The sequence below is a fragment of the Parambassis ranga genome, chromosome 16 (genome assembly GCF_900634625.1).
Source record: "Parambassis ranga chromosome 16, fParRan2.1, whole genome shotgun sequence".
Taxonomy (NCBI): domain Eukaryota; kingdom Metazoa; phylum Chordata; class Actinopteri; family Ambassidae; genus Parambassis; species Parambassis ranga.
The window spans coordinates 16,341,156-16,481,066 of NC_041036.1; the positions used below are offsets into that span (position 1 = coordinate 16,341,156).

The 139,911-nt window shown below is 42.4% G+C and overlaps 12 protein-coding genes, 2 long non-coding RNA genes and 1 pseudogene across 20 annotated transcripts; 4 read left to right on the top strand and 11 right to left on the bottom strand.

Moving 5' to 3' along the window:
- Positions 1-1,043: 1,043 nt before the first annotated feature.
- Positions 1,044-8,030, bottom strand: lin28aa (lin-28 homolog Aa). The gene is made up of 4 exons (XM_028426124.1): positions 8,021-8,030; positions 7,033-7,205; positions 3,485-3,669; positions 1,044-1,263 (listed from the first exon to the last, which is right to left on the bottom strand). The coding sequence occupies exons 1-4, from the start codon at positions 8,028-8,030 to the stop codon at positions 1,044-1,046; spliced, it is 588 nt and encodes a 195-aa protein (XP_028281925.1).
- Positions 8,031-11,164: 3,134 nt separating this feature from the next.
- Positions 11,165-21,945, top strand: LOC114448873 (glycoprotein endo-alpha-1,2-mannosidase-like protein). Its single transcript, XM_028426087.1, has 4 exons — positions 11,165-11,690; positions 13,016-13,125; positions 20,588-20,664; positions 21,083-21,945. The coding sequence occupies exons 1-4, from the start codon at positions 11,180-11,182 to the stop codon at positions 21,717-21,719; spliced, it is 1,335 nt and encodes a 444-aa protein (XP_028281888.1). The 5' UTR covers positions 11,165-11,179; the 3' UTR covers positions 21,720-21,945.
- A 1,874-nt stretch (positions 21,946-23,819) lies between these two features.
- Positions 23,820-26,906, bottom strand: yrdc (yrdC N(6)-threonylcarbamoyltransferase domain containing). Its single transcript, XM_028425848.1, has 6 exons — positions 26,657-26,906; positions 25,661-25,856; positions 25,359-25,473; positions 25,147-25,266; positions 24,915-25,045; positions 23,820-24,317 (listed from the first exon to the last, which is right to left on the bottom strand). The coding sequence occupies exons 1-6, from the start codon at positions 26,826-26,828 to the stop codon at positions 24,248-24,250; spliced, it is 804 nt and encodes a 267-aa protein (XP_028281649.1). The 5' UTR covers positions 26,829-26,906; the 3' UTR covers positions 23,820-24,247.
- Positions 26,907-30,415: 3,509 nt separating this feature from the next.
- On the bottom strand, positions 30,416-40,668 carry mtf1 (metal-regulatory transcription factor 1). 2 transcript variants are annotated; one of them, XM_028425611.1, is made up of 11 exons: positions 40,578-40,668; positions 38,798-39,320; positions 35,310-35,548; positions 34,635-34,766; positions 34,421-34,494; positions 33,688-33,821; positions 33,234-33,311; positions 32,910-33,012; positions 32,210-32,826; positions 31,850-31,919; positions 30,416-31,418 (listed from the first exon to the last, which is right to left on the bottom strand). In XM_028425611.1, the coding sequence occupies exons 2-11, from the start codon at positions 39,254-39,256 to the stop codon at positions 30,931-30,933; spliced, it is 2,394 nt and encodes a 797-aa protein (XP_028281412.1). In that variant the 5' UTR covers positions 39,257-39,320; positions 40,578-40,668; the 3' UTR covers positions 30,416-30,930. The 2 variants fall into 2 exon arrangements, with proteins under 2 accessions (XP_028281412.1, XP_028281413.1); XM_028425612.1 differs by lacking the exon at positions 40,578-40,668 and adding an exon at positions 40,082-40,384.
- Positions 40,669-40,911: 243 nt separating this feature from the next.
- Positions 40,912-55,772, bottom strand: inpp5b (inositol polyphosphate-5-phosphatase B). 2 transcript variants are annotated; one of them, XM_028425350.1, is made up of 23 exons: positions 55,502-55,772; positions 54,501-54,580; positions 54,095-54,192; positions 53,979-54,008; positions 53,775-53,885; positions 51,785-51,925; positions 49,045-49,135; positions 47,809-47,979; positions 45,834-45,935; positions 45,445-45,559; positions 44,907-45,023; positions 44,175-44,362; positions 43,878-43,989; positions 43,690-43,799; positions 43,403-43,538; positions 43,156-43,266; positions 42,878-43,043; positions 42,491-42,726; positions 42,283-42,390; positions 41,995-42,079; positions 41,618-41,745; positions 41,433-41,544; positions 40,912-41,296 (listed from the first exon to the last, which is right to left on the bottom strand). In XM_028425350.1, exons 1-23 carry the CDS (start codon positions 55,556-55,558, stop codon positions 41,187-41,189), a joined length of 2,715 nt encoding a protein of 904 aa, XP_028281151.1. In that variant the 5' UTR covers positions 55,559-55,772; the 3' UTR covers positions 40,912-41,186. The 2 variants fall into 2 exon arrangements, with proteins under 2 accessions (XP_028281151.1, XP_028281152.1); XM_028425351.1 differs by lacking the exons at positions 51,785-51,925; positions 53,775-53,885; positions 53,979-54,008; ... (1 more) ...; positions 54,501-54,580; positions 55,502-55,772 and adding an exon at positions 50,983-51,146.
- Positions 55,773-59,069: 3,297 nt separating this feature from the next.
- On the bottom strand, positions 59,070-62,007 carry LOC114448392 (cell wall protein DAN4-like). Its single transcript, XM_028425308.1, has 3 exons — positions 61,872-62,007; positions 60,645-60,714; positions 59,070-59,770 (listed from the first exon to the last, which is right to left on the bottom strand). The coding sequence occupies exons 1-3, from the start codon at positions 61,887-61,889 to the stop codon at positions 59,070-59,072; spliced, it is 789 nt and encodes a 262-aa protein (XP_028281109.1). The 5' UTR covers positions 61,890-62,007.
- A 4,577-nt stretch (positions 62,008-66,584) lies between these two features.
- On the top strand, positions 66,585-67,814 carry LOC114449020 (CAP-Gly domain-containing linker protein 4). The gene is made up of 3 exons (XM_028426331.1): positions 66,585-66,684; positions 66,838-67,077; positions 67,610-67,814. The coding sequence occupies exons 1-3, from the start codon at positions 66,623-66,625 to the stop codon at positions 67,665-67,667; spliced, it is 360 nt and encodes a 119-aa protein (XP_028282132.1). The 5' UTR covers positions 66,585-66,622; the 3' UTR covers positions 67,668-67,814.
- Positions 67,815-70,872: 3,058 nt separating this feature from the next.
- On the bottom strand, positions 70,873-73,856 carry LOC114448395 (nucleoporin GLE1-like; annotated as a pseudogene).
- A 3,507-nt stretch (positions 73,857-77,363) lies between these two features.
- On the bottom strand, positions 77,364-81,201 carry LOC114448396 (nucleoporin GLE1-like). Its single transcript, XM_028425314.1, has 14 exons — positions 80,527-81,201; positions 80,286-80,444; positions 80,061-80,200; positions 79,917-79,977; positions 79,529-79,792; positions 79,230-79,452; positions 79,007-79,119; positions 78,698-78,910; positions 78,385-78,575; positions 78,175-78,304; positions 77,986-78,090; positions 77,819-77,901; positions 77,659-77,732; positions 77,364-77,530 (listed from the first exon to the last, which is right to left on the bottom strand). Exons 1-14 carry the CDS (start codon positions 80,707-80,709, stop codon positions 77,364-77,366), a joined length of 2,106 nt encoding a protein of 701 aa, XP_028281115.1. The 5' UTR covers positions 80,710-81,201.
- Positions 81,202-84,725: 3,524 nt separating this feature from the next.
- Positions 84,726-88,505, bottom strand: LOC114448722 (nucleoporin GLE1-like). The gene is made up of 15 exons (XM_028425857.1): positions 88,322-88,505; positions 87,831-88,070; positions 87,590-87,748; positions 87,365-87,504; positions 87,221-87,281; positions 86,833-87,096; positions 86,534-86,756; positions 86,311-86,423; positions 86,002-86,214; positions 85,689-85,879; positions 85,479-85,608; positions 85,290-85,394; positions 85,123-85,205; positions 84,973-85,036; positions 84,726-84,834 (listed from the first exon to the last, which is right to left on the bottom strand). The coding sequence occupies exons 1-15, from the start codon at positions 88,418-88,420 to the stop codon at positions 84,766-84,768; spliced, it is 2,154 nt and encodes a 717-aa protein (XP_028281658.1). The 5' UTR covers positions 88,421-88,505; the 3' UTR covers positions 84,726-84,765.
- Positions 84,798-86,541, top strand: LOC114448723 (uncharacterized). The gene is made up of 3 exons (XR_003671917.1): positions 84,798-85,595; positions 85,708-85,849; positions 85,996-86,541. It is a non-coding gene; the product is annotated as an uncharacterized LOC114448723 (long non-coding RNA).
- A 3,442-nt stretch (positions 88,506-91,947) lies between the features above and the next one.
- LOC114448772 (nucleoporin GLE1-like) lies at positions 91,948-95,766 on the bottom strand. The gene is made up of 15 exons (XM_028425943.1): positions 95,668-95,766; positions 95,176-95,415; positions 94,935-95,093; positions 94,710-94,849; positions 94,566-94,626; positions 94,178-94,441; positions 93,879-94,101; positions 93,656-93,768; positions 93,347-93,559; positions 93,034-93,224; positions 92,824-92,953; positions 92,637-92,741; positions 92,470-92,552; positions 92,320-92,383; positions 91,948-92,181 (listed from the first exon to the last, which is right to left on the bottom strand). Exons 1-15 carry the CDS (start codon positions 95,764-95,766, stop codon positions 92,113-92,115), a joined length of 2,154 nt encoding a protein of 717 aa, XP_028281744.1. The 3' UTR covers positions 91,948-92,112.
- Positions 95,767-103,877: 8,111 nt separating this feature from the next.
- LOC114448505 (uncharacterized) lies at positions 103,878-105,725 on the top strand. The gene is made up of 3 exons (XR_003671908.1): positions 103,878-104,779; positions 104,892-105,033; positions 105,180-105,725. It is a non-coding gene; the product is annotated as an uncharacterized LOC114448505 (long non-coding RNA).
- On the bottom strand, positions 103,878-107,678 carry LOC114448504 (nucleoporin GLE1-like). The gene is made up of 15 exons (XM_028425488.1): positions 107,506-107,678; positions 107,036-107,254; positions 106,774-106,932; positions 106,549-106,688; positions 106,405-106,465; positions 106,017-106,280; positions 105,718-105,940; positions 105,495-105,607; positions 105,186-105,398; positions 104,873-105,063; positions 104,663-104,792; positions 104,474-104,578; positions 104,307-104,389; positions 104,157-104,220; positions 103,878-104,018 (listed from the first exon to the last, which is right to left on the bottom strand). Exons 1-15 carry the CDS (start codon positions 107,602-107,604, stop codon positions 103,950-103,952), a joined length of 2,133 nt encoding a protein of 710 aa, XP_028281289.1. The 5' UTR covers positions 107,605-107,678; the 3' UTR covers positions 103,878-103,949.
- A 1,782-nt stretch (positions 107,679-109,460) lies between these two features.
- Positions 109,461-115,540, bottom strand: zc3h12aa (zinc finger CCCH-type containing 12Aa). Of its 5 annotated transcripts, none has more exons than XM_028425483.1 (6): positions 115,245-115,540; positions 114,186-114,615; positions 113,707-113,846; positions 111,684-111,918; positions 111,436-111,542; positions 109,461-111,311 (listed from the first exon to the last, which is right to left on the bottom strand). In XM_028425483.1, exons 2-6 carry the CDS (start codon positions 114,551-114,553, stop codon positions 110,296-110,298), a joined length of 1,866 nt encoding a protein of 621 aa, XP_028281284.1. In that variant the 5' UTR covers positions 114,554-114,615; positions 115,245-115,540; the 3' UTR covers positions 109,461-110,295. The 5 variants fall into 5 exon arrangements, with proteins under 5 accessions (XP_028281284.1, XP_028281285.1, XP_028281287.1 ...); XM_028425484.1 differs by having other exon boundaries at positions 114,186-114,656; XM_028425486.1 differs by having other exon boundaries at positions 115,241-115,540.
- Positions 115,541-139,911: the final 24,371 nt, after the last annotated feature.

Sequence of the window (139,911 nt, forward strand, 5' to 3'; positions counted from 1 at the left end):
CCCTGGGTGTTTCTCAAAGTCAAAAGGACTTTCTTAGTCTTTACTTTATCTTTGTTTCGGATGCAAACAAGCATCCTTGGTAATCCTAAGAAAGAACAAGTATTGACTCACTTGACTTTGAGAAACACCCAGGGTCTTTAACCTGTAAATAACAGTAGCAAGGTGAGGAGTTAAACCACCGGGGGTCAGCAAAAACAAAGATTTCAGCGAGCGGTAAATTACTCTTTAAAGAGGTATTTTACGGATTACGGTAATCCTGTGTAAACACTGTAGTGCAAAAAGGATTTGATTTAATCCCACTTCAAATCACAACCTCCAAAACTGTATTCTGAGAATATTTGGTTTATCATCAGCAGTCAGGTTGGCTGATGTTTTAGTAGCAGACCAACGCGTGAGACCATGCACCTTTAGACAACCAGCAGAATGCTGGATGGGAAAAAAAATTAATTGAAATGACAAAAAAGTAACTCTGACCAAAAGTGTGAACCTTTGGTCTGACATTCATTTGGCCCCAGGAGAACTGGATGGTCAACTGCAATATTGGCAGGTGCCAATACATTGCATATAACTACTATACCCTTAAATCCGCCCCAGGTTTTTTTCCTTAATCCCCACGTGATATGAAAACTAACATTCATTACAGAGGTACTGACTGTTCCATCTCTGCCTTGTCTGACAGTGAAGTCTAACAGCCAGGAAGAAGGATAAATGGTAAGGCAGCAAACGTAGCCCTATACTAAATGTACGTCTAACCTGTCTGTTTTATGGCATTCTGACTAGAATCTCAAACCTTTCAAACAACAGCAGTGATTCAAATATTTAGAAAGCGTCCTGAGTGCAATAATACAGCAGTATTCCTGAGTATTACACCAAACAAAAAACAAAAACTTCAGCAACATTCTTCATGAGTATTTTTTTTTAACCTGAGGTAGTTCCAAAAGCAGCTGCAACAGCTGAAAGGGGATCGCGCGTTCCTCCTCTCCGACAAAGCAGTTTGATTGGCCTCTGTGCTTCCCCGGTGTCAGTGTTGCCCGATCACTTGTTTAATCAGAGGTGTCTGGAGGTGGTGCCGAGTGGCTGTGCTCCTCCTCGTCTCCTTTCACGGAAGATGGTTTTCCCTGAGAACCTGGTGAGGACTGTTGTGCTTTGATTGGGCAAGAGGCAACCATGTGGTCGACGCTCTGGCAGAAGTGGCACTTCTTGGGTTGTGGTGGTAACTTGCACTCTTTGGCATGGTGGTCCAGGCCTCCACAGTTATAACACCTGTAAGATAGAAATAATGCGGATGTAGTTTTAATGTTTTAATTCAAATCTTTTCTCAGTATAGGCAGCTGATTTCTGCAGAACACAAATTCAAATACATCCTGCTTACTTCTGGCAGCTAATGGTGTGTTTTAGGTGTGATAACAGTCCATAGTAATAAAGAGAAGGGGTCAGAAGGAAAATATTACACCTCTAGGCTGCTTGATTCTCCACTAGGTTCTTACTGAGCTGAAAGTACATTACTATGGAGAGGCAAGAAAATCTAGCTGGATAATAGTAATGATGTTGCACATTTCTGTTTCCATTTGCCACCAGATGGCAACATTTCACCTGCAATGACCATAAATGTTTCGGGGCATTCCAGGTCAACATGTAGGCCACTCATAACAGGACACAATCCAGTGAGGACCACACAAGGCTGGAACTAAACTTTTCATATCATCAAAAATTGCTGTTAAATGATAGAAAATATTCTTACTGGAAACTTTCTGGACTGACAAGTTTTAAGCAGTAATTATTTTGGGAGGGGCTACAGCTCGTCCTATTGTTGTATGTATGTCATGTTGTCACTGCCTGTGCCAGAAGCTTCTGAGCAGACGTCCTTTGTGTCAAAGTAAGACATCCCATTTCATCTGCATAGAACTTTAGAAATGATAACCATAAGGCATCAGTGGGAGGCATCAGGGTGCCATTGGCCACCGCCATTCAAACATCATCTATAGAATGGCCACGCGTACAGGGGCGGAAGACAGATGGGTGGTGGGCGTGGGGCTGTGCCTCTGTGGATCCCATGCCACCTTTGTAGCAGCAGATGAGATTTGAACAGGGCGGCTGCCGGGGGGGTCAGCGCGGCTTTGTGGCAGCGGCCGTTGGAGTGGTGTCAAGGTCTATACCGTCACATTGCAGAAGCTCTATCAGGAGGCAAATGGAGGGAAGGGGAAGTGGTTCCTTTGTCTCAAAGAGCTGCAGTAATGACCTTTGAACCCTGACCCCCCAACCCCACCCCATTCCAGCCCCCAGCTCTCCTCCTTTTTACTCATACACTGTTGCCATGACAACAGTGACCTTTCACCCCCTTGCCTAGGCTCTTGCATCTGTTATCAATTAAATGGACAGAAACGTTTTCCCCAACCCACCTCTATATGTGTGCACACACAAATATAGAGGTGGACTGAGGAGCAGTGGCTCACTTGGTGGTAAACACTGTACTCCTCCATACTTATGATAATTTGGTTGATCACACCATAAATCCATAAACATAATCCATTGTTGGATAATGAAATATGCTAAAGGCAAACGATATCCATGGATCCATGTGGTCTAAGGAGAGATATTGAACCACAGCAGGCCTCCTAGGACTCTTTGAGGCATTAATGATCTCTGTTCTCACACTGACTACGCTCTGGCTGTAATCACAACTGACAGGGGAGGGGGTGAAGTTGATACACCTCTAACCCTCCATTATACATTGATATTCAAAAACCGACCCCCAAATCAAGACCACCTTAACTCTCTTTTCCTCAGCAGAAGGAAAGTTTTTGCCTTTGCGTTGGATTGTAAAATCCCAGATATTCCAGTGTTAAATAAGAAGAAATGTATGAGCATATTTCCATAATACTACATTGAAATAATTTCTATCAATCCTTAGAGTATGTTGTTATTGTAGTTTTTGGAGTAACTAATCTGTTGGCAGAAGTAGTTTAGGTAGGAACAGTATGGGTTGGTGTGAATTCACCAGGGACCAGCAGATTTAAAGAGTTATTGATCCAGGTCACACGTCAAACCTGCTGATGTGACCCTTTCTATGGTGCTGGAGGTGGGGGTTGGGGTCAGGGGAGAGGAAGGAAAATAGGGGGAAAACTACCACACCAAATCTGAACCACACTGAACACAACAATGAGCGTTTGTGGATTGATAAAGTAAGATGAAATACAATCATCAATCATACAATCATTTGATAAAAATTATGCTTCCTATGAATTTCATGTATTTAAAGCAGAGGATCAAATGTTTATTGTATAAGTCACTCTTCTAAGGGTTTTTAAGATATGACTATGTTAAGTCGGGTCCTCTGAAAAGTGCATGGTGACTGAAAACACATCTCTGGAATCATTTCTTCAAAGCTGATGTTTGGATAAGTGTGGTTTTTAAATGCATGGATATAGAACAGTAATACACTTAAATGTAATTTTTAGCACTCTCCCACTTCATCCCAGCTCACCTGTCTCCCTTTGAACGCCGCTTTTGAACCTTTTTGCCTTTGGGTCTCCGCTCACTGCCAACACAGTGGATGCCCCCTGGTCCGGTAACTCGCTGTGACTCCAGGCCCTTGGATGATTTCTTAAAGGTAAACTCGACCGCCTCGCCCTCCTTCAGGCTGCGGAAGCCTTCCATGTGCAACTTGCTCTAAAAAAAGAAATGAAGGGAAATTCATCAGCATCAACATTTTAACTCTGGTTTTGATGTAGTTTAGGTGTGTTTAGCATTTGCATGAGTATTATGAAGGTATCTCCATCAGGGATATTTCTCATGATAAATGGATTATTTAAAACTTCCCATATTACACCATGGGGCAAATGACCTCCACAGAGCCTGTGCAGACTTTGACCCCTTTAAGAAGACCACCATCATTCCTCACTATGTGATACCATCAGCACCTGATAGCACTTATCAGGTATGTGGTATTTTAATGTAATTACTGTGTCTCACCTGATAAATAAACAAACACACAAAGTTTGCTCTTTCTACTCTGCCCTGGTGTTTGTATGCCCTGCCCTCAACTACAAAGCACCGCAGCCTTTACGCCACTTTGTCTTTTTGTTGTGTTTGAGTGGTAAACCTGATGAGGATAACCTTCAACCCATCCCACCCCCCCACCCCCCGGAGGAACAGCATTCCACACTGCTGCACCCACCCCCCATCCCTCTTCCCACCCACATCACAAAGCTCCACTAACACACTGACCACCACCACTAACCCTAAACTGCAGGATGCAAGGTTTGGTGCTGGGATTGGGGGGTGGGGTGAGAAGGCAGCAAGAGGCTTCTGCCTGTGAGGTTGGGGGGTCCGGGTGACATTCTTTGGATAGTTGTTTGGCAGAAAGGCTTGAAAGATAAAGAGGGAATGTATACATGTTCATGTATTATTTTGCCTTTATGAAATCAATCTCATCAAGCAGCATCATCGTGGATTCATATCAGTTTGGTGAACCAATAACGGTGCTGGAGGTTTATGCCGAACTGAGCAAGTGCTAAGCTAAATGTTCACTGCCACTGCGTTCACCTAAAGTGCCCTGTGAACAGGTTCTTCTTCTGAATACTAGTGTGTTGACAAAAAATATTTCCAATTCCCAAAGGAAAGAAGAGAGGAAGCAAAGGAAGGTGTGGTGTGGTTTTGAGGATAAACTCCTGAGACTGGCTAACACGACATGGGAAACCCCTCTCTAAAATTCCCTAGTTGGGATTGAAAGATTAAACTGTCACGCATACGGCAGACTGTTGACATAAGAACAATCCATTCATTTGGCAGGTTTGTTTTGATAGATATTAATCCCATTTTTCTTTGATTCATTTTGGAGTGAAGTCACATGACCAATGATTTGCATTTTTTGTTTGTCAAAACCAAAGACTGGGCTCCACAAAGCTCACAGTTTTTTTGTAAGCAGAGGATATGAGATATGACAAGTAAATCTCCAAGAAGAAAAAGCTTCAGAAACAACAGATCGTCCCTCATAAGTAACATTGGAGTCCTTACAAACACAGCCAGCAGCCCTAGTTTACTGCAGACAAGTAACATCTTCATCAATGAAACACAACAAAGGCCCAAAGGCCGGTTCTGCAGCTGATGCAAAGTTCTGAGCACTAAGAGGACGTGATGGGTGAGCCATGACATTCATGTGGCAACATGGACATCCGCCAAGCCCCCCGTCCCATCAGGCCTCTCTCTGTCCTGGTGACCGTTAACCCACTTCCTCTCCCATGTGTGACCTTCCCCACCCCCATAACAGACCCTACCAGCCACATGGCTACATCAGGTTACTCGCACACAAACACACACATACATACACAGGTGCCGGGTTGGGTGGGGCCCTTTTAATTTGTAGTATCTGATGTTGAGTTGTTATTAATGTGATCTACTGTAAACTATAACCACCGTGGAAGGCAAAGGAGGCAAAGAAAGACATCAGAGCAGTGAGGGACAATAGCAGGACTACTGCTGAGACAAAGAGGGGCTTGGTCATGGCCGAGGGGTGCTTCATTGGGATGCGTGGCTCTATTGTCCACCTGCACAAAGGCCAGCGATCCCTGGGAGTTAATTTTCCTTGACACGCGGCCACTAATTTTAGGATGGAGGCCTTTTTACGTTGAATAACCCCTATACATTCATCACTGGCGCACGTGCGTCTACCTTTTAAAGTGACAGAGGGAACTAAGCCATTAGTTACGCCTTCATGATGACAGGGCAGCAATCACTATAAGGTGAAAAGCAGTAAACATTACAACTCTGCCTCAGTTTGAGCTTCAATTAAGCTTCTGGAGCAGGAACATCTAACTTGTTTTCATTGCACTGTGGATGTTCATACATCCATTTCTAACCAGAGGAGCGATGAACAGTCAGTTTCTTCAGTCACCTAACTGAACTCATGTTTAGGGATTGCATTATGAGTAATCAGAACTTCCTGAGTTTCAACTGTTTCACAGCACAGCTGAATTCGTACATGCATCTACAGATGACAAGAAGACAGCAACAAGTAAGACCTGTTTGACAGAAAATGCAAAGCATGGATGATAGACCTATAGTTTTGTACAGACAAAGACTCTGTACTTTGGTGGATGAATGTCTCCACAGCTCAAGGCCTTGGCAGGGTGGCGTGTGAACAAGGAAATTTACCTAGAACAAAACCTCACACTCAGCTTAAAAGAGCTTGTGTGCCAGCACACAGACAGGAGGAGGGGCTGAGCAGACAGCAAAGAGCCTTTAATCACTTTATGACAGGAACTTTGAGGTGAATGAGCAGCTAGTGGGGATTCCTCTCATTCACATGCTAAACCTTTATCTTATCAGACAGAAATGGAGCCGATCACCCACATGAGAGGAGGAGGGAAATTCACCCCCACTTCCACACCTCCCACCCACCTTTTTAAATAATCACTGCTCTTAACAAAAAGGTGAATGAAACCTGGATTACCTTGAATCTCAAATATAGCATTATTGTGTTGCATTAAAGCAAAGAACACACTTCACCCACCAAGAAACGGATCAATAACTACACTGTGCTTCACTTTAACCCCAATAAATCTGTATAGCTGCAATATTAATGACAAGGTTTTGAGGTCACTCATCTTATTATAAACAAACACAAACATCGACAGAGTAGGATCAATAAATATGTTTCCCTCTCAGCTTTAATGCAGCAGATGTAAAGCTGTAAAAGGGAAGTATCTGCACTTCCATGTCTCCATCATTGTGCCAGTCTCTCTGTGAAAAAACCACGAGGGAGGCCCGCTGCTCCCCCTTTGAGACTGCAACACGTGTTCCTCTGCAGGAGAAAACACCCATCACACTGCGAGCACATCGCTCAGCACCGCTTTATCCTAATAAAACAACTTACGCACATTCACTCCATTGCTGTGACCATTTGCTGCGTGGACCACGCGTAAAGTTTATCATCAGAAACAGGTGGGCTGATGTCACAGCAACAGCAACTCACTCTCATGCATACAGCAGCCACAGAGCTGTGATATACACAGATATAGGAGTGGACCTTACCTGGTGGACAAACACATCAACCGGCTCCTCCAGCGGCACTCCCTCTCTGTTGGTCATGGACAGAAACCCAAAGCCCATGCGGACGTTGAACCATTTACACACGCCAACCCCGTGGAAAGACTGCGAGTCCTCCTCGGTGCTGGGTCCTTCATCCTCCTCGGTCTTACACACTCCTGCATTGACAAAAAATAGTATAGAAACCAAACGCTCTAAATGTTGAAAATGTGAAGAAAGTTACGCACGGTGTCCAAAAATATACACAGAAATAAAAATCGAAAAACTTCTCTCTCTCGCTTTGCCTGATCAATAACCAATACGAATCAATATAATGTGGTAAAAATGATCATAACTGTGCAACATGTAATCTTATTTCTCTTTGAAAATGCCAGGAGGAACAAAATAAGTGATCTTGTCCGCTTTACGTCAGAGTTTCTAAAGAGCGTTTCACGCGTTGATAGACACACGGATTGCACATCACGTTTGTGAACAATGACTTTCAAATGTTCCACTTCAATCGGAGAGACAGTCTAAGAGGAAACAGCTCAATTAACCTGCACAACGTTTGAAATAATAATAATTAAAAAAAAAGCAGCAGCTCGTTAAAATAAAAGTTACTCAACCTGGAAATTCCTGGTTAGAAACGGAACCCATGTCTTCAGTCCTGCCTTGAGTCAAAATTAGCACCCAAGCTACAGTATCCTCTTTAGCCCTCAAACTGGGTAATCCGCACAGATTGCCACTTTCATTCAAAATGCTGTGAAAAGTAGAAGCTGCGCAATGAGAGGGAAAGCGGGAGAGGGAGGTAAACAAAAGGGGGCTGGCAACCTATCCCCCCCAAACAATGGGGGGGGGGGGGGGTCACCGGGGAGGGTTTTTTTTTTTTTTTGCTAAAGACCCCCCCCCCCTCCAAAAAAAAAACAATGCAAAGAAACCCTGCCCCTTCAGAAAGCACTTTCAGAGATAACTTCCCCAAAAGATCCCCACGTACCTTCTGCCATGTTTCCAGGCCCCTTTCAGTCCCAGCGCCCGCTGCTACTTTCTCTCTGCGTGTGTGTGCGTGCCTTGAAACGCGTGTTAGCTCTCCTGATGTGGCTCAGCTCTGTTGGTCAATACAAATGACAATTTCTCATCCAACAAACCCCCACACTCTCGGTCACGTCCACGTGATTCACACTTACAGTCCCCAAGGATATAACCTGCATTATTTGATTGAAGGGCCCATTTGCAGGAACTGACCAACCAACGAAATAAAATGTCCTTATATTCTAATGAGATTATTATTGGCAGTATAGATTATTTATGTTTATTTTGCTTTTTTTAATGACTGTTTCTTTGGCTAAAATGTTTTAAATCTGATTTTATATGCAGCAGGATGGAGGAAATGGACATGTTAATGTGAGCCTGGCTTTGTGTGTAGTTTTAAAACATTAAACATAGCTGTAAATCTTCTCTAAAGTGGTTTACCTAATTAGAATTCAAGTGCATATTTTATCCAGAGCACAGTATGTTTATCTTTAACTGTAGGCTGCTGCATGTCCTCATGTTCCCCCCTCTCATTGTCTGTTCCTTTCTGTGATCAGTGATTTGGTTAGCTGCTGTTCCAACATGCCAGAGGAAGGTTTGTAATGGTAATCCACATGACATTTGAAGGGGGAAGGGTTTTCCTTTTTCCTCCACATGCAGCAGAGGATGAACAGTTCAAACCACCGAGGTGAAGAGATACAAAAACAGAGAGAGAGAGAGAGAGAGAGAGACCCAATTTAAACTAAAAAAAACCCCACAAAAACACACACACAAAAGTTCATAATAAAAGGACGCACGTATCAAGGTGCCCGCATAAAAACAAGCTGAGCTGGGAACGAAAATGAATTCGTGGATCGATGGTGATTGATGACATGTTAAAATGTTGACTCACGTCCTTGTGGAATGATGGATGCGTTAAAGACTGAGAATAGTGATGGGCTCCAAAAGTAAAACAAGAGAGAAGAGATCAGTGTTCATTATTATTATTATTATTATTATTATTATTATTATTATTATACCGGTAACTCTCAACAGAAAATTCGACTTAATTAAAATTAAGAATTTTTTTAAGTTTCATAAATTAATAAATCTAAGGAGGAATATTTATTGCTTTAACATTTTTTTACAGCATAACAATGAATATAACCTTATTCTGAAGTCTTCAGTACTCTCCGCAGCCCCACCACTGTGAAACCATGATGGATGTCTCAGGGGTAGCTGTGATGTCGAGCTTATTTTAACTTCCACAACGACCCCTTGTGGACCCGAAAACACACGCGTGTTAAAGACCCTAAATATTACGTAATTGGCAGCATTTGATATTCTACATTATACAAACGGATAAACAGCACAAGAACAACTTTATCGTAATAAGGTCCTAGAAAAAGCAGCCAGGCGGGAGAGCATGGATTCATGATGTATATTAAGAACTAAACATTAATCTAATGTCTGTATACAGCAGACCTTTAAGATGTATAAGGAAACACGGTGTTATACGCGCACATTAAATTGTAGAATTATTCGAATAATTTGTTCAGTATTTTATTTTATTAAAAAACGTGAGATGAAAGATCTGAGTTATCTTAGACGAATTTGAAGCAAGAGCTGTGTCTACATATTTGGTGCAGCTGCAGGTATAATAACTAACACACTCCTTCTGTTATTGTGGCTACATTTTAAAACTTCAAATCACGCGATAATACTCTATGAGTCTATTATATGAACCCAGCTTCTTTTACACTAATTGGAGCAAAAGTTTCTTGGTAAATGTTTTAAAAGCTTTATCCCTTTGATGGATTTTAGTTAAATATCTTGTTTCTATGAGCCTGAGTGGCAAAGAAAACAATCCAGTGAAGTGTCAGTAAGTCAGATCATTTCAATGGAGGGATCAGCGCCTCCCAAGTGCGGCCAAATAAGTTGGCCAGAGGCCAAGCCTGGGACCACCTTTGGATCTAGGCAGCTAATGGCTTTAGAAAAAAAATCTTATTTGGACGATAGGGGGCGCTTTATTGGAATACTTCCGTTATTAAACTGACTTTTTACATACAAACTGGACTGCATGCTGCTTTCCCTATACGCTTGTTCAGTCAGAAGTTTATTATATAACTATATTTTGATTAGATGCTATGAAGCTTTAAATGTGACAAAACATTCACTAACACTTGTTTACCAATCACCTTCTCTTTTTGCCATTTGTCACAGTTATAAACTACAAAGCCTAACAATAATTTATACACACCGATGCCCTGATATCCGGCCCCGGCCCGTAGCCTACCTGCAGACAGTACAGTGAAGTAGCGTGTGATCTGCAAAATGACCGCTAGATGTCAGTACAAGTCTTAAATCACTGTCCAGAGACACACACTGGAGGTCTAACTTTAACAATAACATTATTGATTTAAGGGCACCATGATTAGACGAGTCATGACTTATTGACAAGCCCTATATGTCTATCGAATTTTAACTCATCATAAAGTAATTCGTGTCTATGAGAGGGAAGCTGCTGCAGCCACACACGTGCTTGAATGTGATGAACCTAGTTCCGCCTCTCTGTCATTTAAAAAAGAGTGAAGGAGAACCCAATCAACCACTGAGGCTCTGCACCCTCACTGGACTCCATCACTCCTGCATTTAGCCACCGGTCATCTGTCGAGTGTCAGGAGGAAGGAGCAGCTTCTGGGCAGGAGAAGGCAGCCAGCTGGAGCAGGGAGGGAGCTCAGAGAGTGAGATCAGTGAGTGGATCTTCCCTGACAGCATGTAAGCGCTCTGTAAGACATTTACATTAAAAAAGCTGCGCATGGCTTCTGGCTGATCCCCCGCGCATGGAGCAGAGCAGACTTTCCTTTGCAGTGATCACAGCTCAGCTGAATGCGAAACATGAGGCTGCAGAAGAAAGTTAAAAAGCCCACAGGCAACTGCGTCAGGTAGTCTGCAGCGTCCGGACTCCAACCATGTAGGCTCGTCCCTGCAGACAGTATGTCACTCTTTGATGCCATGCTGGCCACTTTGAAGGGTTCTCCGTAGGCTGTGAGGTGAACTCCACCTCAGTGCAGAAACAGGACAGGTTTATTTGCGCTCCTGGTCCCGTCCACGCCGTTTGCAGCTCCCGCCACTCCATCCAGCCATGGCAAGGCTACGGAGGAAGGCTTGCGTCGCTCTCTTTCTTTTTACGCTCTTCATATTCGGGACTATGATGGGACTGAGGACCCTGAAGCCCAGCGATGGTTTCTCTGATATGGCCCCAGGCTTGGAGCTCCTGCCAATGATCGGAGGGAAGATGGACCGGCGCTCCGTGTCCCGCGATGTCACCGCGTCCCCGGGTCAAGCCCGGCAGCCCGGCAGCAACACCAAAGCAGTTTTTTCAAACTCCGGCCCCGAGGGGACAATATTTTACGATGTTCATATTTTTTACTACATCTGGTACGGCAACCCTCACATGGACGGCAAATACATTCACTGGGACCACATCCTGGTTCCACACTGGGACCCGAAGATCGCATCCAGCTACCCGAGAGGGAGACACATGCCACCCGAGGACATCGGTTCCAGCTTCTACCCTGAACTCAACCCGTACAGCTCGCGGGATCCAGACGTGCTGGAGTCCCACATGGAGCAGATCGGAGCCTCCGCAGCAGGTAACAGTTCACAGATGCAGCAGGCAGCCTGAATTTTCTTGGAGTGAGACATATAAAAAAAAGAGCTGAGTGTTGTTTTTCAGCAGCAGCTACTCAGGATTCTGGCTTCTGAAGCACAAAGCTGCCTCCTTTTTTCAGCACCACACTTCCACTGGACAGCTCCCTCAGACAGAAAGCTCCCAGACCTCAGCTGCTGCAGGACTTTACAGACACAGGGGGACATTACAGACACAGGGGGACATTACAGACACAGGGGGACATTACAGACACAGGGGGACATTACAGACACAGGGGGACATTAGGGGTAGACCGAGCTGTACAGAGGCTGACAGACATGTAGAGGTGTGTACACATTTAAACTTTAACTGTAGTTAAAATTGTCACTATTAAATGAGTGTCACTATTATTATAATGTGTCTGAAAGCCTTAGGATCCTTAATAAGTGAAAACATGTATGGCTTTCTTAAAAGACAGCTGAAGTCTCCTGCCTGGTGTCCAGTAACAGTCCTGTGCGTCAGCCCTCAGCAGCATACACATGATAGGCCCTGATGTTTCTGCCCTGCGGCTCTGTAGGATATTGTACACCATCCGGAATGATGAGCAGACCATCCAACCCCTCTGAAACCTCATCGCCTTAACAGATGGATCATGGGAGGGACAGCGCACAATGCTTACTTGAAACAATCCATTTAATTAGATACCCAAGCCTGCCAAACTCTAAATAGTACCACTTGACTTGATGACTGATTTCCAACCACTTCTTAGAGCCCCACCGCAGTGGCCATATTCCTAATACACCCAGACATACAGTAGTTGGGTATTGTAATCTAATAAGTTGCCACAGCTCTCCAGCAAAGTGGGCATGAGTTTAATGAATTAGATCTAAGTGCATATCCAATGTGTCACTTCCTCTCCAGTGCCAGGCAGCTCCGTGGCTCATGTGAAGTCATTTCTCAGCCAGCATCAGAGTATGAACAAGCAGTTCTCTGGGATTTATGGGCTGTCACACACTCAAACTGTGCAGAGGGATTGCCACTGAACAAAACATAATAAATAGATGACAAGTGCATATTCATCAATCTGATGCTGTTTAGGGTATAGGGAGGCGTTTCAGGTTAAAAAATGTTCTTCTTCGGACAAGCACAGAGAGATTACTGAATTTAAAACTTTAACCACAGAGGAAAACATCATTATAATGAGAAAAGGCCAACAAAGAAGAGAAGATACCAGAGTTATGCCAACATCAGAGAAGAAACGATAACCTTTTCATGAGCATTTTGTAACTCAGTTTCCTCTGAGGTATTAAACAACTTTGGTGTCTCCAGGGGTCCTGGTCCTGTCGTGGTATCCTCCTGGCCTGGCTGATGACAACGGGGAACCCGCTGAGGATTTGGTACCAGCTGTACTGGATGCTGCATATAGACACAACCTCAAGGTAAAAGGCATCAGCACATTTTGTGTGTATGCGCATGTGTGTGTGTGTAAAAGAGTGTGTGCAAGAAAGAGTCTGAACTCTAGCAGGGAAAGAGTCCAAGGCTTAAAGCAATGAATCAGATCTGCTGTGATATTCAGCTTCATTTTTACTGCATACACCATGTTTGATGTCGCTGGTGTGAGCTTTTCACCATGCTGCTGTTTTAGTATATCTACACAAGTTTATATCATAAATGACATTAGTTGTTAGAAAGGGCAAAAAACATCCACCAGATGTTTTGCTATTGATAGCATTAGCGAGGAAGGTAAGCTCAGCTAGCTGCATGGATCTGGTGTTGGTTTCTTTGTTGACTAATGAAGTCATTTGTGAACAGTAAGCAGATTAAATTACTGCCCTGAACAGGCCCAGCAGTCTGAATGAATTAGACGCTGTGATCCACACAGACAGCAATTCATTTTCATCTTATTTGATATATAGACTTGGTAATATTAGCAAAAGGTGATGTGTTGTGATGATGAAATTCACTGATGTTGCTACATAAGCCCAAGTTAGCCCATACTGCGCACTCATCCATTCTGGCTGCTTTTCTGAGGAAATTTAGCACAGAATCCTTCACACAGAAACCGGTCCACATGCTGTAAGACAACCAAGAAATGTTACCTTCACAGTCAATCGACACACAAAATACAGAGAAATGTATTCAAACTCGTAAAACCTCTGAAAGGTCTACACCCAGCAACTGTGGTCTGTACGCTCTGTAAGTAAGACTCAGAGCTCCTCTGCTTGTTCTGCTCCTCCTACAAAGCTGTCTGTGCTACTCAGGCATTTGACTCCGGATGTTTGCAGCTGCGGTGACATCTCCAGTATTAGAGCATAAAACGGGTCAAAGAGATGCTGTGGCTGGATCAGTCATTGAATGAACTCTGGGGCACACATAAGCAGGCTGGGGAAGTGTGGGGGGGGGGCGTGGGTGTGGGGGTAAAAAAAAAACACATGACCAATTGCCAATTAGACTGGAAAATGGCAGGAAATAGCTGCTTTCCATGTTGGTCCCTCTGTATTGACAGGAGGCTCATTAAAGTTTTACAGGGAAAGTTGCAATGCAGTGTAACTCATGTCAGAAGCTCTCTGAATGCAGATAGAGAGGGAGTGACAGAGACACGGTGATATAAGGTTATGACGGTACTGTGTACGGATGTTGGCTTTGGTTAATGAATTCGAAGAAAGACGTGTACAAGAATAAAAGCTAGTGTGCTGCCATTCTTTGAGACTGAATTGGAAATAACATTCAAGAGGGACACGCTTGTAAGAATACTCCTATGTCATTGTGGGTGTCATTAATAATGCACCAACAGCATTGCACATGTTTAAGTAAAGAGAAATCAGCAGATGGCATGTTGGGGCTGAAACATAATAACAGCATCTGCATTACTGTAAAAGTACTTTAGTTTGAGTTTGATTTTAAAATTTAACACCGATTAATTTGATGCTAAGAAAATACGAAGATTTACAGCTTTTTTAATCTTATATATGTTGATCTAGTAAGTTTCACTGTTTTAAAAAAAAATATATATATTTTACATTAAATATATGTCTTTGTTTTATAAAGAGGACCAAACACAATCAGGTCTTTATACTCAAACAAGTATTTATAACCTTCTCATGTTAACACCAAGGTTAATTAGGAATACAGTGCTTGGATCCTGATTTGAAGACAAATTCAAGCTTCACTGTGACACACATTGGCCTTTTCATCTCTGCAAACATCTCTGATGGGAGGCAGTAGGTCTGTCAGGCCAGCCTGTCAGATTTGATATCACATTTGTTTGTTCTGCTGTTTGGCTGGAGGCAAAAAAAAATAATGTATCTCTGCAAGGGCAAGACAAGAACGCGTGGATTAGACATGCAACGCTGAGCTGATGAGGTTTTTACACATAATGCTGTCAGGAGAGAAGCTAATAGATGGAATTTAATGCCATGCTTTATTGTCATCAGTGACCCAGCAAGCATAACATTTTCATAAAAAGCGGGTGCGGGAAAAACAGACTGTGACGGCGCTTTTCTGCAAATCCAACTGCACGTTTCAGTATCTCGCAGAAATAAGAAGGAGCTGCTTATCTCAGTGTTTAATGAAAGCACTCAGAAGGTCACAATCAGAGCGGCCTGGGGAAAGCTTCAAAATAAAACGATTCAGTGTACAGCAGCACCCTCCACCAGTTCTCCTCGCTTCCGATGAACTCCTCCCTCTGTCTGCACAGAATCACAATTATCTTTGAACTGCTTCTTCTTGCATATTTTAAGCAAAACGCTGACAAGGTAAAGAGCTTTGGCTCTGATAATTTGAAAGTCTGATGGAAAAACAATCGTAAATAATTTCTTTACTCTTTTCCATTGAAGGGCAGACTTAAAAGGAGGGAGGGAAGCCCAAGAGAGAAAGACAGATGGTTCCACACGAGCAACAGCCAAAAATGTATTACATTAAACTGAGAAGACACACACAGACCTGCAGCCTGCTCAGAGCAGCATACAGGCTGGCTGCGAGTCTGAGAAAGACTAATTTACAGTTTTGTTTTGAAACAATCAGACCCCTGGAGACTCAACTGTGTAATGTATATATAGATATAACATCTTATAATACAAATCATACAGCTATTAAAGACAAAGAAGTGAAACAGGGAAAAAAATCGAAAAACTATTTAAATGCTTATTAGGTGAAAGAGACATTGAATACCCATCTGAGTGCACTTTGGTTTCCATCTTTGTCCTTCCTTGACCTGTGCTGTCTTGTCTCAGCGCCACTACTGAATTACATGTCTGGCACTTTTCCTACTTGAAGAATATGGAATTAAGTTTTTCAGCTGAAGTCCTGTACTGTGTTGCATCCACCCTTCTGACATTTAATGATAATTTGCTCTACCTTTATAAGAGCAACAAGGTTTGTTTTCCTCCAGAGGTGTAGACATTTGAGTGTTTTCCAGACTAAGATTCTTACAGTAGCATTACATAGTTTTATTATAATAAAATAAAATGTAAAAAATGTAATGTACAAAGGTTTGGGGCACACTCTTAATCACAAGACTTGTAGGGATTTATAGATGAAAGGTTGCGGCAAAAAACTTTGATTAGCTCGTTAGATCTTCATTTACCAATCATGAATCAATCATGGAACAGGCTAATTAACAAAGGTAACTGCTGGCTCTGCTTGTCATAGGTTCTTTCTTAGTGAATGGAAACATGGAGGCTTCTAAACAACTCACCGCTGATCTACAAACTAAGATAATTCATTATTATGAATTAGGAGAAAGGTACAAGAAAATTATCTAACTTTCTATCTCCACTGTCAGAAATGTAGTGCAGAAATGGAAGAGCACAGGAGCAGTGACTGTGAAGGGAAGATGTGGTGGCCTGAAATAAATACAGGAGAGGCACAGGCGAAGGATGGTTAGAATGGTCACAGACCAGCCACACACCACCTTGTCGATTATTCCACAATCCAGCGTACTTTACACCAGGAAAAGCTTAATGGAAGGGCGATGTGCAAAAAGCCTTTCCTGAGTGTTAGCCACAAGAAGAGTCGCATGAGGTCTGGACAAGAAAGAAGCATTTTGAAACAAATACTGGGGTCAGATGAGACTATGATAGAGTTATTTGGTTACTACCAGAGGAGGTATGCATGGGGAAAACACACACTGAACTCCATGAGAAGGACTTATTGCCTACTGTGACATTTGGTGGAGGGTCCATCATGTTACGGGACTATGTGGCTCTAGCATAGGTACTGGAAACCTTGTTAAAGTTGAGGGCCACATGAATTCCTCTGAGTATCAGCAGATTCTTGACAAGAATGTTCAAGAGTCAGCTTTAAAGTAGAAGCTATGCCGGGGACAATGATCCTAAGCACTGTTCGAAATCCACCAAGGTATTCATGCCGAAGCACGAGTACCATGTTCTGGAATGGCTATCCCAGTCCCCAGACTCAACATCATTGAAAATGTATGAATTGATTTGGAGCAGGCTGTCTATGCATGGAAGCCAAGAAACCTGACTGACCTGTCTTGTCTGAGGCTATATGAGGTATCTACAGGCTGTTATTGTAGCAAAGAGAGGCTCCACTAAATATTAATGGGATAACTTCTTTGGGCTGCCCAAATTTATGCACATGCCTATTTTTAATGCACATAAAAAATTTCTGTTGGGCCAATACAAAGTATTTCACTACTGAAATGAAGTCACAGCTTTAAAAGCTCAGCAGGCGATGCAGTGATTTTCCTCTTCCATACCACTGTAAGAATGATACCCAGCTAGCTTTGGACTGGACACTCAGATAAGCAGCCCATCCTCATCAGGAAAATGTAACATGAGGTTGATATTGCAGTCCTTGAAAAATGAACATGTGTAAGCACCTCTATGTGTTGCCATGGTAGCTGAAAAATGTCACTACAGAAAGGAGCAGTTATTTTATTAAGACAGAATATGATCTTTACCTAAGCCTGCAACCTGTTTTTAAATCCCTTAACCACTAGTTAAATGCCTAGACCCATGAGTGTCTGTTCCCCCACCAAGCCCAACCTGCTCCCTAACATGGACCTTTGTGGCTGTTGATCCCATAACAGATGACACTGGGCAATACATTCAGTTTTTTTCATTTTGATAGTCAGACAAAAGAAAAATACATAGTATTGGTAAGTACTGGTGTCTAGTATAGAAATCACCCAAAAGCCAACCTGTATGACGATATGCTGAATAAGCTACATGATCTCTGCTTGCTACACATATCAGGCTTCCTCTGTACGACCTGATAATGGAGGCCAGGGGATCAGTGTGTAAGAAAGCCCAACAAGAGGCCAGCGTGTCTATATGCTTGGCCAAAAATAAACTGCAGCCAGCCAGTCTATTCCCACACATTGCTATTTTATATGAAATAACTGAGACTATCTGGACTACGCAGTGGGACTTTGAAAGATTGCTGCTTTGTTTTCTGCTTAAACACTGCACTAACTAAATGGCACTTAGACTAGAATATGTGTTGTTATAGCACAGCAGGAAGAAAGTGGCTTCTGTATCTCAGAGCTATTAAAAGAAAATGACAGAAAAACACTGCATATTACTTTAGGAAGAGGTCAAAAGACTACATATACAGAAACTCACTACAAATGAGCAGTATGGAAGCCTCTGGGGGTGTGTGCCTGAACAGCAGGTGCACATTTATCCTGGTCAGTAATGCAGCTTTGCCTGGAGGAGTGGAGCTTTAGATAAGAGCCATACACTGAATTACACATTTGGCGTAATTACATATTCACAAGCAGATGAATGGAAATTGGAGCATCGTGAGCTCACTAAAAACAAATCCAGTCTCCATCATTCAAACAATCCCACGCCACGGAGCTAAAAACACACTGACCCCTCTTTGTGTAATGCTGCGAAGGAAAGCAATGTACTTTTTATTATATAAGTTGAGCATGGTTTCAGAAGCAGCACCCACACACGGCTTGTGTATCGTGCACGGCGGAGTTGGAGAGCCTCCACAGCAGAGCTGCTGTTCGACCTCAGCTTGAAGAGGAGCTGAAATAGTCCTTCTGCCCAAGGGAGGGTGGAGGCGGTTTGATGGGGACAGGGTAGGGGGTATTGAAAGCTGGATGCAAGAGGAAAGGAGCAGAGGGGAAGTGCGCATCATGGGTCCCATGACTCAGTTTGCGCTTCTGTACGATCTGCACCCTGAGGGGCTGTAAAAGTTCTGTCTTGTAAGTAGGCCATGTAGCTATATGTACTCAGGGGAATGTGGCCCATGGGTGCCCTGATGATGGCATCAGCCTCACTGTCTTGTTTCCAGATGCACCGTGTATTGGCACATTTGTCTTAAATTAACCGCTTTTGTTGCATATGTCCTGTTGCTTGGACTATAGAATAAAAGTGACAGAGTTGCATAAAGAAAAGTACCAAACTTTGTTGAAATTGATCTAATTTTTATAAAGGTCTGGACCTTTTGTAACAATGTTGGCTCACATCCCTCCTGTAGTGCTTTCTGCATGACATGGCACTAAATTCCACTCTGCTCAGCATAAATCATGCTGGGATTGTTCCAGGCTCACGCTGTCAATGTTTATGAGGTATTAAGATGCGTCGACTCTGTCTCATTTACTTCTAAATTACCTCAGAGTAATGGGCCGGTGTGTTGGGAAAATGAGCCGAGATTTTTTTAGTGTCCTGCACACTGCTGCACTGAATACAAGAGCTTTGTTTCCCCTCTGTGGGTGATAATCACATCCACTCATACCTCACAGCTTTTGGAAATGGATTCATAATTTACCTCACTGTCCTTCACCAGAACTCCAAATGGTTGTGGTTTCATAAACATTGATCTCAGCCTGTGATTTACTCAGACGGCCGTCATCTTTTTTTTTTCCTCCATCTTTTTTTCAAATGGTGTTTTTCAAGCAAAGTACATTTTCTGTCATCAAAATGTACATTTTGCTGCACATAAAAGCACTTAGCATCTCCGTTAGCAGCACAAGCGATTCTGTTTGTTCTGACAGCTAAAGCTAAGCTTAAGCATACTCCAAACACCCCTTTAATCCATTACTACACTTGCAGTCAATGTCAAAATGACACATGCTTTTTTGTACTACAGAAAAGCTCCAGGAGGCTTCATGCGGTGTCTGAGGTACAGGTACATTACAAAAAACTTGGTGTAGCAGTGAAGCTGCTGTCATTACTGCAGATCTTCAGCTCATATGAGCAAAATAAAGTCCAACTAGAGCTTAATGATGGATGAGAATCATACAACCTGAGGTCAGACATTTGTATGAAGTTCATTACATCTCACATCCACTTAGATGTTGCTAAAAAACACATTCTCTTTCACATTGCTCCCTTTGGGTGTCCACTGCTGGAAAAGTGGGTGTTTCATTTGGATCATGCATAATTCAGAGTCCTTGAATTCTCAGGCCATGCTGTAAAATATTCAGCTTAAGCACTTTTTGTGTACATGTCACTTCAGGTCCTTTGTTGCTCGGCTGATTTTGTTCACCAGTTGCAAATAGAGCCATTAGTTGTTACAAAAGCCTCCAGACAATGTAAAAGGTTTATCATGAACACTGAGGAGAATGTTCTGAGGTGCCCTAAGTCTGTGTGATATCACACTCTTTTGTTTACACTAGTTTAAAAAAAGCTGTGAACGCGGTACTACAGTGTAAACACCAGATGACTGACTTTTTTTGCAAAATATAGTGGTGGTTGGATCAGCTGAATTACTTTTGACTTGCAACTCCTACCTGGCATCTTCTCAAACTTTAATTTAAAGGCAATCTTATTATCAGCCCTTTATGTGGAGTCCCTCTAGAAAAGTGCTGATTTTCAGTCAATACTTGTTAAGGTCATCTGTACTGTTAGAAAGACGTCACAGTCAGCACAAACATGATGAATGGAAACTGACAAGCCATATGTGTCTTCCCTATATTCCCAGATCGCCTTTCACATCCAAGCATACAGGGGACGGAACGACCAGAGTGTGCATGACAACGTCAAGTACATCATCGACAGGTAGGCGCTCGTCTGGCTGCGCTTCATCACTGAACCAACTCAAATAGAAAAACCATTAAGATTGCATGTATAGCTGAAGAAACAGTAGTTACAACACTGAAATACTTTTAAGGTGCACTCCTGATTATATAAGGCCAGTCTCATGACTTATTCATGGGATTTTGGAGCAAAAGCTATTTTTCTTGGTTTTTAGTACTGAGGTCGGAAAATAAGTCAAGAACACCCTGTCCAGATCTCCCAAAAAAGGTTTTTAACAAAAATAGTTTCTTGCATTTTGGTGAAGGTTGCAGCACTTGCTGTGTGTTCAACAAAAGTAAACTGCAGCCTCTTCACTACTCTACTAATCAATAGTCAGCTGATTGGTTCAGCATCGACTTACTGACAGCATTTTTGATTCATTGCTTTGTTGTCTTTAAAGGTATGGTGACCATGGAGCCTTCTACAAGTTTACTTCCAGCACAGGGAAGAGTCTTCCTTTGTTTTACATCTACGACTCCTACCTAACTCCACCAGAGTCCTGGGCTGAATTTTTGACTCCCACCGGGTCCCACAGCGTGCGAGGCTCGGCCTATGACTCCGTCTTCATTGCCCTGATTGTGGAGGAGCGTCACAAGCATGACATCCTGGCAGGTGGCTTTGACGGCATGTACACTTACTTTGCCTCCAACGGCTTCTCCTTTGGCTCTTCTCACCAGAACTGGAAGGCCATCAAAGCTTTCTGTGACGGGAACAATCTCCTTTTTATCCCTAGCGTGGGACCTGGTTACATCGACACCAGCATCCGTCCGTGGAACAACCACAACACGCGCAACAGGGTGAACGGCCGTTACTATGAGACAGCTTTGCAGGCCGCGCTCAATGCTCGCCCAGAGATTGTCACCATAACGTCTTTTAACGAATGGCATGAGGGGACGCAGATAGAGAGAGCGGTGCCTAAAAAGACTGTGACCCGCGTGTACCTGGACTATCAGCCACATGGGCCTGATCACTACCTGGAGCTGACCCGACGCTGGGCAGAGCAGTTCAATAAAGAGAAGGAGCAGTGGCTCATGTGAGATCTTCATACTGACCTGAATCTGCATGGTAAAGTGTGCATACACACAAAGGGGAAAGAACAAATGAATGTAGGAACCTGAAGTGAGTTTCTACACAGTGTGTGTACGTAGGACTGGACGGTGCTGTTTTTTGGGTGAAGCAGCATCAAAGATGAGCCTGGCTTGACAGCCAAAACCCAAGACAGCCAAAAAAGCTCTTGAGGCCTGTCTCTGACCTCTAGTCTCTCACATACAGTATGTACAGATTGTAAAAACTGCTGCCTCACATATTCATGAATACAATGCGTCACCGTGTCAGAGCCTCATACTGCTGTCTGATTACTTATAGGAGTGAGGACGTGTGCTTTTCTTTTAGATTTGTTTAGTTTCTTTGATTGGTGTGGTTTGTAAGGTCAGGTGAGAGGACCAATCGCCCATTTGTCCATTGCTACAGCTTGTTAGCTTAGCATAAAGACAGGAAAAGATTTATTCTTAACGTTTTTGAAATACACCTGGAGAGTAAGTTTGTTAAGACAGGATTATCTGTTTCATCTGATGTAACTGTGAAGAGGTTATGTATCCTGAGCAGGTGGCAAATTTATTTCCCACTATAATTATGAGAGTCAATTTAGTACAGTTTTTGTATCATAAGGATTCTGTCAACGTGTCCCCTCCACTAAACTAAACTCTCTTGAGAAAACTTCTAAAGCATATTAGCTGATAAGTGGAGCAAAATGCTCTTCTAGTATTTCTAAGCTTCCAGCATGCAGATTAGGACGGATCCTCTCTGCTGTGCTAACACAGGCGTTTAGTGTCATTTGGCAAGTGAATCGTACAAGCTATTAAAGTGCAGCTGAAGCTGCAGAAATGTAGTCTGCATTATCCTAAAGTTTTCTGAACACTCACAGAGAAGATGCTGATTTCTTTATGAAGGCTCATTAAAAACACCAGAATCAGACCAGGGGTCTCATTTATAATCCTGCACACAAGAAGGCCTGGAAGTGACATAAACCACCTTCTAAGAATGGTTAAGAATGACGATTACTGACATCTGCTTTATCAATAGATAGATGAATACTTTATTGATCCCCGAGGGGAAATTCAGGAAAAATATTTCTCTTCTTAAAGTCTTAAATATAGGGGAAAAAGTTGAATCTGGAGTGCTGGTGGCTGCCAGCAGATTTATCCATTAACGTTTAAACCTGCAGTGCTATTTGTGACTATCCTGGTGAACAGCCCTATGTATAACACGCACCCATTCTGGTCTGAGCTGAACTCACTTCAAGTTTGTCTGCAGATGGAGGGCAGCCACACAGCAGGAAGAGGAAGCCTGCCAGATTTCTTTATGGAGCTTTTATTTTGATACTTCAATGAAATCAGTGTGAATTGGTGTGCTGGCTATAATTTTTTTTTACCAAATGCAACATTTAACGTTTAGCTTTAGGTTTGATAAGATGTACTATTTAATATTTAGACATTTATTTTTGCAAGGACAATAAAAACAGCCAAGTTCACAAATAGTGCTGTACATCGTGTAAAAAGTGACTTGGAAAATGAATCGCATCTCTTTTTAAAACTGAAAGATAATACATGACTTCCTGTGAGTCAGATTCACAGAGAAAATGATCATATGTCACTGAATAATTGTATATGAGAGGTGACCAGTGGTGTTTATCATGTCCTCTAATATGGTGCAGATATCACCCAGCAGACACCAAACAAAACTATAATATAGCATAATCTGGCAAATTCCTTTCCGTGCTCCTCCTCCATTTAGTGTAGATTTGGTGCAATGTTTTATAAATGAGACCTCTGAGCTCAGTGTTATGCAGTAGCTTTGAAACCTGCCAGTGACTGGGGCACACTTTGTATTGACTAGAATAGGACTGCTAAAAGTAAAAAGGTATTTTGAGTTCTTTTTTTTTTAAAAAATAAAAATGTCTTTTTGATGTGTCTTTGGTTGATCATCATGTGAGTTCCTGTAAGTGGCTCTACTCAATTCCTCAATTCCACTCAAGCTCCTATGAAGACAGAAACATGTCTTAGACACCTTCTGGCATGAATTAGACTGTGGGACTAGGGAAACAAAAACTTTTATTTTGAAATATGAAGTTTGGACAGGCTTACAACACTCACTGAGGAAAAAAAACACTTCAGTTTTAATGATGCAACAGATCTGTAGTTGGGGACAATTGCATTGTAGGCCTTTCATGGGGCTTAAAATAAATATTAGCAATATCATTAAAAGGTTCTATCAAATAGAAATGGGATCTGTGGTGTATACAAGTCCTTTGTGTCATCATAAACAACTTCCCTAACCAAGCATTATACATATTAAGAGACTTACAGTAATGGAAGAGAACTCAAACTCCCACTGTAATTTAAACCCAAAATACGATCACCCAAAGAAACCAAGAAGAAATGACTTGTCCTTTCCCTGAGTCATAGTCTTTCCCGGCAGAAACAAACTCACAGGATCTCTCCCCATCTATCAAGGGTTCTTGTGCGTGTCAGCGTGTGTTTTGGAGTGTGTGTGGTGAGGTCAAAGGTCATTCATCCCGCAAGTCCTGTGACAGTCCGTATTTACGTTCCAGCACATCAACCGTCGAAGAAAAGGCGCTGAGAAAAGAATAAGTCGTTTCTTGTTTAACGTGCCATTGTTTACTTCAGATGGAGGGTGTGAAGCTGAGCGTGTTCAAGTGGGAGATTAAATAATGCAAAACCTCCTGAGTACTTTCAGTATTCAGATATTTAGATATTCTATCTGCACAGTTACCCACATTGTGCTTGAGATTCCTGATCATAGCAGGTGCTGTGGGGTGGCACTAATGCAGCAGTACAAAGCACAGCAGTAGAGCACAAACATTGGCAGGTGCTTCATATTTCTGAGGAATTGGCCGTAGTGCATGTTCCTTTTTTCATGACTCGTGGAGTGAATTGCAGGCTTAGTCATGCAGGTAAAAAAAAATCTTAGTCTTTCAGAATATTGAGTCTCCAATTCACTGCATTTAAAGTCTGCATGGCTATAAAACACAACAATCTATCCACTGTTATTCCATTGTATTACTCATAGGTCAGACCACACTGTGAAGTGTGAATTGTGTAAATGAAGAATATACTAAAACATCATTACAAATTTTTTTTCCCATGTACAAAAAATGCTGTTAATTAAATATAAAGCAACAACAAGTGATCTGAGTAACCACATGAACTCACCAGCCAGGTCTGATGATGCGGTATCTCCCAACCACTGATAGGTCGACCACTGTTGATCCAAGGCGACAATGGTCTCCTATAGGTCCACCGTCCACCACCACAGCTAGTTTAGGCCAAAGCTCCTGAAACTCCTTCAAGAAACAGAACAGCAGCAGCATTGAAGAAACAATGTTTGGAACTTTACACCTGTTCACAGTCTTCCATGGACACAAAGTCTTTTTCTGTTACTTACATGTACTTCAATGGTGCTGGTGTGTGAGCTGATGTTGGCGCTGGTAAGTGCGAGCGGTTCGCCACACATCTGGCAAAGGCGCCGCATGAAGGTGTGATCTGGGATCCGTACACCTACGAGCTGAGGAGCACATGGACGCGTCAACAACAGCTGACTGAAATAATTCAGCCCTGGTTTAGTTACAGGTGCATCAGGTAAAGATGTGAACTCACCGAAGTAAAGGGGTTGAGATCTGCGTTTAGAACCTCAGACCTTTCAAAGACCAGAGTGACAGGACCAGGCAGCAGGTCGTGTAACAACTCTTTCTTCACCTTCACCTTACAGTACCTGTCCACAGAAAAGTTGAGCTGTGTAACCAGAACAAAGATGGAACACAGGCATTCAGATAGGACTGTGTGTTTCACCTTTTAGCCTCCACGTCAAAAATACCAATTCTAAGAAAAATCATTTTTTAAGAGATGTTTCACAGTGAGTTTTAAATATGTTCTATCATAGCTCAGACCTGCATACTCACTCATAGATATCCTGGATTTCTCCAACACAAATGGCCAGAGGTTTCTGCCCATTTCGTCCTTTTATATTATACGTTTTTCTGACAGCTTCTGAGTTTTGGGCCAGACAAGCCAGGCCGTATATGGTGTCTGTGGGCACAGCAACAATGTGACCCTCTTTCAGAGCCTTCACTGTGCAAGTCAGGATTTCAGCACCATCTGCAGTTTGAAAACGAGGAGTGTCAGCGAGATGTCATCCACAGCAAGAAAGACAAACACATGTATGCTCCACAAAACCTGTTTAGCACAGCCTGACAGACTTCAGCATATGCTGCCTACTTCATCACTGTGCTCCTGTATGTTTCATTAGTTTGAGCTCAGTGATACTCAAGGTTTCATATCCTATGTTTTTTTCTGTGATACTGTGCACGGTCTCCACAGAATTCAGAGAGTAATGATAACTTTAACTGCACTTAAAGTTACCCGATGAATACAGTTATTATGCATTTACTCTCTTTTTGATTTTGTCATGCAGCAGCAATGAATGCATTGTGATTCCTCACAATAAAGTCACGTAGCATCTACTAAACATGTTGATACCACTTCAAAAACGGATTCTCTATAAACTAGAAAAGCATTTCCTGAAGAAAATACAAGTTTGATTGCTGCAGCTGAAGCATTGCTTTGAATGCTGCTGAAGGATTGCTCTGTATTGTACAGTCAGTTGAGTTTGCTTTGTTTAAGTTACACAATGGAACTCGTTCATTATGAATGTGGTAATAACTTTAGGATTACTAGGACCTACGTTCAGCTTTTTAAAAACTAACTGTAGTAGCTGCATGTCGCATGAACTTCAGGCTTGCTGATGTAACACGCTGCAATGTTTACGTTAGTAACTTCAGATGAAGAAGTATCTGCTCCTCTGGCTAAAACTCATCAAAACCAGTCGCTTATTTCCTCTATTGTTTGTTTATACTGAGTATGACTTCATTCCAGCAGTGACTGACAGACACGTGTACCTGTTTGACCCTCCTGGTGAACCATCGGCCCGTTGGCGGCGTGCGGCATCAAACGCAGCACTTTGGTCTTGAGCTCTTTACACATCTCCGCTCCGAGTCGACGAGCCGCGGCCGAACTGTGAGATCCTCTGGATGTGATTATTTCAGCTGCGATGCTGCACACTGACTTCATAAAATCCAAGTATACAGCGAGTACTGGGTCACTTGTCAAATGAGGAGCATGTTGTCGCTGGACGAAAGTCTTCCGGGTTACGCCTATAAACAATGACGTAAACTGTTCTTAAAGGGCCAGCAGCCTAGAGGAGAGTTCAACCGTACACTCATAAACTTTACCCAGCTGAAGTTTCGATTATGCCCATTTTATTATATCTTGTTTTATATTTGGAAACATGTTTTGTTTGCTGTACTTTGCGCTGAGTTGAATGATAAAAAGAGAAATACACTACTGCAAAAACACACGTTAAAAAATAATTAAAAGTATTTTTTAATTTCAGTTGCTTACCTTTTTGGGCAGCCTCTTTTCATTTTACATGAGCATAATATTTATTTTTTCTGCAGACATGGCGGACCTTGGCTGACGTTTCCTTCACGTTACCCTCACGCGCTCCTCATCATCCAATAATTAGGAAAATGTCAGACACCTGTGCGCACGTGCTGATAGGCTCTCCTCGGCAGCAGCAGACCAACATGTCCACAGCCATGGCTTCAGACGCAGGTAACCTGAGCACACTGTCAGTTTTACATGAACAGTGCTAACACTTTAAACGGCTTTAACACAGTTACAGGTTGTCCGGAGGATACAGGGACACGTCTGGATGATGGAGCCGGTTCACCTGTCAAACAGGTCAGCCGCTGCATGCAGCTCAGCCTGTGAATGTCTGTGTGTGTAAACTGAGGTTTGTCTCCTGCAGAAGGTGGAGCACAGACTGACGGCTCTGTCTGAGCAGATGAGTCTGTGCCAAACGGTGCTGACTGACCTGAGGGACCTGAGTGAAGTTCTAATGGTGAGTCTCACTTTCCTCTACCTGCATCCTATGTGGCAGATTATTAAAGTGATTTATGCTTCTTGGTTTCAGAGGAAATCTCTCCAGGATGTATCTTTACCACCACAGAAGTGAACAAAGAGAAGCAGTCCATTCCCCACCCATTTCCACTCTCTGTAATCAAATAAAGTCTACAAATGTACAACTGAACAGACACATGTCAGTGACAAGGATAAGGTTTTATTAGTATATTGCTCTCAATTCAGAAAGTTATTCATCTTAATATTACTTTATACGAAACGAGCATAAGCAAACATTTTCACATTATACATTCTTTAAAAAATACAAATCCTTAGTTTATCACTCTTTGGGTGTCGAGACATTCCTTTGGAAGCATAGAGTTTTTTTTTTCCATAAACACATGTGCGTGATCAAAACAATCTGCTTCCAAACAAACGTCGCCATCAGTGTGATTTTTGCCGGCGTTACCATTTCAGGTTAACGTGAGACACGAACCCTTCCACTCTGCTTTTTGATTAAAACGACTGGCAGCTGTAAGCTTGACTCTCACTGAAGGAGATAGCCGAGAAATTCTGCACATCAAATGTTAAGCATATGAAAGGCTGAGATGATTACATAACATGGGACTTAAATGCAACATATTCACTCATAAGGTAAAAATAAAAAAAAAGCTGTGTACATTTGACCATAATTCTTAAAACAGAACCATTCATTCACAAAGTACTCCCTAATATAAGTCCAGTTGGTTTTAAACCACTTCCCTCAGAGCAATTCGGCATGTGAAAGGAAAGCTGAGGCGCAACATTCATGGGAACAGTACTTGACAAATTCACACTTTAATGTAAAATCTGAAATGCAATATACTGGAATCGGACATGTATGCACTGGAAACTTTTTTCTACTGGAGTTCTGCATGTAGGCATTGAGAGAGAAGAAAACAAACAAAATTGATTTGGAGTCAACTTGAGTGAATGCCACATTTAAAATTGCATAGTCAGACAGTATGAATGTATAATGACACACATGCTTGAGTCCTGGCAGTCTTTTTGTTGTTGTTTGAGGGGAAATTATTTCACCATTTTGTGATCCAATAGATTCAACATTGTGTTTTGACACTTTAAATATCCAATACTGCACACATGGAATGATTTCAAGCCCCGAATCTCTAACTAGAGCCTTTTGCAATATTTAAACTGCCCTCACAGCATTTCGCTCCCCTACTCAATCATAAGAGAAAAAGAAAAAAAAGGCAGATGTAACTCAGTAAGTTAGGTAACTCGAATTTCGCATCTACTAGGTAGTTGATTATACGTTTACCAATGCCGCATATCTGTCCGACTGTTCAAACATCACAGCTGGAAAATAAAAGCAGAAGAAACCATAATAAGTTTTTATGTCTATTTGTCCTCGATGTGATCTGCTGCTAGAGGTACCTGATCGCCTGAGTCGGTTAAAATTTGAAGCAGAGACCGTCAAGGCAAGGAGGCTCATAGAAGTTCATCGTTGTAAGGCCAAGGAGCTTTACACTACTAATTAACAGGGCATAATGCCTTTGCTCTATCATCATTGCATTGCGTCCCATGTGAAACAATACTTTTAAATTATACTCTGAGCAGGAGGCTGAACGACACATGTATTTTTGTTACTATTGTGACTGTACAAAAGCCCAGCTGCTTGTAGGACTATTCAACTAAACACAGCAAAAACCCAAACTGCATAAATGTGTTAGGGGAAAGAATGCAAGGATAAATGGGGGGGGGGGTATACATCAGCTCCAAACTCTGACAGTTAGTAATTCAAAAGTCTATACAAAAATACAAATTCTAGAATAATCTACAAGTCTCTCAAAGATGTTTACACTAAAATGTACTATATTTACACTGTCGCCAGGACACCGTCTTTTAAATGCTACTTTACAGCAGTTGTATACAAAAAAATGTGTAGTGGTACTGCACCTCAGATTACTCACTTTACAAGTTAGTGTGCAATAAAAAGGGAAGAGTGCAGCAAAACATAGGGCTACTGCAAGCATGGGGCTTAAGCTAAGGGAAATGTCTGAGAGACAAATTAAGGGAACCAGTTATGACTTGATGCATCCCTGAGAGGGTCACAACCCTAAAAAACATGGGATGTTGACAGCAGTTCCTTACAGTTTCATTGTGGACTACTTTTGCAAATGAGTAAATCCTATTGGAAAATTTGCTTCACTGTGCAGTCTACTATAGGTGCCTCTTTTCTTAAGCATGCTTTTAGCAATACCCATTATGTTAAAGCAATTCAGTAACAAAAACAAACAAACAAAGCTAAACTTAAAATATATGCGACTGGAATAAATTAATAGATTTCTTATTTCAAAGATAACAGTATTAACCAGTATCATGAAAGAATCAAGCATTTGAATAAATTAACATATACAATTTTAAGTTAAAGTTATAGCCAACTTATTGATGGGTGTTATTTAAAGAGACAGGCAGATCTGAATACAGGTTTTTATCTCAATTAATTAATAACTGCCAAAACAAGTAGCAAAGAATCATCACATTTTCTGGACTACACTAGTCTTTCTAGAAAACAAAAAATGCTGAGGAAATCACTTCATATTAGATGACAGCCCAGTCATATGACCCCAAATGAGGGGGGCTTACGTGGCCGGCCCCTTCAAATTCCTGCTGGGAGCAGTGATTAAAGTTGTAGCAAATTCCTCTAATATACAGTGCGTTCTGGTCAATTGCATACCAGCTTTAAGCATTTGATAGGACCTGTGGTACAGTACAAGGATATACAGACGAGTTTTTGTCTCTCTGCTCAGGTGGGCCACCTTCTAGACCTAGACAATGCCAACTCGTAAATTATCAGTGCTTGGACAACACTCACTTGTTTCATTGGATCAATTCTGAGTGGACATCTTGCAGATTATATACAGTTATTGTCTTTAACAAGGGGTCTACTGCCTTTTCCCTGCATTAATTAGCATCAAAGCTGCTAAATCTCAATAAGCAAACAAATTCTGTTTCTAAAAACTCAACTACTGCAATGAGACTTAACAGAAGTTATTCATACTTTGTATATATGTATATATATATGTATATATGTTGCACAGAGCAGTGCAGAACAAAATGCACTGCAGGTACAGAGGGTTTGATGCACACACTGTAGAGGGCGAAAGAAGAGGCATCACTTTGGAGAGTGACTTGAGGTGTGGGTGGAATCAATGCTTGTGGATGCGTGGGTGCAACAAACACATGGTTCCGGACTCAGAAGGCAGCTCTTCTAAGGATTGCCATCAGTGGCCATGTTGAAGTCATCTGCAACCAGCAGCAGAGCCTCAATGTTGGCAGCTGTCTCAGGGCTCTGCAGTGAGAGGAAGTCTGAGACGTCCATACTGGCTAACCCATCGGATGAGGGCGGGTTGGTGGCAGTGCTGCTAACTATCGTGGAAAAAGTCTGACCTGTGGAGGAGGAGGAACAAGAGGAAGAAGAGGGGGCCTCTGGTCTTTCCCCACCCACCTTGGAGGAAGACTTAGGGAGGCAGCATGAGGAAGAAGAAGTGGCTGGTGGATGTGGAGGCTCCGATAGTGGTGGTGGTGGAGTGGGCTCTGATGGTTGCTGCAGTGCTGGGGCTAATGGAACCACAGAGGACACACTCTTGGCACTCTTGTCTTTAGCAGAGTCCCTGCAGGCACACTGGCACTGGCAAGATTCCTCCTGTTTGATGATGATGACTGGCAGACTGAGGCCGATCTGCTGGACTGAGCTGCCTGAAACACAAACAATGCCAAAGGTCAATGCAGAATATAACAACTCATTAGGAATCGGAAGGAAGTTGGCCTTCATGCACTGCAAAGATAAGAGGAAGTGCAACTTGGCATCTTAATTCCTTAAGTGAGCAACAACTGACAACAGCAAAACTGGTCATGTCATCTATAGTGTAATCTCTGCCCAACCTTACTTGTAGCTTATACTTTCAATGTTATGTCTCCTTTGCCAGTAATTGTCATATAGGACACTGTCCAAATACTATGCATTAATTAAGGCCTCCAGAATTACATTTGTATAGTGAAAGCACCTTAGGGAAGTTAAGTATTACTTTAGCATTAATCCTAACAAAACTAACAATTTAATTGTAGGCGAAAACAGATGTATGACTTAGTTAAATGTCCATAGTATAATGAAATACACAAGGACTTACCTGTATTTCCTCCCACTGGTATGGCTGTGGTGAAGAAAACCTTCTCTACTTTAGGAGCTCCTTGGTGTGACTGTGAAAAACACATTTAACTGTATTGTCAAGTTGATTCAAATCAGAGTTTCCTACTGTATCAGAAGGAAGTGGTTAGTGGTTAGTGTAATCTGTACACACACATATATATACATATATGTATATACACACAAATACATATATTCACACATGACATACAGAAGACATCGATCATTTCTTACCAGGAATGTGCTGTTAGGCCTAAGAATGTGTCACATGAAGACTAATAAACCTAAGTTTATACTAGTTTTCAACCATTTCGTGCAAATACTGTATGGGAGCATTACTCACTGCTTGTTCTGGGTTTTGCTGGCTGTTAGCAGCACTGCTGAGGATCCACTGGAGGTTCTGGTCAGACATGACCAGGCCAGGCTGCAGAATGTTCTGGGTGGGCGCTATAGTGATGGTTGCAGAGTTGGGGACAGGGCTGTTAGCCAAAGGCACAGGTTGAGCCACGGCTGCTAAAGCATCTGTTACACTGCTTGCAACAACAGCAGCCGTGGCAGGGCTTGAAGATGCGGTGGTCAATGGAGCAGAGACGGGTGGTTGCAGAGGAGTTGTCTGGGTGGCACTTTCTGGCTGTAGGAATGTGGGTGGTAGTGCCACATAGTGCTGCGGGCCAACATGGTTTGGTGCTTGGACAGAAGCCTGAGGCACATCTGAGATCTGCTGAGGGCCACTTAGCTGCATGAAAGCAGGAGGCTGTGTGGAACTGGCAGTAGCTGTGACAGAGACCTCCACCCCAGAGGCTTGAGAGGAAGAGCTCTGATTGAGGGGGGGAGAAACCTCCAAGACTGCAGTGGCATGGGTACAGGAAGATGAGGAGGTAGGATTAACAGAAATGAGAGACGAGGCATCAGTCATCGGCTGGGTAGAGGTCTCTACGCTGAAAGGTTCAACAAGGCTCTCTGAGAGGTGAAATAAAACCTCCATCAGAACAAAAACACTTGATACAACTCAGTCTGTCAGGTTTTAATTAAATTGTTCTTACCACTGGGATGAGCATCATCTTGGCTGACACTATTTTCAGGACTCTGGAACATGAGCTCAAAGATTTTCACAGGGGTCACACTGTTGAGGTCCAGATTTTGCGCCTGTAATACAGATAAAAACATTTAAAAATATTTAATATTTAATTTATTAAGGAAATTAAAAAAATTCCTTAATAAATCAGGGACCTTTTCCAAGTATGTATTTTAAATAATCTAGAAATATAAAAATTTTTATTGACAACTTTACTAATGATCTGTTTTATAGCCACTCTGCATCATTCCCAATGTCTCTCTGAAAACGGTGAAACAAAGGCCAGACTCACATTGTGGATGTTCTCTCGCAGCTCTGAGTCTGTAGAGATGAGGCTCAAGTCACTGAGGCACAGCGAGTGATTTGCATCCTGTAATTAAGAGATCCTAATTAAATTTGACATTGCTATGAGATGATCACCTGTTGAATCGTACAAACAAATCATGGAGCAAAGCTCGAAAAGGATGTGGAACAAATTCTGTGTCAATGCTAAACTTTTAGGTTTTAGTAAAAAAAACTGTTACAGGATTACACACATGTTGTGACATCTTTTGGAAAACAAGACAGCAATTATTAATTAATTGTCATATTCATAATACCATTTACCATGATTAATGCAGTATAGTCTCAACCTCTGACTCACTGTAGAAATGCAAATGTTCACACTGTCTAAAATGCCTCAAACACCAAAAGACACATCATATCTGCAGATAAATTCACTTCCACTGTAAGAACCTGTGACTTACTTCAGAGAGCGGATGGGTGAGGGTGACATTGAAGGTCTGTCCTTTGTCGTGGCCCCGGATGTGACTCTTCAAACTGTACTGGCTACTAAAAGTCTTCTCACAACCATCACTAGGACAGTTGAATGGCTTCTCCCCTATTGAACAGGAAAAAGACAAGTGGGACTAAGTCTGTGCTTGTCTGCAGTTTTATATTATATCTAGTAACAATACTGTCTGCATGTCAATTTGCACAAACCTTGTGTACACAGAGCTGTTTAACCAGTTTGGCCATGAAACATGATGTTTTCTTCAAACAAGAGGTTCGAAAAGACACAAAGGTGCGAATCCTTCACACCCCTAGGACTATTTATTACTAATAAATCAACCCTATGCACTATTAGAAACCACCTTACTATGTGATCAGTAGATGGTACATTGTAAAGACTGTGTCCACAGTGAACAAACACACAAAGCACCTTGGCTATTCCACAGAGTGCTTCAAGTTAGACAACTTTTTTGTGTAATCAATAATAAATGCACATTAAATGGTCAGTTCAATTACCCATTTAAACCACTTTTGCATGATATGCAACGGATATGAAAGAACAGTAGTGTTAAAATGATCTTTTAATGCAGAAAAATAGCGCTTTAAATAAAGTGTGCGTGGAGACCAAATGTAAAGCATAGGTAACTGATGAAAAATAAGCATCTTCTGTCAACGAATAAAAACTTCAAACAAACCAATAATATGTACCTGTGTGTGTCCGTACATGTGTTTTTAGGTGGTGACTTGCAGCAAAGGCTTTTCCACAACCATCGTGATCACACCTGAAGTTGAAAATGACAGAATTGCTTCAAATTAACGCCTGCCAGTAGAGACAAACACTTAATAAAGAAAATCTGTCTGTGCGTGCCTTCAATTTCAGCTAAGTGTAGATTAACCCTCTTGTGATAATGAAAATGCTCACCGGAATGGCTTCTCCCCAGTGTGAGTGCGAATGTGCTTTCTCAGGTCACTGAGTGTGGTAAAGTACTTTGTGCATCCCTCCGATTCACAGTTGAACGTCTTGCCTGTGTGAAGTCTCTGGTGTGCTTTCAGTCTGCAGAGACAATCAAGTTTGTTTCTTTGCACCACAGTTATAAAGACACACAGTGACATTACACAGCCTGGATTGATAACTGCCATTGTGTTTAAGATGCATACTATATCCAGACTCTCATTGTTTAAGAAATTCTTAGTAGCATGGAAAGGATGAAAGTAATTCATGTGTAGCATTGGCAAGCTGAGACATTGATTTTGATGACCTAAGACATCTTGTCAGCAAAGGAACTTTGATGTAGAGCTGTTAAAAGTTAGGCCTGAACCTGTCGGGTCCTGTCAGATCTTCAGCTCCACTTTGATGTGGATTGCTTGAGATCACAGCGATAGCTTAATGGTTAAAATGCTAAAGGATGATGAACATATCCAGCCAGGTTGTTCTGGTTTTCTTATCCTAATAATATCAGAGTGGCTCAGGTAGTCTGTGACAGCTGCCTTACACTGTTAGTGTCCAAATGTCGATGACATTCAGTATGGACCTACTTCAAACAAAACAGTAGCTGAAAAGAAAATGCTCTCAATTCAAAGATGTGCTGAGGCTCACCTGTACAGCGTGTTGAAGGCCTTCTCGCAGCCTTGGACGTCACACTCAAATGGCTTCTCCTTGGTGTGAACACGGACATGAATTTTGAGGCTGTAAGAGGTGAGGAAGGCCTTTCCACAGCCCTGCTGATTACATACAAATGTGTATTCCCCGCGGTGTGTCTTCTGGTGTGTCCGCAGGTTTCCTGCTGTGCTGTATGTTCTTGTGCAGCCTTCGAATGTGCACTGATAGCGTTTTACCTGATTATGAAAAGAAATAATTATTTTCAATACTCAAGCCATTCAAAAAGAAATCACCCAAATTATTGAATAGAAAAGGATCACATCATTCTTCTTTCAATCTATTAAACTATCATTACCATAGGCATAGCTACCATTGTATCAGGATGGGATGTGTCCCCCCCATTTTAAAATGGCCCGTTTGGACCCCCCTACATTTACTGAGTAGGAAACTCCACCTAACGCTGTCTCAATTGCTAGTGAAAAAGTCTGTTCCACATGACTCATAAGATAATAACCTCACTGCTGAAATCCATTTGTGTTTTCCTGGTTACCACAGTGCTACAATACCGTTACTATAGTAATGGACCTAACAAAGCCAGTGCCAAAGCGAACGTAAGAGACGGCAAAGAAAACCGTCAGTGCTGGTTGAAGCTGGAGGAGGTGACGTCAGTGTCATCCCACAAAGTCCAGCTCATGCTAAAGCCTTAGTGTTTTGTTACATGGCCCCAGGTGACGGTAAATTGATGTTAAACCAACAATAGTTGGGAGGAAGGTAAATATTGAATCTTCAATCTTCTCTATGTATGATGGAGGCAGCTACTGTTTACTTTCAGTTACAGTACACGGTATTATTTGTCTGGTGACATGTTGTTGCCTTTTCTGCTCCCTCCCCACACACAATGGACATGAGGAGATTCCTAACAAAGACACGGAGAGTTAGAGTTGTTTTGGGCATTAACCCATGTTGTAATGAGGCCAGGTTAGCTTCTGTTAGCCTGCTAGCATCAGCCTCGCCGAGCCAGCGCACATAGCCACCTGCTCCTATTCTTATCAGCAAGAATAAAATAAATGTAATAAAGTGTCAGGACAGAGTGATGCATTATATGAACAGGGAAACGCTGATGTAGCAGATAAGGCATCATTATAAACACATGCACAAGGTTTGCTGTGAATTACGTAGTTTTATAAGCAGATAAAAATAAAGAGGACATTTTTAGTGTTTCAGTATTATCTGCATTAAGCACTTTGGTTCATGGTCCAACAACTTGTTGAAACTCAGATAATGAGAACTGTGTTAAATCCAAATATGCTGATGTTATTTCATTGATAAAATATATTTTAAAGCTGGTTGTTAATTGAACAGTAAAGCACAATCTCTCCAGCTCCATCTGTATTTGAGGTTGATACTGAGTCAGAGGCAGGGCCATCATGTAGGGCCAGTGGAGGAAGTTCTATTGCTGAGGTGAGTGATGACGGGGAAAACTCTATCAGGTGGACATGAGGGAGATTTGCGTCTTTTGTCTCTGTAAATGAGAGAAGGCCTCAGATATAGAGGCTTTGTATAATGTGTTAGTGTAGCAGCACCAGTCTGGTTGACAAAACTGTTGTTTCACTTGGAATTAGTTTCTGTTTGTCAGTGTTTTTAAAATAAATGAGTTTTTGTTAAATCTGTCTCTGAAACAGTCATTGAGTTTACTTCTGTAGGTAAAATAGTTTAACGACCTTTTAAAATCCGCAGGAAATTGCAATTCATATTATGTTATATTTCATAATATACTAATATACTTTTTTTCACCAACCTACCCACAGAAGGTGTCCCCCCCATATTTTTAATTCTTCCTACACCACTGATCATCACATAAAATGGGAGAAAACTATTTGTTAATTCAGCTCAGAAATAAACAGCCTCCCTATTCAACAAAGCGACAGCCTGAGTCAGTGCGACCTTTCACGGGAGATCTGAATGACTCAGCCACATTAAACTGGTGAGCATAAAGGACAGCAATGATGACTAACCCCCCCTTGCAATACATCCCATCCAACAGTGTTTCACAGCACTGATGTCCATCGCCGAGTGGCAGTCTCCTGTTCTGCTCTGCTTTTACAATGACACCCTGGGGCAAAGTGAAAAAAGTAGCTTATTCCCTTTTTAGAAAAATGCTATAATGTATTGAACACACGGACATGAGGAGGAAGCTTGCAGTTAGCCCTCTCAGCTTACCTTACTCCTACTAACTGCCCTTATTGTCTTAGATCTGTCTGTCTGGTAAAAACAACTCCTGTCTAATACACTTTAATGCGAGACAACTAAGTGACACATTTACAAAGATGTGACACAAGTACATTAGAACTTTACTTTTGCTGAACACTAATCTGTGTGATAGGCAGTCTATAATGTGGGATGACACACTGTTAAACAAATATCCATGCAAAGCCACCATGGAAGCCTGCTAAAGCTTGCAGCCCACACTGTCGTGACTCTTTAACACCATCAATATAATCACTGTATTATCTGGCTTACCACGTGGACAGTGGAAAAGACGACACCATTACCTATGGTTATGTGAGACTATTTACATCACATAACATCACATTTTTTTCTTAAGGTAAGACAGTCTTTGGGTAATTCAATTCAGTTTTAACTATCTAGTGTCTCATCATGTCTTAATGCACTTAACAGAGACCCAGAGCAAACAGTGGCAAGGAAAACTCCCTTTTAACAGGAAGAAATCCAGGACGTGGTTCACGACAGGGGAACTTTCCTGCTGATAGCTGACCAGGTAAAGGAGGAGAAAAAGAGGCAGCAACAACAAAGAGAGGTGAAAGAGAGAGTAGAACAGAAAATGCATCATACACTATACCAAAATTAATTAAAACACTAGTTTTATGTGCAAAAATATAATAATGCCAATTCATTTTGTTACTCCTGCTAACTACTAAATGAACATCTGCTAACTACTAAATGAATATCATTGTTGTGGAACTTTATCCTGTGCCTACAGAAATCGTACAACTAAAGACATGTCAACTGCAATCACTTAACACTGTAACAACGACGAAGGCAAAGAGGAGCCAATAGAACATGTGGATTAAATAAGAACTTGGTGTTCAGAGCACAGCTGTAACACCAACAATACTGAGCAACCGTGGACCACCTCAATTCATGCACCTCTATCCTTTCTCATTAACTTAGTCAACAGAAGAGAGGTACATCATTTTGATTTTGCAGTGCAAACATAACACCCAGCTATCTATGGTCGAGAGGCAGGGTACACTCTGGAGAGGCCGCCCCTAGACAATTAGATGTGTCAGTAAAATTCATTATGTTATCTGGTGTTCCATCGAGCATGTAGCAATGTAATTGCAAGCTACTTCTTCAGCAGTAAACAAGTATAGTAATAATCAAAAAGGGCCCTAATGACTTAACAAGCATACAGTACACATTTCATATTATTGACTTATGGACATTGACTTGTTTATACGTACCTCTCTCTGCTTGGTTTCTGGGCACTCAGAGTGCAGGGTGAGTGTAGCCCCCTCTATGTTGCGTGGCATAGGAGTTGAGCCTGGATTAATCGTGAACTGGATTTGGTCTGGAGAAATTGTGTGGTGCACATAACCCTGTGACATCCCATCAGCCATAAAGACCAGAGAACCCTCTTCCTCATCTCCATCCCCCTCCCCTTCTGTCAGAAAAGTGACTCCATCTTCATCACCTCCACAGTGACCCTCTTCTTCACCCTCCTCATCCAGCCGAATGGGGTCCCGCTCTATAAGCACCGTGGTGCGGTCGTACACCCTACCGGAGGACGATGAAGGTTCAGCAATCAGGTCATCATCTTTGTCAAAGTGGATCTTGTCATCTTCTTCATCGTCCCGCTCCAGATGATCCACCTCCACCTCAAAGTACATGGGCGCCTCTGTATGAGGGCCATTCTCACTCATGGTCCCTGGTGCCTCTCCTGCCTTGGCAAGGAGGACCGCACACTCACACTGTTAATGTCACTCCCTGAAAAATAACATAACCTTGTAAATGAGTTTGTTTTTTCAAGAAAAGGGAAGTTAGTGTGGCTACAAAGCAGACCTCAACTGTTGTAAGAGGTTGCTTCCAAAACATGAATATGAAAATATGAATACAGTGGTCAGAGATTAGTAAGTAAACCTGTGTCAACCTTACAGTTCATACCCAAAATTAAAAGTACAACAAACTGCCTGATTAAAACATCTCAGACATTGCATTAACTTTATTGAAATATCTATCCTCCTAGAGAGCCCAGATGTCATCCTGGAAGCCTGCTCTGACATTTCCCAACAACTGAACGTACAGAGCATTAAATTTGTACGTCTACCAATGTTTTTCAGATTATTTAAATTTAAGAGCGAGTACTACCTGCTCCTTAATAACCCGTTACTTAATAAAAGGTCTACACATTCAGTCTAATTTGTTATCACTTTGAGGTTTACATCAAGATCTGGAACTTTCTGACAGAAGTCACGAGACAGCGGGGATTAAACTCAGCTAAATAACGACACTTAATAATTTATTATCAATACAAAAAATTCGCCAGGCTATGCTTCATGAAAAAATTGTGAGCAAACTATCAAAGATGTCGTATTGACATAATACTCGGTTAACTTTTCCATGCTTAACGTGGCTAGCTAACATTTGCAACACTACACGGTTTACGCTGGCCTCATAAACACCATATAAAAACCCAATGACTGCAAAGTTAACGACGTTTGACTGACAACCGAGTAATGATATCCTACTTTATTGTCACGGTCCTCAATTTGTTGGTGGTCGTTCATTTCTACAAAGCTATGTAACAAGCGACTGTCGCTTACTGACTTGATATTTCAGTGCGTTTGATTGCAACGTTATTAGCTTAAAATATCTCGCTAGCTGTATATAGATTTTGAACCGTGTGTCATTAGAATATATCGTTTTCCCGTTACTTAATGTTATACAACTTCAGCCAATCTATCGGTATCATTTTTGCATTTAGGTCTCAGCGAGCTAAATGAAAGCTAGTTAGTTAGCTAGCGAAATACTACCATTCCTCTGAACACACCACATAGCTTTGCTAGGTAGCAATAATTTAGCACAAAGCTAAGCTAATGAACTAGCTAGCAACGATCACTTTCGACATTTGACATAACCCATCTTCCTTGCAAAACCGTCGAGTTTCGCTTCACCAAACAATAAGCGGGCATACTAACACTTAAATTTACTCATTTAAAGGAAATGACATTAAAATATATTTACCTTCAATAAATATAAACCTTATCCTTGGTTTGGATGTTGAGCACTTTCTGCCTATCCCCTCCCAGGGAACGTCACAGATTCACAGCAATTCGTGATGAATTATGGGAAATAAAACATAAACTGTCAAATTCAATATTATTCTATTTTTTTATATAAATATAAGAAATTATATTTCTCAAGACAATTTTTAAAAATAGATTAATTTAGTGTTAATTTATTCATTGGGACTCGAATAAACTGATAAAAGCGGATTAAAAATGACTGATGTTGAAACACACAAGCATACATCGTTTCTAATATTTGTTTTTATAATAAAAACATTATACCACTGAGATCAGAAACATCAAAATACAAATTCTTTTAAATAAAATATACATACATTAGAAATTGTTGGGCTTCTACATAATCTTCAGGATATACAATAAACTCTGTGCATCAATGATGGCAAACATTGTTTTGAAACTAATTTCAGAGACCAATACTTACAATAATTATACTAAATAACTATACAAAGAAACATCTGGAAATATTATCATTCATTACAATTTAATTCAAATACTGAATTTTACAGTTTTGTAGTGTGTTCAGCTTAAGCAAGAAGTCCTCCGTTTAGGACGAGCCCTGGATCAGGAAGTGATGGAAGAACTCCTGAGTCTTCCTTTTCTCTGCAAGGTCCTGCTTTGTAGGGGACTTCAGGAGCAAGGAGGCGAAAATGGTGGCTATGCATAAAAAAAATAAAAAAATTCAATTATATACACATAATAAAAGTGTTTATATTAGGGCTTAAAGGCTTACTAATAAAGAGAGGTTTGCTGTATTTTGATATTTTACCAGAAATGTGCTCTCCTTTCTTACCTAAGATGCTGACATCTAATCGATTGCTAGCAGAATTCTTCAAGAGCTCACGGAGAAAGGCAGCTAAATAGTTGAACACATTTTTATGGCACTGAGGTAGCATTGAAATTACCTAAAGAGACAAAAACATTCCATTAAAAAGATTCACTTTTATAATTTAATACAGACTGTGCTGTTCCACTTACTTTCTCACACTGGCTGGCGTTGGCACAGCAATCTAGGCACTGCTGGTAAAAAGAGTAGGGAACCACAGGCTCTGGGAGGGCATCAAGGAATAGTAGCAACGCTTCCGCCACTGAGTGGTTACTACCCGCTGAAGTTTAATAGAGTCAAGGTTCTAATTCTTGAACAAAAGTCATTCAAATATGAGTTTTCCCATTACACCCAAGAACAAGAAAAAAGAAAATCTAAAGTTAGACCGAATTACAGGCTGTTATTTAGAAGGTGACATTTATGGTTACATACACAGTATTGCTGTATGATGCAGATTTAGATAGTGTTGACACCATTATCAATTAACATAACAGAAGTTAGGCATCATGGAAACAGTTTTTGAGGATACAGAGGGAATCTGGCATGCCCGTGTCAAGGCAATCCCTTATTTCTGCAAATTCACTCCGGAGCCCAGGTTGCTGAAATATGTCTTCCTGCAAATAGAGGACAATACATTATGATTCCATTGTGGCACATTTACAAATTACAAAAAGCCGGACAGCAGCTTCAATCATGCCAGCAGCTTCATTTATTTGTCCTGATAAGCAAAAGGCTTGGTGTCAGTTAACGGTAGTACAATTCATTTGGAAACTGACTACACCAACACTATCAAAACAAAACTATGAAACCCCCTGACCTGTTTGATTGCATAGCGGAATAAGTGATCCACCATCATCCACAGTTCTTTAGGAATGTCAAGAGGCTTTTCAGTGTTGGTGGCCTTCTCGTTTCCAGACATCTCAGCCTGAATGTCAGAATAACCAGAGCAAAGAACATGATTCTAGTTAAACTAACAAATGTGTGGCAGCAACAAAAGGAGAGGAGGAATTTCAAGGTGCACTCACCAGTTTAAGGAGAGTCTCTTGCGGCATGTCTTGAATGGGCTCCCTCAGCTGACACAGGGAATGGATGGAGGTACCGTAACAGCTGGGCAGGTAGTTTCCTGTCACGGATATGAAGTAGTCCTTGCCCCGCTCTAGGTGGAGCACCAGGATATCTTCAATTTGCTGCTTACCAGAGTTAAGATCAGGTGCTGTTGAGCGGTTAACAAAAACCTCAAGCTCAATGTCCACAGAACCACCTAGATGATTGAAAGACACACACACATCAAGGGAGTGGCTGCTACCATTGTGCTAGGCTCAATACCAGCACTTCCTGAAGTAGTAATTTCATTCATTCAGTAAAATCATTGATCAAATCTGTTGATCAAACTGAATGTGTGTGTTTCTTACCCTGAGCAATGAAGCCTTTGGGTGGGTTAGCTGTGAGCCAGGGCTTGCAGTATGTGGGCTCATTAGGCTTCTGAATAAACTCAAACTGACATGGGACCTGCCCGTCGTTAAAAAGCCTTAACGTCTCTGCCTGGTGCTGCATGAACTTCACATCCTTAAAGTGGAACTGAAAGATTCAAGAGGCAAGTAAAAACATAAATAAATATCTGCATCACATCGTAGTTTACATCAAAACAACATGAAGTACTAAAGCATTTACAATATAGTGGGAACTTTACCTCTCGCTTGGACAAGGTTACCGATGGAATACATTCATTCTCCATTTTATCTATATTGCGTACAATCTCTTCAAAGGTCTTCTTATAGGCCTCTGCATCCACTTTCTTGATCTGTGAGAACAGAGATGAGGACGTCAGCAGCAAAATAACAATTCAGCCAGCACATGTGTTCAAAGACCTGTAAGTAATTCTTCGATGACATACGATACAGCGTTTGAAAAACAAGTTGGACGGCTGGATCATTTACCCCAATGACAAGCAGGGAGCTGACAGGTTTGTGGTCACTAGTCTTCACAGCCATGTGACTCTGGTAATGCTGCTGCTCGATGTTCTTCCCTCTCCACAGGATGCGGTCACACCATGCGGGCACTCGGCATTTCTCACTAAACGCAGACAAAAAAAACATTTTTTCCGCCCTCATTCTCCTCTGTAAACAGTGCTACAAGACAATCTGCAGACATAATACTGCAATGTAAAAGTGAAGCTGAGGCTTCTGAACCAAGAACTGTAGCATTTGCCTTCATATGAGATTACCTTGTATCCCACTTGTCAGAGCCAGTATCATATTTGTAGGTGGGCTGGAAATTAATCTCTCCCTCCTCAAAGCCAACGAACACAGCCTCCTCATCGATCTGCCTCTTGAGCTGGGAAACAAAGCAGAGGGTAAGTATCAAATGGCGACTTAAGACTACTAAAATAGAATCAAAGAAGGCGACAATTACCTGATCATAAGTGTGCAATGTTTCAAATTCCTTCTTACTGATTAACTCCTTCACGTTGTCAACATCAAGGTCACTGATTCTGTAATTGAGGTCCCCGATCCACAACACCACACTGATGATAAACAGGAGCAGAAACAAAGCAACACAATTTAATGACACACGGAGAACGACTAATAGCATATTAAGAAAATAACACGCACATTCATCGACAGCAGGGAGTGCATCTTAGGACTAATGGATTACAGGACAACTTGTTAGAAGTCATGCCTCTTCCATGTCAATCACAATGGTACATACTTGTGCTTCATGATAGTGAGTGGAGGCTGGGTGAGGTCAAGCTGGCGAAACTGGAGGCGGCTGCAGATATCCTTATAGTCCTGATTACGTCTCTCATATTCTTCTACGTGGGCAGCAAGGTGAGAGTTGACTACGCAGATGTCGGAGTTGTGGAAGCGAAACCGGACTGCCACGGCACCCTTATTTCCCTTTGAATCAGATAGTACAGACAAAACTCAGCATTCAAAAATAGCTGAATATATAATGTAGCATGTTTCAGATAGCTCTTGGTGTACGTCATAAATCAGTCTCTCCTTAGCTCGATGAGCCAGAGGGGAGGAAGCGATGAAGGCTTTAAATTCACCATGACCTCAAAACACTGCAAAACCATTGTGTATGATAATGCCTTATTACAACTGGCCTGAAGTTATGTCACATCTGGGCTTCTACAACACTGCTGTTGTAGAAGCCCAGATGTTTTGATGTTAACATGTGAAGTTACTTGAGTCAGCACTTCCGGCCTGTGTGCATTTTATGAGGTGAAGAGATACAGATTATCTATGAGATATGGCAAGAAGACATTTTGAGGAAATGATTTTATCATTTCTGGTAAATTAAAAAAAAGAGAAGAATTACAGGAAGACATTTGGTTCTTATCCTGTGGTCAAACAGTCACATTTGCTCTCATCAGCTCAGTGCTAAGTTAGTAACATACCAGAATATGTCAGAAAACTATATGATAACAGTTCTTACCATCCTCCCCATGATGCCAGTGCCCACAGTCTCTGCCTCCACATCAGAGATGAATTCTGCATGCTCCTTCTTCACATAGAAGATGAGCATGATGCCCACCAGGCGCACCAACTTCACCTGTAGCAGCACAAGAGTACAGAGGAGATGAGGAGACACTGTGGCCACTATTCAGACTAAAAAGTGATTTCATGGCTGCTTTAAAACTCACAGCTACTAGAAACAACATGTGCAGATCATGCTGTCTTATTTAAGGGATAACAGAAGCAGACAAGTACAGAATACACTTGTTTATCATTATACCTCACACATTCTGAACAACTGAAGACACATAACCACACAGGCCAAGAAAAAAGGAAGCTATTAATTCAGAGTCAGCATTCTGAGAAAGGGAAACGAATGAAAGAAACTGAGAAAAACAACCTAAAATATGTGTTCTGACTATGCCTACACTGTGCAGTACATACTGTGTTTAATTCTTTTTTCATTAAGAATGCACTACAACTACAGGCAGTGTAATTATGAAAAAAATCCTCCTTACTAAGGCGTACTTGGCATCGGGATGCAAGGCCTCAGACACAGCCTTTGTCCACTCCAGCTCTTTGGGGGTGTCATTGAAGAAAAAAGCCTCTTTACTGAGGTCAAGCTCCTGAAAACTATGAAGGACAAGTGGTTAAAGTTCTATAAGTTCCATTTTTTTATACACTCAGAAATGCTGTGGTGTTCACTAAACTTTGTAAACTCCAAAGCAGCAAACTGAAACATGGGCAGGATTAATGGACACGCTGTGCTGAAATCTGTGGGTGTACTTAGGACTGGTTCACTGGCTGCATGCATCTGTCCGATGTTTGACTAGCAGACGTCTCTCTTTGTAACGGGATTAGGTGGTGAACTAAAAGTCTATTCTTCAGCATGCTGAATACGACTTACCCTATGCAGTACATGTCAGGAGGACTGTCAGTGCAGCTCAGCCATGGACAGAGGCTGTCCTTCGGTGTCTGTCCATTCACATTGTATGTACCTAGAAAAAAGCTGAAACAGGAAGAGGGGAGGTCGGCACCAACAAGAGAGATATGGTCAGAGTTTGTTTAAACAAAAGCTGGTGATGCTTTTTTTCCCCACAGACTGACACGAATCGCTGCAAACAGCTGTCGCATGGCTGTGACTGCAATGGTGGAAGTGTTGCCACTCCATTTATTTTGTGCACTTTCTGCAGACCCACATTAGCCAGTTAACTTTCGCTGGCTTCTGTCTGCTCAGTCCATTTGATGCATGCAGGCTGCAATGATGTAAAAAGCAGCTTAGGACAAAAAGAGTGCCGTCACATCCTTGTAAACCTGAAACATCTGTCCACATAAAAGCGTGATGTCAGAAATGAAACTGAAAGAAAATGCATGATGTGCGTGTATGTATACCTAGCATGTTTTTATGTAGGAAATGATTAGAGCGCAATATGTTGGGTCCATTAAGGCGATGTGCTGAAGGGCACATCAATTGTGAGAATTCATGAGGGGGCTGAGCTGCTATTTACATCAGCGCTGAGATTTATTCTGCCCGTTCACATCAAAAACAAGCTTCCTTCCATTCATTAGCCCTCCGCTCTGACCTTCAGCCAGCTCCTGTTTGCATACTCTTTGGCAGGAGGAGTACAAAGCTCTGTATTTTGTGCTGCCACCCAAATTGAACAACACTTTCTGTTCTCATGGCCTTGCCCTCAGCCTATAAGAAAGATGCTGAAATCCTACCCTGAAATCCAGCTGTTTTTATACACAAACCTTCTTTACCCTTTTAATCCTAGTTTGAACATCAGCTGGATATTTAGTACATTTTCAGCATTGTCATGAGATTAGGACAACTCACATGTGTCCCAGCACCCCATGCCTCGAGCAACATGACTATCACGTGACTCGCTTTGAGACTGAGCTGTTCATATGATGTGTGAGAAGTAATCCCAACACCCAAGAGAAGCCTGTACCAACATGTAAATATTAAAACCTTTCTAGACAATAAAAGAATGTATAATAATATCGAACTATTTTACTGAGTGCTCTGACTGTGTTTCTCTATGACTACTGAGTCCATGTTCTTATTTCTGTACACAAACCAACCAACAGGAGGCAGCATGGTTAGTACCCCAAGCATTACGCCGAGTTCAGCCTAATGTTTAGTTTTCCAACATCTGTTGAATAAAAGAACCAAACAAAATATCTAAGCGTCGCTGGGCCCTGTATTTTTATCATGAATAAGTCATGAGATGAGAGAGCAACAAGCTGAGCTGCAGCATGATGAGGCTTTCAGCTTGGGCATTCGAGACAGTGTCTGAGGCAGTGGGTCCTAATTTAGTACACAGAAATACAAACCCACAGATGTTGACTCATTCTTTTTACATAACACTTGTAGGGTTGAAACTGTGTTCACTGAACACGGTGAGTACATAATGTTGCAGCACAAACTGTCTCTTCAACAGATTTCGGAAATGGTTTTGGTCTTTACAACCTGCGTGTGTGTGTGTGTGCATGTGACATGCACTGCACGCTGCAGTGGGGGAGCCGTATGAGGACTACACACACGTTATCATGAAGTATGAAAAGTTTGTTTTTGTTCTTGCCACCTCTGGAACACGAACAGATTTCTCTGTTCTTTGGAGCATGTAACAAGCTCTACAACGCACTTTCTTTTATTTTATTTTTTACAGCAAGAGGACAGCACAGAAAAGTAAAACTAACAGGAGTTTATGTCAGTTACAAAATGTTTTCGGTTAATTGCCCAGCCCTAATCACAATCCAGATTACACCTATGGCTTTACTCACAGCAGCAAGACACAATTTATATCAAGACAGACTGCTTCCAGTATGTGAGACACTTTTAAAAACAGATTAAACTGCCACAAAGGAGAGTAACATACCTGAAGTTTTCCAGATAAGTGTAATTGTCCTCATTTTTCAGCAGTTCACACTTGATAAGGTTGTCACGCAGGCCAAACTGCGGCATGGCCAGTATCTGAGCTTTGTTAGACAGGGTGTGGCTGGAGGAGCGCACCAGATCACCCCGGTCCTCTCGACTGGAGATGCCCTGACTGCAGAAGTGACAGTTAGGTGTGAGTAGAGACAGACAAACAGACACTTTTTGTTACCCTGCTGTGATTTCACTAAAGGCAAATATTAAGGTGATCCTAAAATGCACTTAAGCATTGTACAGCTGCTTGTTAAAAGTCAGCATAGTCTTTGGCCTAAGGGCGTCGAGCCACACTTCTCTTAAAGGCTAGAAATAAAAATCATGGCATTGCAAAGACATATCACTGAGCTCTACTCTAACAGCCTAATGTACAGCTCTGTTTTCATGTCATCAATAAAGAATGAGCCTGACAGGAGGAGAAGAAATGTAATATGCCTTTACACTGTAATATTCCAGGAATATGCTGTAACTAAAATCCATCTTAGAATACAGGCATTCATTCGGAAGTGTGGCCGCAGTGAATTCCAAACATCTGTTGTTGGTGGAATATGATCATGCTGAAAGTGTTGTAAGATATTATTTTAAAATGTGTTGTTCACCTCATATTTCAAGTATTGCCATTAAGGGTGCAATTGCCAAAGAACCCAAAAGAAACCCAAAGAAAGTTTACGGTGACAGCACACAGGATGTGTCACAGTGCAACTGCTATAAAATTGAGTGCTTCCTCTTTTGCCAGCAGTTTTTCCTAGGATGTTATAAATGCACTGCTTAATACTGTTAACCTCATTCTTCCCTGAAATCCAGCTCTGATAGGCACTGATGTAAACATGACACATCAACATTAGCCCCTGTTCAGGCACAACTCCATCAGTAAATTCTGCAACTCTCTGTGCAAACGTCGATCAGATATCACCGGGGCAAATTTGAAGCACCTCTTGTTAGTCTTGCAAATATTTTATGATGTAGAAAATATGTTTGTTAAGCCTCAAGGATACAACAGTGAATTGGGTGAGTAACACTGAGTGCAAACAGTGTTTGTGTATTTATAGGGAAACTTCACAGGGCACCATTAACAAGAACTTCAGAGGAAGATTATTCTCAGAATCATTCTAGCAAAAAGTAAAAACATAACTGAGGAAAAAGTTCTGGGTTTGAAAGCACACGTCACTCAATGCATTGCTCTTACCTCTCTGTGCTAGGAAACACCCTGGCCTTCTGTGTGCCATTGTTAGACCCTTTCTCCTTCTCTAACGTTCCCTTCTTGTCTGACGATTTGTCTGTTTGGGAAGAGAAGACAACATAAAACAAAGCACCAAAAAACAACACTGATATCTTGTTTCCGTATTTACTACAATGAAAGTATAACTGTGTCCAGAAACAAGATATTGATAGCCAATAACTGTTTACTCTTGGGAGAAGGTGCTCATTTCTTTGTAGAACAATATTTCAGACATTTAACTAAAAACAAACTGAGCTTCTAGAAATAAAAACAAAAACTTAACTAATCAAGGAATGCTAAGTCACGGCTCAGTCAGTCGCCTGCAGTTAGACACAGTTATTGCATTTTAAGTAGCTGGATTTAATGGGTGAGTGTGAAGCATGAGACAGCATGGCCCCTGTCTTCTGCAGCTTGGCAGGGGAACATAGCTGGCTGCACTGAAAGGAAAGGCCAGGTTTTTTTTTTAAAGCAGGAAATTAAACTCTAACAAAGTTATAGCAGACTACACTAACACCGCACCTGACACAGCACAGCATGATGCAAATGTGTAGATATTCTACAGAAAAATCTAAACCGGATTAAAACACCATTTTAAAAAGTCCCAGAAGGGTGTAGTAATTAAAACAGTTCAAACAATCAGGAGTTTGTACGTAACTGTAAAATGATTTGTTTTTGCAATGTGCTGATCAATAAAGATAATCACTGCTAAATGATACTAAGCCATTAAAGAGCAGATAAGTCTTCATTTGAAATGCATGCTGATGACTTTGCAGCAAACAAACCGCAGTGTTCAGCCACAATTCTGAATACCTACACATGTTCAAAACAACTAATTCTGCACAAATCAGACTAAAAATCAAATCCACCATAATGCATTAATTAACAGATTCAAAACTGCCTTGTAAATTCCTATACAGTACTCATATAATAAGGCCCTGACATCATGAGGGTCCTGTTGTGTGACTATACTTGGCATGTATAACATTCCTGCAGATGATAAGTTGGTTTTTCTGACTAGCTAAAGAGCTAAACCACCAAGTAAGGAACTGCACGACTTGAAAGCAATTTCACACGCCAGCGTATCTCTCTATCTGTGGTATCACAAGTCAGCACAAATGTCAGACTGTTCCTTCAACTGTCAGAGGCTTTAGTACTAAAAGCTGTAATCATTTTTTCATAAATACCCTGCACCAGTTTCTCCCACAACACCGAATTAGCACAGGTGGTAAAGCTTACTTCAGTTTTCCTACATGGATTAGTTATTTTCTCTTTATTCTTAACTTAATTAACTCTTATATTTTAGTCAAAAGATTGAATCTTTTCTCTAGACAGTTTTATGCTCTTCTGAAGCCGACAGAAAGCTCATTTCTTTCACTGAGAGGCTGACGGGGAGAAAGTTTACAGACTACAGATTTAAGCTAACAGGCTAAAGTAGCTAAGAGGATGAGCTGTGAGAGTAACTACCTACAAACAGCCTGAGAATAAAATGACCCAAGATTTGAGGCAGTGTTTAAATGAATGACACAGTTGCATGTTACTAAACACACGTTGTTGCAACATCGATGACAACAGGTGTGTCACTTTCCGTCATATAGCAATATATCGATATTTAGCTGTGTTTAAGCTAGTTCGGGTGTTTATTTTTAAGCGCCTATCGTAGCTGTATATGGAGACAGCATTAAATAACATTTATATATTTACACAGTTTCAAACTCAACCGTTTTTCCGCCTAACGACTACCGATGAGCCCTCAAGCTAAGGGGCTAAAATTAGCCTCTTTGAAATAAGAACAACCAGTTCTCGCTAGCATTTAGCTAAGGCGTCAGCTAATCTCCGCTGAGTGTCGCCCACTACTTTCACCTTTCAACAGAAATCAACAAATGAAGCTTAGAATGTTTTTCATACCAGAGTCTCTCATCACACTAGACATCTCCCTGCACCGCTCCCACGCATTCTGTGCAGCAGATCAACGTCCAGTCCGTGTGAGACCTGCCCATGCTAACGCTATAGTAGGAGGAGTCTGCATTCCCCCGCTGCTGCCGCAGAGCCGAGGCGCCCAACAAACAACAATCTGCTGCTCGCCGAACGCAACCGGAAATGCGTCATCAATGACATTACACCCAGGAAGTCCAGTCACTTCAAGATCAGCTGTCTGAACGGTCAGCTGTGTATTTAACTTAAAATAACAAAATAAATGCACCATTCTGCAGGTTCATATTGTTATTGTGTGTTTGTAAGTCAACATTATCCATGCATACATTTAGTATGCATAAACAATAATCTGTGAAATCGCAGGAAAATTGCAATTTTGATTGAAAGAGACACAAATACAATATAAATTTTTAGCAAGCAAATTGTTATTCATGACTCATGGGATTTTTTTTGCAACTTTCTACAGGTGTTTTTAGCAATAATAACCACATTCCTTTTAGTTCACCTATACGCACACTGCCATGACCTTCTGCAAAACCTCAATGGAACGGAAACAAAAATAGTTCCACCGGTGTCTCCACTGATGTGACATCTCAACTTGTGTAGGTTGAGCCAGTTGCAATTCAAAGGAAGTTGTACTTTGCAATACTGCACAGTTATATGAAGCAACATCCAATGCTCAACACCAGCAACTGCAGGACAACTGCAGGGGTGCTACTACACAGGCTGCAAGCTTACACACACACACACACACACACACACAAAGATGATTAACCTGTTTTTCCATGCTGGTTGAGTTTAATATGTGTTGTTCCAATAGGTGAGAGGGTTTGTTCGACGACATGGCCTTTCGTAGTCTTGCGGTACTTGTCGAGCCACTCAAACTTGGGGACCTGTGTGGGAGACCTACACACATCTGAAGAGAAGACAGAGCAAGAAAAAAACAACACATGAGGATAATGCCTTTATATATTTAAGTTGAAAAAACAACAGGAGCCTAATACAAGCTTTACACTAGAGCACCTGCAATGGTAAGAGTCACAGCTTCATACTGTGTTAAAGTAATTTGTCAAATGTTCTTGTCACAGCCTTCTATCTCTTACATGTGAGTCTTGTTTGTGTAATGATCTAATTCGTAAGGCCGCCTCAGCAGTGAGAGTCACAGCTTACCTTTACCACTTTTCAAACTGTTTTTAACAACAACAACTGCTAGTAGATCTTTGAAACGTTCCATAACTGGGGTCCTATCACAGCAAGTTAAAAATCTCTGTGGCTCACTGTGGAGTGCTTTTGTCCATTATCGTGTGGCGTCCACTGTAAAAATAGTGAATCAGAGTCGAAAGCGACACATCCCTAACCATAGGCGTAGCTACCACAGCGCTACAATGCCGTTACTATAGTAACGGACCTAACAAAGTCAGTGGCTTTCTTCAAGCGAGCGTAGAGAGAGAACCGTCAGTGCTGGTCGAAGCGGGAGGAGGTGACGTCAGTGTCATCCCACAAAGTCCAGCTCATGCTAAAGCCTTACTGTTTTGTTACATGGCCCCAGGTGACGTTAGGTTGATGTTAAATCAACTTAGAAAAGTTGGGAGGAAGCTGCTGTTTACTGTCAGTTACAGTAGACGGTATTATTTGTCTGGCGACATGTTGTTTGCCTTTTCTGCTCCCTCCCCACACACAATGGACATGAGGAGATTCCTAACAAAGACACGGAGAGTTAGAGTTGTTTTTGCAGCCAAGGTTTGTTGTGAATTAAGCAGTTTTATAAGCAAGTAAAAATAAAGACATGCATTTTTTGTAAAATGTATTTTTAGTGTTTCAGTATTATCTGCATTAAGCAGAGTTTGGTTCATGGTCCAACAACTTTTTGAAACTCAGATGATGAGAACTGTGTTAAATCAACGTGCTGATGTTATTTCATTGATGAAATATATTTTAAAGGTGGTTGTTAATTGAAAAGTAAAGCACAATCTCTTCAGCTCCATCTGTATTTGAGGTTGATACTGAGTCAGAGGCAGGGCCATCATGTAGGGCCAGTGGAGGAAGTTCTATTGCTGAGGTGAGTGATGACGGGGAAAACTCTATCAGGTGGACATGAGGGAGATTTCCAGTTTTTTGTCTCTGTAAATGAGAGAAGGCCTCAGATATAGAGGCTTTGTATAATGTGTTAGTGTAGCAGCACCAGTCTGGTTGACAAAACTGTTGTTTCACTTGGAATTAGTTTCTGTTTGTCAGTGTTTTTAAAATAAATGAGTTTTTGTTAAATCTGTCTCTGAAACAGTCATTGAGTTTACTTCTGTAGGTAAAATAGGTGTTTAACAACCTGTTAAATCTGCAGGAAATTGCAATTACTTGACTGACTTGACATGACACCAGTCTGCACAGTAGGTCTGAAACTGGTGTAAGATGTGGACAACAGCCTGTGGCAGACTCACAAACATGTGTGTTCTTCTTTTTAATTTGTACTCATAAGTGGACTCATGTATATTAAAATAAAATACATATTGTGCAGTTTCTTGCATATGACCTCAAAGCAATTGAACTAGATGAACAGGTTTTCTTCAAACAGATGGTTAGAACAGATTTGCATGTGGGTGGTTAACAAAAAGGAAAATGAAAGATTTGAACTACTATGGATGAGCTTACAAAATGATTACAAACTCGCTGTCACACATTTGTCAACAGATTGTTTCCATATCATTGTATTCTTTTTTATTTACAGTGTGATGCTCACAGACTTCAGTATATCTTATAGGCTAACCTACCGCTCCATGCCTTGTTGATTTCACTCAGGAAGTGTCGTGAATGGAACCCAAAAGGAAGTCTCAGCTCTAACTCCTCATCCCTGTAGCTTATTCTCACTCTAGTATCCGCACCTGCAGATGGAGCAACACGCATGTACATGTTTATGAACAGCTGGATCAGTTAGAGCAGTATATATACAGTGATAAAGGATGACAGCAACTTACCAACAATCACAAGTTCCTCCGGTGAGGACACTAAAAAAAGAAATAAGCATGAATGTCAGGTACATGGACAAAAGGTGACATAGAGGAGCAGCGATCAGTATAGTCCTACTGTTCACCTTCGACCACAGAGAAGTCATGGGAGATGGGCATGACGTCCTCCAGGGACACGTCATCAGCAGTAATGGCCATTCTTCGATGCGTATAAATAAAGATTCTGCAAGATGATGACAGGATGTTTTCTTCATTTTTACTCAGTATTTTAGATCATGCAGAGGAAGGAGACAGTGACACAAACGGTGCACAGTTTGCAACATTATAATTAGCTAGATTTGACAAATAATATATAATTATGGTTAGAGTGTCAGACAGGTGGATGCTCTCTGTTGCTATTTTCAAAGACACTCTGAGCTGCATTGGATTGGGCTGCCGGCTCTTTTATTACAAACATACCTGTACATGTGTACTGTGTGAGTACATGCACATTGTATCATAATAACATCCATGAAATGTGTTCAAACTTACGCATGTTCTTCTCCAGACTGCACGAGTCCCAACAGTCGACTCTCTACGATGCCATCACAGAGCAGATCACACTGGGCAGCATGTTTGTGGTTTAGTTAGTGGAAATGTAGACGATTCTCATGTCAACACGTCTACAGTATGCTCTAATAACAGTGTGTGGCCTTATACCATCCTTTACAACTTCCTTTGTGTCTACTTGGTCATGTTGAACTGTTTGTACTTAACTTACCTTTCCAGGCAACTGTAGTTGCTTATTCTAGATATTTTGCATGTATATTTTTCCAGGATTAACCCATGATTACGGAAGAGGATTAGGGCCACTGAAAAAATAAAAAAAAATTGTCATGACAGAAATTACTTTAATCTCAGAATTCTGACTTTAAAGTAAGAATTTAAAGTCAGAATTCTGGAAAAACTTTAATCACTGAGATTAAAGTCAGAATTCTAATAAAGAAAGTCAGAATTCTGAAACTTTATTCTCTAAGATTAAAGTCAGAATTTTGAGAAAAAACTTTAATCTCTGAGATTAAAGTCAGATTTTATTTTTATTTTTTTTATTTGTTCAGTGGCCCTAATCCTCCTCCGTACATAATGATAATTATTTTGACAGGGTATGCATATTTTATTGTGTAAAGTTTTTAAAGCAACAGCATGGAGTCTTTTTGAACATACAGTAAATCATGAACAGGCAGCTGTGAAGTAAACCTGCCATCTAGTGGATATAAACTCTCATTACAGCACTAAGAATATCCTACAAGTCAAGTCACTACACAGCAAACACGCTTACACACACTGAGCCTACAGGCGCTGTAACTGCACGGTCTGGATCGTAATCACAGCATAAACAGTGCTTTTTATTCCAAGTGATGTGGACTCAGTGCCAGAGCCTGGTCTCACAGGCCTCGCCCCGGGCTCTGATCCCTTATTAGCGCATAGTTAGTAAAGCTTATTAGTTTAAAACTTTGTCCGAATTTCGGACCATACATGGTCTCAAAGGATACTATTGTGCAGGTTTCTTCCCTCTCCAAAGTTTCTTGAATAGCGGCGGACTGATCCATGGTGAAGACAGAACCGGGTGACAACTTCGGCACCACGCTTCCCAGGCAGAAAATACGCGGAGGAGCAACGAGTTGGGATTATTCTTCTCTGAAGGGACAGCGACGTGTACTACAGCAGGAGAAAAGGCAGTCAAGAGGCTCCATTACTCCCATTTTTATCCAGATGTTGTCTCCTTACTGCGCTGCTCTTGGCCCAGCCCGACCCAGTGTGCCACGCACTGACTCAGGCTCGCTCTGAATGCACCCGCAGTGACGTCACGCCTGGGCTGTCACCACCAACTCAGATTGGTTTGGATTATACTTCAATCCAGTGGGCCAAAGAGGATTATTCCCGACACCACAGCCTATCTCTGCTCTGACAAAGTTACAGCAGAGCTTTTGAGAAAAGTTCACTCACAAATATTTTGGTGTTAAAAATTCATCTGGAATACATTATCCAGCTTTAAGTGAGAAGGGCCCTGTTGTATATTTTAAAATAGTAAACTAATGTAAAAGCTTAGTCTAAAAATTCCCAATCCAAAACTGAGTGAACTTTCAGACGTATTGCTAAAATCAGACATGTGAAACTTTACAGCATTGTGCATACAGGAAGTTCTTGTGGCAGAAATAGTGGAAAATATAATAATTACAATCTAAACGGATCCACCAGCCTATAGGGCAGAGAGGGCTCCCCCAGGAGGAGCTGCAGGAAATGGCTGGCGACAGGAAAGTCTGAGTTTCTCTGCTTCCTGATGAATTAGGTAGTTTGGCAAAAATGGATGGGTGGATGGTGGAAGGAAAGTGGGCTGCACAAAACAAAATGTCATCAACACATCCCTTCGATCAAATAAGGACCCATCAGACGCACGTTCGATTTATTTTATTTATTCTTATTGTACAGTACACAAAACTAGAATAAACTGATTTCAGAGAATCACACCGTTATACCATAAAATATACTTTGTAAAACCACACAGTATAGACATACAATTCACAATTCACAAAAGTATAGGACAAAAAGTAACCAGATTTATTGAATTGCACATGTCATTATTATTATTATTATTACAATTTTTAGAAATGCTTCAACAAACCATCACAACTCCCTGTTACAGCTCAACGTGTGTTTTTCATAAAGTGCATATAGAGTTACAGCTGCATTACTCTCACCAGGGCTTCAAGGACTGAGACTGTAGAAGAAGGTTTATATAATATATGATAACAGAAAATGCTGCATTTAGTCTCACTCACCATCCGAAATGAGGATTTTCTGTCGATAAAAGTTTAAAACAGGACAGATAAACCAAGCTAGTTAGTCAGTCATTTAAAAGTACTTTTTTTAATTGTCACTGAGAGTTTATTTTATGATATAACTCTTGTTTATGAGGGGAACTTGCACCCTAAATGTGAACTGATGAGAGCCGTGTTTTTTGGTTTGATTCGACAAATGGTTAAAAAAAATACTGTTCAAAACCATTTTCATTGGTCTTGAACCAGTGACAAAATTAAAGTTTAAGAAAATAAAATCAACAGTAACTTTTCTCAAATTTCCATACATACACAGATATACATATCAGCAGGATACATGGGTGAAGTGTTCCCCTCCCCATCACCAAGTTTTTTTTTTGTTTTGTTTTTTTGTTATGCAAAGCTCTGGTTACCTAATGACCCACATAGCACAAGAGGAAGCACTCACTTGGTTCTTCAAAGCAGCAAAGTGATGGCAAGCAGGCACAGTAAGGAAGCAACCAATTCTGTGTGAAGATAAGGACCTCTTGTGGCGAAAGAGAGGACGTTCAGTGTGCCATTCAGCCATAAGCAGGAGGTCATGGTGGCGTTGCAGCACTCCAGATTACATGGAGGTGTTGTGGAGGTCTTGCATGCAGCGTAGCCGGTGCAGTTGGTGCAACCTGCTGACCACTTCATGGTAGAATTTGTAGTCTCTTTCTTCAGCTGCAAATAATGACATTACAACTTCACAGTGTAGACAGTAATATAGAAGCAACCGAATATTTCATTTATCTGCTTCTCACATCTCACATGCAACTCAAACTCAAAAATGACTTAATGTACATCGCCTTGTTAAAAGTGTGGCACCCTGGTCCAGTTGTTTTGTGATGTATGGCAAAATAACATAACAATACAATAATGACAATACAATATTTTTCATAGTTATTTATTCTGGTCTTTGGACTAAAATGCCACACAAAATAAAGTACTGTACTATAGATGCACTTTTTACAAAGTTTTTTTTTTGGCTAACAGCCTTAAATGTTAAACAATTCTTTCACTGTACTCACCTGACAGTGCGGCTGTCCGGCACCGCATGTTTGCAGTGCTGCATTTTTAAAGTTTGTGTAGCAGTTATCTCCAGTACATGTACCATTATGGCATTTGTTTCCCTGCAAACAAGATGACACAGAAGAAAGGGTGACAGTAGGTGTAGCTTACAATCCTCCAACTAACATCTGTGTTTTACTTATAACAGACACCTTTACCTCAGACTAAGACAAGGTGAAAAGAAAAAGAATGCGTAAAAACAAAAGCTGCCTTACGTTGTTTGCTGTTGTTGGCAGACTGGTGGTAGTTGTTGGTGCGGCTGTGGTTGTGGTTGTAGTTACTGGGGTTGTAATTACTAAAATTATTACAAAAAGAATAAAACATTAATGAAACTGCCAGCTTATCAACAAAGCAACTCTCCTGCATGTATGAGAAATAAAACAATTCTTCTACTCACCTGTGGTTACCATCACCTTCATGGATGCAAACGTCTCATTCAGGCAGCCAGTAGAGTTGCAGCAGTTCACAGAGCAGTTTGTCTGAGAAGCATTGACGCAAGCATCGGCACAAGAGGCGCTGCAGCTTGCAATGTAGCATATGTTTGTTTGCCTCATGAGCTGAAACGATGTTAGAAGACACTTAACACAAAATGACTCCCAACATGTTGGTAAGGACATGCATAAGCTTACGTTTACATAAGTTTGTCAGTGGCCTTCCTACCTGACAATAGGCATGAGCAGAACATAAAGTGGCGTTCTGATTGTTGTACATGCTGTAGCAGTCAGAGTAGTTACACATGAACGCTGGGCAGTAGAATTGTAAATGCATCTGTTTGACACACAACACACACAAATGAGGATGAGAAGAACACTGAGAGACACACAAACACATTTATGCATGTCAACAGTGCACTTGCCATGTTCATTGAAGTAGCATTTGTTGTTCCACTAGTGCTACCTGTGATAAAATAAGTCATGTGACAGAATAGTTATAATAATAAAAGTTTTCTTGTATTTGCATAAGGAAAAAGGCTGAGAACATACCAGAGCTAGACGACTGGCTGGTGGACATCATAGAAGTCGTGGAAGAGGATGGACCGCTTGTACTTGACTGGGCGGTGTTTGTACTGCTAACTGCAAAGAAGATAGAAATACAAGATGTGATAGCTGATGGTTGTGATTGTGGGGAATTTGGTGGTGGTGGATGCCTGTAAAGGTGCCTGCTATTCTGGAAAAATAAGTAGTAGTAGTCATTAATAAGTACCTCCAGTGGTAGTTGATGCACTACCAGAGACAGTGGTGACCTGCACTGTAGAGGTGGTTGATGAGCTGGTGGTGGTGGTCGGGGCTGCTGTGTTTGCAGTGGTGGTGGGGGCTGCTGTGTTTGCAGTGGTAGTGGGGGCTGCTGTGTTTGCAGTGGTAGTGGCGGGGGCTGCTGTGCTTGAAATGGTGGTGGCGGGGGCTGCTGTGCTTGAAATGGTGGTGGCGGGGGCTGCTGTGCTTGAAATGGTGGTGGCGGGGGCTGCTGTGCTTGAAATGGTGGTGGCGGGGGCTGCTGTGCTTGAAATGGTGGTGGCGGGGGCTGCTGTGCTTGAAATGGTGGTGGCGGGGGCTGCTGTGCTTGAAATGGTGGTGGCGGGGGCTGCTGTGCTTGAAATGGTGGTGGCGGGGGCTGCTGTGGTTTGAGTGGTGGCGGCTGTGGTGGTGGTGGCTGCTGATGCTGAGCTTGCAGTGGTAGTGGTGGTGGGGGCGGTAGTGGTGGCAGCAGCTGTGGTTGGTGTGCTTGAAGTGGTGGTGGTGATGGCGCCGGTTGTCGTGCTTGCGGCGGTGGTGGTGGTGGTGGGGGCTGCTGTGGTGGGCGCAAGTGTTGTGGTGGTGGTGGCGGGTGTTGTAGTTTGGCCTGACACTAATACTGATGGCAGAAGTAGTCCTAACAGGAGGAGGTGTAGAATATCTGCAGAGCCAGGCACAAAACAGACTACATGAAACACAACAGTTCATTAAGTCACTGAACTCTTAGGCAGAATGAATCCTATATACTTGAGCTGTCAAAGCTTTTAATCCAACACACAAGTTAAATTTTGGAGGGTTCGTATGAATGTTTGATACATTACAATAGCTCAATATTTCAAACTTCATATTTAAAGTTACGTTAGTTACTCTATAAGATACATTTTCAATTCATTATGCTGCCATGACATTTAGTATTTGCATAAAAAAAGAACTGTAATAAATAACAACTATTTTCCCCACAGGGATTAATTAAGTAAATCTTAATCTTAATCTTAATCTTAAATTATCATCATTGACTAGTGTCACAGGACAAAACTGTAGCAACAAAAAAAAACTTGTTTCCATTGCATAAGGAGGCCACTGAGGACAAACATGAGGCAGACATGCAGCACTGGTGCACAGTAACCATGCCAACAAGCATGTGTAATCTTATAATTCATGAGAGAGAAAAATGACCTCTTTGCTATAGGGACAGTGGAATCCCAGGGTTTCAGAGGTACTTCGTGCGTGTACACACATGACTGGCTGTCATTTTGTTTTATAAGCACTGTAAGAAATGACAACTACATCTTGACCATGGAAATAGTCTGATCTCACATTTGTGCTGAACGTACAACTCTTTCTGTATTTGCAGATGTCAAATGGCATAATGGGTTCTGGTCATGGTTGCTGTAATGTGTGTATATATACATACATTACCATATATATATATATATATATATATATATATATATATATATTTAAATGCTGTATTGTACCTCTAAGATTGTATGAAACCACTGACTGTGACTAAAAAAACAAAATCATGTTCATACCTGTGTTTTTTATGATAGCGGTGGACGCCATTATCCTACTGTGAGTAAGGGAGAGAGCTCTTGGTCCAGCCTGTAAATACATCACATTAAGGCAAATTCATGAATGAGCAGCTACTGGAAGTTCGACTTCATAACATAACAGCAAGATACCCTGAGCAGTAACAAATACAAGTTGTGCTTTGGCAAAAGTGTTGTCTCTATAATAGACGGCAATATAAGGACAATTGAGACTGTTTAGACCAGCTAATACGTCTCTCAGTTACAGCCATGCTCAATCATTGTAACTCACCTGGGCACTTCTTTTGATAAATGAGCCAAGTCATCTACAGTCTCCTCCTTTTTTACAATCCTGTAATTGTTCTGTTGAAAGTGATCTCATAATTGTTTGGTTTACCCTGAATTTCTTACAATGAATGAATAAAACAGAAGCTTTGTTTCCTTTTGCCTTCATCAGAAGCTGTATGGTGAGCGCCCCCCCCCCCCTTGTGAAGTAATACCTACAAAGATCATGTCTGTGTGGTGATACGCAATTATGCCTTAAGTGACTCAGGTTGCGGAGGAGGAGGTTTATCAGTGAACACAATTAAAATGTGTTTGTTTCTGGATCGACCCCCTTGGGAGCGCCGCTAAGCGGCACGGCTTGTTTTTTTCCCCTCTCCCTTGGACCCCAGCATGTCCTCCTTTGGGTTCTACACCCTGGAAACTGAGGGACAACAGTGGCCATTTTGGTTTCCATGTCAGAATGCATGATATCATTGGAAAAAAAGTGAAGTTTCATAAGTTTTAGTGCACAGCCGACCAACAGGTTCTTCACATGCTAAATTCACAAAGCATGAAGCTGTAAAGCAAACCACCATCAGCCTTTTCATGCTGTTTTGGTGATTGTGAGCACCTGTTAACAGGATAAGCTGTAAAAATTCAGAAGTTTCAGAAATGGCTTAATCTCCATTAGAGACTGTATGTGTATGTGTATGTGTGAGAAAATGCCACCAAAGATTACACCTGACAATTTTAAGCTGGAATCCTTTGCTCATTCTCAGGTTCACCCCTCTAAAAGATTCTTTGTGATGTAAAATCAAATATTTAAACATTACCTTTATCCTGTCTGTGCTACATGTAGCACTGCTGTTGACCCACAGTGTTTCCCAGTACGAAAGTATCAAAGCTCTGTATAAGTCGCCTCAAATAAAGCTCACAAAAATCATCATTTAAAATGGTCCCACTCACCTGTGGTACACTGTGCATGGCTTATGTTGTCAGCTGTGGTTGAAGTGAATGAGCGTCTTCTGTCTGTCTCTCTGGAGTTGTCTGTCTCTGTAGCTGGCTATCACCTCCCCCCTTCTTTTCCTGTTGACAGGTCCGTAGTGGCAACGTAATGAGTGAAAACTCTCATGTGCAGGGCTATACTAGTGTGAGAGGAGGAGACTAAAGGATGACTGTTGCTGGGTGGATCTAAAGATGCTCCTCAACTCACATGCTAATGGTTCCAGGTAATTTGGGTATTTTCACAGTGTAAGCTTGTTGTGTATGAAAATTCTTGCTTCAAAATGATGCATTTATGATGAGTTATAAATGTTTATGTGGTCATATATCAAATTAAAGATCAGTTGAGGCCAGTAATTTACCACCATGTTCTACATACATTTGCACATATTTTACTGCAGTTCTGCTGTGATCATTCACCGTAAGTTATTAGTAATATTAAATTACAATGTGTTGCAGTGTTGGGTTGCTTGGATGAAAACCGTGCACCCAACAATTAAAGATTTACTAAAATAACTCAGTGGATTAAGCCTTTCCATGTCTATAAGAGTACAGGTGAGATTTCACTGGCCTGTGGGGTGATTGTATAGGGAGCCTCTTGGTTTCTGTTGAACACAATGTGAAATCAGACCCTCTCTCTCTGCCAGCCATGAAGCCCCCACACACTACAATTACCTCTTTGTGGCCTAAAGCACGTAGAATTCTTGGGCACGACACAAAAGGGACTCGCACAATTCAGGTGACAGAAGTCCTTCCTGTTTTCATCACAGCTGCATGGAATTTTGTCTGCTGGGAACAGATAGCTCAACGTTACAGGAGTTTAAATGGATTCTGTATTTATTGTAATGTTATTTAATGTCTGGAATAAAGAAAAGTGTAAAAATGATGTCATAGGTCATTAAACTTTATTAAAGACAGAAAGTAGGATGGGCTGATGAAGATCTCACTTCTTACTACCATTAACAGCCCTGTGTCAGCCCCACTGACAGTTCACTTCTGAGACCAAAAAGTTCGCATTTTTTAAAAGTATTTTATTTTACAACACGACTAGAATTCCTTGCAGTTTAACAGCTTTTTCTTTTCCTTTTTTTTAAAAATCAATGGTGTGATATTGTGCATCACCCATTGACAGCTACGATACAGGACAAAAGCAGGTGCAGGTGCATCGATAGATGGATATTTTTTAAGGTCAATCAACTTTTTACAAAATTCTAATTCTAATGAGATTATTCTTGAGTCCTTGCAAATTTTAAATTAATCCCATGTATTAAAAATCACATCAATCAGAATCAATAAGAGAATTTTTTAATTCATTTCTTCTTTACAGTCTCCTGCTTGTTTTTCAGTTTTTCCATTACACATAATGCAGACAGACCTGATATATTGGACACCATGAGATGTGTTTGCTAGCCTCTTTTTCAGGTTCCCTACCCAGGTTATTAAGCATTTGTAAAGTCTGAGGTCAGGCATTTGGTGGTCTTGATGTCAGGGCGGCAGGTTCTTTCACACCAAACAAGGAAGATGATATATTTGAGTATTTTTGTAATTTTGTTAGTGGGGTAATAGGACATTTTCCTCTGCTTTGTCCGTAAAGTCAGAATATATTAATTCTATAACAACAACAACAACAACAACAACAACAACAACAACAACAACAACAACAATAATAATATTCTGCAATTCATTCAATCAGTAATGCATCATCAATCATCAGTTGCCGATCTTGATCTTGTAGAGTGCAAAATTAAGATAAAGCAGCGCACCAAAGTTGCACATGGTGTACCTTACTGTGCCCTTTCACATGTGTGCATGTGTAAGGACATGACCCAGGACATGACATTTGTTTTTTTTGTGTCTATAAATAAAGGTTTAATTGGCCCGTGTTATAAATCTATTAAGACAGGACAGTTAACAATGCAAACATAACCCGGTGGCTCATATTTCAATTTTAATAAGCAAGCTTTACCTCGAAACCAAAGATACATGTTATTCCCTTTCACACTTCGGATATTTGATGCAGTGGTTTAGTGGTTTGAACAAACAGCTGAACCAATGTATTATGTCTTAATCTCCCACCAGGAAAAAGTATAAATACACACTAGGTTCTTACATTACAGTCTTACAGTACAGTACAACAAAACGGCGGCATTCAACTCTCAAACCATTGTTTAAAAAAGCTGATTTTCACTTTCAGAATGACTGTTTGCCATCAGCATCATCACTGTAGAAACTATTCGATTATTGCACTATGGTGCACCCTGTGTATTGCAGGACATTTATCAGCAAGCAAAAAATAAAACAAGATGGTAAACTACAAAGAGCACCAGTTTTTAATGAAGAATTTGAACTTTAATTTAGCGCTGCTCCTCTGCATTTAAAACAGCCATTTGGAATGGTTCGGGTACCTGTTTAGAATGAATGCCCTCCGGATGCTTCCCTGGCTAGGTATTCCAAGCATTTCCAACCAGGAGGAGACCCTGAGGTAGACCCAGGATGCAGTGGAGGGATTATATCTCTCAGGTGGCCTGGCCTGGGATTGCCTTGGTATCCCCCCCGGAGCAGGAGTGAGAAGAAAGCCGGGTTTCCCTGCTTAGGCTGCTTCTAAGCGACAGAAAATAGATTTAATATTTTATGTTGAACAAACACCAGATAGAATCATTTAGATATATTACACGAAATTAACTGAAAATCCTTTATGGTATTAGGTAGTTGAAATGTACAGTGTACAGTATGTAGACATCTGCGGTTGTGTTTGCACTACAGTCTCGACTTTCATTGGTTATGTTGATTCAGGCCTCATGAGTGTCAGCGGTTAGACAATCACTTTACATCCCATCGCATATCATAAAACTAAATTAGTAGCAGTAAACCAACTAAAGCTCTCCTGTATGTCTACTGTATTTGGAGTTTTACTGCTTTATTTTGTTCTTGTCACACTGTAAATGTAAATTAGCAAATAGTCAGTTTAATGGGAACACACACATCTGGAAGCCAACATTTAACCCTATAATGTCCTTTCAGATCAAATGTGGATTTCAGTTTTTTTGGCTGTCTATGAATGTTCTATGAAATTCCAGCAGCTAGACCAGAACAGATGGATTCTGATGATACTGAATCCTCCAGCAGGGGCACAAGTGGCACTCCATTCACATGATTTATATATAAAGCTCAGTAGACCAAATTAGGCAGCCTGGATCCAACTGGACTGTGTAGCTGCATGATTAAGAAGATTAGACAAGATTTACCAAGCCAGCAGTCGTCAGCAGTGCTGTTCACACTGAGTGGCCGCATAGCAACAGGTCAGTGAGCCCTGTGCGCCACATGAACACTCACCGCAGACCATAAGGACAGAGGCCCATTGAGCAGAGATGGCAGCTACTGTTTCCTTATGACCTAATATGGGAGTTTTCTCCCATCCTACAGCTGAGCCTCTGGGAAAGGTCAGTGTCCTGCTCTGTCTATATGATTTCCTCCATCTGTGTCTTTCTGTTTGTGTGTGTGTGTGTGTTTGTGGATGAGGTCGCAGCATGTCCACATCCACCTACAGATGGCAAAATCTTTATAAATCCCTGATTGTTCACACTCATTAGACGGTGCTTCAGAAACACAAGACTAAAGCTATGTAACAGATGAGATGTAACATATGAACACATTCAAATGTATTCATTCTCTGACTAGAATTACACAATGTATGAGGATCACACCTATATTCTGTGGACTGTGTTTACATGGACATTCAAGGGGATCCTATGTACCTGCAGGTTCCTTTGGGTGAGTGTGTAAACAGTGTCAGTGTTTTTACATTTGAATATCTCCATAAGGGTTCTTATGTGTTGTGGTTATGATCCATTTGGATTGCAGATCTGCCCTTACAATGCAATCAAATTCCTACCGAGGGAAAAGCACGTTACAGAGGAAAAAAACAGGCTGCCGAAACAACTTGTGGGTGAGGAGCTCGTTGGAGTACTTTTAATTAAAAAAGACTTTATTTAATGGGTTTTATTCTATTCGGAGTGGCTGTTGGATTTTAGCTAAATGAGCCTTTTAATTTGAATTCCTATTGTTTTTTTTTGTGGGGATTACAAAAGATTAACGTCCTTTACCTCTTTAAATAACCTGTTACTAAAAGTGTGTCTGTCACATATGTGTGATGTCTCATTCAAACATGTGATCGAAGATATGACACAATTTAATGGTATTCGACAGGCTCTGAGTGTAAAGCAGTTGCAGCCATACCAGGAAGCCCTGACCGCACAGCTGACCTTCAAAAAAGACTGACAAAAACAGAGAAGGAGATCCTGTCCCTCAAAACCAGGATTGCATGTGAGAGAGCGTCATGGGAGAAGAGGTTTGTGGCGCTTCAAAGAAAACAGGAAGAGCTACATAATCAGGTGTGTTTTTGAATGTGTGTGTAGGTGTGTGTATGAGGTTGTGTCCATGACTGCATTAATTATAACTTGCTTCCTTTGCTAGTTGGTCTCTGAGGCTGGACTGTTGGTGAAAGTGGCCAGTTGTGGCAACCAGGGAGAGGATGATGGAGAAGTATTTGATGAGTGCTCAAGTAAATGGCAGTAATAAAGTGGCACACTGAATTTGTTCTGCTAAATTTTCATTAGAGGTCAACTGCTAACTCTTACTCAGGTGGCTCCCACCAACACGGAAGGTCTGAAGTGTCGTCAAGAAGTGATAGTTACGCATGCAGTTTGTCAGGCAGCATGTTATCCTCATCCTCGGCGCTAAACTCAAGACCTACCTCTTCTTCATCGTCAGCTTCAAGGTACAGGACGGAGGTCAGAAGAGAGTCTGATAAAGAAAAATGTGTACATTGATTAGACAAATCAGTTATCAAGCGAATAATGGAGCAGGAATACAGATTTCTAAATAAACATGAGTCTTTGTTGACTTACTATGTGACCCCTGTGTTCCCCAGTGTGAGATCATGGAGGACCTCCCATGGGCCACATCGCGTTTTTGTTCCCCACTCCCCCATGGACCTACAGCTAGGTCACCGGGTCAGGATCATGCTGCCATCTGGAAGGATCAGCACAGGCACGGTTCGTTTCCTGGGCCACCTGCAGGGGGAGGCAGATCTCCACCTGGGGGTGGAGCTGCAGACTCCTGAACAGGGACTGCGTGATGGCAGCCACAGGGGACACAGCTACTTTGAATGGTAACAGAACTCAATTTCCAAGAAAGCTCAGTAGATTCATCACATGTGTTTGGACCTGTTCGGCTTTACTGCAGTGATTCTAGACTGTGTTGTAGCAGTTTCAGCTGTGTTTTACAGGAATGGGTTGACTACCACTCTGAAAAGTCCAATCTAATGTTGCCAAACTTCCTGACGTCTGTTAGTGCTTGTTAAAGATTATTTAATACTTAACTTTTAACATTCTGGCAAGCAATCTGTAACTATAATTCCCACAGCTATTATATAATTACTTCCTGGGAGTGTAGTGTTAACACGGCGCATGCTTTTAGACACACTCTTTTCCAAATTCTCTGCAATTGCTGGTTGTATATGCAAATCTCCACTTTCCAGACTAAAGTTAAAGCATTGAAAAAGACAGGCATGAACTTGAGAATCTCATTATTGTGCTCTCAAATGAGATTTGAATTCTTCTTATTCATGTGTTTCTTTTCCTACATTCTCACACGTCTAGTCCAGTTATTCTGTTTTGAATATTTACTTTTGTCATTTTCAGCAAACCTGGACATGGTGCCTTTGTACCATTCCACAAACTACTGATGGCCTGGGAATAACATGGACTGAAGCAAAGCAGCTGTCACTGTCATGTATCACAAACCTCAATGTAAAGAGGCACAATTTTTTTTTGTATCAAACTAAACGCAAAAGGGAAAAAAAACGTTTGATGTGTTGACACGAATTAAAAACCAAAATTCAACAAAGACATTTTTATGGTATTACGTGAAGCTTGATAGATTTTTGTGTAGTCTAGACACCAAACACCAAAAAGCTAAATATTGTGCTTGGCAACAAGCAAACAAACACAGAGAGAAAAAAAACCAAGCATGATAACTGTTGCCAAGATACACTGCAAGATAAATTTAGTGTCTGTCAGAAACAGCACTCTCCAAATGTCAGGTTATGATGTGGTCTGTCTTGCCAGCTGACCCCATGATGACTCATTACAGACATTGTACCAGATAATGCCTCATACTTCTTAAAAAAACTAGCAGAGCGTGGAAGTTCTGATATGCTCTGCAAAATGTTTATCTGCTTTCACAATCAGTTGAGTTATTGGATTTGGCACAGCCTGTGTTAAAAGAGGGCAAGCTGCTGCCTTGATTGTGCAAAAGCTTTTTGTAGCTTCCTTTCTGGTAAAACATATGGGTGTTGGCCTCAGTGTGCATGTTTAGCATATTTGAAAAAGACTGCTCAAAACAATAAAAACAAAGGGAACACTAAAATGACACCGCCTAAATCTCAATGAATGAAATATTCCAGTTAAAAATCTTAATTCATTACATAGTGGAATACATTGAAAACAAAATCCCAACAACACCTGGGCATGCTCCTGATGAGGCGGTGGATGTTGTCCTGAGGGATCTCCTCCCAGACCTGGATTAAAGCATCAGTCAGCTCCTGGACAGTCTGTGGTGCAACGTGGCGTTGGTGGATGGAGCGAGACATGATGTCCCAGATAGAGATTGACTGACTCTGAACTGAGGCCATGCAGCCCCTGAGAGGCCATAGAATGCATTGGAATGCATATATTTTTGTTTGTCTATCTTTTATAACCTCCATGTGCAACATGTTTTTACCAACCTCAAATTTTTTCTCACAGAAATACGTGACACACACACGGATTGTTAACACTGAATTACGTGGCACCGACACGAAAAGTAGTGAAATTACGTGCGGGGACCACGGAAAACTGTCTCCATAGAAAGTCAATGCGGGGCATTTTCGTAGGGACACCACGGTTTTTAATACGTGTGGACACCACGGACATGAGCGCCAATAGAGATGAATGAGCCGATTTCATTACAGTCATGTCGCTCTGACAATTCACGCATTTCTCTAAGTGATTTGGCCCTTAATAACCCTTTTTAGGAAACGATCACTATTATGTTATTATTTAACACAAACGAACCGGCCCAACACGACCATCTATGTCGACATACACGTTTATTTGATCGATAAAAGTTGTTTTCTAATGCAACAGTGCTTGATATGATTGTGTGCGACAGCATTTCCTTATGAAATGGCAGGAAATGGGGCGTGTAACGTGGAGACACTTGTTGAAGTGAGCATGTGGTTATTTCTTTTTTGAGAACGACTGGATTGAAAGACGGTGAAAGCTAACGTCGGTATATATCTTCAAAGTTTGGAAGAAGACTACCGGTAGAAACCATATATGGTTTCCAGGCAACGGACGTGTCGCCTCATCAAGCTGTCATTCATTTGGCGGCTACTTGCCAACTATTTGCTAGGCTATATGCTACATGCTAACGTTGACTGTCACATCAAGACAGCAGATTGACTCACCGTCAGTTAAATGACGGCTGTTTGCATGGTGGTATCTCCACCACTGAAATCTGTTCAACTTGTAGTTACTGTCAGTGACTTGCTTTAACACATGAACTTTGAAGACAAAGTGTTCACTGCCAATGTTCACATGACTTTAATGTGAATGGCTGATCACGTACACCCCACCATGTTTGTTATAATCTTTTCACAGTGGAAAGACGAGGCCTCTGTCTCTGCAGCCAGCCTGATTTCAGTCCAAGGCATCTACTCTGCAACTTAGATCTACAGCTACGTCAAAATACCTCAGCTGATCTAATAAAATACAACAGTTACACAAAGAAATCCAACCAGTGTCATGTGATTATAGTTTTTTCATCTAAGTGTGTTAAAAGCCAGGTTAGGCCTCAAGCTACTGTGTGTGCTGCAGCAGTTCAGACTAATCAGTTCCTTTTGAGGAACTACTGGCTGCATGGGCCTTTTTAGGAACTTATATAAGTAACTTATAACTTAAGTTATGCAAATGGTCACAATGCTTTCCTTACTAAAGCCATGTAACCCTCTTTTACATCAGAGTTTATGTTTTACTGACACTGATTGTGGTCTGGCCACAAGCTGGTCTGGTCTGGCTGTTCAACAACTGTCATGTGTGACAGCACTGTTGCATTAGAAAACAACTTTTATCGATCAAATAAACGCATATGTCGACATAGATGGTCGTGTTGGGCCGGTTCGTTTGTGTTAAATAATGCGTGAATTGTCAGAGCGACATGACTGTAATGAAATCGGCTCATTCATCTCTATTGGCGCTCATGTCCGTGGTGTCCACACGTATTAAAAACCGTGGTGTCCCTACGAAAATGCCCCGCATTGACTTTCTATGGAGACAGTTTTCCGTGGTGCCTGCACGTAATTTCACTACTTTTTGTGTCGGTGCCACGTAATTCAGTGTTAACAATCCGTGTGTGTGTCACGTATTTCTGTGAGATCAGGTTGGTTTTCACATTCTGTAACCTTTAGATCAGATTTTAACCGAGTTGAGCACTTGTCAGGTATATTTTAGTATATTGTGATATTAAGTGATTTTCTCACCACTGTCGCCAAAGCAGCAAATGGAAATGAACAATGGTGGAAATTAACTGAGTTTCAGAAACTTGAACATCTGAACACAGTAAACAGCTGGTTGTGGTTTGTAGTTTAGATTTTTGCACAATTCATTTTGCAACCTGTTTGTCCAACAACACAACTGTGCTCTGCTGCAAGAAACACTCACAGTTTTAGAATGGAACAATTTAATTATTTACAGTGAGATTAGCTATTTACAACAACAACAAGCAAGCTGAACGAAATGAGTAAATGGGGATCCAGAGATCATAAATATAAATATAATATATAAATATATAAAACACAAACATCAAGAGATGAGCTCGTTTTCTGGCAGGTACTAAAGTTTCTCCGCTACACTCCACAGCTCCGTCACATTCTCCAGAAGCTGGAGCTGAGCTGGCCTTTTGGTGGGCTGATCTGTTGGTTCTGCAGTGCCGTTTGTGTGCGAGAGGCGGACTGAAGTAGCTTTTCTGACAGACATCATATCATGGCCGTGCAGATAACAACAACAACCATCACAACTCACTTCTAGAAAATCCAGCAGCAGTGTTGCTGTGATGTCAGCCAGCGTTTTCTTACCCCCTGTTTGGAGATGTAGGGCCACCTCATCTGGATGATGGCAGCGTAGAGACGGATCATCCCGGACATCCTCCTCAGGAAACTGTCCTGGTCTTCCACTCCAGATTCGCCCACACGGTAACCGAGAATCCTGTTGAAGGGGGGAGGGACAGGACCTGAACTCTGTGTTCAGACATTATGTGAGCAGCGATGCCTTTTTGAGTCTCTCACTTCTGATACTCCTCCACAGGCGTGCCGTCCTTCATTGGAGGATAGTGCGGCACAGCGTAAGGGCACTTCTTGTGCAGGCAGGCGAGGATGAGGTCTCCCACCCGAGGGTGCAGCTCCCAGATGCCAGAGGCCACCACAGCAATGGGGAAGGCGGCCTCGTGGTGAGACGCCACCTCCTCCTTTCCTTGTTTCTGTGTGGGGACAAGAAGTTATTTAGATGTGGCTCTTTCTCTCCTGAAAATGTTAGATCTCAAAGTTCTGATTTGGAGTTAATTGATTTCCTCATATTTTCATATCTTGACGGCAGACTCACCACAAACTTCTCAGCCAGTTTGTAGCTGACAAAGTCCAGACCCTGTGGATGCTGCGAGACAGAGACAGACTTCCCACCGGACACCACTGCTCCTCCTGACAGCAGTTTGTCGATCTTGTCAAAGATTTCTCGAAGCTGAGAACCCGAGTTGCTGGAGATTTGACTGACAGGGATGGTGGCTGCTTTCTGGAGCTCCTGCTTCAGTTTCTTTGTCTGAGTCATAAAAAAGTATGGCTCATGAAATCTAGCATCATCATCAAGCATTAAGTGGCCTTGCAGTGGCCACACACCTTTCTTCATCGCCTTCTCTTGGGCTGACTGCGCCGCCTTCTTCTGCACGTCCTGTTGTGCCTGCAGCGCTGCCATCTTCCTGCGCTTCTCTTCCTGCTCCTGCTCCTCCTTCTTCCTCTCATGAGCCTTGACCACCTCCTCCTGCATCAGTTGGATCAGCGCCCTCATCTCGTGGAGGGCTTGCTCAGCCATGGTCATGTCCTCCACGCTGGGGAACCGTCCCTGTAAAGACAGTGAGGTGAGTTTTTCCGCTATGTTCCCACAAGTGTCCTACAGAATGTGCAGTGTTTTAACTGACCTCGGCTGTCTTTCTCACCACCACTGACACCTGGGAGACACCACAGCTGGTTCCCACGGGTGCTGTATAAACCGATGCTGGTTGGTGGGAGGTCGGTCTTTGTCTGACTGGATGGCCTCAGCAGCTGGTTGAGCTGCAGGATTTCTACCTGGATGGTGTGGAGGTTTTGCAGTCTTTCCCTGCCATCCACTTGCGTCTGCCTCTCAAGCTCCGCCTCCCAAAGTTGCTGCTGCTCTGGCTCAGCAACTTTTTGGCTCAGGTTCAGATTCTGATTGACAGAAAGATTAGGAGAAATGTCCAAGTGTTTAAATCAGCAGGACCTGAAATGATGTAGTTTTCTGCAAATTTAAAGGTGTCATTCTCGCTCACAGTATCTTTTCATATCATCATACCTTCATTCGGTGTCGCTGCTCTTCCTTCAGCTTTTCATAGCGGACCATGCTCTCTTTAGTTCTACAGTGCAGGAAGTGGAAAAGCACTTGATGACACAGCATTTCAGAAATGTTACAATAATTTTACTCCTCGTTGTGTCTTACTCTCTGTCCCTCATGTCTCTCATACTCTGGTCTTCCTGCTTCTGCTTCAGCTCCATCAGTTTCTCGAAGCGTTTCAGCTGCTCTGACGCTGCGTCAGCCACCGCCACCACCAGCTTCTCCTGCGCCTCCTGCCGCAGTCTGCAGAACTGCAGAACTGCAGAGTCCTTAATAATCAAATGCATCGAAACAGAGCACAGCCCGACCTTGGCCTTTTCCTGATGTTTCTTCTCAATTCTGACAATACAACCAGCCGTCTGCATGGCTTTGGATGACAGCAGGGAAATGGCGGGTAGTGACAGTGGACTGGAAACCTTGCTGACATCAGCCTCTGGAGTTTCACTATTCATTTCATCACTAACAGCCTAAAACACAGATTCAGCACACAATTAATTAAAAGTGTTTTTATTGTGAATCTGAGTGCCACCTCATCCAACTTAAATTTACCTTGCAGGAAAGGGGACTTGCCAGATGCTGTTGCTTGTTCTTTAAAGGTGTGGCTGCAGAAAATGTAGTGTTGATGGTGTTGATGTCAGAAACGGATCTACAATAAAAGCAGTAGAGATGGCCCCAGTGATGCAGACACTCCAAAACAAGCTTCAGACTTTCAGCAGTATTTGTCTGGAAACACCGCTTCAACGCTTCCTTTGACACAGTCTGAAGCAGTTGAATTACGCAACTGCTTTAAATAACGTGTTACCATGGCAACCCAAGAATGACAGAAAAGCGTCTTTCTTAACCCCTTTTGGTGCTCGAAAATAATGTAATATATTTGAAAAAGCCTGACAAAGAGATGCTTGACAGTTGTCAGTTGAAATTAAACACAGGTCTTCTACATCTTGTCAACCACACCTGTACAAAATTTCACACCTCTAAACCAAACTGTATGGAAGCTGTGGACTGTTTTGTCTGTGGTGTCACTGGCGTCTCCAAACCTCTCCAAAATGTGTCCAAATGGCCAAATTGTGCCAAATGCAGTTTCTCACTTCTATGACCCTGAAACTGAAAACAATGAAGCATTTTGATTACCAAAAAACCTTTTTTGGTCAATTTTTTCTCACATGTCTATGTCAAGCTCGCCTCTTTCCGCCCAGTACGGGTCAAACTTGACTTTTCCTTTTGTTGACATTTTTAAAGCTTGTAAAGTTTCCCTTAGTCGATTTTCGGAAGCCATCTTGACAAAGTCGAAACTACAATAAAAGCAGTAGAGATGGCCCAAGTGATGCAGACACTCCAAAACAAGCTTTGACTTTCAGCAGTATTTGTCTGGAAACTTTCATACATTTACTGGGTGGTCAATTTAGGCACATATAACGTATAATATTTGAAAGAACATGAAAAACAGTTTTCATATGAATTTCAAATAAGTTTTGTTTTATTACAAAGCAAAACTATTTGTGTAAAATCAGCAATTGGCAACAAATTGTGCATAAAAAGTGCAAAAATCCATAGAAACATACTGTAAACAATATAATGATAAAAGTGACCATATTATGCACATAAGGTGCAAACATACAAATGTAGGAACAACAACAAAAGTGGAATATGTAAAAACAGATTTTTTTTCCATAAAATGTACAATAAAATAACAACTTTTATTTAGAACCAAATTGTGCGTAAAGAGTGCAAAATTCTATAGAAACATATACACAATAAAAGTGACCACATTATGCACATAAGATGCAAGGCAACAAATGTAACAGTAAAAGTGAAATATGTACAAACACATTTTTTTTGCATAAAATGTGAAAAGGCAGGAAACAAGTTTAAAAAAAACCCTTCTGGTTGTGCCACAGGTTATAACAGTCACGCTGTGGCACAAAACAGAGAGGCACAGCACATGTTTGACATCCCAGTGGTGTCTTCCTGTGGCAGAGAGAACAGTTTCTTCTGCCCACAGTACCTGCCTTGCTTTTTGGGACATCCATTCCCTCAGAAAAGTACTTGGGCCTGTGGGATGTGATCAGGGGGAGGAGGTGCAGTATGGTGGGGTGAGGACCGCTGAGAAGAACCGTGGTCTGCCAGCTTCTCAACAAGGGCCTCCCTGAACTCCCTTTGGGTCATGGGACGGCCCCTCTGGCAGTGCTGGTACAGGATGTGAGCATTGACGACGGCAATGTCAACAAAGTGGTAAAAGAAGGTCCTGTACCACTTCTTAGTTTTATGGGCCACACCCCCCATGTGCTTATTGTAGTCCCTCACCGCGTCTGGGATGGGGACATCCAACTACACCCACCTTCCCGCTCTCTTTATTCTCCTCTTGGCTGTCTGTCCAGTTTGCACTTTGTGGATGGAGGAACACAGGACCACCTCTCGTGTGTCCATCCACTTCACAAAGAGAAGCTCCTGGTCCCTCACCCATCTGATGCTGCCTCGAGGGGGGTTCCACCCAAAGTCATTACCCATAGCTTTTGGAAACCCAACCCGATTAGAGTGGATGGTGCCACAAGCCCCGACCTTCTGCCTCAGTAAGTCCCTAAAGAGCTGGGAACTGGTGTAAAAGTTGTCCACATACAAATGATAACCAGCTCCCAGAAGGTCAAACTCCATGAGGGACATAACTGAGTCATAGCTAAGGCCTTTGCCTGTGCTTGCAGACTTGCCCTCATATACAGAAAAATTCCATGTGTACCCGTTTTAGAATCTACCAATACCAATAATTTGTATCCCCATTTTGTCGGCTTGTTTTTGATATACTGTTTAATCGAAATTCTTGCTTTTGAGGCCACCATCCGCTCATCTATGGCAATGTTCTGTTGCGGCTGGAACTGCTCCTTGCATGCGTCCACAATTTGAGAATATAAAGGTTTTATCTTCCCAAGGCAGTCGTATGCAGGGGTCCCCCTTGCTGCAACATTCTCGGCATCTGCCTTCAAAGTGCTTAAAATACGTCATACGTTTTTTACGCCGTTTAGTTCGTCATTACAGCATTTTTTTACGCTGCAATAAAAAACAACACCGCTAAATGCGCTGTTCTTTAAGTTAGTCACAGCTGCATTTTTATTCTGTGATAATGATCCCCTCTCTTGGTTTTCTTTCTGAATTTTACTGCTTGTCGCTAATTTCTGATCAAGACAATCAGACCAAATCAATTCAGCACAGATTAGTGACTGAGTTACCCGTTGTGTAGTTTCAACTTATGATCTTACAGCATGAAGCTGATTAGGGTTGATAGTGTAGTGGTTTGGGTGATGAGCTATGGATATTTTGTCTTTTTTGTTTAAGAAATGATTGAAATGATTTGTTCAGCACTAGATAATATTTCAAATTTCTGATAATTTATGTTAGAAATTTAGACTTTATTCACTTTCATTATCCATTTATTTGTATGAGTTTGGTAAAGAATACTGCAACTTGTATAAGTCCATCATAAATGCTCCAAAAAGTGTCAAGATTTACAGACCCGACCCAGAACGTGTGCATTCTCGCATGAGTTCTCTGGACAGCGCCCCTACTGTAAACAGGAGGTTACTGCATACTAACATTGGATGGATGGAAAAACATATCTGCATGTGTCTGTGTATTAATGAACACAAGAATATGGTGATAACTGAGTTATGCTCACAGTTTAAAAGAAACATACATTTCTCCTATGGAAGGGTAACCTTACTGAAACAATACGGAAAAGTGTTAATGCTCCCATGACTAAACTTTGTATAGGAGACAAACGTATGTTCGGTTTTTTACAGAAAGTCACTGAAAAAGGTCATGGCCTTATTTTCACAATAGATTCTGAATAGATTCTGAGAATAAGTTCAGTATTCTGAGATTCTAAGAAAAAGCCAAACTATGCTGTCTTCACACCTAGACAGTCAGACAAACAAACTAAAAGTGGAAACCTTTCCATGACTGTGTCCACCTGGTGTGGGTTGAATATGGCTTGCAGCTTCTTGCGAAGCTCTGACCTTTGAGGGTCAAATGCAGCAGGAGATGGCGGTTGTTGCCCCCAGCAATGGTACTGATGGCTGTTGTAAGAACAGCAAGAGTTGTGTGAGTGTGCGCAGTGTATTGAAGAGGGGAGGCTACTTGATGCCCTGGTTTGAGGTCGCCCCTGAAAGGGATCTGACCAGTAACTTTGCTGAGGGTGTGGCGCCCCATTATAATAGTAAGGGTTGGAGAGGCTGTGCTGGTGGGGCATGTTGGATGGGAACATATGAGGAGGGTAGGTGCTATAGTTGGAGTCCATGTGACTGTGATGTTGGTGGGTCGTTGAAGGGACTGAAGGGGGGCAGCACCTGCAGGGCTGGCTGCTGCATGGACGCATGGAAACTGCATGCATTGAGACATGTTTGGGTCCGGGGAGGGAACTCTGATGCTGAGGCTGGAGTCTGTGGGAGTTGCTGAGGGAATGGGACATGTCAGAGTACAACAACCGAACACAGTAAACAGCTGGTTGTGGTTTGTAGTTTAGATTTTTGCACAATTCATTTTACAACCTGTTTGTCCAACAACACAACTGTGCTCTGCTGCAAGAAACACTCACAGTTTTAGAACAAAACAATTTAATTATTTACAGTAAAATTAGCTTTAACAGCCTATCAAAGCACAAATCTGTTTTCTTGGTGGATCCAGAAATCATGAATATAAATATAATGTATAAATATATATATATATATAAATATGTAAAACACAATCATCAAGAGATGAGCTCTTTGATGTGTGAATAAAAAAAGTCCAGCAGCTCCACGGTTTCTGGCAGGTACTGAAGTTTCTCCGCTACACTGCACAGCTCTGTCACGTTCTCCAGAAGCGGGAGCTGAGCTGGCCTTTTGGTGGGCTGATCTGTTGGTTCTGCAGTGCCGTCTGTGTGCGAGAGGCAGATTGATGTAGTTTTTATCTATCAAAATGTGTAAATATCTGACAGACATCATATCATGGCCGTGCAGATAAGCTCAATGCATAAATCAGTGTAATCTCATGTCCGATCCAACGGTAACAAACCTCTAGAAACTCCTGCAGTCTGCTGACCGAGCCCATCTGTCCGCTGCTTGTCACCGCTTCGATTCTGGAGACAACACAAACGCACATTTGAGCCATCAGACGTGATGACATCTGCTCATAAAACATTTTGAATGTGAAGCCAGCGTGTACCTGGGTAAGTATTCCTCTTTCAGGTAGAGCATGAGTTTACAGAACTGACCCTGGTACTGCTTCATCAGAGCATTTCCACAAACCTGAAAGAGACCCACAAAATGATCAACAACTCACAGAGCTCCTCTGATCCTCCAGATGACTCTGGAACAACCATCAGAACTCACTTCTAGAAAATCCAGCAGCAGTGTTGCTGTGATGTCAGCCAGCGGCTCCATGTTGAGCATCTGAGCCAGCCAGCGCCAGCCGTGGTTCAGACCGTGAGGAAGAGACTGAAACACAACAAGTGGCGAGTGTGAGTTATATTCTACAAACCCACCATGTGACCCTGAACAGGAAGTGAGGCGTATTCTTACCCCCTGTTTGGAGATGTAGGGCCACCTCATCTGGATGATGGCAGCGTAGAGACGGATCATCCCGGACATCCTCTTCAGGAAACTGTCCTGGTCTTCCACTCCAGATTCGCCCACACGGTAACCGAGAATCCTGTTGAAGGGGGGAGGGACAGGACCTGAACTCTGTGTTCAGACATTATGTGAGCAGCGATGCCTTTTTGAGTCTCTCACTTCTGATACTCCTCCACAGGCGTGCCGTCCTTCATTGGAGGATAGTGCGGCACAGCGTAAGGGCACTTCTTGTGCAGGCAGGCGAGGATGAGGTCTCCCACCCGAGGGTGCAGCTCCCAGATGCCAGAGGCCACCACAGCAATGGGGAAGGCGGCCTCGTGGTGAGACGCCACCTCCTCCTCTCCTTGTTTCTGTGTGGGGACAAGAAGTTATTTAGATGTGGCTCTTTCTCTCCTGAAAATGTTAGATCTCAAAGTTCTGATTTGGAGTTAATTGATTTCCTCATATTTTCATATCTTGACGGCAGACTCACCACAAACTTCTCAGCCAGTTTGTAGCTGACAAAGTCCAGACCCTGTGGATGCTGCGAGACAGAGACAGACTTCCCACCGGACACCACTGCTCCTCCTGACAGCAGTTTGTCGATCTTGTCAAAGATTTCTCGAAGCTGAGAACCCGAGTTGCTGGAGATTTGACTGACAGGGATGGTGGCTGCTTTCTGGAGCTCCTGCTTCAGTTTCTTTGTCTGAGTCATAAAAAAGTATGGCTCATGAAATCTACCTGGTGTTGATTGGTGCTCCACAAATAAATAAATCGGAAACATTGCTCAAAAAAGTCCAACCTGAGCATCCTTTGTGGTGCTGAGTTGTTCGATGGCCTGAGCACACTGAGCGGCCGTCTGCTGCAGCTCCTTGTACCATTTGAGCGTGCTGTCTTCAGCAGTGTTCTGCAGCCCTGTGCAATAATTCTTTTAAGCATTTAGCTGGTAACAGCCCAACAGCACAGACTTTCTGCCCTAAACATGTAATCATCAAGCATTTAGTGGTCTTGCAGTGGCCACACACCTTTCTTCATCGCCTTCTGTTGGGCTGACTGCGCCGCCTTCTTCTGCACGTCCTGTTGTGCCTGCAGCGCTGCCATCTTCCTGCACTTCTCTTCCTGCTCCTGCTCCTCCTTCTTCCACTCATGAGCCTTGACCACCTCCTCCTGCATCAGTTGGATCAGCGCCCTCATCTCGTGGAGGGCTTGCTCAGCCATGGTCATGTCCTCCACGCTGGGGAACTGTCCCTGTAAAGACAGTGAGGTGAGTTTTTCCGCTATGTTCCCACAAGTGTCCTACAGAATGTGCAGTGTTTTAACTGACCTCGGCTGTCTTTCTCACCACCACTGACACCTGGGAGCACAGCTGGTTCCCACGGGTGCTGTAGGAACTGATGCTGGTTGGTGGGAGGTCGGTCTTTGTCTGACTGGATGGCCTCAGCAGCTGGTTGAGCTGCAGGATTTCTACCTGGATGGTGTGGAGGTTTTGCAGTCTTTCCCTGCCATCCACTTGCGTCTGCCTCTCAAGCTCCGCCTCCCAAAGTTGCTGCTGCTCTGGCTCAGCAACTTTTTGGCTCAGGTTCAGATTCTGATTGACAGAAAGATTAGGAGAAATGTCCAAGTGTTTAAATCAGCAGGACCTGAAATGATGTAGTTTTCTGCAAATTTAAAGGTGTCATTCTCGCTCACAGTATCTTTTCATATCATCATACCTTCATTCGGTGTCGCTGCTCTTCCTTCAGCTTTTCATAGCGGACCATGCTCTCTTTAGTTCTACAGTGCAGGAAGTGGAAAAGCAGTTGATGACACAGCATTTCAGAAATGTTACAATAATTTTACTCCTCGTTGTGTCTTACTCTCTGTCCCTCATGTCTCTCATACTCTGGTCTTCCTGCTTCTGCTTCAGCTCCATCAGTTCCTCGAAGCGTTTCAGCTGCTCTGATGCTGCGTCAGCCACCGCCACCACCAGCTTCTCCTGCCGCAGTCTGAGCGCTGACTAAGACCAGAGATTTAAGACATCAGTCAGGTAGAACTGCAGAGTCCTTAATAATCAAATGCGTCGAAACAGAGCACAGCCCGACCTTGGCCTTTTCCTGATGTTTCTTCTCAATTCTGTCAATACAACCAGCCGTCTGCATGGCTTTGGATGACAGCAGGGAAATGGCGGGTAGTGACACAGGACTGGAAACCTTGCTGACATCAGCCTCTGGAGTTTCACTATTCATTTCATCACTAACAGCCTAAAACACAGATTCAGCACACAATTAATTAAAAGTGTTTTTATTGTGAATCTGAGTGCCACCTCATCCAATCTGAATTTACCTTGCAGGAAAGGGGACTTGCCAGATGCCGCCGCTTGTTCTTTAAAGGTGTGGCTGCAGAAAATGTAGTGTTGATGGTGTTGATGTCAGAAACGGATCCTGCAGAGGAGTCAGGGCTGCAGCCTCCAGAGCTGGAGCAAAGAAAGGAGGACTTCTTCAGGGGCCTCGAGCTGAGGCGGTCCATTACGCCCGCACAGTTAGGAGACAAGCCGAGGTCCCCTTTGTATCCTTCTAAAATATGCTGCAAAAACACAGGAGTGCGTTAATCACAGAGTGCCTGAACACACAACACGGCTTCATAAAACAGAAGACACGATACACAAATGGTCTGGTAATTAATTGTGTAACGATATTTCACATCTACTGCTTAAAATGCCGCTAAGGAATTGTAGCTAGTGTCCTCTGACATGTACGGGCGTTAAATGTAATGCATTTTCACGCTAAATACTGGTAAACTAGCTGGCTAGCTAATGTTAGCTAACAAACACTCACCTCGCCTCTTTCCGCCCAGTACGGGTCGAACTTGATTTTTCCTTTTTTTGACATTTTTAAACCTTGTAAAGTTTCCCTTAGTAGATTTTTGGAAGCCATCTTGACAAAGTCGAGACTACAATAACAGCAGTGGAGATGGCCCAAGTGATGCAGACACTCCAAAACAAGCTTTGACTTTCAGCATTTGTCTGGAAACACTGCTTCAACGCGTCCTTTGATACGTCAGAAGCAGTTGAATCGCGCGAGTGCTTTAAACAACGCGTTACCATGGCAACCCAAGAAGACAGAGAAGCGTCTTTCTTAAAATACCTCGTACGGTTTTTACACCGTTCGTCATTAGTTGGTCATTACGGCGTTTTTTAAATGCGCCGTTCTTTAAGTTAGTCACAGCAGCGTTTGTAGTCTGTGATAATGATCCTCTCTTGGTTTTCTTTCTGAATTTTACTGCTTGTGGCCAATTTCTGATCAACACAATCAGACCAAATCAATTCAGCACAGATTAGTGACTGAGTTACCTGTTGTGTAGTTTCAACTTATGATCTTACAGCATGAAGCTGATTAGGGTTGATAATGTAGTGGTTTGGGTGATGAGCTATGGATATTTTGTCTTTTTTGTTTAAGAAATTATTGAAATGATTTGTTCAGCACTAGATACCATTTCAAATTTCTGATAATTTATGTTAGAAATTTAGACTTTATTCACTTTCATTATCCACTTATTTGTATGAGTTTGGTAAAGAATACTGCAACTTGTATAAGTCCATCATAAATGCTCCAAAAAGTGTCAAGATTTACAGACCCGACCCGGAACGTGTGCATTCTCGCATGAGTTGTCTCGACAGCGCCCCCTACTGTAAATAGGAGGTTACTGCATACTAACATTGGATGGATGGAAAAACATATCTGCATGTGTCTGTGTATTAATGAACACAAGAATATGGTGATAACTGAGTTATGCTCACAGTTTAAAAGAAACATACATTTCTCCTATGGAAGGGTAACCTTACTGAAACAATACGGAAAAGTGTTAATGCTCCCATGACTAAACTTTGTATAGGAGACAAACGTATGTTCGGTTTTTTACAGAAAGTCACTGAAAAAGGTCATGGCCTTATTTTCACAATAGATTCTGAATAGATTCTGAGAATAAGGTCAGTATTCTGAGATTCTAAGAAAAAGCCAAACTATGCTGTCTTCACACCTAGACAGTCAGACAAACAAACTAAAAGAAAAAAAGATCTCCAACAACAACAACTCATGTCCAAGTGCTTTCTGAATACATCAGTACTCACAAAGACGAACCTGGATGAGCTGCATTCCCTGAGCAACTTGTGTGGGTTGTAGACTCCGCCTCATGCTACCTCTAGGGGTGAGAGCACTGACAAAATGCAACAGTGATCAAACATCAGGCAGAAAGGATGAGAGCAGAGAAATGGTCTGTGGTCAGCACCTGCAGAACCTCTCCTTTAAAGGGCTTGTCTTGATAACTGCCTCTTATTTCCACCTGTTGTCTGTTCCATTTGCACAACAGCAGCTGAAACTGATCCACAATCAGTGTTGATCCTAACTGGACAGGCTGATTTCACAGAAGTGTGACTGACTTGGAGTTACATTGTGTTGTTGAAGTGTTCCCTTTATTGTTTTGAGCAGTGTAGTTAAAACAAGTCAGAAACACCGTTTAAACATAGACTTACACAGAAACATCATTTTGGGTGCTTTGCTGCTTGACAGCAGTGAGAATTTTGCTGCTGGAAGTTGGTGATTCCAAATCTATGACCCACACACACTCACACACTCAGGCTGACATTTTCTCTCAATCCTCAGAACACTGCACATTTAAAACACACAAGTGAAATACAAGGATTCAGTAGGTACGTAGTTTTAAAAAAAAGTGAAAAAATACTCTTACAAGACAAAGTCCCTAGTGATCAAGTATGAAGACAAAAGAGTTGAAGGGGTTAAATCTTTAACAACGTGTTGAACTTTAAAAAGTTCACTGTCACTGTAGTAACAATGAAGAACACAGATCATAAAAGCTTAACCTGGCACATATATACATTATACCATTATACATGTGTTATCTTAGTAAATACAGGCTTACAATGATTTCTTATCTTACAGTAATTGTTCACAATGAGTAATTAAATAAGAATATACAAATCTAAATGTTTTTAAGAACTTAATTCCATATTTTGTGCCTTTTTCATCATCATACAGCGCATACACACATTTTATTGTTATGAGAACTTTTGTCTGGGTTTTGGTTCATGAAACTGACGCTCATTTACAGGAAACAGATGATGACACATCAGCACATTCCTTTTACTGGAATCATTGCGTTAAGTTATCGCAGCTTCCAGATTAAGAGGTACTGTTTTGATGCCTTGGTCCTCTGCAGGATTCACACTAACTACAGGTGACCACAGTATATTTAAATACATATCTGACAAGAGATAATACTGAACAGCAGACTGTTCTGAAGAACTGTATTGAAAGAACACTTTTACAGCCGTTCCTTTTACATAGAAACCTGAAACAGATCATAGGCTATTAGATACAATATGCATCAACAGTCAAAACTCTTGAAGCTTAATCATAAAATGTTTTGTTTAGAGGCACCTTTGATCCATATACATGGATGACCAGTGACATTTGACCGCAATGTCATACAAATAAGAGATTCTCTTTTATTATTGCACATAAAGAAACATCATCTGTATGACCACACATTAAACTTTGACAAGAAGCTGGGACAAAATGTCCTAACTGAGCTCACACAAACAAATCAGAATATCTGAGCCTTCAGGTTAAGTATCTCTGCAGCCAGCTTCTCAGCATCCATCAGATGCGGAAACCTTTCCATGACTGTGTCCACCTGGTGTGGGTTGAATATGGCTTGCAGCTTCTTGCGAAGCTCTGACCTTTGAGGGTCAAATGCAGCAGGAGATGGCGGTTGTTGCCCCCAGCAATGGTACTGATGGCTGTTGTAAGAACAGCAAGAGTTGTGTGAGTGTGCGCAGTGTATTGAAGAGGGGAGGCTACTTGATGCCCTGGTTTGAGGTCGCCCCTGAAAGGGATCTGACCAGTAACTTTGCTGAGGGTGTGGCGCAACATTATAATAGTAAGGGTTGGAGAGGCTGTGCTGGTGGGGCATGTTGGATGGGAACATATGAGGAGGGTAGGTGCTATAGTTGGAGTCCATGTGACTGTGATGTTGGTGGGTTGTTGAAGGGACTGAAGGGGGGCAGCACCTGCAGGGCTGGCTGCTGCATGGAGGCATGGAAACTGCATGCATTGAGACATGTTTGGGTCCAGGAAGGGCACTCTGATGCTGAGGCTGGAGTCTGTGGGAGTTGCTGAGGGAATGGGACATGTCAGAGTACAACAACCGAACACAGTAAACAGCTGGTTGTGGTTTGTAGTTTAGATTTTTGCACAATTCATTTTACAACCTGTTTGTCCAACAACACAACTGTGCTCTGCTGCAAGAAACACTCACAGTTTTAGAACAAAACAATTTAATTATTTACAGTAAAATTAGCTTTAACAGCCTATCAAAGCACAAATCTGTTTTCTTGGTGGATCCAGAAATCATGAATATAAATATAATGTATAAATATATATATATATAAATATGTAAAACACAATCATCAAGAGATGAGCTCTTTGATGTGTGAATAAAAAAAGTCCAGCAGCTCCACGGTTTCTGGCAGGTACTGAAGTTTCTCCGCTACACTCCACAGCTCTGTCACGTTCTCCAGAAGCGGGAGCTGAGCTGGCCTTTTGGTGGGCTGATCTGTTGGTTCTGCAGTGCCGTCTGTGTGCGAGAGGCAGACTGATGTAGCTTTTATCTATCAAAATGTGTAACTATCTGACAGACATCATATCATGGCCGTGCAGATAAGCTCAATGCATAAATCAGTGTAATCTCATGTCCGATCCAACGGTAACAAACCTCTAGAAACTCCTGCAGTCTGCTGACCGAGCCCATCTGTCCGCTGCTCGTCACCGCTTCGATTCTGGAGACAACACAAACGCACATTTGAGCCATCAGACGTGATGACATCTGCTCATAAAACATTTTGAATGTGAAGCCAGCGTGTACCTGGGTAAGTATTCCTCTTTCAGGTAGAGCATGAGTTTAAAGAACTGACCCTGGTACTGCTTCATCAGAGCATTTCCACAAACCTGAAAGAGACCCACAAAATGATCAACAACTCACAGAGCTCCTCTGATCCTCCAGATGACTCTGGAACAACCATCAGAACTCACTTCTAGAAAATCCAGCAGCAGTGTTGCTGTGATGTCAGCCAGCGGCTCCATGTTGAGCATCTGAGCCAGCCAGCGCCAGCCGTGGTTCAGACCGTGAGGAAGAGACTGAAACACAACAAGTGGCGAGTGTGAGTTATATTCTACAAACCCACCATGTGACCCTGAACAGGAAGTGAGGCGTATTCTTACCCCCTGTTTGGAGATGTAGGGCCACCTCATCTGGATGATGGCAGCGTAGAGACGGATCATCCCGGACATCCTCTTCAGGAAACTGTCCTGGTCTTCCACTCCAGATTCGCCCACACGGTAACCGAGAATCCTGTTGAAGGGGGGAGGGACAGGACCTGAACTCTGTGTTCAGACATTATGTGAGCAGCGATGCCTTTTTGAGTCTCTCACTTCTGATACTCCTCCACAGGCGTGCCGTCCTTCATTGGAGGATAGTGCGGCACAGCGTAAGGGCACTTCTTGTGCAGGCAGGCGAGGATGAGGTCTCCCACCCGAGGGTGCAGCTCCCAGATGCCAGAGGCCACCACAGCAATGGGGAAGGCGGCCTCGTGGTGAGACGCCACCTCCTCCTCTCCTTGTTTCTGTGTGGGGACAAGAAGTTATTTAGATGTGGCTCTTTCTCTCCTGAAAATGTTAGATCTCAAAGTTCTGATTTGGAGTTAATTGATTTCCTCATATTTTCATATCTTGACGGCAGACTCACCACAAACTTCTCAGCCAGTTTGTAGCTGACAAAGTCCAGACCCTGTGGATGCTGCGAGACAGAGACAGACTTCCCACCGGACACCACTGCTCCTCCTGACAGCAGTTTGTCGATCTTGTCAAAGATTTCTCGAAGCTGAGAACCCGAGTTGCTGGAGATTTGACTGACAGGGATGGTGGCTGCTTTCTGGAGCTCCTGCTTCAGTTTCTTTGTCTGAGTCATAAAAAAGTATGGCTCATGAAATCTACCTGGTGTTGATTGGTGCTCCACAAATAAATAAATCGGAAACATTGCTCAAAAAAGTCCAACCTGAGCATCCTTTGTGGTGCTGAGTTGTTCGATGGCCTGAGCACACTGAGCGGCCGTCTGCTGCAGCTCCTTGTACCATTTGAGCGTGCTGTCTTCAGCAGTGTTCTGCAGCCCTGTGCAATAATTCTTTTAAGCATTTAGCTGGTAACAGCCCAACAGCACAGACTTTCTGCCCTAAACATGTAATCATCAAGCATTTAGTGGTCTTGCAGTGGCCACACACCTTTCTTCATCGCCTTCTGTTGGGCTGACTGCGCCGCCTTCTTCTGCACGTCCTGTTGTGCCTGCAGCGCTGCCATCTTCCTGCGCTTCTCTTCCTGCTCCTGCTCCTCCTTCTTCCACTCATGAGCCTTGACCACCTCCTCCTGCATCAGTTGGATCAGCGCCCTCATCTCGTGGAGGGCTTGCTCAGCCATGGTCATGTCCTCCACGCTGGGGAACTGTCCCTGTAAAGACAGTGAGGTGAGTTTTTCCGCTATGTTCCCACAAGTGTCCTACAGAATGTGCAGTGTTTTAACTGACCTCGGCTGTCTTTCTCACCACCACTGACACCTGGGAGCACAGCTGGTTCCCACGGGTGCTGTAGGAACTGATGCTGGTTGGTGGGAGGTCGGTCTTTGTCTGACTGGATGGCCTCAGCAGCTGGTTGAGCTGCAGGATTTCTACCTGGATGGTGTGGAGGTTTTGCAGTCTTTCCCTGCCATCCACTTGCGTCTGCCTCTCAAGCTCCGCCTCCCAAAGTTGCTGCTGCTCTGGCTCAGCAACTTTTTGGCTCAGGTTCAGATTCTGATTGACAGAAAGATTAGGAGAAATGTCCAAGTGTTTAAATCAGCAGGACCTGAAATGATGTAGTTTTCTGCAAATTTAAAGGTGTCATTCTCGCTCACAGTATCTTTTCATATCATCATACCTTCATTCGGTGTCGCTGCTCTTCCTTCAGCTTTTCATAGCGGACCATGCTCTCTTTAGTTCTACAGTGCAGGAAGTGGAAAAGCAGTTGATGACACAGCATTTCAGAAATGTTACAATAATTTTACTCCTCGTTGTGTCTTACTCTCTGTCCCTCATGTCTCTCATACTCTGGTCTTCCTGCTTCTGCTTCAGCTCCATCAGTTCCTCGAAGCGTTTCAGCTGCTCTGATGCTGCGTCAGCCACCGCCACCACCAGCTTCTCCTGCCGCAGTCTGAGCGCTGACTAAGACCAGAGATTTAAGACATCAGTCAGGTAGAACTGCAGAGTCCTTAATAATCAAATGCGTCGAAACAGAGCACAGCCCGACCTTGGCCTTTTCCTGATGTTTCTTCTCAATTCTGTCAATACAACCAGCCGTCTGCATGGCTTTGGATGACAGCAGGGAAATGGCGGGTAGTGACACAGGACTGGAAACCTTGCTGACATCAGCCTCTGGAGTTTCACTATTCATTTCATCACTAACAGCCTAAAACACAGATTCAGCACACAATTAATTAAAAGTGTTTTTATTGTGAATCTGAGTGCCACCTCATCCAATCTGAATTTACCTTGCAGGAAAGGGGACTTGCCAGATGCCGCCGCTTGTTCTTTAAAGGTGTGGCTGCAGAAAATGTAGTGTTGATGGTGTTGATGTCAGAAACGGATCCTGCAGAGGAGTCAGGGCTGCAGCCTCCAGAGCTGGAGCAAAGAAAGGAGGACTTCTTCAGGGGCCTCGAGCTGAGGCGGTCCATTACGCCCGCACAGTTAGGAGACAAGCCGAGGTCCCCTTTGTATCCTTCTAAAATATGCTGCAAAAACACAGGAGTGCGTTAATCACAGAGTGCCTGAACACACAACACGGCTTCATAAAACAGAAGACACGATACACAAATGGTCTGGTAATTAATTGTGTAACGATATTTCACATCTACTGCTTAAAATGCCGCTAAGGAATTGTAGCTAGTGTCCTCTGACATGTACGGGCGTTAAATGTAATGCATTTTCACGCTAAATACTGGTAAACTAGCTGGCTAGCTAATGTTAGCTAACAAACACTCACCTCGCCTCTTTCCGCCCAGTACGGGTCGAACTTGATTTTTCCTTTTTTTGACATTTTTAAACCTTGTAAAGTTTCCCTTAGTAGATTTTTGGAAGCCATCTTGACAAAGTCGAGACTACAATAACAGCAGTGGAGATGGCCCAAGTGATGCAGACACTCCAAAACAAGCTTTGACTTTCAGCATTTGTCTGGAAACACTGCTTCAACGCGTCCTTTGATACGTCAGAAGCAGTTGAATCGCGCGAGTGCTTTAAACAACGCGTTACCATGGCAACCCAAGAAGACAGAGAAGCGTCTTTCTTAAAATACCTCGTACGGTTTTTACACCGTTCGTCATTAGTTGGTCATTACGGCGTTTTTTTTTACAAAAAAAACAAAAAACAACACCGTTAAATGCGCCGTTCTTTAAGTTAGTCACAGCAGCGTTTGTAGTCTGTGATAATGATCCTCTCTTGGTTTTCTTTCTGAATTTTACTGCTTGTGGCCAATTTCTGATCAACACAATCAGACCAAATCAATTCAGCACAGATTAGTGACTGAGTTACCTGTTGTGTAGTTTCAACTTATGATCTTACAGCATGAAGCTGATTAGGGTTGATAATGTAGTGGTTTGGGTGATGAGCTATGGATATTTTGTCTTTTTTGTTTAAGAAATGATTGAAATGATTTGTTCAGCACTAGATACCATTTCAAATTTCTGATAATTTATTTGTTAGAAATTTAGACTTTATTCACTTTCATTATCCACTTATTTGTATGAGTTTGGTAAAGAATACTGCAACTTGTATAAGTCCATCATAAATGCTCCAAAAAGTGTCAAGATTTACAGACCCGACCCGGAACGTGTGCATTCTCGCATGAGTTGTCTCGACAGCGCCCCCTACTGTAAATAGGAGGTTACTGCATACTAACATTGGATGGATGGAAAAACATATCTGCATGTGTCTGTGTATTAATGAACACAAGAATATGGTGATAACTGAGTTATGCTCACAGTTTAAAAGAAACATACATTTCTCCTATGGAAGGGTAACCTTACTGAAACAATACGGAAAAGTGTTAATGCTCCCATGACTAAACTTTGTATAGGAGACAAACGTATGTTCGGTTTTTTACAGAAAGTCACTGAAAAAGGTCATGGCCTTATTTTCACAATAGATTCTGAATAGATTCTGAGAATAAGGTCAGTATTCTGAGATTCTAAGAAAAAGCCAAACTATGCTGTCTTCACACCTAGACAGTCAGACAAACAAACTAAAAGAAAAAAAGATCTCCAACAACAACAACTCATGTCCAAGTGCTTTCTGAATACATCAGTACTCACAAAGACGAACCTGGATGAGCTGCATTCCCTGAGCAACTTGTGTGGGTTGTAGACACTGCCTCATGCTACCTCTAGGGGTGAGAGCACTGACAAAATGCAACAGTGATCAAACATCAGGCAGAAAGGATGAGAGCAGAGAAATGGTCTGTGGTCAGCACCTGCAGAACCTCTCCTTTAAAGGGCTTGTCTTGATAACACCACCTGTTTCCACCTGTTGTCTGTTCCATTTGCACAACAGCAGCTGAAACTGATCCACAATCAGTGTTGATCCTAACTGGACAGGCTGATTTCACAGAAGTGTGACTGACTTGGAGTTACATTGTGTTGTTGAAGTGTTCCCTTTATTGTTTTGAGCAGTGTAGTTAAAACAAGTCAGAAACACTGTTTAAACATAGACTTACACAGAAACATCATTTTGGGTAATAACATCTGTGTAGTGCTGCTTGACAGCAGTGAGAATTTTGCTGCTGGAAGTTGGTGATTCCAAATCTATGACCCACACACACTCACACACTCAGGCTGACATTTTCTCTCAATCCTCAGAACACTGCACATTTAAAACACACAAGTGAAATACAAGGATTCAGTAGGTACGTAGTTTTAAAAAAAAGTGAAAAAATACTCTTACAAGACAAAGTCCCTAGTGATCAAGTATGAAGACAAAAGAGTTGAAGGGGTTAAATCTTTAACAACGTGTTGAACTTTAAAAAGTTCACTGTCACTGTAGTAACAATGAAGAACACAGATCATAAAAGCTTAACCTGGCACATATATACATTATACCATTATACATGTGTTATCTTAGTAAATACAGGCTTACAATGATTTCTTATCTTACAGTAATTGTTCACAATGAGTAATTAAATAAGAATATACAAATCTAAATGTTTTTAAGAACTTAATTCCATATTTTGTGCCTTTTTCATCATCATACAGCGCATACACACATTTTATTGTTATTAGAACTTTTGTCTGGGTTTTGGTTCATGAAACTGACGCTCATTTACAGGAAACAGATGATGACACATCAGCACATTCCTTTTACTGGAATCATTGCGTTAAGTTATCGCAGCTTCCAGATTAAGAGGTACTGTTTTGATGCCTTGGTCCTCTGCAGGATTCACACTAACTACAGGTGACCACAGTATATTTAAATACATATCTGACAAGAGATAATACTGAACAGCAGACTGTTCTGAAGAACTGTATTGAAAGAACACTTTTACAGCAGTTCCTTTTACATAGAAACCTGAAACAGATCATAGGCTATTGGATACAATATGCATCAACAGTCAAAAGTCTTGAAGCTTAACCATAAAATGTTTTGTTTAGAGGCACCTTTGATCCATATACATGGATGACCAGTGACATTTGACCGCAATGTCATACAAATAAGAGATTCTCTTTTATTATTGCACATAAAGAAACATCATCTGTATGACCACACATTAAACTTTGACAAGAAGCTGGGACAAAATGTCCTAACTGAGCTCACACAAACAAATCAGAATATCTGAGCCTTCAGGTTAAGTATCTCTGCAGCCAGCTTCTCAGCATCCATCAGATGCGGAAACCTTTCCATGACTGTGTCCACCTGGTGTGGGTTGAATATGGCTTGCAGCTTCTTGCGAAGCTCTGACCTTTGAGGGTCAAATGCAGCAGGAGATGGTGGTTGTTGCCCCCAGCAATGGTACTGATGGCTGTTGTAAGAACAGCAAGAGTTGTGTGAGTGTGCGCAGTGTATTGAAGAGGGGAGGCTACTTGACGCCCTGGTTTGAGGTCGCCCCTGAAAGGGATCTGACCAGTAACTTTGCTGAGGGTGTGGCGCAACATTATAATAGTAAGGGTTGGAGAGGCTGTGCTGGTGGGGCATGTTGGATGGGAACATATGAGGAGGGTAGGTGCTATAGTTGGAGTCCATGTGACTGTGATGTTGGTGGGTTGTTGAAGGGACTGAAGGGGGGCAGCACCTGCAGGGCTGGCTGCTGCATGGAGGCATGGAAACTGCATGCATTGAGACATGTTTGGGTCCAGGAAGGGCACTCTGATGCTGAGGCTGGAGTCTGTGGGAGTTGCTGAGGGAATGGGACATGCCAGAGTACAACAACCGAACACAGTAAACAGCTGGTTGTGGTTTGTAGTTTAGATTTTTGCACAATTCATTTTACAACCTGTTTGTCCAACAACACAACTGTGCTCTGCTGCAAGAAACACTCACAGTTTTAGAACAAAACAATTTAATTATTTACAGTAAAATTAGCTTTAACAGCCTATCAAAGCACAAATCTGTTTTCTTGGTGGATCCAGAAATCATGAATATAAATATAATGTATAAATATATATATATATAAATATGTAAAACACAATCATCAAGAGATGAGCTCTTTGATGTGTGAATAAAAAAAGTCCAGCAGCTCCACGTTTTCTGGCAGGTACTGAAGTTTCTCCGCTACACTCCACAGCTCTGTCACGTTCTCCAGAAGCGGGAGCTGAGCTGGCCTTTTGGTGGGCTGATCTGTTGGTTCTGCAGTGCCGTCTGTGTGCGAGAGGCAGACTGATGTAGCTTTTATCTATCAAAATGTGTAACTATCTGACAGACATCATATCATGGCCGTGCAGATAAGCTCAATGCATAAATCAGTGTAATCTCATGTCCGATCCAACGGTAACAAACCTCTAGAAACTCCTGCAGTCTGCTGACCGAGCCCATCTGTCCGCTGCTCGTCACCGCTTCGATTCTGGAGACAACACAAACGCACATTTGAGCCATCAGACGTGATGACATCTGCTCATAAAACATTTTGAATGTGAAGCCAGCGTGTACCTGGGTAAGTATTCCTCTTTCAGGTAGAGCATGAGTTTAAAGAACTGACCCTGGTACTGCTTCATCAGAGCATTTCCACAAACCTGAAAGAGACCCACAAAATGATCAACAACTCACAGAGCTCCTCTGATCCTCCAGATGACTCTGGAACAACCATCAGAACTCACTTCTAGAAAATCCAGCAGCAGTGTTGCTGTGATGTCAGCCAGCGGCTCCATGTTGAGCATCTGAGCCAGCCAGCGCCAGCCGTGGTTCAGACCGTGAGGAAGAGACTGAAACACAACAAGTGGCGAGTGTGAGTTATATTACAAACCCACCATGTGACCCTGAACAGGAAGTGAGGCGTATTCTTACCCCCTGTTTGGAGATGTAGGGCCACCTCATCTGGATGATGGCAGCGTAGAGACGGATCATCCCGGACATCCTCTTCAGGAAACTGTCCTGGTCTTCCACTCCAGATTCGCCCACACGGTAACCGAGAATCCTGTTGAAGGGGGGAGGGACAGGACCTGAACTCTGTGTTCAGACATTATGTGAGCAGCGATGCCTTTTTGAGTCTCTCACTTCTGATACTCCTCCACAGGCGTGCCGTCCTTCATTGGAGGATAGTGCGGCACAGCGTAAGGGCACTTCTTGTGCAGGCAGGCGAGGATGAGGTCTCCCACCCGAGGGTGCAGCTCCCAGATGCCAGAGGCCACCACAGCAATGGGGAAGGCGGCCTCGTGGTGAGACGCCACCTCCTCCTCTCCTTGTTTCTGTGTGGGGACAAGAAGTTATTTAGATGTGGCTCTTTCTCTCCTGAAAATGTTAGATCTCAAAGTTCTGATTTGGAGTTAATTGATTTCCTCATATTTTCATATCTTGACGGCAGACTCACCACAAACTTCTCAGCCAGTTTGTAGCTGACAAAGTCCAGACCCTGTGGATGCTGCGAGACAGAGACAGACTTCCCACCGGACACCACTGCTCCTCCTGACAGCAGTTTGTCGATCTTGTCAAAGATTTCTCGAAGCTGAGAACCCGAGTTGCTGGAGATTTGACTGACAGGGATGGTGGCTGCTTTCTGGAGCTCCTGCTTCAGTTTCTTTGTCTGAGTCATAAAAAAGTATGGCTCATGAAATCTACCTGGTGTTGATTGGTGCTCCACATATAAATAAATTGGAAACATTGCTCAAAAAAGTCCAACCTGAGCATCCTTTGTGGTGCTGAGTTGTTCGATGGCCTGAGCACACTGAGCGGCCGTCTGCTGCAGCTCCTTGTACCATTTGAGCGTGCTGTCTTCAGCAGTGTTCTGCAGCCCTGTGCAATAATTCTTTTAAGCATTTAGCTGGTAACAGCCCAACAGCACAGACTTTCTGCCCTAAACATGTAATCATCAAGCATTTAGTGGTCTTGCAGTGGCCACACACCTTTCTTCATCGCCTTCTGTTGGGCTGACTGCGCCGCCTTCTTCTGCACGTCCTGTTGTGCCTGCAGCGCTGCCATCTTCCTGCGCTTCTCTTCCTGCTCCTGCTCCTCCTTCTTCCACTCATGAGCCTTGACCACCTCCTCCTGCATCAGTTGGATCAGCGCCCTCATCTCGTGGAGGGCTTGCTCAGCCATGGTCATGTCCTCCACGCTGGGGAACTGTCCCTGTAAAGACAGTGAGGTGAGTTTTTCAGCTATGTTCCCACAAGTGTCCTACAGAATGTGCAGTGTTTTAACTGACCTCGGCTGTCTTTCTCACCACCACTGACACCTGGGAGCACAGCTGGTTCCCACGGGTGCTGTAGGAACTGATGCTGGTTGGTGGGAGGTCGGTCTTTGTCTGACTGGATGGCTTCAGCAGCTGGTTGAGCTGCAGGATTTCTACCTGGATGGTGTGGAGGTTTTGCAGTCTTTCCCTGCCATCCACTTGCGTCTGCCTCTCAAGCTCCGCCTCCCAAAGTTGCTGCTGCTCTGGCTCAGCAACTTTTTGGCTCAGGTTCAGATTCTGATTGACAGAAAGATTAGGAGAAATGTCCAAGTGTTTAAATCAGCAGGACCTGAAATGATGTAGTTTTCTGCAAATTTAAAGGTGTCATTCTCGCTCACAGTATCTTTTCATATCATCATACCTTCATTCGGTGTCGCTGCTCTTCCTTCAGCTTTTCATAGCGGACCATGCTCTCTTTAGTTCTACAGTGCAGGAAGTGGAAAAGCACTTGATGACACAGCATTTCAGAAATGTTACAATAATTTTACTCCTCGTTGTGTCTTACTCTCTGTCCCTCATGTCTCTCATACTCTGGTCTTCCTGCTTCTGCTTCAGCTCCATCAGTTCCTCGAAGCGTTTCAGCTGCTCTGATGCTGCGTCAGCCACCGCCACCACCAGCTTCTCCTGCCGCAGTCTGAGCGCTGACTAAGACCAGAGATTTAAGACATCAGTCAGGTAGAACTGCAGAGTCCTTAATAATCAAATGCGTCGAAACAGAGCACAGCCCGACCTTGGCCTTTTCCTGATGTTTCTTCTCAATTCTGTCAATACAACCAGCCGTCTGCATGGCTTTGGATGACAGCAGGGAAATGGCGGGTAGTGACACAGGACTGGAAACCTTGCTGACATCAGCCTCTGGAGTTTCACTATTCATTTCATCACTAACAGCCTAAAACACAGATTCAGCACACAATTAATTAAAAGTGTTTTTATTGTGAATCTGAGTGCCACCTCATCCAATCTGAATTTACCTTGCAGGAAAGGGGACTTGCCAGATGCCGCCGCTTGTTCTTTAAAGGTGTGGCTGCAGAAAATGTAGTGTTGATGGTGTTGATGTCAGAAACGGATCCTGCAGAGGAGTCAGGGCTGCAGCCTCCAGAGCTGGAGCAAAGAAAGGAGGACTTCTTCAGGGGCCTCGAGCTGAGGCGGTCCATTACGCCCGCACAGTTAGGAGACAAGCCGAGGTCCCCTTTGTATCCTTCTAAAATATGCTGCAAAAACACAGGAGTGCGTTAATCACAGAGAGCCTGAACACACAACACGGCTTCATAAAACAGAAGACACGATACACAAATGGTCTGGTAATTAATTGTGTAACGATATTTCACATCTACTGCTTAAAATGCCGCTAAGGAATTGTAGCTAGTGTCCTCTGACATGTACGGGCGTTAAATGTAATGCATTTTCACGCTAAATTCACGGTAAACTAGCTGGCTAGCTAATGTTAGCTAACAAACACTCACCTCGCCTCTTTCCGCCCAGTACGGGTCGAACTTGATTTTTCCTTTTTTTGACATTTTTAAACCTTGTAAAGTTTCCCTTAGTAGATTTTTGGAAGCCATCTTGACAAAGTCGAGACTACAATAACAGCAGTGGAGATGGCCCAAGTGATGCAGACACTCCAAAACAAGCTTTGACTTTCAGCATTTGTCTGGAAACACTGCTTCAACGCGTCCTTTGATACGTCAGAAGCAGTTGAATCGCGCGAGTGCTTTAAACAACGCGTTACCGTGGCAACCCAAGAAGACAGAGAAGCGTCTTTCTTAAAATACCTCGTACGGTTTTTACACCGTTCGTCATTAGTTGGTCATTACGGCGTTTTTTAAATGCGCCGTTCTTTAAGTTAGTCACAGCAGCGTTTGTAGTCTGTGATAATGATCCTCTCTTGGTTTTCTTTCTGAATTTTACTGCTTGTGGCCAATTTCTGATCAAGACAATCAGACCAAATCAATTCAGCACAGATTAGTGACTGAGTTACCTGTTGTGTAGTTTCAACTTATGATCTTACAGCATGAAGCTGATTAGGGTTGATAGTGTAGTGGTTTGGGTGATGAGCTATGGATATTTTGTCTTTTTTGTTTAAGAAATTATTGAAATGATTTGTTCAGCACTAGATACCATTTCAAATTTCTGATAATTTATGTTAGAAATTTAGACTTTATTCACTTTCATTATCCACTTATTTGTATGAGTTTGGTAAAGAATACTGCAACTTGTATAAGTCCATCATAAATGCTCCAAAAAGTGTCAAGATTTACAGACCCGACCCGGAACGTGTGCATTCTCGCATGAGTTGTCTCGACAGCGCCCCCTACTGTAAACAGGAGGTTACTGCATACTAACATTGGATGGATGGAAAAACATATCTGCATGTGTCTGTGTATTAATGAACACAAGAATATGGTGATAACTGAGTTATGCTCACAGTTTAAAAGAAACATACATTTCTCCTATGGAAGGGTAACCTTACTGAAACAATACGGAAAAGTGTTAATGCTCCCATGACTAAACTTTGTATAGGAGACAAACGTATTGTAAAGGAACGGCCCGGAGACGTTGCTGTTGCTTAATCCCACAACGGGTCTTTATTTAGCGTCAGCAGAATGCGCTACAATTGCGGCAACCGAGTCCGGCAACCACAGAACAGGGCAGTCTCAACGACACTCAAAAACTATCTGCCCGCCAGAACCACAACACCCACAATTCCACTGGCAGCCCTCCCCCACTCTGCCTGTCCAATCACTGTGCGTGCACACCTTAGAAATCCCGCGCACGAACAGGACTGGCAGGCAGTTGAGGGCTCGTCAGGACACACACCCACCCCAGGTCACTACACTGCCCCCCCCCCATAAAGGTCCTCGCCCACGAGGACAGAGCAGGAAAGAAAAGAAAAAGAAAAAAAAACACATGATGCCAAGAGCTAGTAAACATTAACTCCAATTATATCCCCCCAAGTCCAACATTCTTTCACAAGTCACAACTTCCCTTTTTTTTTTTTTTTTTTTTTTCCTGCTCTGTCCTCGTGGGCGAGGACCTTTATGGGGGGGGGGCAGTGTAGTGACCTGGGGTGGGTGTGTGTCCTGACGAGCCCTCAACTGTGCCCACAGGGCTTTGGTTGCAATGGCCAGGCTGGCAACCTTCTCCCATGGGGGTTTGTGCTGAGACTCCATCCACTGCAACACAGGCTGAAGGTCAGGATCCTGCTCCTGCTCCTGCTTCCACTCTGCTTCACCCACTAACTGCAGCTCCCTGCATATAATCCCCTCCGGCAGTTCTGCTGGGTTACAAGCGCCTCCTTCCTCAAGCAACTCCTCCTCTCGAGTTTCCCTCCTATCACAGTGCTGACAGCCGTCAGCAGCACAGGGGCGGCGAGAAAGGGCATCTGCATTTGCATGCCGAGTACCTGATCTGTGCTCCACACCAAAGTTGAATGACTGCAGCTCTTCGATCCACCTAGCGATCTGCCCCTCTGGTTCTTTGAAAGACATAAGCCACTGAAGTGCTGAGTGGTCAGTTCGCACAGTGAAAGGCAGGCCACAGAGGTAGTACCTAAAGTGCCGGATCGACAGCACCACTGCCAGAAGCTCCCTGCGAGTGACACAATAACGGCGCTCTGCCTTGTTGAATGTGCGGCTGAAGTAGGCCACCACCCTCTCCCCCTCAGGACCGACCTGTGCAAGCACACCCCCCACCCCAACACTACTGGCATCCGTGTCCAGCAAGAATGGCAAGGAGGGGTCTGCTGGGGCCAGCACTGGAGCCCCACTCAAAGCTCGCCGGAGGTTTCCAAACGCCTCCTGACATTCCTCAGTCCAACTAAACTCTCTGCCCTTTTGCAGTAGCTGAAAAAGGGGTGCTGCGATGCAGGAGAACCCCCGCACAAACTTCCTGTAGTAGGAGGCGAGCCCCAAGAAACTCTTCAGTTGTTTCTGGTTGCCAGGGACAGGCCAGTCCATGACAGCCTGTACCTTATCCTCCAAGGTGCTGATGCCTCTCTGCCCAACCTTGTGCCCCAAAAAGGTCACCTCCCTCTGCATGAAATGGCACTTATCTGGGTGCAGTTTCAGTCCGGCCGCTCTGATCTTTTCCAGCACCACCCGCAGTGATTCCAGTGCCGCCTCAAAGGAGCCACCATGCACCAGGATATCATCCAGGTAGACCACACACTGTTGCCGTGGGACCCCGGCCAACACCTTGTCCATCCTTCTTGGGGACCATGACCACTGCAGCAGCCCAGGGACTGTCAGACGGCTCGATGATGTCTGCTCTCAACATCATCTCTACTGCGTCATCACATGCCTGTTGGCGTGCCAGAGGTAGGCGCCGCGGGCGACATTTGATTGGCCGTGCATCTCCTGTGTCAATCACATGCTCAACCAGACCCGTCCTCCCAACATCCTCATCACTCCATGCAAAGCTGTCCTTAAATTCCACCAGCAATCGCCACAGCTGCTCTCTTTGCTGAGCACCCAGGTTAGCAGAGTTTATTCTCCAAATTCCCTTCACTGCCGACAGGTCTTCCCCCTCTCTTGAGCATGGCGAGTAACTGAGAGCGGAAGGTGGATCCCCTGGAGTCTCTGTCTTGTCAACCCAGGAGCTGCTGGGGCCCCTAGGGACCCTGTGGCCGCTGGTGCAGGTTTGAGCGTTCACAAGGTTGGACGAGGGAACGGGCAGCTTGACTGGGGGTAGAGCTGAAGTATTACCAGGAGTCAGCAAAACAACAGGTCCCCCGCGGAATGTTGCGGTGCCCTTGCCAAGGTCCAGCACACAGCCTGTGGCCGTCAGAAAGTCCATGCCTAGGATACAGGGGTCCTGCACTGCAGCTATCCACACCCGCTGGTGTTCTGCACTTCCCCCTACTGCAACCGTCATCATGCTTTTGCCAATCATTGGTGACATCCCACCGGTGGCCGTGAGCAGGTTTACTGAGGTGGGCTTGAGATGGGACCCAGCCGGAACCATGTCTGGTCTCACCACTGTCACTGTTGACCCTGTGTCCACCAGCGCTGTGCAGGGCACTCCATCCACAGTGGCTGGTACGTAGCCAGAGTGGCCCACTCGTGTGCGTCCCACCGCAACCACCAGCTCGAGATCTGCATCTTCTTCTGAGACCAGGGGGATAGAATTACGGGTCCGCATATCCCCCACTATGCGGTCCCGGAAGAGTTTCCCTGCTTCCGCCGTTCTCTCCGAACTGGTCCCGAGCAAGCTCAGCCTGCACAGAGAGAGGCATGTGCGCATATGCCCGCCTGGTCAGGCTCTCTATGTCATTCGCCAACACCCGCAAAGGCTCGTCTGGTCTCCTGCACCGGTTGCCCAGTTCATTACGAAGCAGCTCAGGCTGCACATATTGTCCGAAGCGTCTCCGGAGGGCTGACACCAAAGCACCATAATCACATCTATCCTCCACACTCAGCAACAGCAAACATGACAGGGCTTCATCCGTGAGGCACAAAGCTAACTGCAGCGCTTTAGTCTCTGTTGACCACCCCTCTGCCTGAGCCAAAAGTTCGAATTGGGCATGGAAAGCTTCCCAATCCGCCTTACCCGAATACTTAGGTGTTTTCACGCCCGGGCCAGTTGCACTGAGATGGGCGCCGCCATGTTTGTTTACATTCCGAGTTCCGACCTGCGGCCCGGATGTGGCTGGGGCACTGTTAGGACGGTCTCTGGCTGTCGGAGAAACGCCTGCGTCTCTGGCCATCTCCGCCAGGTCCGTTTTCAGCCGTACCTTAAGCTGGATCCATACTCCGCGAGACAAAGAGCGGAGAACGCGCTCCACGGGTGGTAAGAGATACAAAAAAAATGTCTTTTCCGCACTGAGGTACCATACTCCGCGAGACGCGTGTGTGCAGAACTCCTCATACGGCCCGCCCACTAAACTATAAGGAAAGACTTTACTGAGTTTTTTAACACACCACAAGGACTTGTGCCATGGCAAGAGGGCATTATACAGAGAGGGAGCCTGCAACAGCGTGAGATGTCCGGCGATGAGTTGTGAAAATGCGACATTAAAAGTAACAATAGCAAAGATTCAGTGTTTGTGCCTTTATGACCACATTTGCACATCTACTGTGTTCCAATGTGCCTGCGATACTTCAAACTGTCCGGTGATGAGCTGTGAAGATGCGACATTAAAAGTAACAATAGCAAAGATATACAGACATTGTTAACGAGCCTGTTATGCCCGGGTATGTAGGAGTATATAGAATGGTAACAGTCACCATCTGGTATGTGTGAATGGCAGTCTGGAGTTATTGGTGACAAATCACCCTGACTTGCCTTTCTTTCTTTCTTTCTTTTATTGCTCATCATGCAAACCGGTATGGTCTTATCTAAATCTGATGAATCAGTGCTGTTTATACACCTACCTATATACCTGGAGAGGCTCTTGCGCTTCTCCACTTTCATCACGCCCACAATAAATTCTGACCAATCACAGCATGGTTGCCGCACAGCCTTGAAAGACAAAGTTCGGCCCGGACCCTGTGCACAGGAGTGCGGATCAGCGGGCGGTCAGAGACAAAAAATGACGTCATTTTGTGGGCGTAACGTCTGCAGGGGGGGAAAAATGTCTTTGTCTCGCGGAGTATGGATCCAGCTTAAGCCTCCCGTGCTGCTCTGGAGAACTCTCTGAGCGTGCCTTCCGACCACCCGCCAGCGTCCTCCTCCCCCTCCATCTTTACCTTCGCTCCGCCGTAGCAAGCCATGCCAAAGTCCAGAAAAAAAAAAAAATCACTTCTGACACCAATGTAAAGGAACGGCCCGGAGACGTTGCTGTTGCTTAATCCCACAACGGGTCTTTATTTAGCGTCAGCAGAATGCGCTACAATTGCGGCAACCGAGTCCGGCAACCACAGAACAGGGCAGTCTCAACGACACTCAAAAACTATCTGCCCGCCAGAACCACAACACCCACAATTCCACTGGCAGCCCTCCCCCACTCTGCCTGTCCAATCACTGTGCGTGCACACCTTAGAAATCCCGCGCACGAACAGGACTGGCAGGCAGTTGAGGGCTCGTCAGGACACACACCCACCCCAGGTCACTACAGTATGTTCGGTTTTTTACAGAAAGTCACTGAAAAAGGTCATGGCCTTATTTTCACAATAGATTCTGAATAGATTCTGAGAATAAGGTCAGTATTCTGAGATTCTAAGAAAAAGCCAAACTATGCTGTCTTCACACCTAGACAGTCAGACAAACAAACTAAAAGAAAAAAAGATCTCCAACAACAACAACTCATGTCCAAGTGCTTTCTGAATACATCAGTACTCACAAAGACGAACCTGGATGAGCTGCATTCCCTGAGCAACTTGTGTGGGTTGTAGACTCCGCCTCATGCTACCTCTAGGGGTGAGAGCACTGACCAAATGCAACAGTGATCAAACATCAGGCAGAAAGGATGAGAGCAGAGAAATGGTCTGTGGTCAGCACCTGCAGAACCTCTCCTTTATAGGGCTGTCTTGATAACACCACCTGTTTCCACCTGTTGTCTGTTCCATTTGCACAACAGCAGCTGAAACTGATTCACAATCAGTGTTGATCCTAACTGGACAGGCTGATTTCACAGAAGTGTGACTGACTTGGAGTTACATTGTGTTGTTGAAGTGTTCCCTTTATTGTTTTGAGCAGTGTAGTTAAAACAAGTCAGAAACACTGTTTAAACATAGACTTACACAGAAACATCATTTTGGGTAATAACATCTGTGTAGTGCTGCTTGACAGCAGTGAGAATTTTGCTGCTGGAAGTTGGTGATTCCAAATCTATGACCCACACACACTCACACACTCAGGCTGACATTTTCTCTCAATCCTCAGAACACTGCACATTTAAAACACACAAGTGAAATACAAGGATTCAGTAGGTACGTAGTTTTAAAAAAAAGTGAAAAAATACTCTTACAAGACAAAGTCCCTAGTGATCAAGTATGAAGACAAAAGAGTTGAAGGGGTTAAATCTTTAACAACGTGTTGAACTTTAAAAAGTTCACTGTCACTGTAGTAACAATGAAGAACACAGATCATAAAAGCTTAACCTGGCACATATATACATTATACCATTATACATGTGTTATCTTAGTAAATACAGGCTTACAATGATTTCTTATCTTACAGTAATTGTTCACAATGAGTAATTAAATAAGAATATACAAATCTAAATGTTTTTAAGAACTTAATTCCATATTTTGTGCCTTTTTCATCATCATACAGCGCATACACACATTTTATTGTTATGAGAACTTTTGTCTGGGTTTTGGTTCATGAAACTGACGCTCATTTACAGGAAACAGATGATGACACATCAGCACATTCCTTTTACTGGAATCATTGCGTTAAGTTATCGCAGCTTCCAGATTAAGAGGTACTGTTTTGATGCCTTGGTCCTCTGCAGGATTCACACTAACTACAGGTGACCACAGTATATTTAAATACATATCTGACAAGAGATAATACTGAACAGCAGACTGTTCTGAAGAACTGTATTGAAAGAACACTTTTACAGCAGTTCCTTTTACATAGAAACCTGAAACAGATCATAGGCTATTGGATACAATATGCATCAACAGTCAAAAGTCTTGAAGCTTAACCATAAAATGTTTTGTTTAGAGGCACCTTTGATCCATATACATGGATGACCAGTGACATTTGACCGCAATGTCATACAAATAAGAGATTCTCTTTTATTATTGCACATAAAGAAACATCATCTGTATGACCACACATTAAACTTTGACAAGAAGCTGGGACAAAATGTCCTAACTGAGCTCACACAAACAAATCAGAATATCTGAGCCTTCAGGTTAAGTATCTCTGCAGCCAGCTTCTCAGCATCCATCAGATGCGGAAACCTTTCCATGACTGTGTCCACCTGGTGTGGGTTGAATATGGCTTGCAGCTTCTTGCGAAGCTCTGACCTTTGAGGGTCAAATGCAGCAGGAGATGGCGGTTGTTGCCCCCAGCAATGGTACTGATGGCTGTTGTAAGAACAGCAAGAGTTGTGTGAGTGTGCGCAGTGTATTGAAGAGGGGAGGCTACTTGATGCCCTGGTTTGAGGTCGCCCCTGAAAGGGATCTGACCAGTAACTTTGCTGAGGGTGTGGCGCAACATTATAATAGTAAGGGTTGGAGAGGCTGTGCTGGTGGGGCATGTTGGATGGGAACATATGAGGAGGGTAGGTGCTATAGTTGGAGTCCATGTGACTGTGATGTTGGTGGGTTGTTGAAGGGACTGAAGGGGGGCAGCACCTGCAGGGCTGGCTGCTGCATGGAGGCATGGAAACTGCATGCATTGAGACATGTTTGGGTCCAGGAAGGGCACTCTGATGCTGAGGCTGGAGTCTGTGGGAGTTGCTGAGGGAATGGGACATGTCAGAGTACAACAACCGAACACAGTAAACAGCTGGTTGTGGTTTGTAGTTTAGATTTTTGCACAATTCATTTTACAACCTGTTTGTCCAACAACACAACTGTGCTCTGCTGCAAGAAACACTCACAGTTTTAGAACAAAACAATTTAATTATTTACAGTAAAATTAGCTTTAACAGCCTATCAAAGCACAAATCTGTTTTCTTGGTGGATCCAGAAATCATGAATATAAATATAATGTATAAATATATATATATATAAATATGTAAAACACAATCATCAAGAGATGAGCTCTTTGATGTGTGAATAAAAAAAGTCCAGCAGCTCCACGTTTTCTGGCAGGTACTGAAGTTTCTCCGCTACACTCCACAGCTCTGTCACGTTCTCCAGAAGCGGGAGCTGAGCTGGCCTTTTGGTGGGCTGATCTGTTGGTTCTGCAGTGCCGTCTGTGTGCGAGAGGCAGACTGATGTAGCTTTTATCTATCAAAATGTGTAACTATCTGACAGACATCATATCATGGCCGTGCAGATAAGCTCAATGCATAAATCAGTGTAATCTCATGTCCGATCCAACGGTAACAAACCTCTAGAAACTCCTGCAGTCTGCTGACCGAGCCCATCTGTCCGCTGCTCGTCACCGCTTCGATTCTGGAGACAACACAAACGCACATTTGAGCCATCAGACGTGATGACATCTGCTCATAAAACATTTTGAATGTGAAGCCAGCGTGTACCTGGGTAAGTATTCCTCTTTCAGGTAGAGCATGAGTTTAAAGAACTGACCCTGGTACTGCTTCATCAGAGCATTTCCACAAACCTGAAAGAGACCCACAAAATGATCAACAACTCACAGAGCTCCTCTGATCCTCCAGATGACTCTGGAACAACCATCAGAACTCACTTCTAGAAAATCCAGCAGCAGTGTTGCTGTGATGTCAGCCAGCGGCTCCATGTTGAGCATCTGAGCCAGCCAGCGCCAGCCGTGGTTCAGACCGTGAGGAAGAGACTGAAACACAACAAGTGGCGAGTGTGAGTTATATTCTACAAACCCACCATGTGACCCTGAACAGGAAGTGAGGCGTATTCTTACCCCCTGTTTGGAGATGTAGGGCCACCTCATCTGGATGATGGCAGCGTAGAGACGGATCATCCCGGACATCCTCTTCAGGAAACTGTCCTGGTCTTCCACTCCAGATTCGCCCACACGGTAACCGAGAATCCTGTTGAAGGGGGGAGGGACAGGACCTGAACTCTGTGTTCAGACATTATGTGAGCAGCGATGCCTTTTTGAGTCTCTCACTTCTGATACTCCTCCACAGGCGTGCCGTCCTTCATTGGAGGATAGTGCGGCACAGCGTAAGGGCACTTCTTGTGCAGGCAGGCGAGGATGAGGTCTCCCACCCGAGGGTGCAGCTCCCAGATGCCAGAGGCCACCACAGCAATGGGGAAGGCGGCCTCGTGGTGAGACGCCACCTCCTCCTCTCCTTGTTTCTGTGTGGGGACAAGAAGTTATTTAGATGTGGCTCTTTCTCTCCTGAAAATGTTAGATCTCAAAGTTCTGATTTGGAGTTAATTGATTTCCTCATATTTTCATATCTTGACGGCAGACTCACCACAAACTTCTCAGCCAGTTTGTAGCTGACAAAGTCCAGACCCTGTGGATGCTGCGAGACAGAGACAGACTTCCCACCGGACACCACTGCTCCTCCTGACAGCAGTTTGTCGATCTTGTCAAAGATTTCTCGAAGCTGAGAACCCGAGTTGCTGGAGATTTGACTGACAGGGATGGTGGCTGCTTTCTGGAGCTCCTGCTTCAGTTTCTTTGTCTGAGTCATAAAAAAGTATGGCTCATGAAATCTACCTGGTGTTGATTGGTGCTCCACAAATAAATAAATCGGAAACATTGCTCAAAAAAGTCCAACCTGAGCATCCTTTGTGGTGCTGAGTTGTTCGATGGCCTGAGCACACTGAGCGGCCGTCTGCTGCAGCTCCTTGTACCATTTGAGCGTGCTGTCTTCAGCAGTGTTCTGCAGCCCTGTGCAATAATTCTTTTAAGCATTTAGCTGGTAACAGCCCAACAGCACAGACTTTCTGCCCTAAACATGTAATCATCAAGCATTTAGTGGTCTTGCAGTGGCCACACACCTTTCTTCATCGCCTTCTGTTGGGCTGACTGCGCCGCCTTCTTCTGCACGTCCTGTTGTGCCTGCAGCGCTGCCATCTTCCTGCGCTTCTCTTCCTGCTCCTGCTCCTCCTTCTTCCACTCATGAGCCTTGACCACCTCCTCCTGCATCAGTTGGATCAGCGCCCTCATCTCGTGGAGGGCTTGCTCAGCCATGGTCATGTCCTCCACGCTGGGGAACTGTCCCTGTAAAGACAGTGAGGTGAGTTTTTCCGCTATGTTCCCACAAGTGTCCTACAGAATGTGCAGTGTTTTAACTGACCTCGGCTGTCTTTCTCACCACCACTGACACCTGGGAGCACAGCTGGTTCCCACGGGTGCTGTAGGAACTGATGCTGGTTGGTGGGAGGTCGGTCTTTGTCTGACTGGATGGCCTCAGCAGCTGGTTGAGCTGCAGGATTTCTACCTGGATGGTGTGGAGGTTTTGCAGTCTTTCCCTGCCATCCACTTGCGTCTGCCTCTCAAGCTCCGCCTCCCAAAGTTGCTGCTGCTCTGGCTCAGCAACTTTTTGGCTCAGGTTCAGATTCTGATTGACAGAAAGATTAGGAGAAATGTCCAAGTGTTTAAATCAGCAGGACCTGAAATGATGTAGTTTTCTGCAAATTTAAAGGTGTCATTCTCGCTCACAGTATCTTTTCATATCATCATACCTTCATTCGGTGTCGCTGCTCTTCCTTCAGCTTTTCATAGCGGACCATGCTCTCTTTAGTTCTACAGTGCAGGAAGTGGAAAAGCAGTTGATGACACAGCATTTCAGAAATGTTACAATAATTTTACTCCTCGTTGTGTCTTACTCTCTGTCCCTCATGTCTCTCATACTCTGGTCTTCCTGCTTCTGCTTCAGCTCCATCAGTTCCTCGAAGCGTTTCAGCTGCTCTGATGCTGCGTCAGCCACCGCCACCACCAGCTTCTCCTGCCGCAGTCTGAGCGCTGACTAAGACCAGAGATTTAAGACATCAGTCAGGTAGAACTGCAGAGTCCTTAATAATCAAATGCGTCGAAACAGAGCACAGCCCGACCTTGGCCTTTTCCTGATGTTTCTTCTCAATTCTGACAATACAACCAGCCGTCTGCATGGCTTTGGATGACAGCAGGGAAATGGCGGGTAGTGACACTGGACTGGAAACCTTGCTGACATCAGCCTCTGGAGTTTCACTATTCATTTCATCACTAACAGCCTAAAACACAGATTCAGCACACAATTAATTAAAAGTGTTTTTATTGTGAATCTGAGTGCCACCTCATCCAATCTGAATTTACCTTGCAGGAAAGGGGACTTGCCAGATGCCGCCGCTTGTTCTTTAAAGGTGTGGCTGCAGAAAATGTAGTGTTGATGGTGTTGATGTCAGAAACGGATCCTGCAGAGGAGTCAGGGCTGCAGCCTCCAGAGCTGGAGCAAAGAAAGGAGGACTTCTTCAGGGGCCTCGAGCTGAGGCGGTCCATTACGCCCGCACAGTTAGGAGACAAGCCGAGGTCCCCTTTGTATCCTTCTAAAATATGCTGCAAAAACACAGGAGTGCGTTAATCACAGAGTGCCTGAACACACAACACGGCTTCATAAATCAGAAGACACGATACACAAATGGTCTGGTAATTAATTGTGTAACGATATTTCACATCTACTGCTTAAAATGCCGCTAAGGAATTGTAGCTAGTGTCCTCTGACATGTACGGGCGTTAAATGTAATGCATTTTCACGCTAAATACTGGTAAACTAGCTGGCTAGCTAATGTTAGCTAACAAACACTCACCTCGCCTCTTTCCGCCCAGTACGGGTCGAACTTGATTTTTCCTTTTTTTGACATTTTTAAACCTTGTAAAGTTTCCCTTAGTAGATTTTTGGAAGCCATCTTGACAAAGTCGAGACTACAATAACAGCAGTGGAGATGGCCCAAGTGATGCAGACACTCCAAAACAAGCTTTGACTTTCAGCATTTGTCTGGAAACACTGCTTCAACGCGTCCTTTGATACGTCAGAAGCAGTTGAATCGCGCGAGTGCTTTAAACAACGCGTTACCATGGCAACCCAAGAAGACAGAGAAGCGTCTTTCTTAAAATACCTCGTACGGTTTTTACACCGTTCGTCATTAGTTGGTCATTACGGCGTTTTTTAAATGCGCCGTTCTTTAAGTTAGTCACAGCAGCGTTTGTAGTCTGTGATAATGATCCTCTCTTGGTTTTCTTTCTGAATTTTACTGCTTGTGGCCAATTTCTGATCAACACAATCAGACCAAATCAATTCAGCACAGATTAGTGACTGAGTTACCTGTTGTGTAGTTTCAACTTATGATCTTACAGCATGAAGCTGATTAGGGTTGATAGTGTAGTGGTTTGGGTGATGAGCTATGGATATTTTGTCTTTTTTGTTTAAGAAATGATTGAAATGATTTGTTCAGCACTAGATACCATTTCAAATTTCTGATAATTTATTTGTTAGAAATTTAGACTTTATTCACTTTCATTATCCACTTATTTGTATGAGTTTGGTAAAGAATACTGCAACTTGTATAAGTCCATCATAAATGCTCCAAAAAGTGTCAAGATTTACAGACCCGACCCGGAACGTGTGCATTCTCGCATGAGTTGTCTCGACAGCGCCCCCTACTGTAAATAGGAGGTTACTGCATACTAACATTGGATGGATGGAAAAACATATCTGCATGTGTCTGTGTATTAATGAACACAAGAATATGGTGATAACTGAGTTATGCTCACAGTTTAAAAGAAACATACATTTCTCCTATGGAAGGGTAACCTTACTGAAACAATACGGAAAAGTGTTAATGCTCCCATGACTAAACTTTGTATAGGAGACAAACGTATGTTCGGTTTTTTACAGAAAGTCACTGAAAAAGGTCATGGCCTTATTTTCACAATAGATTCTGAGAATAAGGTCAGTATTCTGAGATTCTAAGAAAAAGCCAAACTATGCTGTCTTCACACCACATAACTATGTCAAGTTAGACAGTCAGAAAACAAACTAAAAGAAAAACAGATCTCCAAACAACAACCACTCATGTCCAAGTGCTTTCTGAATACATCAGTACTCACAAAGACGAACCTGGATGAGCTGCATTCCCTGAGCAACTTGTGTGGGTTGTAGACTCCGCCTCATGCTACCTCTAGGGGTGAGAGCACTGACCAAATGCAACAGTGATCAAACATCAGGCAGAAAGGATGAGAGCAGAGAAATGGTCTGTGGTCAGCACCTGCAGAACCTCTCCTTTAAAGGGCTTGTCTTGATAACTGCCTCTTATTTCCACCTGTTGTCTGTTCCATTTGCACAACAGCAGCTGAAACTGATCCACAATCAGTGTTGATCCTAACTGGACAGGCTGATTTCACAGAAGTGTGACTGACTTGGAGTTACATTGTGTTGTTGAAGTGTTCCCTTTATTGTTTTGAGCAGTGTAGTTAAAACAAGTCAGAAACACTGTTTAAACATAGACTTACACAGAAACATCATTTTGGGTGCTTTGCTGCTTGACAGCAGTGAGAATTTTGCTGCTGGAAGTTGGTGATTACAAATCTATGACCCACACACACTCACACACTCAGGCTGACATTTTCTCTCAATCCTCAGAACACTGCACATTTAAAACACACAAGTGAAATACAAGGATTCAGTAGGTTCGTAGTTTTAAAAAAAGTGAAAAATACTCTTACAAGACAAAGTCCCTAGTGATCAAGTATGAAGACAAAAGAGTTGAAGGGGTTAAATCTTTAACAACGTGTTGAACTTTAAAAAGTTCACTGTCACTGTAGTAACAATGAAGAACACAGATCATAAAAGCTTAACCTGGCACATATATACATTATACCATTATACATGTGTTATCTTAGTAAATACAGGCTTACAATGATTTCTTATCTTACAGTAATTGTTCACAATGAGTAATTAAATAAGAATATACAAATCTGAATGTTTTTAAGAACTTAATTCCATATTTTGTGCCTTTTTCATCATCATACAGCGCATACACACATTTTATTGTTATGAGAACTTTTGTCTGGGTTTTGGTTCATGAAACTGACGCTCATTTACAGGAAACAGATGATGACACATCAGCACATTCCTTTTACTGGAATCATTGCGTTAAGTTATCGCAGCTTCCAGATTAAGAGGTACTGTTTTGATGCCTTGGTCCTCTGCAGGATTCACACTAACTACAGGTGACCACAGTATATTTAAATACATATCTGACAAGAGATAATACTGAACAGCAGACTGTTCTGAAGAACTGTATTGAAAGAACACTTTTACAGCAGTTCCTTATACATAGAAACCTGAAACAGATCATAGGCTATTGGATACAATATGCATCAACAGTCAAAACTCTTGAAGCTTAATCATAAAATGTTTTGTTTAGAGGCACCTTTGATCCATATACATGGATGACCAGTGACATTTGACTGCAATGTCATACAAATAAGAGATTCTCTTTTATTATTGCACATAAAGAAACATCATCTGTATGACCACACATTAAACTTTGACAAGAAGCTGGGACAAAATGTCCTAACTGAGCTCACACAAACAATCAGAATATCTGAGCCTTCAGGTTAAGTATCTCTGCAGCCAGCTTCTCAGCATCCATCAGATGCGGAAACCTTTCCATGACTGTGTCCACCTGGTGTGGGTTGAATATGGCTTGCAGCTTCTTGCGAAGCTCTGACCTTTGAGGGTCAAATGCAGCAGGAGATGGCGGTTGTTGCCCCCAGGAATGGTACTGATGGCTGTTGTAAGAACAGCAAGAGTTGTGTGAGTGTGCGCAGTGTATTGAAGAGGGGAGGCTACTTGACGCCCTGGTTTGAGGTCGCCCCTGAAAGGGATCTGACCAGTAACTTTGCTGAGGGTGTGGCGCCCCATTATAATAGTAAGGGTTGGAGAGGCTGTGCTGGTGGGGCATGTTGGATGGGAACATATGAGGAGGGTAGGTGCTATAGTTGGAGTCCATGTGACTGTGATGTTGGTGGGTTGTTGAAGGGACTGAAGGGGGGCAGCACCTGCAGGGCTGGCTGCTGCATGGAGGCATGGAAACTGCATGCATTGAGACATGTTTGGGTCCCGGGAGGGCACTCTGATGCTGAGGCTGGAGTCTGTGGGAGTTGCTGAGGGAGTGGGACATGTCAGAGTACTGGCTCTCAATTGAGCCGAGGCCAGAATCCAGGTACTCCTGAGACATGTTGGCATAGTAATGACTTGACATCGTGTGTAGCCCAGGCCACTCTTTCTTACACTGGCTTCCTGTTGCGGAACACGGCATATGATTGTCCTCCCAGTACAGCAGGTTATTTTCACTGACCTGGGCAGGATGTGGAGACCTCTGCTGGTCCCTCATGAGCTCTGTGGTACAGTCTCTAGGGTGGGAACAGGCATTTTGAGCAGGTCCAGCATCAGGTTGGAGCTGTTTGGGTGATGATCTGGCATTTCTCTCTTCTTTCGCAGTAGTAATTTGGGCTTTCTCCCTGAGTTCATCAGCTAAGGACAGATAGGACTTGTGTGCACGCTCGGGATGATAAAACTTACATTTGAGGCCGTAAGTGCATTTTTTGTCTGAGAGGAAAAAACAAGCCAAAACATGAATAAACCACATTCTTGTGTATTGTCCGACATCTCTAGAAGTGTAAACAACATATTTATGTACTTTCACACTTCCTGAATGCTAATTCTATCTTACCATATGGACAGAGCTGTCTCTTGTGCTCCATTGGCAGAGGCTTTTTCCTGAGGAAGTTGTCAAGGCTGGGGCCATGGCGACCCAGGGGGTCATCTGGGGGCATGAATCTACACAAAACACAGACATAAATTCAGCCCGTGACAACTCAGCTGTGTGTTGAATAATTAAACACTGCAATATGCCCTCTGGAACCACTTTAACAAAACATTATTGGAAGGCTCACATAGAAATACAGGCTAATTGCTTACTTGTCATTTACAAAGGAGTACATGAGGAGCCTCTCCTCAATGCATTTCTTCCACTCAGGTCTTTCTCCTTGGAGATCACGGTAGGTGTCATTGGACACAATCACTCCATCTGACTCGTATGCCAACTTGACGATGAAGCGGTCGTCATAGCAGACCACTCGTTTGCCGCCGACTCGTCGAGATGGAGTGAAGACGACTATTTTCTGTTTTTCAAGCTCCATCAGGATGTGCTGATCTGAAAACACAAACAACCATGAATGAGATCACTAAGGTGGTGCTGACCTTTTACGATGTATTAAATCTTGTTTTACAATGCCTGTGCCTGTCGTATAATTAGATAATACTTATCAGGCACTTTGTTATGTAACATCACACACATTTGTTATTATCTACACCAATTACCTACTAAATACAAAAACCAGTGATCATTCATGGGAAAAAAATATGTCAAAAAACATTGTCTCAACAAATAATATGTCATGTTATTCAGTGTAATACAAACATGCACTGTTAATGCTTATTAAACAAGTTGAAGTTAAATATATGAACCAGTTTTTCTGTGTGATGTTTACTTAAGGTGCTTCTGGAGGGCTCTTGACCTCTGGTTGTAGATGGTTGTCAGCACTTAACTGAGTTGACTAAACTACGATAGGTAGGGAAAAAACACAACTGTACTTCCTGATGGGGCTTCCCCATGTGTGCCTGCAGGCTAATATTTACTTCCTTGTTCACAGATTGAAAACAGAACCTTTGGATGGCTCCACCCAAGCTACACAGTTACTAAATCCTGAGAGCCACTATTTATCATGAGAGCACCCGTTTCAAAAGAACGACCCAACCTTCAATACTGTTGTTGTGTTAGGAGTTAGGTAAGCAAGGCTAGAATGAAAATAATATGTGTTAGGATGAATAAAAGGCTTCGTTTTTCCTCAGGCATGATGCCTCTCTGGATTGTATAGATACACCCAGAATGACTCAGTTGTCTGAAATGTAGAGGCTTTTATAGCCTGCTACTGTCTGAGTGTAGGATATTTAACCCACTCAAGAACAATTACAGACAATTATTCTGAATACTCTTGCTGTGGTTGTGGCTTCATAGTGAGACTTAATTTGTTGGCCAACAGAGTAAACCTGCGTTTCGCAATGTATTGTAATGTAATGTATTGTTTTTGTATTGTGCTTTTTGAAATAAGTGTATTAGTTTGGCCTCTGACAACACTGAAGCAGTATCTCGTGGCTGCTGTGGGAATGAATCACTGATACAGGATTATCACTCACTAAGGCGAGATCTTAGTGGTCATCACATGTACGCCTTTTACAGGATTTGATTACTGGTAATGTGAAAAGTATAAAAAGAATTAACAGCTTTACAATCTGCTGACTGTTTTTTGGCAGGGATAAGCATATTAATTAAGATATACATATGAGAAAGTCATCAAGCCAACGTTTTTAACTCTCTCTATAAGTGGGAGAGCAGCTACTGGTGACTAGAAACTCAAAACCAACTTGCCAAGTGAAGGCAGCCTGCCCCATGTCTTTCAGGTTTGTTTTCATGGGATAAACATGCATGCTCATTTGCAGAACTAAACATCTGTTCCTGTATTTAGAGCCTTGCTAAATTAAAGTGAAGTGCCAGTTGATTTTTTTAGCACAAATAAAAGCATGACAAAAGCAGGAAAATGAGGGAAATTATAGCATCTAGATCTAAGGGCTGTTCCTGGAAACTTTCACACCAGCTCCTGTGTCCCTGCAGTGCTTAATCACCTTGTTTCTCTAGCCCATGTGTACTCTGTGAGAACTCAGACCACACCCAATTCTCAAAACTGCTTTAGTTTGTAGCACAGCTGTGAAACTATCATTTTGATACTTAAAATCTCTGACTACCCATGGACATACTATATGAACATCGCAGTGTGAATACAACACAAAGCTTTTTTCACTTTGGTTAAAAAAAACCCCAGTGGTCTACTCCACACCTACAGAGCCATCCATCTGCTTTGGTTTATACATCTTGTGACCTCACCTGTCAGGGGGGCATCAGGTCTGGGCTGCTCTTTGCGCCAGGTAGGCACAAAGACAGTGATGGCATCATGACCTCTGTCCAGGAAGAAGTTTACCGCGAGCTGTATGCCTCGGCATGAGAACACTTCCTTGTTGCCATGACTGTGAGAAAGGATTAGTACAAATAATTAGACTATAAATACTGTGAAACCACAGAATGTACTTTGAATGTTGGCTTTAACAAGACCTTTCCCTCTAGCTATCACGCACATTCAGTACACCATGTATCTGCTGAAGGGTGGAGATTTTGTGTTCTGTTTCAAGAATTTGCATATTCTTTCACCTGTCGTTGCAAAAACATGCAAAGGCAGTGCAGTAAACACCCTATCAAAAGGTCAAGTGAGGTGACAACTTGGTATTAAGTGAGTTTGAAACATGTAGTTTTACCGGTGTTTTACTGCCAAAGTAAAGACTGAGTAAAAACACTGTTGGCTGAATTACCTCATGGCTACATTGCTGCCATCTATAACTATGGGTCTAAATTCTGTTGCTGTGTTCTTTCCATCTCCGAGTTGTGGTGTGATTCTGGGGGGCCCGAGAGTCCAACTAGGAGGCAGCAGAGAGTCTTTGAGGCTCCTTTCATTGCTGTCAGAACTGGAGACAGCAGGCGGAGCGCTGGTTCTGCTCCGAACCAGCTCTCCTAGCACAGCGTTAGTGTCTGTGCTTAGGTCCAGCTTCCTCAAAGCAGCCTTCACCTCTGCTGAGGAGTAACCCAGTTTCCTAAAGAAGTCCACTCTGAGCTGGAGCTCCTCGCTGTCAGCTTCCTGCAGGTCTGAAGGCGTTCTCTGGCTGGGCAGTGCTTGGGCCATCCTGAAGCATCTGAGTCTCTTTTCAGCAGCATAGAAGACGTGTTACATCTGCTTGTGGGTGACTGCAGGACAAAGATATTTGGTTGAGGCATCAAAGCACGCTCTCTGGAAGATGTAAACAACAAAACAAACATAAAGTTTGACCGCAACATCCTTTCTAGCTGATATGGTCCACACATCATGTGTATTTCTGAACATATTGACAAGTGAGTTTGCGTCTTTCTCACAATTAAATTACAACAAAATGCAATACATTGAACTAAATAATAAGAAGAGTAAGAAGCTACAACCCTTTCACATCACTTCTTAATATCTTCTTGACAGATTTGTCCTTGTTAGTGTGGACAGACAAAACTACAATGACACATCCACAGGTATGTTATTATAGCCTGTGTCATGTTTCTGTGACATTTAGCCCAGCATCTAATGAAAGGAATCAGATGAGGCTTGTAAACATACTGTAAACTTTGACAGGCTCTTACATAACACTCACCTCAACATAACAGAGAAGAAGAAGAAGAAGAAATGTGGGCTCTGGCCTTACTACTTACATACACACTCAAAAACACAGACACACTCTACCTGAACAGGTAAGAAGAGCGGAACTCTCTCTTGCTAATCCGTAGGCAGCTAAACTTATACAGTCAACTTCAAACAAACGCAGCTGAGCAGAGAGGAAACACACACCTACCTGCTCTGTGTGTGTCTTTGTCTTCGCAGAAGTCACTTGAAGTCTCGCTAATGTTTCGCTGTACAGTAAATGTAACGCAGTTCCGACTTTTTAGCCCCTCCCGCTTTGGAAAGGATTTCTTCCCGTCCTGTCGTCCTCCCGTCACAGGCATGCGGAGTCATGAATCATTTGCATACAGGGCAGATGAGATAAGGTGTTGCTCTTCCTCTCGGCTGTCAGCCTGTCGTTCACGCTGCGGTTTACCTGTCACCACACTTGTTTCTGCTTTTTCCCTTCAGGCGGTTGTAGTTACAGGAAGGTTAATTAAACATAACCTTATCTGTAGGCTGTGAAACTACCATTTACAGCCAGAGCCCAGGAAAGAAAGCGCATTCAACCTGATAGCAGGCCACAATGTCCATACCAAGTCTGTAATGAGACGCTTACAAACGATATGTTTATTCTTTTTTGACATTTTTTTACACACGTCAAAATGAATGTTTTTAAAGGAATATGGCGCCTCCTAGTTGTCAGGGGCTAAATGACAGACTCCCACTGCTCATTCACTACAAATGAGAATGAGAGGAACAACTACCACAACTCTGTTATTAATAATAATAATAATAATAACAATAATTAAAAAAACAAATGATCTAATTATTTGAAGGTGTGGACAAAATATACTGATGTCTTATTATAAATGTATAGATAGTCACATGTATGTATGTGTTCATTGTTTTATTTCTTGCTCTTTTGGCTCAAGGTTATTCTGAAAACATGTCTGAGTAAGAATAAAGTAATTTAAAAAAGAGCATTAACATAACTTAATTAATATTAGCATATCAATATATGTATATATATATATTTGTTCATGTGTACAATTTTATTTTTCTCTCATCTATGTCAAAGCATCAGAGTTCTTCTTTCACCTAAAGCTACACCTCATTAGTTTATTTTAAATAGCTTTATATGGAAAGCAGGTATAACTGACAATAATCTTTATTAGTTATGCAAATATATTCAAATCAGTCCCCCTAAACAGTGGGGCAAGTTTATTATTTAGTTTTTCTTGCAATGTTACCTATTGAGCCCTAAAGGTGAGAGCATTTTTTATCAGGCAACTCTTAAAAACATTTTTAAATCCAGTTTTATGATGATTTTATAGGCACATCTGTGCAGCGTGTTACTGTATGTATAACCGCTCCTAGCCACTAGATGTCACCCTTGCCTTATCCACTGCTCAGGTGTTGCCCTCACTGGGGAGGTCGGTGTGCAGGTGGTTGTGGTCTTCGACTGGTCTTTAGGTTGTGAAATTTGCAGTGTGTGTGTGTGTGTGTGAGTAACCCTTTGTGTACAGCGTGGATGGCATGGTTCAGTTGGGATCACACTGCGTGTAGCTGGTTAATGGCATGTACAGAGTTGAGTTCCGGAGAGTGGAAAAAGTAATCAGGGCCAGTTGCCAGGCGGTTGCCTCCTCTGAGGGCCCACACCGCTGGTCCCAGGTGTCTGCAGGGCCTGATATTACTGCAGTGCAATGAGCTGCAGCCAGCAACTATGAGTTGAGGCACACATGCACTCACACCCACACAGTTGTGTTTCCATCACTCCAGAGGACATTATATTGACTTACATTCCTTTCCAGAAGACTTAACCTTAATCCTTGCCTTACAATAACTTTAAACCAACTTATTGTAGTGTTTTACATCAGAGCCAAGTCCTCACAGTCTGATTGTCTAAACATATTTATGTCCCCACAACAGTCACATGCTCACATAAACTCTCTTTTTTGCACTAGTGGATTATGAGTATGTGGGAGTGTTTCCAAGTGCATTATGAAGGAACATCTGTTGTATGACACTTGGCAAGAATGACAGTTATATACTATTTTATTGAATCCAATCTGTAAAAGCGCCATTTAGATTATAGTGGTTTCTGGTTGAGTGTATTGTTTTGTAATTTATTGCTTGATTACATTGGAAGGCATTATTGGCATCCTGAAAACTATTGTTCACTAATGCAAATCTTGAACCTTGCATAGAATCCAAGCGCCCAAGATTGGATGAGCTTAGTGCAGATTGGGTGTTGTGAACATCAAATGCTTATTTCCTCAACATCTTGGGGGAGGCAGTGCCCTGCTCAAAGGCATATCTTTTCCCTCCAGGCAGGTGTAGTTTGGCAGGGCTTGTTAAACCTGAGACAGTTGATCAAATATTCAGCCAGGCTCATTGTGCTGCTGAGAGCTTTTGGATGTGGTTGGGATATTGCCATGCTGATAAAAAAACAGCTTTGTAGTGCCTCAGCGCTGGCCTCCCTTTGCTATTGCTTTCACTGACTGCCCGGGTCAGCCGTCTGTCAGAAAAATTAATTTTTGTATGATTTCTTTAAAAAGATCCCAAGTAAAGAAAAGGCAGCCTTTAACTGAAGCAATCCATCTTTCTCCAATGGTGTCAGAGTGATTCACGATTTCCAATTTAGCCACGGTTTGAATCTAAAGTAAATCAGGCAGGACGGCTCTAGCCTTTGTGTAGCCGGACGACAAACCCTCAGTGACAAGAGCTTTCAAATGAACATATCCCCCACATTCATCTTGTTCATTTATTACCTCAGACACCTTACTACTTGTCCTACATAGAACAGCAAGCAAAGACCTCATAGCATTATGTGTACGCATAGTGGAGGTTAAGCATTAACACTACTTTGGTGGCTATAAGTATTGATGGAAATTGGACAAAGGAGGAGTAGAATAGTGTGGGCCTAGGGTTTGAGTGTGTGTTTAATTAGATTTGCTTTGATTAGTGACATCTGAATTCCCTGAGCATATCATTGCAATGCAGGGAAAGCTTCAGCCTTGTGTTCACAGACACACTAGTGATAAGACAAGTCTATATCTGAGGTATGTCGCACAAAAACTCTGAAGGCAAAATTATCCCGTATAAGTAGCAAGGTGGTCTCATTCCCCTGTGACCTTGTATACAGACACAGTATCAGTATGTTTTCAAAATGCAAAAAGGCCACCCATGACATCATGATACAAGACCAAGGATGCCTGACTGGGCATCTATAATAGACCAGGGTGAGTCACAATGTGGCACCACTACAACACATGATAACACACTGAACTAACTAACTCACTTTGGACCTACCGATCTGAGCTAAAAGACACCCCCTGTATTACAGTGGTCTGTGATAGCAATGCTTATTAATTTTATTATAATGCTAATTTCTAATCTCATTGATTAACTGCAAGCAACATTACTGTTTAGATCCAAATCATTCTCTTATGCTCAAAAATCATGTCATATATATGTATACATCACAGCAGATAGACATCAAAACTGTCGGAGACCAAGACAGAGGTGACCTCAAAGTTCATGTGCTCCAGAAGTGATACTCAGCAGCTAACTTAAACAACAACTCAACTTCCCCCATGAGGAACATTAACAAATTCAATATAACATGCATGACTGCAGTCTCAAAACATTCAAATATGCAGATTTTACAACAAAACCAGAGCAAAAAGGAAAATATTTGTTCATTTGCCAAATGTGTACTGTCTCTACAGCATGTTTTCACTGCCTCCAGTTGGAAAAAATCAGTCAATACTTGTCCAACTCTCCCTCCACTTTGATTTCTTCTTTTCTCAGAAAAATGTACCTTTTAGTTTTTAACTGCCCAAAACCATGCAAGCACATGTTTGTCTACACAAAATAAATGTGGTCCAGCCAGCCATAGATCATTTAGAGATCACTGTGTATCTGTGCACAGTGCAGCTCCAGCCCTTGCAGGTGTAACCTCAGCATGCGGCCTCGTCCAAGAGCACCAACAATGTTCTGATTAATGGTTCCTGTCAGCCCAGGTCATTTAGTCCTACCTGTTATTCTGCATATTACTCATATCTGCCCCCTAAGAAAAGCCACACACTCATGGTGATGCGTGCGGATGCACAGGTACACAGAGGTGCATACAGCGCACATGATCACAGGCACAGACCGACAGACATGGACACCGGCATACACACAAACACACACAAACAAAAGCCCCTTCCAGTGCTCGGCCTCGTGTGTTATAACAATTCATGCTCAGGCAGTCAGGCAGAGCTCCAAGGTATTCATTACTATTGATGTCAGAATCCACAACAAGAAGTGATGGCTGAACCTCCTGCAGTCTGTACTGTTTAAAGCCAAGCGCCTCTCCTCCAGCTGTTGCTCTCTGTCTTCACTTCGGAGAGAAGACTGTGATGATTAATGCACTCTCTGCTGGGATCTCGGGGAAAGAACCTGGAGTTTCTGCTGAAGTGTTTCGCTCATATTGTGGTGATTCCACAAAATCTCTGTGGTGCAATGCTGAAAAAGAACTGCATCAAAATTGAAAATCGTAAAGGTCTCGCATTGTGCCATGTGCGCACTACTGTGCTGCTCAAGATGGATTAAGTGGATGCCTGTTTGGTCTGAGTATGTGCTGCTGTTTTTCAGCCTCAACTTTCATCTTTGTGAAGTACCAACTAACGGAGTAAGAACTTTCATCGAACCGCTCTTGGTCAATGAAGTATGGTATGTATAGTTATGGCCTACCACTACGATCTACTGTGGAGTCATTGCAAGTGCATCATTGTGTTTGGTTTATTATGGTGGTAGCAAAGAAATAAGAGGCCTGATGGTGAGATTTTATTAGGCAGAATTTTCCTTTCTTTGTGCAGAATAAAAAAAATAGTTTCATGGTGTGACAGCTCTTCTCAGTCCTTGCCTTCACTGGGTGATTACTTTGACGTTTGTTCACCTCAGGGCTCCTGTTTTTGCTGACAGTGCTCAAAGTTGTGGTATGCTGATAACACAAACTTGATTTGGCTTGTTGGAAGGTGCTGAATGCTGGAGATAGTGCTCATCTCTGTGAGTGCAGCTCTTCAGTGACTCCCTCAGGGCTTGTCTCATCACAACCGGCACAGTAAGTTGACACAGATTTTTGTGACTTTGTTGATTATTAAAAAAAATCTGAATACTTCAATTATTAACACTTAAGAGAAAAATCCACCCACAGTAAAAGGCTAAAGTGTGCTTAAGAGGTGTTGGAGAAAGAAATCACAGTCATCAGTTTCTACTGGGGGTGATTTTTCATTTCCTTTTTTTGTGGCCAGTTTATACCCACAGGGTCATGGCAGGGTGTTGACAGCTCTTGTGCTCCACTCTGTATGTGTGGGCATTAGTTTGCTGTCAGTAGCGCTACCATGGGGCGACCGTTGCCATTAGCTGTTAGATTTCTGATTCACACCCAGTGGGAGTGGGCTCTCAGGAGCTGAGCTGCCAACTGGCTGGGATAACTTACAGTAGACCTGCAGCCCTATTTTGTCCTCAATGACTGAACTGCTGCTGCTTTCTTCAGATACACAATATTTACATCATCACTTTAACAACTTCCTTCATTACCTGCAATTTTCTTTGGTCTTTAAAAAGCAGAAAGCTTCACAGGTGTATGCTGCAGGTCAAGCTGCAGTACACATTCAAGTCTCTTCAGACTAATAGTACTGTAGTGTAGAGTATTTTCCTAAAATGACACAATATTCCAAAATGATCATTCCATTTGATGAAGTAATTTCTTCTAGGCTTTTCTAGGTGCCACAAAATAATAATGATAATACTAAATATACAATTACATTACTATTATAGTTATTCTTCTTTATTGCAGCTTTTTCTTTTTTTTATGATTCGTGTGTTCTCAGTTTGATTCCCACAGACACATCAAATATGAATGTGTGATGGACAGGCAGGTGCTGAGCAGATAGAGGGAGTTATGAGTCAGAGGTGGGCGAATGGATGGATGGACGGACGGACGGACGGATGGATGGATGGACGGACAGACGGACGGATGGATGGACGGACGGACGGATGGACAGACGGATGGATGATGGATGGATGTTGGATGGACGGATGGATGGACAGACGGATGGATGATGGTATACCCCCCGTGGTATACTACTATTACGCCTTTACTATGTGTGCTTTGGGGGCCATAGTGTGTGATTTTGATGAGCTCTAAATCACTTACATCTTCCACTGAGGAAAAGGCTTAGGAGAATGTGATGCTTCATTTTTTTTTCAGCACTGGGTTATTTTCCAACAGTTTATGGAGCTTTTAACCCCACGCCAGGCTTTGTTTTCCTCTCCTCAGTGATGTGTAAAAATGTAATTCTTCCTTATCATGACCCAAACATGCAGCCATTCATCCAGCGGCTGCCAGTTTTTATTTGCTCGGCTTCAGTCTGCTTGTCAGCTTCATGCCATGAATACCTAAAATGGAATTTTGAGTGGTTAAACACAGGTAGTAATTCACAGTTTCTTTCTCTAATGAATATTATTACCATACAATGCACATTATGTTGTTTTTAGCTCCGGGGCTTAATAGGGTGATCATTTCTTGTCATTTCATTGCCAAGAACTTTAATGGAATTTCTGGATAATTGCAAAAATGCTAATGGAAAATCACAACTTTAAGAATGTAAAATTGCAGAAAACAAATACTATGAGGGTGGATAAATCTCTAGTATTGGGCTGCAAATATAAATAATGACAACGCAAAGGGGGTTGTATGATAATGTTTTTCCACATTCATTACTCAGGAGACAGATAGTAAATCACATGAGAATCAAAATTTAAGTGAGAAAGCATCAAATAAATAAATTTAAATGATGCTCAGTAGAGCAGTGTCAACAAAAAGAAACCATAGGCAATCGCACTCTCCTGTATAGTGAGACTGTGAGGGGGGATATAGGGACTGTTTCAATTACGGTATACATGCAAAGGGCATCTCTGCAGCAGGATTGATATGTCATTCTAACAATGTCCAATTAAACAGAGAGAATGCTTCCATTATTCTTTTATTAGAATACCGGGAGCCTGAAACTGCATCCAAAGACACGCACCTCTTGGCTAAAGGTGAGAGTCCATCAGGCGTGAAATGAGTACAGCACACATAAAATAATTCATATTTCCACATGGTCGCTGTAATTTAGTTTGGTAATTATATTGATGTGTGTGTGTTTGTGTTTTAATACCAGTTAAACATGCAAAGTAATATGTTTATGCTGGCTGATGTGATTTATGCGACACCTAAACTTAAATTTTTGTTGTAACAAAAAAAATGGGGCCAAACACTAAGGCTCTTGGAGGGGAAGATCCATCCATGGGGTGTGGCATAAAACAAACAAACAACAAAAAAAAGGATCCAATTCAAGGCATTCAAGTGGATCATTAAAAATAAAAAAAGTCATTAATAAATATGAGCTAATACATAAAAATCCCACCAGTGCGTATTGGCATACATGCCTCTCACACAAACTAATAATTCCACACACTTGTGCTGATGTGAGCACACATGCAAGCCCCCCTTTTGACCACTTCTGTAGTTCAGCATGGTGTTCACATTCAACACCTGTCACACGTCTGAACCCTCCTCTTCACTCTCTAAACCAGCCAGTTTTACAAAAAGGGATTTACAAGCTCTGCTTACATGCAGATTGCAAATTGTGGCATCATCAGGTTTCATAGATGACTGTAACTTGGAAATTGCAGAAAAAAAGTATATTTGCATGCACTGGTTGCTAGTGTTTGCCACGGTTTGTATAATATGTACTAATGCATGAGCAAAATGGAGGAAAGTTGTAAACCTCACCTTGGATGACGAAAAGAGCTGCAAGAGCCTGAGTGTTCAGTCAGTTTATTATTATTATTGTTAGGATTATTATTACTTTTTGTGGGTTCTTATTGGGTTGATATCTATAATGTCAGATCAGATTAAAGGTAGGGTAGGAGATTTTGAAAACTCAGTGAGAGTCATCCAGATTTCAAAAGTAAACACACGCCCCCTTTCTCTCAGAGCTCACCCCGAAGCCACGCCTCCCAATCACATGGACCTGCTCTGCGCTCTCTGGTGCGCGCAGAGCAGGAAGAGAGTGACAACCAGCCAATACTCCACGCAGGGTCGTCCCAGAGGATTGGCTGATGTTTTTAGCGTTTTGTAGCTTCCACAGATGATTAATATTCTTCCTTAAACTGCCGAACTAATTGGTTGCTATCGGATTGTAAAAAGTGCATCAGAATGAAATCTCCTACCCTACCTTTAACTAATAAAAAAATGCAAAAATCAAGCCTCCGAGTGGCTTTACTTTCAGAAGTGCAGGTCTGTAAATGGCCTGGGTGCTATAAGTTGTGTGTGCTAGCCTTTGCTCCATGGACACTGTATGTCTTTGTTGACTAATAGTCCAATATACTTTTTAAATGTAGAGTAAAAGGACCTCTGCTTTACATGAAAATGAACTTTGCTTGAGTGTCTACCGTGTAACTGGCATGACATGAAAGAAATACTTATGCAAAGAGAAATGGCCTGCAGGGTCTTTGCCATGACCCAGTTCAAACTTTGCAGGAGGCGAGAATGCTCCTCTCGAACACAGTGGAAATGATGGAATACATTAATGCCAGCGGAGGCCTATGACCTGACATATAAATCAGTGGCAATGAATATATGCCTGACTAATCTAAAAGAGATGGTTAAAGCATTCTGTTAGTTCCCCAGAGACAAGACTGTGGAACAGCACAAGTGCTTAACACTATACAGTAAAAAAAAAAACACAGGCTGATTGAATCCTTGTACTCCTACTCCACCGGCTACCTCCTCCAGCTGCTACTTTGGACCTAATTATCCCATGTAAGCGGCAGCCCGGGGATAAGCTGCATCTGAATACTCCAAACTGTCTGTTATACCTCACAATTTAAACCCGCGTAGCACTGGTTATCAGCACTTTTTCTTCGCTTCAAGCTCCCCTTCCCTTTTCTGAGAGCAAAATTGTCTTGATATGCTCATCACGTACAGAATGAAATGTTGATTCCACCTTAATTATCTTCCCCAGGGGTTATCGCTGTGACTTCTGCAAAGTAAATAAAGCTGCGCCGCATTCACACAGACGAGCCTCGCAGTGTTAGTTACCCGCCGAGCTATTTTAAGTTGAGCCCAAATGAATGCCTCGTTCACCATAATTAAACAAGCCACCTTGACACATTTCAACAATTAACTTTTAATCACTTGGATCTCCCTGAATCAAAATCTCATGGCTGATGTTTAGAAGTCGGTCTCTGTGCTGGGGGCAAAGGGTCAGTCTCATCAAATGAAATTTGAAATGAATCATGTGTGATAATTTAGAGTGTGAAAGGAGACAGTCACATCTGGGACATGATATGTTGTCTCTGAGTAGAGTGTGATTGGATGCTGGGAAGTCAGGTAGAACTTGTTAAATAAAAAAAAAATTAACTTAGAAGATTTCTATAATTTGAATGAGTTGACTTCATGCAAAAAATATTGTGCAGCCTAAAGGAAATAATTTGGAAAACTTAAAAATAAACAACCCTGAGATACTGAAGAAACATCTCAGTGTAGGATCTGAGTGTAACAATTATGAGGAAAACTAGAAATGTTATCATTTAACCCTATGAAACCACAGCACCAGTGATCTCATTTGCATACTAATCAATGCCGGTAAAACTGCAACCACATCAGATAGAGCAATAATTCTTTTTGCATATAAAACCAAAGGAGTTAGACTTACATATGAAATATTAAACATAAAAAAATGGCACCACAGCAGGCACAAATGTAAAAATATGCTCTGGCAGACTTGGTTCTATGGCAGGTCATATATTAATCATTCATCATACACATACAGAAACGTGAGCTGTCAGAGTCACCCAGACAATAGAAACTACAGTGGATGCAAACACATCTCAGTCACCTTTGTGAGCCCTACTGCCCTACATGGAGCTATTTTTTTAACTTGTTCAAATGAACTAGGACAAGACTTTGCATCAGCTCTTTCATGCATACATTCATTTCATTCCTCTAACTGAATTCTCCTGACAAAGGTCTCTGCTCATATTGGTGTTCTGCATTTGCACGCACCTTATTAATTCTTGCCACTTTTGAACAAATTAAACTTGAAGTCAAACTCGGGACATTTTCTTTCTGCATGGAACCCAATTATGCTTCACTTATTGTAGACAGCGTGGCACACTGCACTCACATTTCAAAGGAAATCTCTGCTGTCTGTGTCATAACTTGAGCATTTTCATTTTCATTTCAGATGATTCACTCTCTCTGTTTTGACTTTCAAGAGAAACAGCCCGAGATAAATACAATGATATTAACTTCTTTGGGGAGCTGCTTGTGTCTCACAATGGATGTTTGACAGACACAATCACAAAAAAATCAGTTTCAGCATCATTTATAAGCAAATTTTCAATCGGTATGAAGAGCTGAAGGCACTAATTATTCAGTCAGCTACTAAAAATCCAGTGCAGAAGATGAAGGCACTCCAGTCAAACCTCATACAAAAGAAGCAGCTATGAGCTTGAATATTGTATTCTGGTGTTGATGTCACTGGTGCAATGTGAGTTTCTTCAGATATTTAAATCACATGTTTCTGTTGTACTTGTTACCTTCACACTGACAGCTTTAATTAGGAGATACTGAAGTAAGGTATTAACAGTGCTAAAATGCTGCTTAATTGTGGAAGGACCCTTGTGCCGCTGCTTTTATTTTAGAATGTGGAATTACTGATAAAAGATTTTACTAATGCAAATAACAGCACCTACCTAAAAATACAGATTATTTGATCAGTCTGGAAAAACGCTCCTTTTAGCCTCTTTTGCACCAGATTTCATGTTTGGTCAGCTGAATGGTGGCTTTTAAAGAAAGGGAGGAAACACTGTGGAGACATATGAAACAAGAAAACTAACCCCACCTGCTGACTGGTGTGACTTCCCAAGTGAAGGGAAAGCAGGGGGCAAATATGGCCCCGAGACAGAGGGTCTGTCACACTGTAGCCAATGCCAGGCTGATTTCACGCTCCATGTCCCCCAGAGAAGAGAAAGATGTGCCATTACTGCATGTAAGTATATTCTCCACCAATAGGGGTCACTCTGTGTATAGGAAAAAAAAAAGAAACAAGCCGCTGATGGGGAAAAATAGTAACATGAGAGAGGAAAGGGTAATCAGGATGCAGCATGGATGAAGGTGAGTTTGGATGGAAAATTACACTGGTGAGAGTGGGTGGTCAAGGGGGAAATGACACAGGAGATGAGTATGGACATTTGGGGGAGACCAGATTGATCCTGGCAAATTAACCAAACAACAGTCAGATGGACAGGTATATGGAGAGATAAAAAGACAGATGGACAGACAGACAGAGAGGAGAGGGTGGGCAAAGGATGATGAAAATGAAAAAAAAAGGTATGGAGGTGACGCAGTGACTTCAGTGGGCTAGATACCATTTGGCACTGATCCACCAAGTGTTTTTACTTCTTAAAAGATGGTCAGTGAACAGACAAAAGTTCGTCAGGCCCTCAGCTATGGTGATCCTCAGGGAGAGAAAAGGATGGATTAGTCCATTTCTATTGCTTGGCGAATGCACCCAACAGTCCTTCCTGCTCATCAATCATTCACAGTGTACTCCTATTCCCCAGTAAGCTGCCCCTTGTCCTCCTTTTTTCTCCCCCTCTTTCTAAATTCTCCCTTTCCTTTTCCCATTCTTCTTTCATTCTGTCTGTTCTCCATTGTCATTCTTCAGAGCCTTTAGAGCACAAGTAGAGATACATTAAAGATGAATGGGCACGGATCTTCCCATAGGACCCTCAAGTTTTTTTTTTTTTATAGGAGTGTAGAGTGAAGACTGCACTGTTCTCTTCTCACTTCTCTGTGTTGGATAGACTTAATGTAGAATGAGAGTTGAAGAGTTTGAAGGTAACGCCTCTCCCTTAAAATTAGCAAGAGCTTAAAGGCATCCATCCAAAAGATTTAACATACAATGTGATAGGAGAAAGCCCTCACTATTATCCTAAAAAATGCAGTCTGGGTTTCAGACTCACCTGGGAGAGAACCCCCACAGCTCTCCAGAGACAGGCAGAACAAAGTGTTTTGTTGTTCAGGGTTACCTACAGAGCTGTGGCCCTACAAAAAATGTCCTCACTCCATAGATTTAAAGTCCAAATATTTGAGATTTTTTATGAGCAATGAAATCCATTCGGCTAGCAATAAGCCTTCAGTTCATGTGGGTTAATATCTACAGTATTTGCACAGCTTACCCTAATATAGCACATCTAAAAAACCCTGTCTGCACACAGCTGTCTATACTGTGGAGCCTGGATTTTGTTCAGCACAAATTACCATTACATTTTTGCACATACATGAATCATTTCTCTGTGGCAAATGATTAATGAGAAGCCACCTGGTAAGATATTATAACAGGTTATGATGTTTAAAAACAGGCTACCCTGTGGACAACAATGTGCCACCTTCGAGTGTATTTTTAGCTAACTTAAAAAAAAAATAAAAAAAAATAAATGACGTCTATTTTTTTTCCCCACAGAGGAAAGTAATTTCACTTTTCCACCTATTTGTTTGAGGAGAAAATGAATTCTCCATGCGAGCCACTGTGCTCCTTCCTCTCTAACAGATGTTTGAGTGTCTGCGCCGTATCCTGGGTGATTAACCCTGGATTTTGTTTGACTAAATTTGGATGCTCCAGATTCTCGTCAGCACTGTCGTAGGATCTTAGCGCTTGCATGCAACACTGAGGTGCTGCCTTATCTGTTTTTTAATATTGCCAACCACATAAAATGATGTGATGTAAAATGTAAGGCAGCACCATGAACAGTGCCACAGTCCATTACTGAATGCAGTGAGACTCAATTTGTCTCCTTAAAAAAAGGCTCCTCCGTTGTCACTGTACCTCTGCCACACGTACAGCAGAATTTCTCTGATGTCTCTAATTTATGCATCCTGTAAAGAGTGTCTGCTTCCAGAACACCTTGAAATAAAATGTGTCACACTCACAGAAGTGACACTGTATGTTTCATCATTCGACACACAACAACCTTAATAGAAGAGTAACTGTGTGTGTGTGTGTGTACAGCCGGATTGACTAGAGCTCCCTCGTGCACAGTTAAGCTACAAGAGCTCCCCATGTCAATATTAGTGTTTACATTCACACTCAACTGTGACTCAGTTCGGTACTTCTGAGGATGGACGGCTAATCTCGCCTTATGTCGCTCTTAACATCCATGGCAACTGGTCGGATTTATGGACTAATGACTCTCTTCCTGTGGCCCAGGATCAGCAATTAATTCTACACGGCATTTGTGGAGTGAATCGCTTACTTACTTATTTACTTACTATGTCGTTTTGCAAGGGATTGTTCACCCTGTGCTTACAGCTCCATTAACTCAAGTGTTCTGGTCAGTTTAGCTTACAGTTGATAATACACAAACATCCATCCATCATTCAAACCTGTTTCATCCTGCAGTGCAGGGTCACAGGGGGGCTGGAGCCTATCCCAGCTATCTATGGGTGAGAGGCAGGCCACACCCTGGACAGGTAAACAATATACAGAAACATAATACACAATTAAACAAACGCAATAGACACTGTGGTGTAAGGAGAGCTCAGTCAAGCTTTTTTCTTTATCTTTATGATAAATAAATGATGTGACTGGGTTACACATAGTGACAAAATCATAGTAAATATTATTTTCTTATTAAAAATAAGCTTTACTACCACAAAGAAATTAGCAGCTGAATATAATAAAATATTAGCACCAGTAGAGTTGATCCAGTAAATCCTTACTGCTGCCTATTGCAGACTTCTCAACCAGCTAATTAAGAGTTAAAATGTGGGGTGAATTGTTGTGTTGTGCATCATATCCAGTGCTGACAAAATGACGTGTGTGTCTTGCTAATCTGAGGTTTGATAGAGTTGCATTCGGAGATAAATGGAGATGGAGCACACGCTGCATCAAAGCATCAAAGCAGACTGAGCTGCAGATGGACCTCGTGTCCCTTCATTACACATGCACTAAACTTCTTGGCTGTGATTTCACTTGCCACTGGTGAAGGGATCCATGGCCACTTAACCAGCTGTAGCCTGAGCCCATTGTGAAACAAAATGGCCAAACACATTTATATACCTTTGCTAAGCACTCACACAGAGGCCCATTTCCTGTGTTGGACATTTCTTCCCCCTCTTTGTTCACTCTGTCTGCATTTCCTTTTTCACTCTCTCTCTCTCTCTTGAACCTATTCGTCGTACATACATGCACATGCACATGCAGACACACTAACACACACACACAAGTTCATGTGTAAGGTCGGGATGTGGGTGCCATGACAACAGGGCACATCAAAATCCAATTAAATGGAACTTCCTCCCACTTCACCAGACCGACAAATAACTTCCTCCTACCCTCCTCTCTCCCCTTTGCATGGAAATAACTTGAGAATGTTTAAGTTATTCACATCTGCTCTCTTGTAAAGTCGATAAGATTAACACGTCAAGTCAAACTGCCAGAGGAAATGGGGAGGGAGGGGTTCAAATTCTGCTCAGAAGGAGTAAGTGGGGACCTACAGCTGTTTCTCCGGACATGGTGCTACATTATATGACGTGAACAGAAAGTGACAATGGTCCAGTAACTGAATAATATAAATATTCATGCATGCATAATGCTCATGTATGCATTTAATGCATTAAAATGGGTGAACGAAACTCACATTAAGAATAATATTCAGTCATACGGTACTTTAATTCATTAGTTACTCTTCTCCTGACATGTGCCATATTGGATGATACATATTCAATGCAATGATGTAAATGGGAACATGATAGTGCACTTGTAAAGCATCACACTGACATACCGTGGCAACACTAACTTCTGTAAGAGTTGCGTTTGTGTAGCTTTGCAGCAAAGCATACATCTGTAGCTGCCCATCTGCTGCTAGGTTTCCACAGTGTGTTAAACGGAGTGGGCATCATCAATCACAGTCACCCCCACATAGGCACTGCCAATCCCCCAGAGAGAGATGCAAGAGTTGGGCAAGACAGAGAACCAGGCTCCCTGCCTCCAGAGAGAAGCAGCTCACATATTATGCCTCTGAGAGGCTGGCCTGGTAATGTCCCTCAAGGGCTGCCTTCATGCTGTGCTCAGTGGCTGCTGGGGGACAGGCAGCCGCTGGAAGACAAAACGCCTGAGCCCGAACATCACATTAACGCTGTGGCAAGCCTCGGGAGGCCTGCCACTGTAGATTGAGAGGCCAGGTCCACCACCACAATTAAAAAGAAAATGATTAACAATTAGCCTGCTAGACAGAAATAAACAAGCGCTTTGCTGAGAAGACTCTTCCACTGCTGTAGACCCATTTGTGTGATGGGGCAGCGTGTATATTCTGTGGAAGATAGTGAAGTACACTTCATGTGCTGATGAGTGTTCATAGCCCACGGGGCTCAGCAGGGTTTGTGCCTCCTACACCATGCTGCCCAAACCCACGCACTCCACTCATCTGCGCAGAGAGGAGAGAGAGAGAGCCAGGTCATCGGTTTGGGTTGAAGCACGCTGTTGGCCTCAGCAGCAATCATGTTGTGGACACATTTAAACAATTTGTTAAGTTGTAGAATTTTCAAAACGCCACATCCTATTGTTGCTCATGGGTCAATATTCTATTCTGAATCCCCTCCATGCCTTGCTTACGCTCGCTGTGTATTGGTTGCGGTGACACTTGTCGAACGCTGACTCAGAATGACTTTTATAAATTGTAAAATAAATCAAAAGACACGGGAGAAAACACACTTGATAAACTCCTCTGACAATTGAATGATAAATTTGTTGGCCCATACCCGAGCGTGCTCCGGATTGCCTGGAGGTTATTGCTGTGTACTTTATCCACTGTTGGTCATTCATCACCTGGGCACAGTGTATCAGCCAGTCTCTCAGTCACATATGCAGAGAGAGAGAGAGAGAGAGGGAGAGAGAGGGAGAGAGAGGGAGGCAGCATGATGTAACATCTTGTGTTTTTCATACACAGATATTGAAGAAAATTTGGCAGCTGACAAACTATTTTACAACAACTGAATGAATTGCGAATTAATGGTGTGGGCTATAGTGACCTGCAGAAGTCTCGATTTACTTTTCATAAATTGAGGAATGTAAGATTTTAGACCACAGGGACTAGTTCTGTGACAGAAAGTAGTTCCAGTGAAAACTGTTTGAAGGAGGTCTGGGAATTAGCCTTAGTTTCTGGCACATTAAGAAAATATATGCTCCCAACCCCCCCCCCTCAAATGTGCTCCAAAGCACCAAACAGAACCCCTTTTAACTCAACTGCATTTGGACGGGGACAGAAAACAGAAAAACTCCGATAGGAACATAGAACAGAATCTTTATGGCCATTCGGATGGAAAAATACTTGTACTCCCACTCAAAATATGGCATTAAATATTAATGATAAGAAATGGCTGCAAAATGTGTAATGTTATGATACAGACCAACAGGCGTCTCATGCAGAATGTTTCAGGGCCATAAAACACAACATGTGAAAAATAACACACTGCTAATTAACAAATAACACATTTACTGCACTGTACAGACACAATTATCATTTATATCTACTTTTCAAAAGAATGCAGAACATGAAATATCACCTTTGCTGACATCCCACAAAAATAGCTAAGAAACTAACCCACTTTCTTGAACCTAACCAGCAACCATAAATTAAGAAGTAAATTGACAGATTTGTGAAGAACCCTTGCCTTCTGGATGAAGCTCTGAAGTTGGGTTATTGATTACCTTTTGCGGTCTTGTCAGTCCTTACACATCACATATTACCTCACTACCAAGGCCCATAAAAAAGGCAGTGAACATGCAGAAATGCAGATGTCCCTGTCCTCTCTGAATGTCTCTCCATCGGTTACCCTGTGCAGCAACAGTGTGACGCTCGACACCCTTTGCTTGGAAAATTCCCAAAAAACTGTGAGTCTCTCAGATTTTATCTATGAATATTCATAAGACATAATCATGGCAGAGCCTTGGTAAAACTTCATTACTTATTCATACATGGGGACTTTTCTTAGATACACAAGTTAAACTACGTGTTAACTCTTCAGCTGAACAGTATGCTGAATTAAGGGGATTACTGGGACGCCTGTTGTGGTTCTGGGACAGGTATTTAAATTGTGTATTTCATGCCGAATGTTTATATATATGGTAAAATAACCTTAATGTGTGGGACATGAGGAAGCTTGGATGTTAATCTTGTACCAGCTCCTTACACCTTATTACTATGCGCTTAACAAATGCTGTTGTTGTTTACTTGGCTGATAGGCAGGAAATGAAGTGTGAAACAAATGCTGGCACAGACCGCTGCACTGTAGATACACAGAGTTAAAAAACAAAACAGAGACCAAAGCTACATTCAACACATGGCTAATAGATACTACAGAAAGAATAAAGTGACAGACCCCCAGCTGTCATTTTAAAACAGTGGACATCTTGCCGAACGTCTTCCTTCAGCTTACAGGGAATGTGTTTTCCTTTGAGCTTCTGCCGTTTATTCCTCATCCATCTGTCAGGAGAGAGTTGCAGCATGTCGGCAGTGCACTCGCCGCCTTTGTCTTGTAAATTCAACTTCTGACATCCACAACACTGCAGAGGGTTGTCGTTCGACAGAAATAGACTTTTGTTTTTTTGGTCTTTTTTTCCCTGCCGTATCCTAACAACAAAGCACCTCTGTATCAAAACTGCAGTGGGTGTACCTTGAAGTAGGAGCCATATATAGAAATCATGTAAATCAGGCATGAATTAACACTGAGGTGGCTGTTGACTTGGAACATTTCAAACACCTTCAGGAAAATGATGATGCTGGCAATGACAGAGGAAAGGATTTATTATAAAGGAGTCGAACAAGCTAAGAATGCCCTTTGTACTGACGGAGCACAGGAACATAGCATTAGTTCCTGCAAAATAAATTGAAAACAAATACATTTTTCATTACAAGTGTACCAATTAATGCCCCAGTGAGTCTGATATTGGCTTCAAGCTGAAAATGACTACCCTTCAAACCCAACTTGTATGTATTTTGGAGAAAGGAAAAAAAAAACTGAAAAGTTTTTCAAGATCAATACATAATAGCCTGAGATTTAAAAATACTGTGCTGGTACACTGCACAGTCTGATGTTGGATCAATACTGAAACGCATCTGGTTCACAGCAGGAGAGGTGGACGGTGGATCAATAATAAGTAAATTTCCAGGAATTGCAAGAGGTATCGACTATTTAATTAGCCATCTCTCTCAAAACGTGCATCAAAGACTCTTGATAGAGAAACACCAATGGGCCTTTGTGTGAAACTTGGACGATAACGTGCAGATGAGGTGCAGGGCAAAGAGTCAAAGTCAACTGCAAACTACATAAATGTCACTTTCAAGTATAATTTCCAATTTCATGTTTTTCTCATGTGCACAAACATTGGTTAGACTATCTTTGTATCCAGCATGGAGCTGGCATTTTATTAGACATTATTACAAGATGACTATAATTGTTCGATTGAAGACCAACAAATCCACATACAAACATGAATTATAGAGTTTAACAGCCATGTTGACTTTCACTCAGGATGCCAGTTTGTGCCCTGCATTTACTAACTTATTGCTTTTTAATAATCTTTACATTATTTTTGATGTAACTGTATGATTAAGTTAAACATGTGCTCTATAAATGAGCCAAACCTCTACCATCTACAAACTTTTCACCTTTATTTATTAAAATATTGATATGAATTGACTTGATTTTATTATTCATCTGGAAAAATGTGCTGTTAAATACAAATATCTTAGAATTATTAATATTATTTTTTTTTATCAACAACACCTGTATTTGCCAAAGTAAGAAGGTTGGAAAGTTAAGGTTGAATAAAAAAAGCTGGATTTGTTGACAATGAGAAAATATATAAAATATTTCCAGCCTTATCATTTGAACACTGCTATTAAAATACATTTTCATTTCCCTCTGCAATCTGCAGAAATTTGATACTGTCCTTCAGGGCGACTTTTACAACTGATAAGAATGCACATTTGTGTAATTGCCCAATGATAGCAATAACTGTTGATAACACAAAGTGGCACTTAGCAACCAAACGCATCGAAATGATCCAAGAGAAGCTGCAAAACATCAAAATCTACAATCTAAACAAACTCAATTTCACATCAACATGTCTCTTTTCTACAGTAGATGTGAATATTTTGGCTTTATTTTGCAAAACTTAGACCTCTGTGGCAACTCTGTGGGATTTTAACGCAAATATAATTAGACATAAGATGCTGTAGCATCGTCAAGGTACAGAGGCCTGCTGATCCACCTTCAGTGCATAATGAGCAACAAACACAGACAAAACAGATGAATCATGAAAAGCAAAGAGAGGGAAAACAAAGAAGAAAAATCTGATGGATGCCTTTGTGAGGCAAAAAAAACTGCTTACACACTGAGGCTGAGTGACGCTTATGGGCATTGGAGTTTTTCCTGTGATGACTCCTCTCATGATTTATGTAGGTATAGGCGTCTCCTCTGACCTTGAGAGCTGCTTCGCTTTGTGCTGATGTTCAGGTTAACCGGGGATTGTGGGAATTGGAGGTCCCTCTGAGGGTTTTTTTTTTTTTCCCTGTTTGACCTCACACAGATTTTTGGTGTGTGCAAGTATCATGATCAATATCCACCTGAGTTCATGTGGGTTTTTCAGAGATATAAGGTACTGATGATGGATTGAGGTTTGGATATACTGCAGCTTTGAACCCACCATCCATGTTTTTTTTTTGATATCTTGCTGGGTTGCAGAACATTGAGTTTATATATTTGCTTTAAAAAATACAAATGTAAAAAAATGAACCATGACTGGAAGCTGCTATCATTTTGGTATGATTCCATAACAAAAAATATATAAGCATTTGAATCACTTGGAAATAACTTTATATTAATAAAAAAAATCCTCTTTCTCCACTATAATAAAATTCTAATTGATGGACATTCCTTCTTTTGTCTCTCCTCAAACATCTCTTCTCTGTCATTTCAAAGATTAATCACAATCAGCTGAAGCTTACTTTCATAAATCCGCATCGGCACCCTGAGGGACATGTTCAAACCTACTAAATCAGTGTATTTGTCCAAAGATTTTAAATATTCAGATGAGCCCCCGAGGCTTTCATACAATAAAAAGGCTTATTTACTGGGGCATGGGAAACACACCTTGCATCTTAATACACTGACAGTGTGAGAAGATGAATAGCGTGGTTACATCTGTATCATGTTCACGGTAGATCAATCTGTCATTCTGCTGCGGTCTGTTATTCAATATTGTCCTTGGCCTCAAACTCCACCAAGTGAGATTTATGCTGTCAGTCTACCAGCATGAGGGGGGAAGCTCAAAAGCCAGCCTCAAAGTACTGTAGAGGCATTTGTTTTTTTCCTGATTTGAATTCATCACTCGACTGATGAAATTATAAGCAGGTGTCTTCCTTTTCAGAAGTCATTAACGAGAAGCTCTACAACCGTGGGCTCGACTACCCCTCATGTCATCAGACCAAACAGAAATCCTCTGCAATCACTTTGTTCGCTGTTAGACGGTCCAACCAACATGCAAAAAGAATCATTAACAAAAAAAAAATAAATTGGCTCTGTGAAAAATCCCAGCTTGTGGCAACAAGGAAAATAAAATATCCTCGGAGACTAAACATGAAACAGATGCAGAGAAGAAGACAGAGATGACTCACACAACATGCTCAGTATCAGATGATTTCCAGTGCCATCAGAGTCTAATGTATGTGGGAGCAGGTTTACACAAGTTCAAGATTAACCCTTCCTAACCTCAAATAAGTGGATTCATTCATTTCTATTGTATTTTCCTTTGTGTAGATCCTCAAAACCTTTGCAAATGAAATATTTGCATTTTTCTTCTACCTTTAAATGTACCTGATCAAATGCTAGGAGAGCCCTATCAGCTCTGTGTTATATGTAAAACACACTGCAAGGTGAAACACCATCCGAGAAGTGTTTTCAAGCAGCGTGCAACAAGTCAAGGTCCCTTCATAAACCCTGGGCTGCTTCTCACACATTAGTTCATATAAAATCAATATTCAGCCCTGCAGCTTGTTGTCCGGCTCAAGGATCACGTCAATTTGATTTTTTAATGTGATATTTAAATATTCCAGGCTTCACAGTGGTGCAGCGGTTAGCTGAGGCGTTCATGTTTTGCACACAGCTGAGTGTCTTTTCTCTAGGAGCTCCTGCTCCAGATAATTGGTGATTTTAACGTAAACCTCCTTGTTGATCAGAAATGATAGAACCCTTAACATTGACTGTCAAATCAAACAATGAATGTCTCACAGACATTCATAAGACAAAGTGGAAGTTGTTTAATTAACCACTAGTCTTTCTACAAAAAAAAATGAAAAATGCAAACATGCTTAATATGGTGAACATAATTAAAACATGAACAAGGCCCAATTATGTGCATGTATAAAATTCAGACCTATAGGCAATTAATCAAAAACAATGGTTGGGTATACAACGGACGACTTTTAACCCCTTACAGTCCCTTATTGCTGCTAATTATAATGCAGGAGAAGCTATTGTTTAATTAACTAGTCACTTCCTTGTTTTGGTCACCGATGATCAGTCAGAGCTTCCTGCTGGATAACACACAGTGGTGAAAGGTCCCTAGTTAATGAAGTCTCAAAGGGTTCATAACCTCCACAGTGCTTGTCTCTCAGCGTTATTTGCTCCATGCACACACACGTTCAGACTACCCACACATTTTTCTTCTATGTGTGCTTCTGATGCTCGCGGGCACCGGAGTTTATGTGAAAGGTCATCACGTAGGTCAAAGGTGTCTGCAAGATGAGCATGTATCTTGGGAGAGCTTATTGTTCATTTAATTCTTGTGTGTACTTGTTTGTGTGTTTGCACGGGACAGCAGTGCACTAGCGCTCACTATCTGATTGGCTCTCGATCGAGACCCCCCCCCCCCCTGTTTACTCGCGGCTTGCTGTGATGAGCACTGACACTCCTGACTTCACAGATTTTCATTCGTGTGTATTGATAATTTCATCACATTAATCAAATCCCTGTCTGTTTTCAAATCAGCAAATCTAACAGCATCACTCTGTAACTAATATGGTTCGTAGAGGAGCCATTCCAGCAGGGAGGCCGGGTTATTTCCCAGCAAAGAGGAGGAAAAAAACTGTGGGGGTAATATCTATTGGTTATAATTACAGCATGTGCATTATAAAGTCTGGACCTTCAATTCCCAGATTAGTGATTGAAATAAAATGAAAAGAGCCCTAATTGACTGGGCTCCTGGTGATTAAAGGAGACAAATTATCACCGAACCCTGAACACCGACTGAAAATAAATGGGCATCTTCAGTGCTCTGCGCAGTCCCCTCGGTACGGCCAGGCCATCTTCTCCTCACTTCAAATGTGTGGTAGTCATTTCTGTATTTGTCAGGCAAATGAGCATTTTAGATTTACCGAGCCGTAATGTGACATAATCAAGTCATAATTTATCAATTAGAATAATTAGGAGGCAGATCCAATTCAATTAAAGTGTTGAAAAGGCTCAGAGGAAGCCAGCCACACATAAATGAGCTTGTGTGTGTTTTCTTTCCTGGCTGTGGCTTCTGATGCTCCAGTGCATTTACTGTCATTTTCATTATTTCTCCACCTAATTGATTTAGGTTCTTAGAGTCTTTAATCGCTCCTTCCTGTAGACCAAACACACACACAAAAAAAAAAGATCTTTGGGGGAAAAAAAGTACAATGTAATGCCTTGTGGCATTATGACTTAGAGTTTGGCTGTGCGTCAGTGGACACTAATGAATTGGCACTGTCAGCACTGTGAACTCTAAACCCAGCAGTGGGGATGTGCTTAGCGGTCGTACTGAAGCATGTCAGCAGGATAGGCCCATCGAGCTTGTAAGACAGAAATGAGAGAATGAGAGAGAGAGAACAGAGATAGAGAGACTCATCAGCCATGTTTGAAGACTACGTATGTAGGATTTCTCTCCACCTGCCCAACTTATCACTGTCACACGCTAGAGATTACCTTTCATAATTTGGTGTGGTATCAGGCAGAAAAATGCTCTCTCTTGAATTCACTTACAGGACTTATTTTCCTTCTTTAAATCACCCTCTGCCTCTCATTCGTTCCTCCACTCCTCCTTCTTCCTCCTCTTGTCCCTTCCTTTTTTCTTTCACACTTGAGGACAAACAGCACACCAAAGTAACTCCTCCTTCAATGACAAACGGTCATTTAAAAAGGCCAACCTGTCAGGCTGACGGCACAGCAGAAGGTGCTGCAGAGGCAGATGAAGGAAAAATGAACTCAAGGTAAAGGAGACAAATGATCAGGGCAAGTCGAACAGGAAGGCACGAAGATGAAGCGGAAGAGATGAAGACTCCTCGGAGGAAAGAGATTGAAAGTTCCTGACTCCCTGTCCCAGTGTGAAGCCTCTCTATATATTCTGTCAGTTTACTTTAATCTATGCACGCTGCAGACTTTATATTTGCAAGTCGGCATGCATCTGCTTCAGAGCTATTAGAAAAGTTAAGCAGGCCGGTCCTCTGTGAATATGATGCTTGAATGTCACAATACATATTTATTTTAAAGTGTTTATCTAAACCTATAAATAAGAAAATGAATAATTTAAGTTAGTGAGTCAATCCATCATTCATTTGTCCATGTGGCAACTCCAAAAAAGCACCATTTACATTATAGTCAAGCAAACTCTCAGATTCTCTAATGCTGTTAAGACGAACGAAATTACATTTACTGTCTCTCTCTAGAGTCTATAACATTATCATAAAGAGGTTGAGCATAAGTGAGCTGGAGCCGGTGGAAGACAGCTAGCACCCTGTTGCTGCACCCACATGTCACTCAAGCTGGTGACAGCCTTAATTATGCATACACCCTAACAGTGCAGTGAAGCAGTCATGAAGGAGGAACTGATCAAAAGAGAGAACTGTTATTGTACCCAGCTGTAAACCAAGCAGCAACCTATGACACTGAGAAATAACGTCAACCCCAAAGTGTTAAAAACTGCAGTTCCTCGAATGGCCACTTGAAGCTGGCTCCAAACTTGAGTCATTCCCCCATAGACTCTGTGTTGAAATTACCAGAATTACATCATGTTTACAATGTTACTACATCTACTGTACTATACTAGCCTTTTTAAAGCCATTAAAACCCTGTGTGTTAAAACATACACAGCAACATTAAAGAGCCTTTAATCTATGACTCAACATGTGCTTAAGAGACACTGCATTGACAGTGTATAGAGCCTCCCTTTACTCAGATGTTGGTGGTATGGATTCTACAAGACGATGAGGTTGGGATCAGTCCTTTGAAAATTCTGGTCCTTGTTGACATGATTGCATCACATAATTTCTGTGCTTTAACTGTCAGATGCACATTCATGCTGTGAATCTGTTCCACTGCATCCTAAAGACGCTCTATTGGAATCTTGCAGCCACACTACAGACGACCAGAGGAGTTACATTTGCTTTATGCTAGTTCTGTGCTGTGTTAGTGTGGACATGGTCAGTACTAAATATGTAATTCCATTCATTATTTTTTTTTTATTTCGTTTACAGGAAATTAAAGTCCACTTTCTGCTGTCTGACAGAACAAACACAATGAAAACAATGTTTTATCTGATGTAAGATTTTAGTTATGTGATGTTCCTGGAGCTGCCTCACCACGTTGACATACCCCATACACCAATTTGGTGTATTTTTTCCCTAACCTAGAACAGTGTTTCTTCTTCCTTTGTGCACTTTGTTGT

Excerpts from the sequence above, each read along its gene's own strand:
- yrdc (XM_028425848.1), bottom strand. The coding sequence starts at position 26,828 with ATGAAGTCAGTGTGCAGCATCGCAGCTGAAATAATCACATCCAGAGGA. Across the intron at positions 25,046-25,146 it reads CCAGCACCATTGAAGTACAT|GAGTTTCAGGAGCTTTGGCC; the intron begins GTAAGTAACAGA and ends TGTTTCTTGAAG. Across the intron at positions 24,318-24,914 it reads CGCATCATCAGACCTGGCTG|CGCCTTTTCTTCGACGGTTG; the intron begins GTGAGTTCATGT and ends TTCTTTTCTCAG.
- mtf1 (XM_028425611.1), bottom strand. The coding sequence starts at position 39,256 with ATGAGTGAGAATGGCCCTCATACAGAGGCGCCCATGTACTTTGAGGTG. Across the intron at positions 35,549-38,797 it reads CAGAAACCAAGCAGAGAGAG|GTAAAACGCTATCAGTGCAC; the intron begins GTACGTATAAAC and ends TTTCATAATCAG. Across the intron at positions 33,312-33,687 it reads TCACCCATCCGCTCTCTGAA|GATGCAAATCACTCGCTGTG; the intron begins GTAAGTCACAGG and ends TCTTAATTACAG.
- LOC114449020 (XM_028426331.1), top strand. The coding sequence starts at position 66,623 with ATGTTATCCTCATCCTCGGCGCTAAACTCAAGACCTACCTCTTCTTCA. Across the intron at positions 66,685-66,837 it reads TCTTCATCGTCAGCTTCAAG|TGTGAGATCATGGAGGACCT; the intron begins GTACAGGACGGA and ends TGTGTTCCCCAG. Across the intron at positions 67,078-67,609 it reads GGACACAGCTACTTTGAATG|CAAACCTGGACATGGTGCCT; the intron begins GTAACAGAACTC and ends TGTCATTTTCAG.
- inpp5b (XM_028425350.1), bottom strand. The coding sequence starts at position 55,558 with ATGGATCAGTCCGCCGCTATTCAAGAAACTTTGGAGAGGGAAGAAACC. Across the intron at positions 54,193-54,500 it reads CAGTCTGGAGAAGAACATGC|AATCTTTATTTATACGCATC; the intron begins GTAAGTTTGAAC and ends ATCATCTTGCAG. Across the intron at positions 45,024-45,444 it reads CCGATGCCAAGTACGCCTTA|GTGAAGTTGGTGCGCCTGGT; the intron begins GTAAGGAGGATT and ends GTGCTGCTACAG.
- LOC114448392 (XM_028425308.1), bottom strand. Across the intron at positions 59,771-60,644 it reads CGCTATCATAAAAAACACAG|ATATTCTACACCTCCTCCTG; the intron begins GTATGAACATGA and ends CTGGCTCTGCAG.
- LOC114448722 (XM_028425857.1), bottom strand. The coding sequence starts at position 88,420 with ATGGCTTCCAAAAATCTACTAAGGGAAACTTTACAAGGTTTAAAAATG. Across the intron at positions 88,071-88,321 it reads ACTGGGCGGAAAGAGGCGAG|CATATTTTAGAAGGATACAA; the intron begins GTGAGTGTTTGT and ends GTGTTTTTGCAG. Across the intron at positions 86,757-86,832 it reads TGGTGAGAAAGACAGCCGAG|GGACAGTTCCCCAGCGTGGA; the intron begins GTCAGTTAAAAC and ends CTGTCTTTACAG.
- LOC114448772 (XM_028425943.1), bottom strand. The coding sequence starts at position 95,766 with ATGGCTTCCAAAAATCTACTAAGGGAAACTTTACAAGGTTTAAAAATG. Across the intron at positions 95,094-95,175 it reads CAAGTCCCCTTTCCTGCAAG|GCTGTTAGTGATGAAATGAA; the intron begins GTAAATTCAGAT and ends TCTGTGTTTTAG. Across the intron at positions 93,769-93,878 it reads ACAGAAGGCGATGAAGAAAG|GGCTGCAGAACACTGCTGAA; the intron begins GTGTGTGGCCAC and ends ATTATTGCACAG.
- LOC114448873 (XM_028426087.1), top strand. The coding sequence starts at position 11,180 with ATGGCAAGGCTACGGAGGAAGGCTTGCGTCGCTCTCTTTCTTTTTACG. Across the intron at positions 11,691-13,015 it reads GATCGGAGCCTCCGCAGCAG|GGGTCCTGGTCCTGTCGTGG; the intron begins GTAACAGTTCAC and ends TGGTGTCTCCAG. Across the intron at positions 20,665-21,082 it reads GTCAAGTACATCATCGACAG|GTATGGTGACCATGGAGCCT; the intron begins GTAGGCGCTCGT and ends TTGTCTTTAAAG.
- LOC114448396 (XM_028425314.1), bottom strand. The coding sequence starts at position 80,709 with ATGGACCGCCTCAGCTCGAGGCCCCTGAAGAAGTCCTCCTTTCTTTGC. Across the intron at positions 80,445-80,526 it reads CAAGTCCCCTTTCCTGCAAG|GCTGTTAGTGATGAAATGAA; the intron begins GTAAATTCAGAT and ends TCTGTGTTTTAG. Across the intron at positions 79,978-80,060 it reads AGAGACATGAGGGACAGAGA|AACTAAAGAGAGCATGGTCC; the intron begins GTAAGACACAAC and ends CCTGCACTGTAG.
- LOC114448504 (XM_028425488.1), bottom strand. The coding sequence starts at position 107,604 with ATGGCTTCCAAAAATCTACTAAGGGAAACTTTACAAGGTTTAAAAATG. Across the intron at positions 107,255-107,505 it reads ACTGGGCGGAAAGAGGCGAG|CATATTTTAGAAGGATACAA; the intron begins GTGAGTGTTTGT and ends GTGTTTTTGCAG. Across the intron at positions 104,793-104,872 it reads CCTGTGGAGGAGTATCAGAA|GATTCTCGGTTACCGTGTGG; the intron begins GTGAGAGACTCA and ends CCCCTTCAACAG.
- lin28aa (XM_028426124.1), bottom strand. Across the intron at positions 3,670-7,032 it reads TTGATGTGTTTGTCCACCAG|AGCAAGTTGCACATGGAAGG; the intron begins GTAAGGTCCACT and ends TTCTTTTTTTAG. Across the intron at positions 1,264-3,484 it reads CGGCGTTCAAAGGGAGACAG|GTGTTATAACTGTGGAGGCC; the intron begins GTGAGCTGGGAT and ends TCTATCTTACAG.
- zc3h12aa (XM_028425483.1), bottom strand. The coding sequence starts at position 114,553 with ATGGCCCAAGCACTGCCCAGCCAGAGAACGCCTTCAGACCTGCAGGAA. Across the intron at positions 111,919-113,706 it reads ACCTGATGCCCCCCTGACAG|ATCAGCACATCCTGATGGAG; the intron begins GTGAGGTCACAA and ends TTGTGTTTTCAG. Across the intron at positions 111,312-111,435 it reads GAGACAGCTCTGTCCATATG|ACAAAAAATGCACTTACGGC; the intron begins GTAAGATAGAAT and ends TTTTCCTCTCAG.